Source organism: Xiphophorus hellerii, chromosome 13 (genome assembly GCF_003331165.1).
Source record: "Xiphophorus hellerii strain 12219 chromosome 13, Xiphophorus_hellerii-4.1, whole genome shotgun sequence".
Classification (NCBI taxonomy): Eukaryota; Metazoa; Chordata; class Actinopteri; order Cyprinodontiformes; family Poeciliidae; genus Xiphophorus; species Xiphophorus hellerii.
This window is the reverse complement of record NC_045684.1, coordinates 7,836,032-7,946,247: the sequence shown is the minus strand read 5'-3', so window position 1 is coordinate 7,946,247 and position 110,216 is coordinate 7,836,032. Positions and strand designations below refer to the sequence as shown.

The following is a 110,216-nucleotide window of genomic DNA, read 5'->3' as shown; positions in this document are numbered from 1 at the left end:
CAGGACAAATCTAAAACAATCAGCAGGAAGTGGGCAAAATGACCCAACGAAAACACCCTCCCAAAACAAAATCGCTTGAAAAGACTAAAAATCAAGAGCAATGACAAACTATATTTTCATAAAAGTCTAAGTATTTTAGTATTTAGTGATCTGTGAGAGCTAATTGTCTCACAAAACAGCTACAGTTGAAGGGTTAGACATTAAAAGCACAACGTTTCGACAGGGTGACTGGTTTCAGCTTGACTCAGCACAGATAGCGGCCATACTGACAGATGGCAGACCTCTACTATGACTCTTGCCTAAAGCACTGTCCTTATTATTTGCAACAAAATCTTACAACAGATCATAGAAGTACCTGCCTCTCTTAAAACACACGATTTTTGGGAGGTAAACAAAATAATAAATGGTCATCTTGTGTAATTCATATATTAATTCAGCTGCTTTAACAAAAAATATATTCAGGTTTACATAACAGCAGTAGTGTCCAAATCCAGGGCTGATCTGTATCAAATGCATGGTTCAATACAAGGCCCGTGTAGAAACAACATGTAAGACATACAGAAACAAAAAGCCCCTGAGGGCTGAAGCGTTGAAGTGCTGGTTTGGATTTTGTGGAAGTGAAATTCTGTGAGGTCATCATTGGCAATGATGAACTTCCTTACAGTAAACGAACTGCACATTACTTAGTGATAGATGTTGAAGATGACAAAAAAATGCACACAATGGTGCTAGTAATTTAATTTAGTTGAGTTTAGCAAAAACCACATCCACATAGTAATGTCATCTGGTTTAAACAGTCTACATAAAAATCGAAAGCTTTTGCCGCAATTGCGGTGACATTACAAAAAGAAAAAGAAAAAAAGGGATGTTTCTCCAAAACTGGCAGGCTGGCAGAATGACCAAAAAAAAATCACTGAAGAATCTGCAGGAATTTCTAGCAAGTAGTCAAAGTGCTCTACAAACAAATGTATGCTCCTGTATTAAATGTGTGGAATAAGAAGTATGGTGGGAAGAGATCTGTCGCCTGCTCTTCTTCAACCAGCAGAGATCTGCCTAAAATCTCCCAAGACTGTGTGGGATAGTGTGTTATAGTATGAAGAAATCAAAGCTAAACCTTTGGGAAACTTCTACACAAGTAAATCTGGAATATGAACCACTTTGAGCATCAATAAGATACCAACATAAGCAAGCTAAGTAAAACATAGGGGTGTCAGCATCATGCTCTTACTTTAGACTCACCTGGGGATTTTGTTGAGATGATTGTAATAGAACGAAAAAAAAAGAAAACAGGTTTTTAGCTGAACAATGCAGTGAAGGAGAAATGTCCAGAGAATCTCATAGAGTTAGAGAATTTGGCAAGATGGTGTGGTGAAATATGATTAGGTCAAGGTGTGGTGTGCTGATAAACTGCTACCATAGAAGACAATTAAATCAATAAAAACCTGAGAAGTCCACATAGAGTCTGTCATATTTGATCATATTTCACAAAACATAAGTCTGGCATTTTAGCATGGGTGTACACTCTTGCAACATCAGCAATTACAACAGCAGGTGCTGGAGCACTTGCATGTAGGCCTGCCACAATGACAGATTGTGCTGGACAATAAATTGTCCCAGTTATTACTGTGAAACAATAATATTGAGACCATTTTCAAGTAATATATTGATAAAGGCATAGTAATGTCATTACTGTCATTGCTCTCTTATGACTAAACTTTAATTTTATGAAGAACACTTAACTCTGGAACTGGAAGACCCCACAAAAACTGCTAAACCTGGTGTTAGGCCCGCCGTGCATCCAGTAAACTATAAACCTAGCTAAATCCGTCTTTACCACCACTGTTACTGATTCTATAAAAAAAGTACATTTAAAATAAACGAACAACTGTAAGTCTGATAGGGGGGGGCAAGTAAAGACTGGTGGCCTGCCAGGCTTATGCTACACTGAGGGAAATATACAAAATAAAACACAAACAAAAATGATAAACAAAAAGAAAATAAAAACCAGAAAATCTGAATGGAAATCTTTGAGCTCATTTTAATTTATCATGCAATTAATCGCGACGGGGTTACTAGTGCATGAAGTAAGTGACCTAATTAAGTACAATCTTGTTTCTCTAATTCTTCCCTGATTAATATACAACATGAGCAGAGCACCAACACTCCAGAACTGTCTTGAACATAACAGGTTAAAGGGTTATGTGTCTGTCAAAATTACAAATACCTAAAGTTAATTGCCTCTAAATTAGCCTTGTGTGCCCTTACCTGACTACTTGCTTTCTGCTGGGAAGACGTTCCAGGGATATTGAGCGAGTGGCTCCTAGCAACGGGTGCCCCTGTTGAAGCTCTCCTGTGCTGTGCGCGGACCGACTGTGAAACTTTCCCCTCCAAACTGGGGCTGCCTCTGCCACCGGAATTGTTCCCTTCTGTTTCGAGCACGGCATCCCAAGGGTCCCCGGCGAAAACTCCCGGTACAACCTGAGCGTCGCTTTCCGACGCCACGGAAACTTGCTCGTTCTCAGCTTTACTTTTCGTGAGCGGGTCCAGATCCAGCCACTCAAAGGGGGCAACGTGAGAAGACTCTGTGACTGCTGCCTGTTGAGGCAGTGGGTTAGGTGTCAGGGAGGCCACGCCGACATGCGAACAGTCCACATCAATGCCGGTGGATCTGCCGTTCTTCAAGTATTCCGAGGTGCTTGCAATCTTGTCGAACAGTTTTGCCATTTCCGGGTCCACGGTTGGTTTTGGGAAGACCATGGCTGCAGGACCCTGGATGGGAGGCAACGCCATGAAGGATGGCTGCTGAGGCGGAACGGCCATGAAGGACGACATGGGTGGAGTGAAGCCATTTTGAAATGTGCCTGGTTTAGGAAAGGGAGCCGAGGGGAAGAGCGGACTGGGTTGATGGGTTGGAGTGCTCATACTAGAGTTAGACTGGCTGGGCAGAACTGATGTCCACTGACTGCTCTGGAAAGGAGAGGAGCTACAGGGATTCCCACCAGGGTAAGAGGCACTGAGGTTGAAGCCCAGCAGCGCAGAGGGGTGAGACGTTTTGCTGTTTACACCAAAGTTGTCATCCAGTAGGAGCTTTTCAAGTTCCGCGTTAGTCAGCTTGTCCACATCGATATCCCTGAACTTGTCCCCCTCTGCTTGCTTCTTGGTTTCTGGGAAGTCGATGAGGTCCTTGTCAGGTACATTCGCAGAAGAAAAAGGCTGAGGAGCAGCAGTAGTCGTGGAGAACTTTGAAGGTTTGGAGGAAGATGAAGGAGTTAAAACTGAAACCGTATGTCTCTTATCCCGTTTCAGTTTAGCCATTGCCTCTTCTTCCATGCGGAGGGCTTCCTCCTTACCCACAACCCCCTTTGGCTTGGGGACATCCATCTTGAACCCATTAGCATTATGTGTCTGGGCCATTCTGTCAAGTAGAGGGAGCCATGAGTATGACGGCTTTCAAGTCAGTGTGGCCCTAAGGGTTGCCGTGCGGAGATTTAAACACCTAAAAAAAAAAAAAAGAAGAAATAAATGACACTTTTAAAAAAATGGCAAAACTTATTCAAAACAAGATAAAGAAAATAGAAGATCTAATAACCAGCCACGCCAAACTCCTACCCAGATATGCAGCAGTCAGAATTTTGTAGTAGATAAGCAATCATTACCATTTGGAAAACTAATTTTACAGATCGGGATTTTACTCTGCAAATCATACAGTCCCTCCAGTTTTTGCAGAAACTTGCATAAAATCAACAAATCTTGCCCTATTTTCACACTAATGCTTCATTGTGAGTTTATTAAAAATGTTCCACAAAAATGGCCAAAAACATTGGATGGGCAAGTTCTCCCACCTACAGGTGTCAGTATTTCTTGCTCAAGCTTTGACCTGACAGAAGAGTCCTGAAAGAAAAAAACCCACTACATCTACAAGATCAAATAGTGCTGCCATGACAAAATTTAAAACTTGTGATTAATACCTTAATGTATTTAAAGCCACCTTCCATTTTTTTCAATAAATTTGACATTTTAAGGCCTTAGCTTTTAGATATATGAATTCAAGACTAATTAAGAATGTGTGAACACCCTGTATTAAACAGTTATTTAAACAGTGCATCGTTTTAGACATCACTGATTTAAAAAAATAAATAATTTTAAGTCTGCTTCCCTCAACAACAACATCAACACCAAAGAGTGTTGTTAGTACGACCTATGTTCTTACAGAATTTCTAATCGTCCAGGACTGGTCAATCAAGTCCTACATGCATCTCAAGGTTCTTTCATAAGATACTTTTGTTGCATAATCCACACTTATTCTTTGGCTCAACTTGAAAGTCCTGACATGAAATGGGGCCTTAAAGTCAAGACACCAAAGTCAGTATAAGTCAAGAAAAACAAACAAGTGTGGCTATCGATACGACTCAAAAAGGAAACCACATCAGTGCCAGAGCCACCAGATTATTCTCATGAGTTTGTCTGATCAGAGATAAACATTGTTCAGCAGAATCTGATATAATAATAATAATTTTTAAAAAAACATGTCGAGGATGGGCACAAAAAACACTACATGCATGTGAACAACCTTTGGGAGGATCGCAACACACAGATATCAAGGAAATCTAATACACAGATCTTTATTCATTCTGTTCCAAGTGAATTCTGTGGTGCAAGTCACACCCCTTTAATTCCACAATCCCAGCTGCATGCACTGAAAGCTCACATCCTGGCTGTTCAACTATTGTGCAAAGGCGCTAATTGACCTGTAATGAAAGAAGATGTTCTTGGTTGCATTTTTATTGCGGAACAATGACCTAAAATTAGCTTCTAAGCTATCATAAGCCTTTATAAATCATCAATGCTTTGTTGCTCCAAGCGCATTTTAATTGCATATTGACTGACTGCAAATTGCCACATATGCTGCTCTGCCAGCCTGCTTATAAAATCCAGGGCATCATGTGGGTCAGACCTCTCAAATCAGTATACCGTGTATTCATATAGGAAGGTACGTCAAGATAAACACTTCTTTTTTTGGGTTTACTGTTACACCACAAGGTGCATATTAAACCTGGGAGCACCTGTATACTATAAATGACTAAACAAAACAATAAGCCTGTTAATCAGGAACTCATTACAGTTAATTCAGAAATCTGCAAGTTTATTTTTATTACTACTAAACTGCTCATATTTTTGCCATTATTTAGCAAGGCCTTCTTTCGTAAATTGTAGGAAAGTGCTCTGTTTCGTGCTACAAAAGAAGGCTGACATATTTACAACCCTAGCAATAACAATCCAAACATAACTTTTTTCATATGGCATGGTGGTGCTGGATGACACAGCAGCGTCCTCAAAGCAACCATTCATCGAACGACTGCGGCGCAGGGGTTGAGCGAGTTCTTCCTCTCCCCAGGCATCGCGGGCCTCTCCAGAGCCTCCCCTCCCGTTGTGGTGGAGAAGGCCGACTGTGCCGGCCGGGACTCGGGGCTCGCCCAACGCTATTGTGCAGCTGAGGAATTTGGCATGTTGAAAAGCTCAACCTCCTCTCACTCTCCCTCCCTCAACCGTAGCCTTCTTTCTCCTTCTGTTAGCATTACGTTAAGAGTCACGGCCCAGGCTTGTCTTATCAGCTGTGTGAACCCCAGCGAGGTTGTGGCAATGTGGCTGCATCTATTAGGTCTGATCCAGAGTTTTACAGCAACACAACTCAGGAAAATCAATACAAATTGTCATTTTTGGACCATGTTCTCATTAATGGTTTAAATTTTCTGTGGATTCCTTGTATCCTGACATGTAATCCGTGTGCCACTATTTTTATACAATAAAAAAAGCATATTCTAGCAAAACAAAACAGATACCTTATGTAAAATGTAAACAACAAGTAAAATTTCGCCTGTGACTAAACTTCATAAACATTAGTTGACTGTGGTTAGTTCTGCATTGTAGGGTCACTGCACCACTTGTTATTATACCAGTTTTTACCATTTTTAGGACAGAAATTCAAATGTGCCGAAAACCCTCAAACCATGAAGCCCTCCAGCAAAACTTCCCGAATAAGACTTGAAGCTAATTCGTTACAAAATAAGAGAGACAGCATTACTTACAGAAAGTGTCAGTGGTATTTTTTTAATCTTATTTGGCCAAATTCTTTTGTTGCTATTTACAGAGTATGTTCTCTGTAAAAAGCGCAAAGACTAATACTAAAATCTCAAAGTAGGCATTTCTCAGAATACAACAATGACTTATTACGTCAGCAATATTCTTAAATGGCATACTTTTGCTATATTTTGTAAGTGAAGTGGAAGTGAGCTGAGCTGAGTTTCAGTGCAGTTGCCGGTGAACCGATAAATCGGATCTGATTTCCTTAGTATTGGGAGATAAACGTTCGCCCGATGCTTACATGTGAAACCGATCTTATCCACCAAGCTTATCTTGCCCCACAAAGCTCTGAAAGTCGACCAGTGTCCTCTTTTGTTCTGCCATGATAGAGGGCTGACTGACAGACCCGCCCCCCAGGTCACATCTGCACATGTGCGGTTTACAAAAATCCCCAAAATTGTTGCCACCTTCTCCAATTTGTTGCTATATTTACAAACTTAAAAAAAAAAAAGGAGGGGAAAAAAACAACAAAAAAACCCCCCTCAATTTTGGCAGGTCAGACTTTTTAAGAAATTGGTGATCAGCCAGAAAGCTGCAATCGGTGCACTCCTATTCTACAACAGGGCTACACAATATATTGCAAATATATCGTCATTGCAATATCACAATGTATAAGACCAATCAGACCCGTCAAAATAACAAATTTTGCTGGACGATAAATTGTCCCAGAAGTTATTGGGATAAAAAGATAATATTGTCCTTTTGAGATCATTTTCAAGTAATACAATAGCAAAGGCATAATAATGCGAGGACACTCTCTCAAAGATCAATAAACTTTCATTTCTGACAAACTTTTTAACATTGGAACTGGGAGATATTTTAGACATCCAAAAATATTTCAAACAAACACAACAAATAAAATCAATACTGAAGTCTCTGTAAAGAAAACTGCACTTAAAAAAAAAGATTAGTTGAGACCGAAGCACTAGACTGAAGACTTTTGTCAAAAGAAAGAGATCATAAATCATTAATTTAGATCATTAATTTAGTTTTATTGATTTATTGCTTACTGCAACAGGCTTACTACCAATATCGCAATGACTTTGCTGAATGCAGTTATTGTTGGCTAATATATTTCAAGTGTTAATAATAAGGTTGTTTTTTTTTAACATGCTACTGCTCACAGCAGACAGAAATGACATTGCCAAAAATGCAAAAAGGTCACAAAGTGACAGAAGCACATATCAGAACGAGATGAAAGAATAAAAATATTTTCGCCGCTATATTTACTAGTATTGTCGCTATTGCAAGGTTTACTAATTTTGTGCGGCCCTACTGAATACAATTTGAGCAAGCTCTTGACTTCGAGGCGCCTTTTTCAGGAGTCTTTCTGCAAGGACGGAAATCGTAACATTTTAACACCACAGCGCATCCTGATAACAGTTACCAGCACCGCCGGGACACTGTGTTAGTAAAATGTTTTCCTAGTATTTTAAAGCCATTCAAAAGCTCTGGGTAATCTTTTAAAAAGTCTTGCTTAATGAAACAATAAATGCAGTGTTTACTCTTGACAGAACATCCTCCCGGAAAGCTACAAAAGTTTGTTCAGTGTGTTATATTAATGCGTGGACATTAAGTCATGCGACACTGTTTTATTTTTAACAATTGTTAAAAACAATTGTTAAAAATAAAACAGAAAGTACATTTAAAACCACAAATCTGCTGTTGTTTTTACAGTTATGAGTCAACAGGGTTTAAATGGAGCATAGTGATGTATACATTTGTACTCTCACCTTAAAGTTAGACCTAAATGTGACTGTAATATTTTGTTTCCTGAGGCTGTGAGGGGAAAAAATTGCACAGGTTAGCACTATACGGTGCAGCTGATCAAAGTACAGCCTCTTTAAGATTTTTAAAGAAGAAAATATGTAACCAAGTCATGCGACATTTAATGACACAGTTTGAGACCGTAAACGGTAGCAAAATATTACAAACTCTATTCTAGCCACATTTTCTTTTCATAATAAGTACATAAATAAATAAAAATGTTCCTTGTGCCAACCACCTTACTTAAGTTTGTATTACAGCTGCGTTTAAAGGGAACGCGTGATGTATTATCGAGAAAAATAATAGATACAATCAGTTTAAGATACGTTTATCATCAAATATAGTTGCAGAATACAAACTCAAAGCACACTCTTAGGTCAGTCGCTTCGCTACTCTGTCACTTAACACAAATTATGGTTTTATATTGGCATTATGTCACCTTTGTTTGGTGTTTCTGCCCGGCTGACTTCTTTCAAATCAGAGCTAGGTCGCTGTTAGCATGACGCAACTTCAACAATTGCCAAAAGCCGAACTTAGTAACCTAGCTCAGATAGCCACTTTTCGCTACTTTTGGTAGCCGCTTTAGTGAAACTCCCAACTTTAGATCTTGTGAGGCTAACTTAGCTGCTAAACCAGCTGGAGCAGTAGCACCGAACCCCATGTTTACACAAACCCCACTGACTTCACCCAAACAAACGCTACTCTAGCCACTCTTCCCAGCTCTAAGTGACAACGGTTTAATAATTTAAAAGTACTCAAGACAACTGCCAGCTTGTTCTCGCCAACTAACCACAACAGGGAACAAATGCAGGCTGTCCTCAAACGGGAAGCGAGCACATACGACGACGGTACGACCGCTAACATAACGCATCTACAAAGTTGAACTTTTCGTAAAAGACGTGCTGTGTGAAAAGGTTTGTTTCTCACCTTTCAGTGGTCCGGTGTTTGGAGCCATTTTTCCTGCAGCCTGCATTTTTCCATCCACTTGCACAAAGGAGACGTCAGTTCCTGTTGAGTTGGTCGGCGGAGTCGACCGACTTTTGGATGGAAGTGTGGAAAGCGGCGTCTCTGCTCTATCAAATTACACGGAGAAACAGCGCCACCCCATGGACAAAGGTAGGCAGTGCATCGGTTGGCAATAGCTGTTGAAGAAAACAGTCTTCATTAAATGAATAGTAAGTTACTTTGCTTTTAATAACTTAGAAAAAGATACGTCTGCACTCTACTGCACCGTACTTCTTACTTTTACTGTTGAAGAATGTTACTCTAATTTGAATACAATTTTTGGCAACTCTACCCACCTCTAGCTCCTTCGCTGAATGAAGAATAAGCATGTTTTAACCAAACATACACCAGACAGACACTCACCTTCAGTTGGTGTTACAGTGAGACTTCTTATTTGAACACAAGCTCAAGTTGTGATGGAAAGCCTGATTGCTTCCTCTTGACAGTACTTCATAGATTCTCTATGGAGTTTAGGCCAGGCCCGTTTGCTGGTTGATAAACCACCATAACACTGTGGTAACTGAAGCAGTTTTTTAACCTCTAGCAGTTAGTACAGGTGGCAAGTCCTGCTAGAAAAGTAAATCAGCATCTCTATGAAGTTTGTCAGCAGAAGGAAACAAGAAGTGCTCAAGAATTTGCTGGTGGACGTCTACGTTGACTGGGACCTTCAGTAAACCTAGCGGACCAAAACCAGCAGGTGGACTGGAACCTCAGGTCATCACTGACTAAGCTTCATACTGGATGCCCCCCCTGCCCGTCTTGTTACTACTTGTGGGTTCTAGAGCATTCAGCCGCTCTAGAACCCACTCCCACCTGGATCTCCGTAACAGACTCACTGCCACATTTCAAATCCAAACTCAAAACTTGTTTAAGCTAGCTTGCACCTTCTGACCACAACTGCAATTGCCTTATTTATATTCTGTGTTTGTATTTATGTTTAGAGTCTTGTCATGTTGCATCTGTTTTTATGTTTGATGACGCAAGGTGGACCTGAGTGCCAAGAAATGTGCCTATAAATATCACGTATTGTTACTATTATTATTTCAGTTGACTTCTTGTGAAGCTTGACAATTCTCTCCAGTCTGCGGTAATCTTTGTTGCTGATACACCTCTTCTTACCTCATGTTTTCCTTCCACTCAACTTTCAATAAGCATACTTAGATACAGCACTCTGTTAACAACCAGCTTCTTTTGCTATTTCTTTTTGTGGTTTAACCATAAAGAGTGTCAGTGACTGCTTTCTGAACATTTGTACAGTTAGTTCTCATGATTGAACACCCTTCTCACCCAGATTGAGAGACCATTTAGAGGTGAAACAGTTAATTGGGTGTGACACCAGGAATTTTCAATATTTAACGTTTTCTCATTATTATTATTTTTTTTGAGACGCTGAGTTTTTAATTTTTATTACCTGTAAACCATAATGATAATTTTAAAAAAAGCCTTGACATATTCCAGCCTTTGTGTTATGAATTTATCCGAGTTTCACTTTCTGAAATGACTGGCAAAAAAATATTGAACGGTTTCTAATTTTTCGAGATGTGTGTATTTGGAATTAAAGGAGGTAGAAACTAAAGTGTAAAATATGACATTCATTTGATAACATTTACCTGTGTAGCTAATGTGTTGTGTAGTGCACAAATTTGGAATTTGGGAAGAAAAAACATAAAAAATGTTGGTCTGACAAACTGGCAGAAAAAGTATATGCAGAAAAGACATTGCACTGTAAAGTTTGTTGACGTTAAGCTTGCAGTGGATCAGCGGGGATCGCTTCCAAGAGACGGTAAAACCGCGCCACCGCGTGGACAGAAGTGGATAGTGTCAAGCTCCCCTAAAATGAAGATTCTATGTGCTTACAAGTCATTTAGATGTATCACATTAAAACTGATCAAAATTTAAATCAACAAAAGGAGAAATCTAACTTATTTAAATATATGTGTAGTTAGTGTATAGTTGATTATGGAGCAGTGTATTTACAAATCTGCCTAAGAAGTTAATGAGCATCTGCAGCAAACTAGGAAGATAGAGCACATCACCCCAGTTCTGCAGCCCTTACCTGGCTTCCTGTAGCTCAGACTGTAGACTGTCCTGTAGACTTTAAAACACTTTTGCTGGTTTATAAAAATCCCTCAACGAATCCCTGTAACGATCTGCTGTAACATTAATTTCATTCCTGATCAGTCCTGTTTTCTGGTTCTGGTCGGCTCTGCATCCCCACTTACAACCAAACATAGAGAAGTCGGATTCAGTTTTTATGCTCCTCTAATCTGGGACGAACTTACAGAAAACTGCAAAAATGCTGAAACACCGAGTTCTTTTTAAATCAAGGCACAAACAACAATTTGCTTACAGTTCCCTTCAATTAATATTTACTGGAACTTTGTCAGTTTTAGTCTGTATTCCATCTTTTCATTACTTTCCTTTATTATGCCACTGCAATGTAGTGTTTTTAGTTTGATTTATGTTTTCACGTATATTAAAGTACTTGCTGAAACGTGCAATACAAATAAACTTAGCGATATTTATTTTCATAGACCTATGCCTCCCAATGGGATGCCGCCCTGGGTGGCGAGCCGCATTTTCGACATTAAAAACTTCACAGAGTGGTTAAATTATAAATAACATATTTCCAATGTCATTAATTTTTAAAAACTTATAAGTAAAACCATAAAACCATTGTGATTCTTTATATATTTTTCCATTTGGCTATTGTATACTCTTTTTACAGTCATTTTTAACAAATAAAATATCGGTGGTATATATTGATGTGTAGCCCAATAATTCCTTCACCTACGCACTTTTTTTTTTTTTAGGGGGGCTTAGTTTAAAAATACTCCTGCCATACAGGTAGAGGAGCTGTAGCAGGTGCCTGAATTTTTCACAACACAAATCGTTCGTACTAAAATACACAATCTTTTTTTGTTGTTTTTTTTACTCAGCCACTCGGGCATTGCATCAAATGAAAACACACCAATGATAAATAAAACCGTATCATGACAATGTAACTTCTGAATGAAGAGCTTTCTCGCAGAGGCCGCCCCGTCTCGGGTTGTCTGCAATGCCACGTACAGTTTGTCTCAACTCACCGTTAAGAGTTCGAGACCCTTTGAGTGGCAGGGGGCGGCATCCAATCAGCTTCCAACGCGACAGTTTTCCAAAGAAAGTTGACTTTTCTCCGTCCAATGGGAGCGCGCCGGGGGCGGGGCGTTGCCATGGTAAACGGCTACCTCTTTTGTTTAGGTTGTGGCTACCTGAGGCTTGTATTGGTGGTAGATAGATGACGGCTGTCACAAGCTCCGATGAATCTCAGGCTGTGCGGAGAGCACTCAACGGTGGAAGCTCGGTGAGGAATAAGAAGAGGAATTACAAGTAACGAGTGTTTGACAAGTAAGTCCGACTTGACACAAAGGCAATTTATCAGTTAACAATTTCGGCTGGTTTGGTAGCTTTACATTTTGGGTGATATGAATTAGCATTCACCATCGCTCCATGATTCCAATAAATAACCTGCTAATTTAACACAGTGTTTAGTCACACATCTACTGCCCTTAATGTTAGTAAAATGTTTCGACCGTTTCAAAAATAAGCTTGTTGTCTTTGTCCAGCGGTCACGTGTGTCGCTTGCTGCCTTTCTCTTGGCAGAGTTTGTTTTAAGATTAACGCCAACTTGCATAACGTGGTCCCACATTTCATCTCTAAGTGAATTAGCCTTTTCCTAATTAGCAATGACTAGGTGTCGCAAAAATAATTCATATTTTATGAACATTTTCTTGCGTTTCAGCCACAAACCTCAATAGGTTTTATGTGATCAACCAACAAAAAGTAGCATACTATTGTGAAAATTGTTTTTTTTGTTTGTTTGGGGGGGGGGGGGGTTATTGGTCGTTTTACAAATAAAAATGTTTAAAATGCAGGCTGCATTTCTGTCGATTAGCCTTGAGCCAAAAATTTTGTAGTATTGAGAATTTTGGGGTACGTGTGTGAGTGCATTGCACAGCTGGAGACTGAAATTTCTTCCTTTGTGAATTGTCAAGTCTTGTCACAGATTGAGTAGATTTTTTTTGTTCTGGGGCTTTGACTGGGCCATTCTGACACAAGATTTTTGCTTTCATCGAAATGCTTTCAGTGCGTCTCTGGCTGAGTTGCTGTCAGTGGCAAAACTTAAATGGTATGCTCTCTCATTCAGCAGAAGTTATCTTTTCTTCTCGTGGTTTCGAGAACCTAATCCTTCTTCAGATTTCTCTGAAACGTTCTCTCTGACCTGTTTGCCGTGTTCTTTGGGTTTCACGGTGCTGGTTTGTCGTATAATGTTCTCTAAAAACCTCTGAGGAACTTTCACCTAGCAGCTGTCTTTATACTGAGATAAAATTACACACAGCTGGACTCCCATTTACTAATCGCGTGATGTGTGAAAGCCTTTACTTACAGTATGTTTTATCTAGGACTGTGGGAGGGATGGATAGAAAGATATACGACACTTAAAACATTTTGAAAACTGCATATACTTTGTGTTGGTCTATAGCATAAAATCCCAATAAATCGAATGGCATTTTGTTAAGGAGTATATGGTTGTGTATTTATTTATTTCTGCGTAAAAGACTAGCATAAGAACTGCCACTACTCTCATTTCCTTCTGCTTTTTTTTTCTTTTCAACTAGATGGTGAGGAGCAGAGCCCTGGCCCACTGCGGGCTGGTGATGCTCAGTTTGTGGTTGTGCATCCACTCAGTGCCTATCAGTGTGGAGAAGGCCAAAGACAAGCCAGAGGTGGAGCAGCTGGAGCCACCGCAGAGCGCCGTGAGTCAACAGCATTTTGACAAATTCAGGGATATGCTGTTTGATAAGAGGTTTTTACAGCAAATTTCTCCTCTCACACAGAAACTATCTTGGGTTGACTGTAGGAAGGGCAATTGCCCAGGGCAACCTTTTTTTTGGGGGGGGGAGGAGGCTTCAAAATTGTATTTTATTTTTAATGAATGCAAACATTGCACCTTAAATAAAACTCATAGACCCAAATCATGTGAGTTGTGCGCTATTTTAGGATTTTTATGAATTAAAAAAATATTCAAGCATTTAAAAAATTATGAAGTCGTGGTCGATTTCTTTCTAAACAACAAGGTGTCATTGGCTAGAGGACGTGTTAAACCTGCCTAGGCCTGTCACAATGACAAAAGTTTCTGGGCGATAAAAAGTCTTAGTACACTTAAAATAAGACAAAACTAACTTGCAAGAAATAGGAGCTTGTTTCACTAGCAGATTATTTTGCTTGTAACATGGGAAAATGTTTTGTTACAAGTGAAACAACTTGTAACTTTTTACGATTAAACAATAATATTGTCGTTTTTGAGACGGTTTTCAAGTAGCGTGATGGTAATGGCATAGTAACGCAAGCACACGCTCTCAACGATCAACAAACTTTCATTTCCGACGAATGTTTAGCACTGGAACTGGGAGACATTTTAGATATCCAAAATAAAGAAACAAAAATAAATGAAATGAATTATAAAGTCTCTATAAACGAGATCGTCTTTCAAAAAAAGACTAGTCAAGACCAACGCACTGAAGCCGAAAGTCTTCAGTCTGGTGAAGACTATTACTATTTAGCAATCAGTTTTTGGTAGCAAGACAGGGAGAAAAGAGAAAAACAATAAATGGTGCAGATGGAATTTATTGAGTTTACTTTCATATATCATATGATTAATTAATTTATTTCAACAGGCCTAAACCTACCATGCATCAGTTCATACCTGCTGATGTATAGGACTATGTACTGTCATTTTCTATTTCAATTCACTAATTAGTGCACCAATTGTACTGTAATTTGCATTGGTGAATACATTTTTCCTTAGTGGATAGGGCACCAAAACTGGCACCAGCCCCGGGGCCCACATCCTTGTAGATCCGGACCTGATTTAAAGGGTCAGAGAGATATAAATTACACTTAACTGTGAGGAAAAAGGCTGATGGAAAAACAAATAACAACAACCAAAAAGCTTTTAGTAGTCATTAGTGGGTGGTAAATGACCAAGAAAATATTTTTATAATGGCCCTAATTAACGTCGGGTTTCCAAATAAACGTGAGTCATCTACTGTTTGTCAGGACACCGGTCTGCACTACGACCGCTACCTCAGGGAAGTCATCGAGTACCTGGAGAAAGACCCCCACTTCAGAGAAAAGCTGAAAAACGCCAATATGGATGACATCAAGGTACATGCTCCCTTACAAAATCCCCCCTTAACTATTTAACAATCAGTTTATTTGCACTGCGCTCTCAATTTTAAACTTTGCCGCGTGGACTCTTTGCTCGCAGCAAGGCAAACTGTCCAAAGAGCTGGACTTTGTTCAACACAATTTCCGAAGCAAGCTGGACGAGCTGAAGAGGGAGGAGATGAATCGGCTGCGGTTGCTAATCAAAGCCAAACACGACCTCCGGGAGGGGAACGGTGAGTGAAGGCACAGCGTGGCGGTTAGTGCTGCGTCACTGGCAGGTCTGGGCTTCTTGAAATTGCACGTGTTCCGCAATCCGCGTCTGAGGTTTGTTCATCATCAAATGCAGGCTGTGACTCAAGAGATTTTAGCTCTTGAGTGCCTTGCAAAAGTTTTAGCCCCACGTATACTTTTATTTTTTGGTGTGTTCTAAAGTTTTTTTTTATGTGTTTAAACAAACACAAAAAGACAGCTGGACACTTTTGCAGGGCTCAGAAAGAAAATCCCGGCTTAAAGCTGCAGCATGTGACTTTTCTACATATATAAAAAATGTTGTACATATTTGTTGAAACTGTCACTATGTCATGACAGTTTTGTATAAGACAGGTAATTTGTGAATAAAAGAATTGAGCTCCTCTGCCTTCTCCCAGTGCTCCCAGTTCTACCTAGGAACAACCAATCAGAGCCAGGAGGCGGGTCTTAGGTGCTACCGCTCCAGCAGAGAGCAAGCTGCAGCTAGCAAAGGTTGTTGTGAATGCTGAGGCTAGTTAGCATGGCCACCGATGACGGCGGATAAATGGATTTCCTGTAATGATAAGTTGGTTCTCCGCCAGTAGCATGTTTAGCATCAAGTACATGGGGTTGATTGACACCACCCTGGCTCTGATTGGTTGTTTTTGGTCGGCATTTCCTCAGATGGCAGTAGTAGCTCAGGGAGGAGGTGGAGGAGATCCATATTTTCATAGAATAGCTGTCTGATAGTGTAAAAAACATTTTTTTTAAAAGTTACATAAAGTAGCTTTAATTGTTTTAGCATTATTCATTATTCCTTTACTGAATTATGTGTAAAGATCAGAAATAGTGGGTTGAAGTCGAAGCTTACAACTTAAAACACACGGTAATTGTTGTTTGTTCTGTTTATTTTACTTTTCTTTTGAATTTTCTCTGTCCAGGGAACACACTGGACCACCAGGCCCTGCTGAAGCAGTTTGAGCACCTCAACCACATGAACCCACACACTTTCGAGGTGGAGGACCTGGATCGCCTTATCCAATCGGTACACACACACAAGTTTACATTGCTACCCACATTAGGACTTTGAATTGACTTCCATTCATTTGAGTAACTCTGTAAACCAGTGTATTCCTAACCCTAACCATCACCAGTTCTCAGAAGGTTAGTGAATATACAAAAAAAGTAGGTAACAATAATTAGTAAACACACACAATACAGTCCAGTACTGTCACTAGACTAACTTGTAGAGCTACTTGTATAGACTGTCACCACGTCTGCACTGCAAAAACACAAAATCACAAAGTATTTTTGGTTCAGTATTCTTGGGCAAATATTTTATTACACTTGACGTAAGATAAAATTAACTTAAAAGTAACTTTTGTGGAAGAAATAGGAGCTTGTTTTAAGTCAAAAATTCATTTACATTGATGAAAAGGTATTGGTTCCCTTGGCAGATTGTTTCACTTGTAGCAAGACGTTTTCCCATGTTATAAGCAAAATAATCTGCTAGTGAAACTGGTAATTTTTAAAACAATCAATGTCAGGGGATTATTGACTCCTGTTTCTTGCTGTAATGATACTTGTAAGTTAGTTTTGTCTTATTTTAGGTGTACTAAGATATTTGCACAAAAAACTAGACAAAAAAACTTAGGATTTAATTGGTATTGTTAACTGTAAGTGGTATTGTTGGCCCAGCGGAGAGCTGCCTGTGTCACAAAACAAGAATGAGTCCTGTGTTGGCACTGTCGCCTGCTTTATCTTTCGCTGATCTTAAATGTTGCAACTTGACACTATATTTGGAGAGGAAGGGCTTCCGAAAAGTAAAATAATTTGTTTTGTTTTTTAAGAGGGCAATTGGTTTTCTGTATGTTAAGAATGATGAGGAAGTTGCCTCACAGTTGACAGTTGAGGTCTGAACAGTTTCAGCAACTCGCACTGTTCGCGCTGAACACAGTGGAGTTGTGACATACAGACCGAAATATATACTGGCCTTCAGAAATTTTATTCAAAAATAATTTCATTTATTACAAATACAAATTAAATGTTGTAACTCATATCATCCAAGTTTTACTTTCAAGCAAAAATGTCCAACATCACTGTTTACTAAATAGAAATAGGCTTCCTACTCTGCCTTACAAAATCTAACAGCCCGATTTACATGCCATGATGATGCACCGATCCGATATCAATATTAGCATCGGTCCCGATACTGAAAAAAAATCTGGATCAGGTATTGGTGACAATTTGCTTGATTCATGAGGATAGATCTATTCAGTCTATTTCTATGCTTTGTGTTCTAAGCGACATCATGCTTTTTACATTTATTTCACATTATTTTTTAGAATTTCTAATTGCACTTTCTGAACCATTTGAAAGAAGATTTGCTGCAGTTTAATTTCAACATGTTTTGCCGAGGTAGTCAACCTTTTGTTTTTGTCAGTTTCTTCATTATTTATTTTACCCTGGCTGAACAAATTAAAGTTGCTTTTATATGCTTGACCAAACTTGTGAAGGTATTGGTGTATTTCAATGCGCTGTACTGGTGCAGAGTTAAATATGTTATTAAGTACATTTATGTCTGTATTTTAAAAAAAGAAACATTTTAAAGTCAGTTCAGTACTATTTTTCAGTATCGGATCTGTGTTGGGCTATACCAAACATATCGGTATCGGACGTGAAAAAAGTGTATCGGTGCATTCGTGTTATATGCTCTGTTTGTGTAAGACTAGTCAGTACCTGGAAAGCCCCACTTTGACTTCTTGACTGCCCAACAGTTTGAGCAATGTGCAGTCTTTGAGGCGATCACAAGAACAATCCAGTAAAAACAGTATTCAGTACAGATTACCAGCTCAAGTAATGCAAAACTTACTTTTTCTCCTTAATATTTAAGGCAACAAAAGATCTGGAAAACTATGACAAGGAACGCCACGATGAGTTCAAGCAGTATGAGATGACGAAGGAGCACGAGAGGAGGGAGCGCTTGAAAACGATGAACGAGGAGGACCGGAAGAAAGAGGAGCAGCACTATGAAGAGATGAAGAAGAAGCACGCCAACCATCCCAAAGTTAACCACCCTGTAAGTCACCCACTTTGAACGTGGATATTTAACAGTACTTGCAACATGAAGTACGAAGAATCAATCTGCTGTCAATGAACCATTTCTGCTGTGAAGGTAAACTTGTTGTGCAACATGTTTGATTCAGCCAAACGCTGCTTCTATCATGAGCAAACACAAAGAACCAAAGTTCAGATACAGTTTCTCTCATCTGAAGGTGACAATTCAAGCCAGATGGTTGAACTTTTTGCAGTTCCAACAGGATACTGCACATCAAAATACCTTAGGCATAGTCCACACAAAGCTGGACATTTGGGGGAACAAATACATTTTTATGCATTTTAGCCTCTCAATCACACGAAAACTCAGTTTGGAAACACTAAAAAGAATTATTTTTTAAAACAATTCCGACTGTTTGGGCCACTGGTGTAGGGGATCAGGAGGTGGCAACATAAACGGGCTCCAAAAACAAGACAGAGTACACTTTAACCCTCCTGTGGTCTGACAGCATGATCAGACAGCGGGTTAAGCAGGTTGGGGGCGGGGTGTCCCGTCAGTTCCCAAAATCACATGCAAAAGAAAAAACTTGTAAAAGCGCACACGGGGTCAGTGCGACCCGACCAGAGCTCGCAGTTGGTATAATAATCTGTTTAACTGTATTCCAAGTCTGAGCTTTCTGCACCCGATAAAGACCATTGGCACATTGAGACACCTTGTTCCACAATGTAAGCTTGTTTCTCTTTGTTGGCTGATTCAGCACTTGCCACGTTCTCAAAACAGTTTTGCAACGTTTCATCAACTTGTTGTGCAGACGATAAATGTTGCCTTGTCAGAGGGAGGGACATTCTCTCCCGGAGCGGACCAGGTTCCTTCAGCTCCACCAGATCAGGAAGTAACGAAACACTGTTATTTTTGCTTTGTATCCTTTCATCCTTCCCAGCTAATGTAGACATTAACATCAGGGTCTTTACGTGCCACTGCTGGAAGAAAAATCAGAAATTTTCTGATTTAAGGGATTGATAGAAACCTCCAGCAATGTCACTCCCCTTTAACATAGCCATGACGTCTGTGGGCGAAGTTTTCTAAATAGCAAACCCAAAAGTTTTCAGCTGGTGCTCTGTGTGTGTGTGTGTATGCGTGTGTGTGTGTTCAGGGCAGTGAAGACCAGCTGAAAGAGGTGTGGCAGGAGTCAGACGGTTTGGACCCGGAGGACTTTGATCCCAAAACCTTCTTCAAAATGCACGGTAACCATAGTGTCCAAATGTATTTTAGCACACAACAATAGCAGAACTATTCTGCTGTAGTTCTCTTGAATCTGCAACCATCTATGAATCTAAAAAAATAGCAACTTTACAAGTATCTTACTTATCAAAACTGTATCTTTATAATCTGTGATTATTCATGTGGAGGAGAGTTACTTCTAATTCTTGACTTCTGTGTTGCAGACAGCAATGGAGACGGCTTCTTTGATGAAAGCGAGCTGGAAGCTCTCTTTACAAAAGAGGTACTTTAGTGAATGTTAGGGATGCAACGATTGCAGTTTTCTGGCCGATGACCGATTCCAATTTTGGCCGATACCAATTTTTTCAACTTACTTATGTCTTTTGTCTGAAAAGTTGCTAAATATTTTCATTTTTAAAACGCTAGTTAAAGTTTTGGCGTAACATCTTAATGTTTCATTTAAGCTGGAGAAGGTGTACAACCCTGAGAACGAGGAGGACGACATGGTTGAGATGGAGGAAGAGAGGCTGAGGATGAGGGAGCATGTCATGAATGAGGTCAGCTGAACACATGTAGCATGGAGTCCTGTTTGTCACTGATGCATCACTGATTGGCTGTGATTAGGCCCGCTAAGTAATGAGGTCATTGCTGCATCTCAGCAGAGTGTGTCAGTCTGAAATCGGCTGTTTCAGTGTTCAAGATTTTTAAGGGGCAGTATTATGTACGTTTTTTTTTTGTTTTTTTTTAGCTTTACATCATGTTATAATGCTATTCTCTCATCAAAAACATACCTGGAGTGTTACCTTGATTCTTCCATGCACGTCTCAGAAATCCTTTAGCCTCCACCTGGATGAACCTAGCCCCGCCTTGGAGACGCAGCTTTTAAGGTTTTTAAAGAGACAGACGCCCAATTTCAAGCTGTTAAATTCCAACGTCAAATTTCTAAGTCATATTTCATATGTACATTTTTTATAACAACTGAGATTAACATAGTTACATAGTTAGTTTTTCTTTCTTAGTATAAAAATAACTATTTGATCTTAACACAGTGATTAAAGCTGCTTTCTGCTCTGATTTGTCAGGTGGACACAAACAAAGACAGGCTGGTGTCAATGAGTGAGTTCATAGCAGCAACCAAGAAGGCAGAATTCCATGAGAAAGATGAGTGGGGGGTAAGATTTAAAAAAAAAAAGGTCACTTCAGAATCACAATGGTGTTGCATGGTGATATAAAATAGAATTTGTGACAAACTTATGTTTGTCTTTTTATTGATCTTTTTTTTTTTTACTTTCTCTGCCCACCCCTCACAGACTTTAGATCAAAACCCTGCTTACACCGAGGAGGAGCTGAGAGAGTACGAGCGGCAAATCGCCAACGAGGAGGACAACATCAACACCAAGACGGCCGAGTTGCAGAAACAGAGAGAGGAGCTAGAAAGAAAACAGGAAGAACTAAATGCTCAGAAGTCAGGGCTAAAACAGGTGAGTTATTGTTGTGAGTCTGCAAAAAAAAAAGAAAAAAAAAAGGAAAACGGGAAAGAAGTTGTATTTTTATTTTTTTTTGTGAAGTAGCACCGAATTATCAGCATATTTTAGGATTTTCACATCTTACCTGAGATGGGCAGGTTAAACAACAACCGTGGGCCATTAAATTAAATTAATCTGAATTTAATTCAAGTTGTCCATCAATGTTTTTCTAATGAGATCTCTTCTTTCTATGCTGATTGTTTCCTTCGTTCTTCTGCTCAGGCAATGGAAGAAATGGAAAAGATCAAAGCGCAGAGTTTAAAAGCTGAAGCAAAACGTAAGTATGAGATAGTTTTAACTGCTGTCAGTTCATCCCAAATAGTTTAACATTTACTCTTAAAGCTACTGACGCAGTTAAAGCAGGTGTAAGGTTTCTCGTTGTGTTTGTCTGTGTTTTGTATGAGTCAGAAATTTAGAAACATTTAACAAGAAACAGTCATGATTAGTTTTTTGCCACGAGTTTCCAAATCTACAGGAAAAGCCTGTAGATTTGGAAGCTACTCTTTACACAGCAGCTCAAATTCGACAAAGAGCAGTTTTCAGTTGTCAAATTTTCCATCGGACTTTGACTGGTCCATTCTAAGACGCTACCGTTGAACTAGCTCTGTATCTTTGATGTTCTTGCTCTGCTAGAACAAAAACTATTCGTTGTGGCTCTGAGCAAATCAAGAAGGGGGTGCAGTGATTGTAGTTTTGTGGCTGATCACCAATCTTTAAAAAGCTTGAGGTACCTTTTTTTTTTTTCCCAGAACTGTATCAGTCAGAGGTCACTTTTTTGAGAATAAGTCCCCAACTGTAGAGAGGAAGTCAATAATTGGCACAGTGGGGTGACTGTTGTTAGCTGTGAACGTGCAGATGTCACCCGGTGGGATGGTCTGTCAGTCAGCCCTCTCTCACAGCAGAGCAAAAGGAGACGGTGGCTGATTATCAGAACTTTGCGGAGGTAGATAAGATCGGTTTCACAGATTAAGTATCGGCCGATCATTCAAAATTAAGGAAATAGGGAGCGATCGGCTGGCCGATCAATCGGTGCACCTCTAAAAACAAGAATAAAGTGCTTGATTACATGTTTGCTCCTTTATGTCAAACAAACCACTTCCCAGAAGCCATAAAGTCCATGTTTCCAAGAATTTAAGCTAAATTCTATGATCGAACAAATGTCACTTCCTGTTATAGAGCCCGGAGGCGCGATGGCCGAGGGGGATCCGACACCAGTCGTACCAGGAAACGCCCAGCCTCTGCCTCCTGGTCACCAACAGCAGGATGTGCCAGTGCCAGGACACTCCTAGGCCTCCCCGTCACCCTGTCTGTTATGAGTGAGCGTCTTTGTGCGTTTTCTTTTCGTGAACCAATTTTTCTGTTTAGAAAACTAACATCCTGATTAACTAAAGGCAAAAACAGCCCAAAAGCATTACGCGCCCCCTGAAGGAAACCAATGCAGGGATCAGGTTTAGCGCCAGTGCCAACCGTCCCTTTGCTAGCCAAATCAGCTGAACGAGTCAGAGTTTTCCTTACGGACAATTGCTTCTTTTGTTTCGGGTATTTCAAACTTCCATAGCAACTAGGACTCCTCTGTGGGAAAATTCTCTGTAAATGAAGAGTTTTGTTTCAGGCACTGTGATTTGCTGTGGGTGATATTATCTACAGCAAACATTATAAACATGTGTTTTTGTTGTTAAGAGATAATCTTGAAGAAAAAAAAAAAAGAATGTCATTAAAGAATCATTTTGGTTGAAGTTCACTTACGCACTTCCTGTTTTACACGTAGCATTTTTGTTTCGTAGCCGCTGCGTCCTCTGGACTGGACAGTCGAAGAAAAGCTCATCTCTACACTGTACATTGAATTTGAACTTTTCACAACTGTGACATTCCAGCGACAAATCTGTGATGCCTGATGTGGTTCTTTGTGTTTAGTATGTCCGCCACTGCTCCATAAAGTTTGTGTTGTGCTCATGATAATTTATTTATTCTTTAAATCCACTGGAAATGTCCTCCCGTCAAGAAGATTGATAACATAAATGAAGAGACTATGAGTTATTCCTCAGGGGACTTTAGATTGTTTTATTTAATCATGATTTTATGTTACTTAAACATTGCAGTAAAACAGAAAACTGGTAAAAACTCTTTTTTTGTCTTCATTGATAAGTATCCTGTGGAATGATGTCATGGTGTACATGGTTTGACTGTTACTAATTAAATGAATGGCCTTGCAAGTGTAATGCTTGTGTCTTTGCATCATTTGCCTACGTGTTTCTTTAAAATGCATTCTTTATTTTCCTGGCCAACAACAGAGAAGGAGCTATTTACATCAAATTCAATCCAAATCAGCTGTGAAGCCATTGTGGAATCTAAAGGGTCACGTGATTTTTATCATAGATCTCAAATTTTGTCTTGGCAGGACTATTTAATCTCTATCTCATATATTAAGTATATTTTATTCCATGTTTTTTTTTTTTTTTTTTGTCATTGGGGGACTTTTCTGTCAGGCAAAAGTTTGAGTCGCACTCGGACATCTTCATTGCGTTCTGTGACTCAGACTGTTGAGGCTACCGCTAACTAGCTGCTGAGGTGCCCTTGCTAGCTGGCTAGCTTTTTAGCGTCTCTCATCATATCATGGCATGGGTAAGTAGTATTTATTTAGTGCCAGTTGGCTGGACGACATTTGTACATGTCTGTAAATATATATATATATATATATATCTTAAATTCCATTCATAATTATTTTAAAACGTCTGTGGTGAAACCTGTAGAAACCATCTCTGTGTATGACGTAATGGAGAGGTTTGCCATTTGTGCAATGAGTGACAAGCGTCTTTTCTTCAGTTCTTTCCGTATGACTCGCTGAAGCGCTGTAAAAGGTAGTCGCCTCCGGTGACGGGAGGATATTTGTTTGAGCCGTCGCAGCAGGTGATTAGGGCCTCGTTGTCCGGCTGGACGAAGTAAGCCAAAGACTGGCGAGTGCTGGAGTCTCCAACAGGGGGCAGCAAAACCCGGTGACGCTGAAAAGGCAGAAAGCGATATTGCAAACTACTTTGACTCAAACTTCAAGCGTTGCATATTTTCCCGCAGCTCCGTTGCTCCAGTAAAATTACAAATACAACAATGAACATTGTACCCCACAGTACAAAGTACAGCTGAATGAAACAAGAGCTCTGAAAAGCCTTAGATTTGATCACGTTTTTCAGTTTGAGTTTCTGCCACAGCAATAAAAAGTCTTCCTTAAAGGTTTCTTGGGTATATTTGCTAGCATTAAAGCTAAATCTAATAATGATAAAGACTTTATTTCAGAAATGTACCAGTTTTTTTTGCCAAATGGTTCAGAATTGTCAAGTTAAAAGTAGTCATGGGCCTCAAAATGTACTTTTCATTTTCACTTAATGCAAAATTCTTAAAAAAGAAAAACGAAAATGATGTGCAGTAGCAATCATTACAGATTTGAAAAAATGCTCTTGCATTTATGTATATTCTCAGTTACTAAAACAGGAAGTGGGTCTGTTTAGAAAATATTCCTATATTTTGAAAAAATGACTGGATATTTGTGGTCTTATTTACTGCAAGATTTAATTCAAAGCAAGACAGATCATTAATGGATTTTTTTTTCTTGTTTTTGATTATAATCTGTCAGCAAGTTTTTTTTTTAAAAGGCCTAACTTAAGAGAAAATTTTACGCCAATGTTATTTTTTAAGCAGTGTCCTTGCTGCATTAACTGCCTAGACTGGTGAACAAAATATGTGGCATTTTCAAATTTTGACCCAGGAGCATCATCGAAGTCATTTCAAAGTCCGCAAATGGAACCCCGAGCCTCTCTTTAGACACCCTTGCTTTGATTTATTTTTATTTTTTTTACATTTATTTTACCCTCTGAAGAAGAAGAAAAGCTGTAAAATCGTTTTAATTTACCACAGAGAGCAGCTGATCACTCGTCCAGCGCTGCATCAGGTCAGCGACGTTGACCAGGACGGTTCCAGGGATACTAGGAGTCGAGATGAATTCACCTGCGCGCGTGCAAACCTGGAATAAGATGCATGACATGACTAAAAACAAATGAAGTGGTTCAGTAAAATAAAAAATAAATGATCTAAATCCGCTTCCATAAGTCAAAGGGAGATGTCAAGAAAAGAGCTACAACTTCTTTGGGGTAAAAATAGATACATTTCAGTATTAATCCCTGGAATTACCTGCAGACCCTCAGAGCCCTGGAAAAGCAGAGTGATGCTTCCGTAGTCGGAATGTTCCCCACATCGCAGCTGACCTTCCTTCACCGTCTCACTCTTCAGTGGAGGGTAGTAGAGAGAACGCAGCGTTGTGCCGTTCTCATCGGCTACAGGAGACAGAGCAGCTCTCTGAATGCACGTCAGCTCAGACGATACATACAAATCGCAGCGTATCAGGGCAGAAAAAAAGCAGGAGTAAATTTTTGTCAAAAAGAGAAAAACTATTCCGAGAAATCTTTGAGAAATTTCTGAGTTTGAAAAGTTGGAAGGTTTGCTAGAAAAAACTCAGAAAGTTTTAGCTTGATTGCAGAAATTTTCTAGACAGATTTTTTGGAAATTTCTGAGTTTCAAAAGTGGAAAATCTTTGAGTTTTGAAACTTAGAAAATTTCCAAATGTCAAAAATGGTTGTTTTTTTCCCCTCAAAAACTTTTGAGATTAATCTCAAAATTTTTTGTATAAAATTTTTTGACTTTTCAAACTCACATATTTCTGAGTTTTTTCTTGAAAGTTTCTGACTTTTCTAGCAAATTTTCAGCTTTTCAATCTCAGAAAATTTCTAGAAAAACTTGGACATTTCTTAGTTTGAGGTAAAAAATGTTCCAACTTTTCAAACTGTCAAATATTTGAGATTTTTTTCCCTCAAAATAGAGATTAATCTCCACATTTTTGAGCTTTTTCTGGCAAAATTTTCAGCTTTTTAATCTCAGAAATGTCCAAGTTTTTCTAGAAAATGTCTGAGCTCAATTGCAAATCTTGAATTTTTGGTGGAAATTTAATCCTCTTTTTTTTCCCTACCTATAATGACCCTAATACGGCGTCGTACGTACATCCGAGCCGAGCGAGTTTCACGATTTTTTATGAAGTGTACCATTACCACCGACTACATTGTCCACCAAAGCACTGAGAGACTGTAGAACCTACTTCCTATGAATTGATGCGCATTTAGGAATACGGCCGGGTCCAGACTCAGGCTCTGGGCCATCACCCTCAGCACCCGCAGACTCAGCTCTTGGCAGCGCTGGAAGAACGCTGTGTGGATCTCTCGGAAATCCCTCACGGCGTCTGATGACGGCCATTTCTGCAGAACAGACAACAACTGACTAGCCTGACCAGAAGATTTTTGCAATGACCCAACATGTTGCGTTTTCCAAAGTTTGCACCTGCAATTTTACAGAGAAGCATGCTGAATAAAATATTAAGTGAGTCATTACTATGTCGGGGTGAAATGATGCCACGTTAAATGCCTCCTTTAGGTCTCCAGGCTGGCTGGGATTCAACCTGAAAATGAATTAATCTGGATTAAAAAACAGTCTTGAACTTGTCCTCGTTGCCAACGCAAATGTCTACGTATGTTGTTTTTTTTAAATGATTTTATGTGATAGCCTTACACAATTAAAAATGTAAAAACTGTAGCATGCACACTGTCTTGACCAATGGCGTGCCTCAGAGCTCAGAGCCTTGGTCCTTTATTTTTAATTACATTTTTTTTCCACACAAGTGTTGTCAAACGAAGCCGGATTTAAACAAAGATTCATGGATTTTATGTGGCACTGTAGAGGTGGGATACAAAAGCAAGCCACACTTTTCAGATTTTTTTAAACATTTTTTATTTATTTATTTTTTTAAATGTGAAAACAGTGTATTTCCCTCCCCTCTTCCTCTATTCTACAGTTGCGCACTGCACAGTGTTGGTCTGTCACATCAAATCACGAAAACGTGCGCACGAAGTTTGGGATTCCGACAAAAGTTTTTTTTTTTGTTTTTTTTAAATTCATACAAGTGTCTTTATTTTGTCGTGTCTTCCTTATCTTGTATCTGGATGGCCTACCTCTCGGTTTCCATGGACACCCAGCCGTGGTTGGGGTTGTTTGGGAAGCTCTTCCTGCTGAATCGCTTCTTCAGCTCTTCCGGCTGCAGGAAAAACCTCTTCGATGACTCCATGGCACGCTCCACCTGTTAAAGGCACGCCACATGTGAAATGCATGTTTCACGCTAGAGGATGCGGTCAGAGCCGTGCGAGCCGGTGTTCTCAGCTGGATTCACCTCCTCTTGCGAAATCCCAGAGTTTTTAAGAAAGACGAACCCAACTTGAGAAAATGCGGCTTTCAGCTCCTCGCTCAGACTCTGCAGCTCCTCGCCGTCGGCATCTTTCTTGCTCAGGTTGTAGGCGCTAAAATCCACCACAGGAACGATCATGTTGGGGGTGGGAAACTAAATAAAAACTCTTGAGAAGTCGGGAGGTAAAACGCGCAGAGTCGCAGCTCCTGCGCTTGAGTAAATAAGAACCACGTGACGTCACTCAGCCAATAGGAACAGGTCACACGACGTGCCCAAAGCTGGACTTGCTCCTTCAACCTTTGGATGCTGATTACAGGTGAAATCCAAAGGTTGACACCTGGTTGAACATTTCACTAAGTTGGGTTTTAACACTCCCGGTTGTAACCTGGAGTTTATGTCGGAGGGTAGCGTTGTTTTAGAAAATGTTTGACCCGAATAAAGAGTGGAGCATCTCCTTTGCAGGATGCGGGTTTATGGGAATTTATTACGTCGGGGTCATCAGCTGTATCCTCGAGCGGTTTCCTCGCTTTATTCGAGATGCCTCGAAAATCTACGGAGCCTCTGCAGGGGCCCTGATGGCCGCCGTTATCACTCTGGGAATCCCCCTGGGTGAGTGGGGATTCTCTCCTGTTTATTTATTGATCAAGTAAATAAAATAAAAAATACAATCTCTTAATTAATTAGATAGTTCTGCGCGGATTTTATTCACCAAGATGAACTACTGAGATGAATCTCCTAATGGTGACAAAAATATTTTTCAACTCAATTCATTTTCCAAACTATTACAAACCGTTTATACCTACTTCATGACATCTACCACATTCACTGTAAATGTTTAGAATGCATTTAGAAATCATTACCTGGTTGGAAAGCCAAATGGAGGAATATTTTTGGATTTTAAACTCCTTTTTGCCATATTTATTGTGTTTTGCAGAAGATATTTTAGACTCAAAGGCTTCCTAACTAGCCTAAAGTTCAGTTCATCTCTGTTTAGTTACATTTACTTATGAGGAGCCAATTGACAACATCTTGCAGCTTTTTTTGTAATATAAACAGATCCACAGTCTCCGGTTTTACAAATAAAGCTGTGAAATGTGCAGAAGCTCCTTTTGCAATAATAAGAGCTACAAGTCATTTTGGGGGGAATCTGTCTCTACTATCTCTAATAGTTCATTCAGTGAAGTGTTAGGTTTTTTTGTTTGTTTGTTTTTTTGCCACAGATAGCAGTTTGTATTTATCTTGTAAAGGGTATTTTTTTGCCATGTCTGACCAGCTTTATGAAGTGTAACATACTTAGGATTATTAGATTGAAAGAAGCTAAATATAAAAGCATCCTAAACTTTTCGGATGAAATAATATATCCATCGTCCTTCCACTTTGTGCAACTTAGCTTTCAAATATCACATAAAATATACTAAAATACGCTCCTTCCGCGACAGGCTGCTAGATCCTAAGTGCTGTTGTGAAAAAAATGAAATAAATTCCGAGCACTGTTAGATGAAATCACTCAGTCAGGTTTATTTGTATATTGTGCACAATACAGGGAGCTTATACGACAATCAATAATAAAGAAGCTCCAAATGAAAAGCTTCCCAAGGCAGAGTCAACACATAAGTTTTATACCAGGGATAAGGAATCCAAAACATGGGAGAGACAGTCTGGTTCTGATGCAGCTGCAGGAAAACAATTTCCAACCTTGTGTGTGTGTGTGTGTGTGTGTGTGTGTGTAGCCCAAATAGAATATACAAGAATTTAGGATAAACTTATATATAACTATCAGATATTACCTTATAACACAAAGGAGCTTTATGACAGATAACGTGATAAAGCTCTTTTTCTGTGATGATTATAGTCTGCTCACTTCCCAACAAACTCAATAGATGTTTACATCTCTGTTAGCATTTGCTCAATCTTTCTCAGTTTAAATAGAATTTCTGCTGTTATTTGCAGATCTTAAATTTTGTACCATTTTTAAAATGATCTGTTGTACGTTATTTTTGATAACTTAACAGTATTTTACATTGTGACTTTGTCTTTAATGTACAGTGTGTTACTCATAGTTTTGTTTTTCATATTTATTCTTTTTTTTTTTACTTTTGTGTCATCCTACATGCCTTTGACTCCCTGCCACTTTACAGCTGTTACACCCGAATTTCCCAACCCTGCGATATTTCTCCTGTATTCTAAAGTTTGTGGCTGCTGCGTGACAAATTGCGCAGTGTCTGATTGCTGTACTTTGATGTGTGTGCAGATAAATGCTGCACCGATTTGATGCACATGGCCAAAGAGGCCAGGAAGCACAAACTGGGGCCCCTGCACCCGGCTTACAACCTACTGCAGCTGGTGCAGGAGTCGCTGCTGGAGAAGCTCCCAGAGGACGCTCATCTCCGAGTGTCCGGGAAGCTCAGCTTGTCCCTGACCAGAGTCTCTGACGGGAGGAACCTACTGGTGTCCCAGTTCGACAGCAGAGAGGAACTCATTCAGGTAAACATATGGATGACGCTGGTAGTGTAGGAATAGTTGGTTTTCATGAGTCAGAATTACATTAAAAACGTACCTTAGGCATTTTGACTTGTGATGTAAAGTTTAGGTTAAAAAGTGGGAGACAAAACCACGACTCTTTTTGGGTTAAATTGTGTTTAAGCGACTGAAATCTTGTTTTTTCCAGGCCCTCATATGCAGCTGCTTTGTGCCGCTCTACTGTGGTGTTGTTCCGCCCACTTACCGCGGAGTTGTGAGTGAACTAGCAAACCTCCACCTGCAACACTTGACAAGTCACACTCCTTAAACATAAAGCTACCGCTACATCTTATTAGATTTGATTCATATTACATTATGAATGAATCCTGGAAGCTGGGATCAAATTCGGCCCAAGGCATATGGGAGTTAAGCAGCTGCCTAGGTCCTCCGCACCACCAGGGGGTCCACCAAGAGCAACAAGCTTGCATGATTTTGTATGTCTGTGTATTTAAAATAACATTGGATAGTACACGCTAAACGCTATCACACATGAAAAAACAAATTTTCTATTGTTTTTATAGTTGGTGCACAAATAATTAATCTCTTCCTGCTGTTTTGGCTGCCACTTTGGGGAATATAAGACATCAAACTTGTGAATTTGTTTACTATAAATTTTGTGTTTATCAGCTGATGTTATTTTGCAAATAACTAAAATACAATTTCACACTTAAATACTACAATGCAACTCAAAATCCAAAATGATTTTTTTGCTTACTGCTTATGAACAATAAAAATCAGTAGCTATAATAACACTGGTGTGATGTAAGCTAATTACAAATGATGCTAATGATAGTAGGTATGCTACACACATAGAGTAGCTTAGTATTTTCAGGTATGAGGGGGCCCAAAAAATGAAAAGCTGCCCGGGGCCCCAAAAATTCCTGGGCCGCCCCCGTCTCGGATAGATGATTCAACTTGTGCATCTAATTCTAACTTTAAAAGATCAATAACATTTTTTGCCGTATAAACATTCCACCCTGAAAAACACCAAGTGCAGAAATGTTGTCAAATGAACCAAATTGATTCTATTAATGTCAGTGATGCAGACTTTTATTGCAACAGATACAGCAGCCGCATTAAGTTCACTTACTGGGTGAGTTTTCATTCCTCTCAGTATTATGTGGATGGTGCCGTCAGTGAGAACCTGCCCCGCTGTCAGCTGGGAAGGACAATCACAATCTCTCCGTATGCTGGCGAGAGTGACCTCTGCCCCCGAGCGAGCACGCTCACCTTCCACGAGGTGCGCTTCAACAACGTCAGCATCCAGGTCAACTCGGAGAACCTGTACAGGGTCACCAGCACTTTCTTCCCCCCAGAGGCTGAGGTGACATACAGCTGCTCCTTTCCCAGTAGACTGTACTTTGACTGACATTTAAACAGAACAGAATACACCGTGTTCCAAATTATTATGCAAATTGGATTTAAGTGTCATAAAAATAAATTTTTTTGTTGTGCTATTAAATTTATAGATGATATTGTGTGTCAGGGCTCTTTGAATCACTATAATTAATTTCAGAGAGCTGGTTGATTAGTTTGTCTGGTGAGCTCAATGAAAGGAAATCTACTTAAGAAGGATGTTCCACATTATTAAGCAGGCCACAGGTTTCAAGTAATATGGGAAAGAGAAAGGATCTCTGCTGACGAAAATCATCAGATAGTTTAGTGCCATATGACAAGGTATGAAAACATTAGATATTTAACAAAAACTGAAGCGTTATCGTACTGTGAAGAGATTTGTGGCTGATTCAGAACAAAGATGGGTTTGTACAGAAAAAGGCAGAATGAGGAAGGTTTCTGTTAGACAAATTCATCAGATTAAGAGAGCAGCTGTTAAAATGCCCTAACAAAGCAGCAAACGGTTATTTGAAGTTGCTGGAGCCTCTGGAACCTCAAAGTGGAGGATCCTCCAGAGGCTTTCGGTGCATGAACCTACTATTCAGCCACCGCTAACCAGAGCTCACAAGCAGAAACGGTGGCAGTGGGTCCAGCCGTACATGAAGATTAATTTTCAAAGAGACTTGTTCACTGATGACTGCTGTGCAACCCTGGATGGTCCAGATGGACGCAGTAGTGGGTTGGTGGTGGATGGCCACCATGTCCCAACACGGCTGTGACGTCAGCAAGGAGGTGGTGGAGTCATGCTTTGGGCTGAAATCATGGGGAGAGAATCATTGGTTGACTCCTTCAGAGTCCCTGAAGGTGTGAAAATGACCTCAGCATCATTATGTTATCGTTATGTTACTCCTGCAGAGTAACATAATTAAATAGCATTTAAGCTAACATTAGTTTCCTCACTAATTTTGACTCAAAACCTAAAGTTGACTTATTGAATGGAAGCCAGCCAATATAATGATGACATTTAAGGTAGCATTAGCTTTTTAGCTAATTTTCACTTTAGAGTTAATTTACTAAATTGATTGATTTACTGTTAGCTATAATGCTAATATAAGCTAACATAATGATAGCATATACACTAACATTAGCTGTTTAGCTAATTTTCACTTACTAAAATTGATTTGCTGAATGGATTGATTTATTGTTAGCCATAATGCTAATGTAAGCTAACATAATAATGATAGCATATATGCTAATATGAGCTGTTTAGCTAATTTTCACTTACTAAAATTGATTTGCTGAATGGATTGATTTATTGTTAGGCATAATGCTAATATAAGCTAACATAATAATGATGGTATTTTGCTAACATTAGCTAAGGACTGTCAAGTCTGTGGATGCTTTTGTGTATCTATTAAACTTAAAGGTTTTTTAGTAATTTTTTTTAGCAAATATTATAAATTTGTATGTCTAATGTAGTCACTTTTTTGTAATATCACATAAAAAAGAGGTGCTGATGCTTTCTGGACTCACTGTATAAAGAACGTGTAACATCCTGTATTTCATAGAATAGAAGTGATCCAATCCAAATCTGTTCCAATTGCTCTTCCAACTTGCAGGCAATGGCTGAAATCTGCCAGAACGGCTACATGGACGCACTTCGCTTCCTGCAAGAAAACAGTGAGTACCTGTTTCTCGTTTTCTTGCAAAAATAATCATCTGCACAGAAGAGGAATGTTTAACTCCTCATTTGGTAGAGCGTAAACTGGAGTTCAGTTTGTGAACATTTCGTTTTCTCAGACCTGATCAGCAGCGAGTCTCCCCTGAGGAGTTTGCAGGCCATTGCAACAGAGCGTGTCTGCTGCGACCAGGTGAAGGACTCACCCGGAGGTGAAAAGTCAGTTGAGAGAGATCACCTGTGGCTCGATCCGAAACTCATACAGAACCTGCCAGCTGAACTTCAGAGCGGTAAAGGCTGCTGGAACCTTCACTTCTTTACACCGTGTTCCAAATTATTATGCAAATTGGATTAAAGTCTCATAAAGATTACATTTTTTGTTGTGCTATTAAATTTATAGATGGTATTGTGTGCCAGGGCTCATTGAATCACTATAATTAATTTCAGAGAGCTGGTTGATTAGTTTGTCTGGTGAGCTCAATTAAAGGAAATCTACTTAAGAAGGATGTTCCACTTTATTAAGCAGGCCACAGGTTTCAAGCAATATGGGAAAGAGAAAGGATCATCTTCATGCATGACAATGCACCATCTCATGCTGCAAGGAATTACCACTGTGTCATTGGCTGCTATGGGCATAAAAGGGGAGAAACTCATGGTGTGGTCACCATCCTCCTCTGACCTCTGACCTCAACCCTATTGAGAACCTTTGGAGTTTCCTCAAGCAGAAGATCTGAGGGTTTAATGCAGTTCATATCAAACCAGCAGCTCTGGGAAGATTTTCTGACAACCTGCAAAGAAATTCAAGCAGAAACTTTCCACAAACTCACAAGTTCAATGGATGCAAGAATTGTGCTGTGATATCAAAGAAGGGATTTATGTTAACATGGAACTCTGTCTGTTAACATGTTTTTGATTGAAATAACTTTGATTTTAGTACATGTGACCACTTAATGCTGCACATTCAAAGAATGACCATTTGCAGTTCTTTATAATCCATAAAATGTTTAGAAAATCTGCTGTGCATAATAATTTTGTGCATTTTGAGTTTTTTTATTTTTGAAAAAAAATACTGTCCTCATGGGGAGCTTTGTTCAGTAAAATCTGATTTATACTGTAATAGTTCATGACTTGAAAATTATACGGACCATCATTTGCATTGACCATTTAAGAAAATCTGAGAAAATATCACTTGCATAATAATTTGGAACACGGCGTAATACATATGAAATCTATTTGATTTGAAAGGGCAAAAGAAATCAAACATTTAAATCTGACCCAGTCATCTGTGTTTCTTTGCATTTGTGTCAGTTTTATGTAAAGCCTGCAGGGAGACGCACACTGCTGGGGGCTTGTTGACTCACATGACTGAGTACCTGCCCAAGAAGGTGACATCTTATCTGCCCTTTGACTCCGCCCGCTCTGTGGCTCAGAGGTACTACCCTACAGTCAATCCGTCACCCTGCAACTTTCAACTCAACTACTATATATATACTGTATATATATTCCTTTATTTAATCAGGTAAACCCCATTGAGATCTAGATCTCATTTTCAAGAGGGACCTGAGCAAAAAATTTGCAATACATAACAACCTGGTTACAAGATAAAAACATATGTACAGTATATATACAGTACAGACCAAAAGTTTGGACACAACTGTGTGTCCAAACTTTTGGTCTGTACTCTATATTGTCTTTGTGCCATAGGAATATAGAGTATGCTTACATATATGTTTTGCAGGATGTCTTCCTCCTTTCTCTCTGCATCCATTTCTTGCCCGGTAAATAATGTCAAGAGTCTCGAACTGGAAAAAAAAGCTTTTAAAAAATTTAAAAAACAATGTCAAGAAAACTTAAAGAAAGTGAATCTTTTTGCATTTTCTTACCCAATAGATGTTCATTTCAGGTAATATGAAGGTGGTTGCATGCTTTGTTTTCTTGAATGTTTTAAAGTAGCATTCTGTGAAGAATGATCTCTCTACCCAACAAACTGGGTCACGATCTTGACATTTTTTAAATGAATTAATTTATATTCATACATTTTCGAATGTATGAATATAAATTTATGATCTGTGTTTGACGTTAATGCTACGATTGAAGACGATGACTCTGTATGCCTTTTTATAACCTAAACATGATTCTCTGTAGGAGCCAGAGGCGTGGTGTACATTTCTCAGGAGGGGGCCACGGCCCCTCACAGCCCCTGCTTGGGGTTATTCTGGGGTTGATCCAATTGCTTAAACTCAACAGCCTTTTGTCCCTACAAAATACACCCACCTCTGAGGATAACAAAAAATAGCCCAGCAGTTTGTTGGTTCCATAGATTTCCGTAGATTTAAACAAATATTGACTTTTATTCTAGCAGAAGATTAGAGACTCTGCCTTTCATCTATATATCTGAATAACTCCCTGACATGTTGGCTGCTTCTTCCAGAGTGAGGGGCTGGATTCCCGATGTCCCGAGGGACATGGGGTGGCTCTTCGGCATGGATGCGAGCAAACAAACTTTGAAGGAAAAGTTGGAATATAAAACCAGGTAGGCAGAGCAATGAATGAAGTCACTTCCACCTTCAGTTGTTCATAAGTAGTCAGGCTCTTAACTGTGTTTCAAAGAACAGATAAGATATATTACTCCCATGAATAAAACCTTGACCTTCTCGTGGCGCTGTCTGATATTTCATAAATGAAACATTTTTGCACTGGAAAGTTACATCTAAATGACCTCACGTTACCTTTGTAAAGCCAAACTATAGCTAGGTAAATCATTAAGAGTTTCTGGATGTGCTTTTTTTCCCCTCTTTTCGCCTCAGGCCACCACGACTGCGCAGGTCCTCAAGCCTTCCGTCCGACCTGCACTTGTGGGACAAAGAAGAAGTGAATCTTTTCCCAGAGGGTCCAGGAGGCGTGGACGGCGTAAAATCCCCTCCAGCTGAGGGGAGAGGCTGGGGCTTAGGCAGAGCGCTGCGCCTGCTCCGAAATTTGGGATCGGAGCAAACGTCAGACCCCAAATAACCTGAAGATGCAGAGTTTTGTCTCTGCAGCGTACTTACTGTCTTTTTTTAAATTATTTTGCACTAAGTGGTAACCCTGACTTTATGATTTATGATGATTCTGTCAAAAAAAAAAAGAAACTTAAGGTTTTCTTTATATAACTTTTATAAAAATATGTTTTGTTGAAACTATGTTGTGACAACTCGGTATGAGACAGTTTGAAAAAAAAATCTAACTCCTCGCTCTATCTAGACACAACCAATCAGAGCCTGGAGGCGGGTCTTAGTGCTGTCAATCACCCCCAGAGTGAATAACATTATAAGACTAGAAAATTTCTGAAGAAATTTAGCTGGGGCCTGCCAAGGCGTGCCCGTCGGTTTGGGCCCGGCGTTGTCACGCTACAAATTAGCATCGATGCTAAAGAATGCTGCAATGTAATCAATAGCATGTGGAGAATCACAAGAACGTTAAGTAAGGTGGACGTGCACCATTCAGTATGATTTAAAATTTTGTCAAGGCTTTTATTTTGGAAGTTTTGTTAAACTTCATTTCAAAGGGCCAAACTAATCCCATGTGTAATAGTCGTTGGGTTAAAATAGTTATATAATGCTCAAAACACAAGTAGTTGATGTAAAAATATTAAAGGCTTTTATTTTGAAATGTTTGTTAAGCTTCATTTCAAAGCGCCAAACTAATCCCATGTTTATCAGTGCTTTGGATAAAAAAATCACATAATGCCCAAAAGAGCAAATACCTGATGTAAAATTGTCAAGGCTTTTAATTTGAAATTTTCAGTATGCTTCATTTCAAAGGGCCAAACTAATACCATGTGTAACAGTGCTTTGGATGAAAAAGTCAAATAAAGCCAAAAAGAGCAATTACATGATGTAAAAATATTCAAGGCTTTTATTTTGGAATTTTTGTTAAACTTCATTTCAAAGGGCCAACCTAATCCCATGAATAACAGTCATTGGATAAAATCAGTTATGTAATGCTCAAAACACAAGTAGTTGATGTAAAAATATTAAAGGCTTTTATTTTGGAATTGTTGTTAAACTTCATTTCAAAGGGCCAAACTAATCCCATGTGTAATAGTCATTGGGTTAAATCAGTTATATAATGCTGAAAACGCAAGTAGTTGATGTAAAAATATTAAAGGCTTTTATTTTGGAATTGTTGTTAAGCTTCATTTCAAAGGTCCAAACTAATCCCATGTATAACAGTCATTGGGTTAAATCAGTTATATAATGCTCAACAGAGCAATTACCTGATGTAAAAATATTCAAGGCTTTTATTTTGAAATTATTATTATGCTCCATTTTAAAGTTCCGAACTAATCCCATGTGTAACAGTGCTTTGGATGAAAAAGTCAAATAAAGCCAAAAAGAGCAATTACATGATGTAAAAATATTCAAGGCTTTTATTTTGAAATTTTCAGTATGCTTCATTTCAAAGGGCCAAACTAATACCATGTGTAAAAGTGCTTTGGATGAAAAAGTCATATAAAGCCAAAAAGAGCAATTACATCATGTAAAAATATTCAAGGCTTTTATTTTGAAATTTTCATTATGCTTAATTTTAAAGTTCCAAACTAATTCCATGTGTAACAGTTACTGAGTTAAATCAGTTATATACAGCCCATAGCAGCAAGTAGTTCTAAAGGCCAGTTCAGTCCTGCTCTGTTTCAACTGAGGGTTCCACTATAGATAGAACTACAGTGATGCGTATTTGTAGTCCTAATCAGCAGCCAATAGCCTCTTGAGTTCCGTTGCTATGGTAAATAATTTTCTCACCAAAGTGTGAACTGTTAGTGACAGAGGCTGGGGCAGAGAATACTCTATTTGAGCCAGCCAGTTTTACTGAAAAAAAGCATTGGGAACAAATCCTTTCCGTTAAGGAACCGTAATACATATTCAAAAAGCGTTTGAAGCGTATGAGAGGGCTATGTGTCTTCTGCGATAGTCCCGAGATTCATATCTGTACCTCCCTCACAGCAATAACAGTGATGAGAGAAAGAAATGTTGTGCACAGATCTGAAATTCTAGTCAAATACATGGGAGACAGCCTGAGATAGCCTGAGAAAATCCTGTCGCATGACTTTGCTCTGAAGCACCGTGACAGAAAACCGTACGGTCTAGATAAATTTCGAAAACATTTTACCGGAGCAGACATGCGTATCAATGTCAGGACCGATTTTGATACCAATCGTGCGATATTTGTGGGCGTGATGGCGATTTCAAAATTATTTTGGGGTGAAAAATTGTCTTCATTTCTCACTCTAGCAGAGGGGCACTCAGGAAGATTCACACTCTAATTTTAGGAAAAATGAGAAACTTTGGGTCGCTTAGAGACAAATTGTGGACAAACCGTAACTGGTATCGACGAGCCGTCTTCACTTTCGAAGAGATCACAGACGTATCTACAAAATGAAATTTGAATGGCATTTCTACGTGAATTCGTGACGACACAGAGAATCCTCAAAAATAGGGTATTTGTAGGATTTTTCCCATTGACTTATAATGGGGTTTTTTTCGTAGTTTTTTGCGAATTATGTCGCCACGTTAACCCCGAATCCCACCAAAAGTAACAGCTCCAATGGCGTGAATTTTCTGCACGTTTTGATACCTCATTTGTAGGTGTGCACCCAGCGGTATGAGCCGCATTAACGGTTACGGAAGAAAAATAAATAATACCTAGAAAATTCCTGAAGAAATTTAACCGGGGCCTGCCAAAGTGTGCCTGTCGGTTTGGACCCAGTGTTCGGATGCTAAAAATTAGCATCAATGCTAAGATTAGCTACTGCGCAAGACAGTGACCTGACCTGAGAGAAAAAGATAATGCAAGGTAATATTATTGCATCACCTATGGCGGTGCACTAGTGGAGGGCAGTGAAGTGCTAATGTTTGTGCTAATGTTAATGTACTGCCTTGCTATGAAAGGCAGCGCACTAACCTAAGAGAGAAAGATAATACAGGCTAAAATTATTGCACCGCCTACGGCCGTGCACTAACCAGAGGGGAGTATTAAGGCTTTTATTTTGAAATTTTAAGTATACTTCATTTTAAATGTCCAAACTAATCCCATGAGTAACAGTGATTGGGTTAAATCGTTTCTATAATGCCCAAAAGAGCAATTACCTGATGTAAAAATTGTCAATGCTTTTATTTTGAAATGTTTAATAAGCTTCATTTTAAATGGCCACACTAATCCCATGTGTAACAATGGTTGGGTAAAATCAATTATAAAATGCCCAAAACACAAGTAGTTCTAAAGGCCAGCTCAGTCCTCCTCTGTAGTAACTGACAGTTCCGCCATGTTGTAGTCCTAACCTTGAGTCATTGTAGTTCTAAAGAGCAGCTCAGCTGTCGCGTGATGAAGCAGACAGGAAGAGACAGAATTCCAGTAGTTTGAAGTAGTTTGTTTTTCTGAAAGATCTGAGAGGAATATTCAGGCTTTTATTTTGAAATGTTCAGTAAGCTTCATTTTAAATGTCCAAACTAATCCCATGAGTAACAGCGATTGGGTGAAATCAGTTATATAATGCCCGAAAGAGCAATTACCTGATGTAAAAACTGTCAAGGCTTTTATTTTGACATTTTTATTAAGATTAATTTAAAATGGCCACACTAATCCCATGTGTAACAATGGTTGGGTAAAATCAGCTATAAAATGCCCAAAACACAAGTAGTTCTAAAGGCAGACTCAGTCCTCCTCTGTAGTAACTGACAGTTCTGCCATGTCGTAGTTCTAACCTGCATGTTCTGCCATAGTTAGAACTACAGTGATGCGTTTTTGTAGTCCTAATCAGCTGCTCTGCCCTGTCCTGTTCTTTGTTCTGTTGCTATGGTAATGAAGCTTGTCTGTCAGACACTCAGGGCTGACAGAATTCTATTTCTTTGAGTCAGCCAGTTTGACAGAAAAAAGCAGTCCTAACAACTCCTTCCCGTTCGGGAACCGTGATACGTACTTGAAAACCGTTTGAAGCATCTGAGAGGGCTATTTGTCGTCTCCAATAGTACCACGATTCATATTCTCTACCTCACTCACAGTAATAACAGCGATGAGAGAAAGATGGTGTGTGCTGAGCTCAGAAATTTTTCAGAAATGCATTGAAGTCAATCTGTGACTATCCTCAGAGGGATATTGAGGCTTTTATCTTGAAATTTTCAGTAAGCTTCATATAGAATTGTTGTTTAGGTTAAATGAGTTATTTACTGGCAAAACAGCCAGTAGTTCTAAATGGCAGCTCAGTCCTCTGTTTTAATTCAGTGTTAGTTAGAACTACAGATATGGCGTATTTGTAGTCCTATCTATTAGCATTAGGTTAAAGGCTAAAGCTAATAGATAGGCACTATCTGCGCAAGCCAGTGCCTTAACCTGAAATAACAAGATAATGCAGGCTAATATTAGGCCCCAATAAAGAGACGTTTTATTAGGTGTGGAACAATAGGTGCCTGCCATGCAAGACATTCTTGTTTTAACCTTCTTGTTTTCAAGAAGGTTAGGGATACAAATTTTCTAACCTTGAAAAGTTGAAGATTTTAGAAATTTGGAATGAAGATGATGTCATGGAAAAGAGAACTTCCAACTACAAACACTTGTTTGGATTCTTGTTGGAAAGAAAGAAAATGGTTAAAATACTAGTGGAAACCTTTTTTTTTTTTTAAAATAGTACTTAACAGTTGATTTCTTTTTACATAAAATCATGGTAAGTCTGGCTATTTTTAGACCAGGGGTCACCAACCTTTTTGAGACTGGGAGCTACTTCACAGGTTCAGAGTAACACGAAGGGCTACTTGTTTGATACAGACATAAATTTTCTTTACAACAAAAATTCATTTAAGTAAATATGATTACATGCTGCCTGATCATATTAATGTTAGGGACTATGCACAATAGTTATCAGTAAGGACAGCTATGGTTAATTGCTATATTGTGGTCAGACGTTCTTAGTTCAGAGTTTTAAGTTGGTGAGGTGGGGAACGCCGAAGCCTAAATCTTATAGGTCAGTTTTCTTTTTCTGTGAGTTAAAAATGATGACTGGAGTTTGAACCACTCATCATTTGAACCTCAGGTTCTGCCTGAGCTTTTTACAGTGCGCGGTTCTGGCGGGTTGTCGGTTTATTAGCTTTTTTGTGATTTTGTGAACTGAACAGCTGACGGGTCACCTGCGGGCTGACACAAGCAGATGTCGAAAAAAAATGTCTGACAGATTGGAAGGTACAAAACTATCACTGCACCCGACCTGCAGGAGCACAACCACCTCTCCAATGCGCAAACATCGGCACAAAACTAAACCACTAAAGCAGCGCACCCTTTTATTTCTTTTTTCTGTTTTTTTACACAAACGATGCTAAATAATAAAGACATTGAAGCGAAGCAGTGAGATCCACGGAAAGAGGAGGATTGGCGAAATCTTATAACTACGGGAGGTTCAAACTCCACTCATCATTTTTAGCTCACAGAAAAAGCAAACTGACCAATAAGATTTAGGCTTTGGGTGCCCTTTGACCCCCACAGACTCACACTGATGCGCGCTACATACAAGATGTTTTGGCACAAAAGAACTTTTTCTTCTCCATAATTTTGTTATTAGTAAACAGGGTTGGATAATAGAAATACAATAACTTTTCTTTTTTTAATTTAAAGGAAAATCTCTCAGTGCGTCCAGCTGTACAGCTGCTGCTGCAACAATCCAAACTCTCAGTCACTTGTGGGCAATTTAGAATCACACAGAAAAGCTCCAAAAGGGAATCAAACTCAAAACTCTGAACTAAGAACTTCTGATCATATAATAGCAATTAACCATAGCTACCATGGTAAATTATTACTGATAACTACTGTCAGTAGTCCCTAACATTAACATGATCAGGCAGCATGTAATCATATATATATATATATATATATATATATATATATATATATATATATATATATATAGCCAAGACAATTTATGTCTGTATCAGACAAGTAGCCCTTCGTGTTACTCTGGACCCGTGAAGTAGCTCCCAGTCTCTAAAAGGTTGGTGACCCCTGATCTAAGGAATCTGGGTGAATGAGAAAGACAACGGTATACTTTAAACTTCTACTTTAATAATTCTGTCTTTTCCACTTTTCCTTCTCTAATGTCTCCTCCCACTTAGTTAATTAAGAAAACAGAGAAATAAATATATGGTAAACTGCTCTAATATTCCCTAAGTAAACATGCTCTGATCTGCATCCAGAAGAGCTTAGAAAGTTCTCAATTAACTATTGTTCTATTGTCTTTTCTGCAAAGAAAATATCATAAAGCATAACTTATTTTAAATACTTCATGTTAATAGCTGCACATTTAATATGCACGTCTTAAAAGTCTTAACTGTGACATTTGTAAAGCATTTCTTGAGGAAACAATGATAGTTCCCCTCTCTGCTGTCGCTATCCCCAAACATCCTGGTACCAGCAACCCCCCAAGCTCCCCTCTCTGCTGTCGCTATCCCCAAACATCCTGGTACCAGCAACCCCCCAAGCTCCCCTCTCTGCTGTCGCTATCCCCAAACATCCTGGTACCAGCAACCCCCCAAGCTCCCCTCTCTGCTGTCGCTATCCCCAAACATCCTGGTACCAGCAACCCCCCAAGCTCCCCTCTCTGCTGTCGCTATCCCCAAACATCCTGGTACCAGCAACCCCCCAAGCTCCCCTCTCTGCTGTCGCTATCCCCAAACATCCTGGTACCAGCAACCCCCCAAGCTCCCCTCTCTGCTGTCGCTATCCCCAAACATCCTGGTACCAGCAACCCCCCAAGCTCCCCTCTCTGCTGGCGCTATCCCCAAACATCCTGGTACCAGCAACCCCCCAAGCTCCCCTCTCTGCTGGCGCTATCCTCAAACATCCTGGTACCAGCTACCCCCCAAGTTCTCCTCTCTGCTGTCGCTAACCCCACAGCGTTATGGTACCAGCTGTCGTTACGCAATAGTCAGCCCCGCCCTCAACCTCACAACATCCAAGGAGTGACTACTGACCAGCTCTCCGTCCAACGGGTCCAAAAAATCTCTAAGCCTTCGAGTATTACCCTGAAGCAAGTCTAGTAGAGATGATCTATCTAAGCTGGTGTCGAAGGAGACTCAACTAGCCTTTAACTACCTACAGTCCAAGAGTTATGGCCTTTTCCAGTTAAGAAGCAATCAGCTGAGTAGCCCTCACACCTGCACAACCTCAATAACCACTCCTATTAACGGTAGCGCCCCCTCTAAGTACAACGTGCGCTTGTTACAGACTAGTCAAAATCCTCTTTGAAATAGAAGCAAAGCAGACCTGGCTGTTGTCCTTCGAACACTTCAGATCTTCATCACTCAGTCACCTTTGTCTTTTCTCCAAGTCTGTTGCTGCAACTTTGAGATCCTAGGGTTGAGGCAGAGTAAGGCAGCCAAATCAGGAACCAGTGCTGAGGGTCAAGGGGTCTTGTCCCTTCTGGCGGTGCGAAGTCTCAACTTCCCCATGGCTCCAGGGTGCCAGACCTCTCTTCTTGGTCCCCTTGGCCTTATATACCCTTTCAACCCATGCCTCTATAAGGCGTACGTGACCTCTCGAGCATGCAACTACCTTATCGGAAAGTCCCAGCCATTCCCACATATACCCTGCTTCCCTCCCTTACTTTCCTCGTGACCATCTTAGTTTCAGATCCTTAATTGGGACACAGCTCTGGGGCAAGTCCAGACATGTTCGGACTTGCCTTTTTCCCTTGCCTCTGTATCTAACACATTGTTTGATTATTACTTCAATTACAGTTTTATATATGGTGTATGATCATCATAAGTAAATTCAAAATATCTTGTCCCATAATCATCAAAAAATCAAAATGCAAGATTCACTTGCTCAGGCCTTCATGATCTGTTGTCTGCATTAGTCTGGAATGATCCCACCTCCTCATACCAGTTTTCACAACACAGTGACCCCCCAATACTTACGTCCAGTTACCTGAAATTTTTTTCAGTTATTAAAAAATCCAGGGTGGCACCCAGTACCTCAGCGTTCCCGAATTATACATGTCAACAAAAACACGCCCAACTCTCCGGAATATATTCGGTTTTGGTGTTTCTTCCTCCTGTGTTTGATCAATTTGTGGCTCAATCTTGGTTTTTTCCACCCTGGATTCCATTCTGTCTATCTTGATTTTTAAAGCCACGATCTCCTTATTTAATTCCTCGTTCTCCCTAGTAAGGCACAGCAGTTTTTCTGACTTTTCTTTTAAAGATTTTTCCGCGTCATTTTTTGCCATGGCCCGCTTCCGTTCTAGTTTAATTGTTAATTGTTGCATGTTGCAATAATCATTTTGCATTCTTTCAATTGTTGTTCTCGCTTCCTCCAATTCCAAATTAACTTTAATCATTTGTTTTTTATAATACCCATTCGAACTTATGAGTTTGCTATTCTCTACATGCCAATTTGTTGAGTCATCGGTCCTGTTCAGTCTCTCTAGTTTCCTCTTCAGACTCTCCACTGTTTTCTGAAGCTGCTCATTTTCACTGTTCAGCGTCATCTGGTTCTTCTGGAGAATCTCTAACTTTTGTAACGTGAAATCTTTCTCCGCCATTGTTTCTTTCTCGTTCGAACCTTAAACTGCAAATGAATTTCTCTGTGGAATCTGGGAATACAAAGACAGTCACCAGTGATGTCACAAACAGGATGTGTGACATCACAGTTCAACATCATAGCCACAAGAAGTCTGTTGGGTGTGGGGGGGAAGGGGGGATGTTTTTAAAAAAAAAACTTTATTAACACTGTATAACGACAGAGAGAAACATTTGTTCTGCCTCAAGAAAAAACAAATACAGACTAGAAAATTTCTGAAGAAATTTAACCGGGGCCTGCCAAAGCGTGCCCGTCGGTTTGGGCCCGGCGTTGTCATGCTAGAAATTAGCATCAATGCTAAAGAACGCTGCAATGTAATCAGTAGCATGTGGAGAATCACAAGAACGTTAAGTAAGGTGGCCGTGCACCATTCAGTATGATTTAAAATTTTTGTCAAGGCTTTTATTTTGAAATTTTTGTAAAACTTCATTTCAAAGGGCCAAACTAAATCCATGTATAACAGTCATTGGATAAAATCAGTTATATAATGCTGAAAAGAGCAATAATCTCATGTAAAAATTGTCAAGGCTTTTATTTTGAAATTATTATTATGCTTCATTTCAAAGGTCCAAACTAATCCCATGTATAACAGTCATTGTGTTAAATCAATTATAATGCTCAACAGAGCAATTACCTGATTTAAAAATATTCAAGGCTTTTATTTTGAAATTATTATTATGCTTCATTTCAAAGGTCCAAACTAATGCCATGTATAACAGTCATTGTGTTAAATCAATTATAATGCTCAACAGAGCAATTACCTGATTTAAAAATATTCAAGGCTTTTATTTTGAAATTTTCAGTATGCTTAATTTTAAAGTTCCAAACTAATCCCATGTGTAACAGTTACTGAGTTAAATCAGTTATATACAGCCCATAGCAGCAAGTAGTTCTAAAGGCCAGTTCAGTCCTGATCTGTTTCAACTGAGTATTCCACTATAGATAGAACTACAGTGATGCGTATTTGTAGTCCTAATCAGCAGCCAATAGCCTCTTGAGTTCCGTTGCTATGGTAAATAAGTTTCTCACCAAGGTGTGAACTGTTAGTGACAGAGCCTCAGACAGCCTAGAAAATCCTGTCGCATGACTTTGCTCTGAAGCACCGTGACAGAAAACCGTACGGTCTAGATAAATTTCGAAAACATTTTACCGGAGCAGACAGGCATATCAATGTCAGGACCGATTTTGATACCAATCGTGCGATATTTGTGGGCGTGATGGCGATTTCAAAATTATTTTGGGGTGAAAAATTGTCTTCATTTCTCACTCTAGCAGAGGGGCACTCAGGAAGATTCACACTCTAATTTTAGGAAAAATGAGAAACTTTGGGTTGCTTAGAGACAAATTGTGGACAAACCGTAACTGGTATCGACGAGCCGTCTTCACTTTCGAAGAGATCACAGACGTATCTACAAAATGAAATTTGAATGGCATTTCTACGTGAATTCGTGACGACACAGAGAATCCTCAAAAATAGAGTATTTCTAGGATTTTTCCCATTGACTTATAATGGGGTTTTTTTCATAGTTTTTTGAGAATTATGTCGCCATGTTAACCCCGAATCCCACCAAAAGTAACAGCTCCAATGGCGTGAATTTTCTGCATGTTTTGATACCTCATTTGTAGGTGTGCACCCAGCGGTATGAGCCGCATTAACGGTTACGGATGAAAAATAAAGAATTGGGAGAATAGCAATAGGTTCCTGCCATTGCTTTGCATGGCAGGCCCCAATGATGTAAATCTCAAGTAAAATTTTTTTACACAATATTACCAATTGTTGAAATGATTAAAATAGTATTTATTATTAGAAATATCTCAATAATGATAACAGTCTGAGTCATTTAGGAAAAGGTAGCCACCAATAAGTCTTTACTCTTATTCTTCATTAAATTCAATGCCACCTTGTACAGTGCTGCTCCTTTTATTGCATATTAAAGGAATTTATAGAAAAAAATATTTCGGTTTCCATCGTACCATTTCTATTTTTAATTAATATTTTAATAAACGTTCAAATATATTAGAAAAACACCAAGGCTTTCACAGGATATTCTTATTTAATAAGCCAGGTCTTCTTATGCGACACAGCTGGGGCTCAAACAGGGCTAAGTAGTGCAGGGTCACATACCATTCAGCTGTTTTGATCACTAGTAATGTGTGTGTGTGTGTGTGGGGGGGGGGAGGTGAGCGAGTGGGTTGTACTTTTTTCCTGTTTTGTAACGTTTGATCCTGCTAAGCCCCGCCCCCTGAAGATAACGCATGTTTCTTCAGCCCAGCGGGGAACCCAGACGCAATCAGCTGCGGCGTGGGGATCCCCGCAAAGGATCGGGAGATAAGAATGGTTTGAGTTCTGCTGAATGGGAGACGGAGGGAGAATGGTGGACCTGTCCTCGGAGTGGAACATCTCTTTCGCAGGCTGTGGATTTAGGAGCATCTACTACGTCGGAGCTTTGAGCTGCATCCTGGAGTGGGTCCCTCAGCTGCTGCACGGAGCCTCTAAGTTCGGGGGGGCCTCCTCCGGTTGTCTGGTGGCAGCAGCCCTGGCTGTGGGGATTCCCATTGGTGAGTCCTCCATAGAGCCACGCTGCTCAATATCTCTCAAACACATAGAAGTATGAATAGGATCATCATATATTCATTAGAAATTGACTTTTTTTTTTTTTTTTCAAATAATCCAACTATGGTGTATCAGAAAGTTTCACATGATGCCATCATTCAGATCTAAAGTAAAGACTTTCTGATATTTTTCCAGTTCTGCATTATCTTAAATCAAGTGTTCTTCATGCTGTATGCGGCTCTGAGCCCACGGGGAAATGTGAGGGCAAATTCCATAGTTCACATCATATTCAGAGATAACGGAAGTGAATCAAAGCAAAACACAGCATTCACAACAGTAGGTCAAGTGAACCCAACAGTAGGTCAGAGGGTTGGTTAAAGATTCATCATGTCACAAAAAGATTTTGAAAACAAGACTGTAAAAAAGTCAGGGGGGTTTTGTGTTATTTTTTTACATATTTGTTAAAACTGTCACCATGTCATTACTGCATAATATCAGACAGATAATCTGTGAAAATGTCCAGCTCCTACAGCTTCTCCCTACTAATGCACCTCTCCGGTCAGAAACAACCAATTAGAGCCAGGAGGAGGGTCTTGTCGCTGTCAATCAACCTCTTCTTGGCGCTGCTAAATGCCCTAATGGCAGAGAATCAACTTGTCATTACAGGAAAACCGTTTATCCATATATCATTGGTGGACATGCTGACTAACATTAGCATTTATGACGGGCTATGTTGTGGTGAACCAGCTGCAGTGTGGTAGAGAAAGAGTGATTGACAGCGCTAAGACCCTCCCCTGGCTCTCATTGGTTGTTTCTGATTAGATCTGGGAGGAGGCAGAGTAAGGTGATTTTTTTTTTTGTTCCCCCCACACATCATCTGTCTCATGTTATCCCAGTTTTAAAAAATATATATTTTTAAAAACAATCTATTACAGTTACAGTACAGACCAAAAGTTTGGACACAACTGTGTGTCCAAACTTTTGGTCTGTACTGTACATGCCTCATTTTTACTGTAATTTATGAAGTCTCAACCTCTCTCCCTCCTCAGAACAGCTGTGTTTCAGCATTTTAAACCTGGCAAAGGAGGCCAGAAAACACACTCTGGGAGTTTTCCACCCGACCTTCAGGATGCTGCAGACGGTGCGGCACTCTTTGCTGGAGAAGCTCCCGCAGGATGCCCACCTGCGGGCATCAGGGAGGCTCTGCGTGTCCCTCACCAGACTGGCGGACGGACAAAATGTGCTGGTGTCGAAGTTTGACACTAGAGAGGAGCTCATTCAGGTTAGAACTGAGGATCACGTCGTTGTATGAGGGGCGGCAAAACAAGAGTAGATTACTCACGAAGTAGTGCAAAAATAGAAATGTAGTTTTAGGCAGCTGCAGTGATTGTGCTTCTCCACACAGGTACTCATGTGCAGCTGCTTTTTCCCCGTCTACTGTGGCTTTAAACCACCGTCATACCACGGAGTGGTGAGTTTGTTCCCTCTGGATGGTTTTCACATGTGGGATAAACTCAAGTTAGCTTAACTCAGCAGCCACAGTGTTTCAAGTCAAAAAACATTTCATAAACAAATCGGCAACAAAGATGAGAAATTCAACTTGGAAAATTAATTTGGAAACAAACAAAAAGAAAAACAGTTTAAGCACGAGCATTTACAGAATTTTAAAGTTAGGATACAAAAACAGGGATATATTGATGAAAATTGACTTGTAAATTAGTTTTGTCTTATCCAGAGTGTATCAAGATACTTCCACTAGCAACTAGACAAAAAAAAACAACTTAAGATTTTGTATTTATGCAGTGTGTGGTTATTACCATCTAGCAATAACAATATTAACTTTATACACTAACATTAACACAACTATTCATCCCTCCAAATCCATGAATTCAGGGATTTTCTAATCAACAACAGATGTGGCAACAGATGTGTAAAATCAAGCACTTAGGCACCGGACTTCAACAAAACCTGGAAGGGCTTTTTGCACCTGGTCGTCTAGATTCACAGTTACCTCTGCTTCCTCAGTACTATATGGATGGAGCTCTGAGCAACAACATGCCCCTGTTTGAGCACAGAAACACCATCACCATGGCCCCCTTCTCGGGCGAGAACGACATCTGCCCCAGGGAGGGGACCTTCAACTTTTTCGAGGTCCACTACGGCAACGTGAGCATTCAAGTTAACACCGGCAACGTCTACCGTGTGTGTACCTCGTTCCTCCCTCCAACTCTGGAGGTGAGTGGAAATGGAGAAATGTGATTTTTAGGTCCGGTCCAGACGTAGGCGGACATCTGGGAAAAGCGAATACTTTTTTATGCGCTTTGGTCTTTCGTCCACATGAAAACTCAGCTTGACGTCACTAAAAACGATTATTTATAAAAAACTGAAACAATTGTTGAGAAAATTCCATGGGGAAACGGAGATTTACATTCCCATGCATTGCAGATTGCAACAAATAATTTTCCCACGTATTTCCTTTGACATGATTCCCAATCAACATCATCTTGTATTTTATTAACTTTATATTCTAATATGCAATTTTTGTAAAGCGGTTCAACCTTTACATCAGTTCCATGCAAATAAACCTCCTAGCGTCATGTTCTATTCCCAACAGGATTCTGATTGGCCGACATACTGTAGGTTTTAGCTCTGCGCTACGCTGCCCCCTGTGGGTTTGGCATGTTTAAAACAACACTCAGGGTTAATATGTTTGCATTCATCATGTGGATAAAAAACCTTTCTGAAACCGATTCAGTGTTGTACGATATTGTTTTTGTAAACAATGTGGTGGGAATATTTGTTTTTATAGAGACCCGGCTACATGTGCAAATCTGAGTATTCTGTTTCTTAATCCTGATTTTATTCTTGATGTTTAACAATGAACAGACCAGGTGGAACAGAGAAAACCTCCAGTTCTTCTTTGTGTTTTTGTGCCAATCAGAAGTTAGGTGAGATCTGCCACAATGGCTACATGGACGCTCTTCGTTTCTTGAAAGAAAGGGGTGAGCATTCCCACTTCCATCCTCACTCACAGCAGGTCTTTAAAACTTTTATTTTATTGCCGTCTGCAAAGTTAGGCCTAAGTACATTGCCAGTCAAGAATGTATGACTTCAGATCTGCTCGGTGCGAAGCACATCCCTCGGAGTTTATTGCTGGGGAAAGGCTGGACCACACCTGCTTGTCGTGAGCGTGGAAAAGAGCGGGCTAATGCAGAAGAGGCCAGGCTGAGCAAGATGAGGCTGCGCAAAGGAGGAAACCGTCAGCAGGAGGAGCAGACACAGCTTAGCCACAAAGTCACCCACAGCCTCCCCGCCAGCATCCAGGAAGGTCAGAGTGGAAACAAACACTATAGGTCCTGACAGCAGTAGGGATGCAAGTTATCGATTAATCGGTTTGTCTAAAGTTTATTGCTCCTATCGATCGACTAACAATTAATTGATAAGTGGCCACAAAAACTCCAGTTTTTTCTTGCATCAATAAGGCCGGCCGTCTTTCCATAACATGAAGGGCAACATTTTTCATTTGCCTCATTTAAAAAAGAAGCACATCATTCCATCTATTAAAATTTGTTTGTGTGTGTGTCAGCTGTGTTAAGTACTGACTGAGTAAAAGAAAAATTGTGGTTTCCTCACATTATTAAACTTACACAGTCCTCAAACTCAACCGTGCTTATTGCCATCATGTCTTTTTATATCATGGGACATTTTTTCTGTGTTCGGCCCGCCGGTTTCATAGCAAATCAGTAGTTTTTGGTTGAGAAGTCGACACTACTCCATCGTGTAGCTCGGCTGAAGGAGCGCTATTAAGTTAAGGACCTCGTCAATTTCATTTACTTCAAAACCGAACCGCGTAAAGTGGATCTTGTAGTATCGCCGCTATAACTGGCTCCGCTTGAGGACGATCAGCAGCGCCCTCTGCTGGATGGCGGCCAAACCACAACACTAAAAGACGGTCTAACCCGACGTTATTAGTTAATCATTGGCGCTAATTTTAATCTAATAAACCGCTAATCAACATTTAATCATAAATCGATTAATTGTTTGTATCCGTAGCTTGCAAGGCTAAAATAGAGTTAGATTTAGTATCTTTTTAAATACAAACTACTACTCTGAGCAGCATGAGGTCACAGACTGAAACAAAATGAAGATAATATATTTCAAATGTCTTCTGACGCAGACCATAAAGTTTGTGTTTTGATTGTGTTTCCACATGTTAGTGCTGCGTGAGGCGTGCCAGCATAATCGCGACCCAAGCAGCTGGTGGTCTCGGTTTACTGACTTCCTCCCAATAAAACTCATCATTTACATGCTGACTCTGCCCCTCCGGCCTATCCAGCTCGGCCTCTCGCTTGCCAAAGGTAAAGTAGATTTGAGTTTGTTTGTTTTTTTTTTTAAAAAAAGGAATGGAAAAGAGTAAAGTAAAACCGGGACGCCTATTATGTTTCATATGTGGCATAATGTACATGGAGAATCTGGAGCGATAACCCCAAAAAGATTTGTCTCAAAGATTTAAGGTATTTCAAAGCATGAACTTGGCAGATTGCTCATCTCTCTTTTTCTTTTAACTCATTATTAGAACAGGTCCTTTGGCTCGGACCGCGCCGACCGCACAGAGGGAGACACAAAGTCTGAACCCAGACTACTTTTAGTCCAGTTGTTCATTTGGTCCTTTGTTGGTTTTTGTACCAGGACAGGATTCTCTAGAAAATGTCCAAGATGATGTTGGACACAGAAAGCATGTAAAAAATGGGAACGTGTCCATTTACAGAAGTATGTGTAAACTATTTTATTTAACTTCATAATTTCTAATGCTCTTATCAAATAAAGGTCATATTTTCTTGAACCCCCGTTTTTACTTGAATTTATCTATAAAATTCACATAAAGAGAAAGCTGTAAAACACTAGACTTGATTCGTTATTGAAAATAGCAAATGTGTTTTTGTTTTTTTTAATACGTGATAGTTCTCTTTTTGACAGTGCAGAGAACCCTGGTGCCTGTTGTGGATTATCTCTAAAACATAACACCAATTTATGGGAGGGCTTGCTTTTTTAAATTAACTTGGGCATTGGTTGACATTTACAGTAAATTCCCAAACTCATACAAACAGAGAGAGTTGCGTAAAAAGTAGAAATATGGCATTTAAGCAAATGCTGTTAGGTTAAATCAATCACATAGGATTGATTTTAATCCCATGTGATTGACCTTATGGGATTGTGCAGAAATCCCATAACGTGAGTGATGACTCAGTAGAATAGCATTTTAATCAAGAAATGTTTCATTAAAATCCAATTACAGTTAATAAACATTTAATAAACATACCATAATCCAAAGCATCTAAAGTAAAAACAAACAAAAAAGAAAAGATTAATGAAAACCATTATAGGTTGTGTAACTTTGAAAGGCTAGTCAGCCATCCAGCTGTAGGACCGATGACATTAATATGTGGTTTCAACGAGTCGTTACTGTGCATCGTATCAGTTCATAGCACCTTGAGTGTAGCAGTAATCCTGGTTCGATCCTTCCCTCCAGAGAAGTCGAGCTTAAAGATAACCTGGAAACAGTAGATTATAATGTTGACTCCAACTGCAGCACAGTGCAGTCCTCAACAACACAGCGATTAAAAACAAAGGCTTAAATACACAAATGTCTACAAGTTATGCCAGTTATGTCCCTGATTTACACATGTAAAATGGCTCATGAATATAAAAAAAACACAACAAAAATAAAATGTGCAGAAAAAACAACATTCTGCAGTTTCAGTTAAATCCTAAAAGTGTTTATACTCCACTTTGCTAAAAAAAGAAAAGAAAAAAGGGAATATCTAAAACCTAACCGACTGCGGTTTGGAGACCGAGTTAGCTAATGTCTCTGACGAAGACTTTTCTCGTCTTCCTCACACGCTGCCGGCGTTTGGTCCGCTGCCGATGTTGGGAATCTCATCGGCAAACGACTGGGTCATCCACTGTCCGTCTGGGAGCTGACCCTCTGATTGGGATGTGGTCGCCTCCTGTGCTCCTTCTGAGGACGGGCCACAAACGGACAGATGTAGACGGAGGATTATTGAATGCATTACGCCAGCGGCGTCAAAAGCATGGCCCTTGAAATGATTTTCAACTTACTTTCAATTTAAGACATTTTAAGGCCTATTAAAGACATTATGAATGGAATTTAAGACCTATATCTCCACAGAAATGTATAAAATTTGTCGAGATGCAATAAATTTGCATCTATGACTCAAAAAAGCTAGCGAGCTAGATAGTTAGTGTATTTTATCAGCTAGTTAGCAGTAGCCTCAATCGTTTTGAGTCACAGAACACAATGAAAATGCCTGAGTGCAACTCAAACTTTTACCTGACAGAAAAGTCCCAGAAAACATAGAATTAGATTAGATAGTTCTGTCACGGCAAAATTTAAGATCTGTGATTAACTTATTTAAGGCCAACTTACTTTTTAAAAAATGAACACAAGACATTTTAAGGCCTTAATTTTAGGAGTTTGACTTTGAGACGTTTTAAGGAGTCTTAAATTCCTTAATTTAACCTTGTTCTCAAGCTGTTTTTTCATGGCTTGAGAAAACAGCCTGAGTGGGAGCCCCAAATTAAGTATAGATAAATGATTTAAGATGTCACCTTAGTGGCTCATGTTTCAAATAAATCCCATTATTATATCCTGTTAGGATTCGTTTCAGGTTTAGCCATCTGCTGGTAGTTACCTGAGTTCGCGGTAGACGAGAGCGTACAGTGACCGTTGGTCTGGCTATTGGCCTGGCCTTCTTCAGCTCCTCTCTCCACATACACGCCGCCGTAGGCGTCCTCATACCCCGGGTCATACTGCTCCTCCTTTATTGCTAACCTCTTCGCATCCTCTGTTGGCGTTCGGGGGGGGGAAATCAACAAGACGCTGAATGAAACTCAAATCAAACCGACTATCTTGCTGTAATATTAATGTGTAAAAGGGTTTAAATCATTTACTCTAGCGTATCTAGCTGACATATGCATATTGATAGCGAAGCCTACCCTTAGCTAACTGAAGATTGAATGTGTAGTTGACTTCCTCGATCTCGGCAGCTTTCCGGATGCCCTTCAGCTGATCCCGGAGCTCCCGCAGTTTGATGTAGAAGTGAACCTTGTCCTGAGCACGAGGAAACTGGGCACAGCGGGCGCTGGAGGAAGGCATCAGGTACAAGGCCTGGAGGGGCAACCAATCAATGGAGAAGAATCTCTGTAGTTTATAAATGCTAAGCTGCCTATAGAAGTGTTTCAATTGGCAACAGGTGATCTTTGTTTACTACTGAGACGGATCTGATGATGAGGCGTCATTTACCTTTTCAGCACATTATTAGCAGTTTGAAATAATAGCTTTTGTCTGGGAAGTACGTGAGAACAAAACCGTATTAGACAGTTTAGGTTGGGATATTAAAAAAATATTCATGTTGCAAAAAAAAATATAGCTTTTAAAAGTCTGACAAATGTTACCAACTGGCTGTGGTGATTGTTTTAATCGCTGAACATTTTTATAACACTGGTGTGATTCATTTTAGATTTTTTTTCTTCTGACCAAAAAGTAAACAAAGGTCCTCTATGTTAAGTTTGGAGTTGCCTATTAAATTTTTTTTTTCAAACCAGCTGATAGCACTGTAAGCCACACTACACACTGCCATGCAACGTTTTTTTCTTTTTTTTACTTTTCCACATTTTATAATGTTACCAAGATGGCGTCTTGTTGCATCTTGGTAACATGTGTTGCACACAAAACATTCCCGCCAAAACAACTCAAGACATTTCTTGAGTTTCAAAAAGTTGAAAATGTTTTGTGGTTTTTGTCCTCCAAAATTTCTGAGATTAATCTAAAAATTTCATAGTGTTTTTTTTTTTGTTTGTTTGTTTTTTACAGCAAATTTTCAACTCTTCAAGCTCAAAAAATATCCTGGCATTTTTTCTGGAAAATTTCTGAAATTAATCAAAAAAAATTTTGGCAGATATTTACTCCTGCCGTTGAATGTTACAAACGCAATCCTGAGCGAATTTTCTTTGTATTTCATGTGATCTCCAACACAAAGCCGTGTACGACTGTGGAATAAAAGGAAAATGAAATATTTTGTTTTGCCAACAAAAATCCGTGGCGTGCATTGTGTTCAGCCTCCTTGCTTCTGATACGCGAAAACTGCAACGTGCGACAAACCCCCTCGTCCCCCCCGACACCACTCAACAAATGTACAGAAATAGTCTATTGAAGTTTGTGAATACCACTGCTGAATGCTCAGGTGTTGTTGTTCCTCTGGAGCTTCAGCGCGTTTGTCATTTTTTTTAAATTTGATGTATTACAGTGACGTAAATGTAAAGGCAGATTTCTGCTCTCACCACGTCACATTCTGGGATCTTGTGCGGCTGCAAACCAAATTCCAGCTTTTGCGGTTTCTTGCCAAACAATTCCCTGCAGAACATTTCATAGATACCTGGGAAGAAAAAAAATGCGATGTTACTTTGTATCAAATCAGTGTTACTCTGAACATCACTGAATAGATGGTGGTGGTGGTCGGGGGGGGGGGGAGCGTACATTTTCCATTGAACACAGCAATGAGCGGTTTGTACTTCTTCAACTTCTCCACGAGAATTTTCCCTCCTTCTCGCAATTCTTTACTGATGGGGGAGAAAAATAACATAGAATGCAGCATTTTACCAAAATCTGAAGTGGAGATCTTAAGATTTTTCTTTCTTGTTTTATTATTCACCAGTTCACATGGCTACCTGGAGAGGTCTTTGCTCCCCGGTGTTGCCCTGGATACCATATTGGTGAAGCCCATTTTGTATTTGACCGGCAGCGTTGTGTCGTGCATGTGGTTGAGTTGCTCCTCGGTAAATCCAGACAGAAACAGGCATTTCCCTGGGAAAAGCCAATCCGTGTTTAGAACATAAACAAATGTTAGTGGCTCCCTAAAAACAACCAAAGGTGGGAGTAGATTTCATCCAGTCCCAAACAGAACCCATTTCCAAATTCATATATTTCACTAATCTTCAGAAATTCCTATAAAAAAAAAATAAACATAAAATTCCTATAAGAATTAAGATCATGAATGCAACACTTGATGATGTAGTAAACCCACCAACGCAAACAACTGTGTTGTTTCTCAAGTAGTGATCGTAGCAGGCTTGGATTAACGCTGAATTGACACAAAAAACAAACAAACTTAGAATCAACCTCGCTTACGCCGACAGATACTTACAACATCAAAACCATCATGTCTGAAATGTGCAGCTTACGACTAATTTGGCCTCATTTCCGAAACTTTTCAATGCAAAACCTCATACTGCAGCTGTTTCTAAGCAATAACCGAGGCTGATAACCGTTTGGCTGTTATTTCCTGGCGCCCTGACTCTTAAATTTTGATCTAAATTACAAATTTTGTTAATAGTTCAACTAAAACGGCCACTGTTTTCCCTAGCCTTACAAACGGAAGCCCACGAAGAACTAGAAAGTATGGGAAATGCCTAAAAAGATCAATGTGAAAATGTCTTTAACCCTTCTCAGCCAAACGATCCTGCCAAATTTGCAGTACCATAATTTCGCAACATTTGCGCTATGAAAAATTTCAACCAATATTTCAGCCAAATATTGGGTGAAATTTCCAGCCAATATAAGGTTATTACAGTAATTCCATCCCCGCCGTAGCAGAGCTGTAGCGTAGGGAGTGAAATTAATCTGAGGGGCGCTCTTTTAATAGACGGCAAATTGCAAAAATAACTCGCTACATATTGAAAGTTCCAGTTCTTATGGATAAATGGGCAAATACATTTACTCAGAGGACATCTAAAGAACTTTGTACAATTAAGTACAATTAAAGTAAGCAAATATATCCAGGCGGAGATTCAAAACTTAAGATTTAAAGGGTTAAACTGCACAACATCATGTGTATTCAATCTATGGTGGCACTACAGGCACATTGTTACTACTTTGACACAAATGAAAAATAACCGTCGCATCAGAACTCACAAAAATGATTTCCAGGTCCTGGAAACCACCGGCCAATAAAAGCTGCCATCAGTCCTGGGTTTATACCAATCTGCAAATAAAACAAGATGCCACTACGGTTACCAAAACCCTGAAGTCCCTCCAAACACAGCCTCTCCAACATGGAGAATCAGGTAAAAACTGGACCTTACAATGACATAGTCCAGGTTGTAATCCAGCAGGTCGGGCAATGTCTTCTTCATGACTTCCTCCTCCGTCATCCCTTTGAAGCGGTCCACTTTCCTCTTCACCTTCTTGAAGCTCTCATCGATCTTCTCCTGCTTGCCCTCACCCTGAGCCTCAGCGGCCTTCTTGGGTTTTGGACCTGGTTTAGCTTTTGGTGCATTTGGGTCTTTCGGTGGTTTTGGTGCTTTCGGGACCTTTGGGGCTTTTGGTGCTTTGGGGATTTTGGGGGGCTTTGGCGCGCCTGGTTCCTTGGGTTGAGCTGGTCTACCTCTTTTTTTAGTTGGAGCTAGAAGAAAAAAGGTTGTACAACAAAAATTATCTTTTAGAACTTTATGATTGATGGTTGTTGTTGCCTCAGACTGTGATAACGCACTGGTGTTACAACATCTCCAGATAGACTTAATTCCTTTAATATTAGATTCCTATGTTTCATTTTAAAGGTGCAGTATTATATAAAATCAACTTTTTTGAGCTTCCCATCATGTTATAATGTTACTCCCTCATCAAAAGCAAACCTGGAGTGTTGCTTTGACTCTTTTATGCATGTCTGAGAAATCTCTTAATCTCCATGGGAACAACATAGCTGTACAAAACACCTGGGTGGACCTAGCTCCGCCTTCGAGGACAAAGCTCCTCCTCTGAGCTGTAGTTTCCAAGCTTCTGCCTCACAGAGCAGCTCTCCCCCACTCAGCTCCTTCAGACTAGCCAGCAGCAATTAGCAAACATTAGCACCTGCTGAGCTTATTATAGGAGCTACTGCTCAGTAAAAACGTGAAAGGGTTAATAGCGGAGCCATGTTGTGGTGACTTCTTGAAGGCGGAGTTTCAGAAAGAGCAGGAGTTTTTAAAGAGATAGAGGCCCAATTTCCAGGCGATAAATTACAATGTCAAAGTTCTTTCAAGTCGTGTTCGATAACAACTGAAGTTAACACTATGTGCCCGGAAAATACAAAATACTGCCCCTTTAAACAACAATGCATTTTCACACAGATTCAAAGAGCAGGAATTGGCATGAATGTGAACATTCAGAACAAGACTCTCTAAACCGCGCATGTTTTGTTATTATTTAAAAATCTTCCCAGTACGTTTAGTCAGGTCAGCAGGTTCCGTCTGCTCCATGGTGGGCTCTGGGTTGGCCATGTGGGCCCTGGCCGCCTCCGCAGTCGGGTTCTCGGGGTAGTGGAACTGATGTTGAGGGTTGAAGTTGGCGTACTGAGCCTGGAGAGCTTGAAACTGCTGGGCGGACCGAACCCTGTGGTAGAACAATATCAATGAAACATGAAATTATAAGATTGTAAGGATAAGGCCCCCGGGGTGTTCTGTGGAATAAAAGAGACCTTAATATTGTTAATCCAATCACTGCCTTTTTAAAAAAAAAATGTTATTAAAAATTTATTTAAAATAAAAAATCTGATCATAAGATAATGCGCTTAAATACCAAATGCAGTTATTACTGTCAATATCAAGCATTTTAATATAATAATCAGCATAAACTAATATTATGAAGGCAATAAGTCTTGTAGGAATACATTCAAAATTCTGCAGTCCTCTAAGATTTATTATTCATAAGCACAAAGTCAGGTACCACCTTTCTGAAACAATTTTTAATAAAAACATAGCATTTAATTATTTTTGCAAATATAACTCACAGTACAGTGAATGGAGCTATTTAAAAGAAATTGCCAAGTGAATAAAACGGGCAAATTTTCGGCTTTATCAGCCATGACCAATAAGTGCAGCCGATTTTTAGTTCAGTGAACGGACCATACTGCCAGCAACGCCCTTTGGTGTGAACGTTTTAACTGAGGAAAGAAGACTTTTGACAATCTGTTGGGCCTCCAGTCATGAAGGACTGAACTACACGTAACAAAAAACTATAAATCCCAGAATGCACTGCATTAGCCCACTTTCATTTCCAGATGGACGAGGAGGTTCTAGACTTTTGTAGTTGTCCGTCATTTTGACTGAAGGGGTCGAAAAAGTCCCGTCATAATCTATTTCTTGTGGTCAGTTTTTAAAATGATGACACTCAATTGTATGTAAATTTCATTCGGTTTAATTATGCGGAGGCAGAAACATAGTAACATGTCAGTGTTTATAGCTAAAGCAGCGGCTGACATATTTCCTAACTAAAGTATTTGCTAGTGCGTTGGTTGGCTCAGCTGGTGGAGATTGTGCACCAATCGCAGAGATAGTCCTGAGTCCGATTCTCGGTCCCGGCAACTTCCTGTACGTCTTCCTCTTCTTTTTCTCTTCTCTCTCGTCATTTCTGTCTACTTACTGTTCAATAAATGCCACTAATGCCGTAAAATGTCGTAGAGAAATAAAACCAAAACACATTTTCTAGCAGTCAAGAAATTGTTTGTACACGTTTGTCTTAAGAAAAAAAAAATAAAAAATTCCAGGTTCTTTATTTTCCTGGTATTGATCGACATTATATTACAACTCATATTACTATTAATCATCATTCATGGTCAGCGTCCTATGGAATGATGATGACAGTGGTAAGACAAAGGCAAAAGGGTGAATAAGTGCACATGTAAGCATGTCACAATAACAAATACGATCAATTGTCCCAGAAGTTATTGCGATAAACGATAACATCGTTGTTTCGATACGATTTTCATATGCTTTACCGATAATGGCTTAATAATGCAAGAACACTTTCTCAAAGATCAATAGACTTTCAATTCTAATGAACATTTAAACACTGGAACTGGAAGACATTTTAAATATCCAAAGTAAATAAACAAAACAACAAATAAAACGAACTATGAAGTCTCTGTAAACAAAATGATCTTTCAAACCGAGATAGTTGAGACCAGAAAGCATCAGATTGAAGACTTTTGTCATTCAGAATTTGATTAAAAAGAGAGAGAAAAGAGAAAAACGATAAATCAAGCAAATTAAAATGATGGAGTCTCTTTAAATTTATCATGCGATTCATTTTTTTTTAAGTGACAGGCCTATGCACATGCTTTCATTTCCATTGAGAGGCTTTGTACACACACACACACACACACACACACACACACACGGATTACTTCCTGGCTACACTGGTGAGGAGGAAGACTCACCACTGATGAAGATACTCCGGGGAGACAACAGGCAGTGATCCATTCAGCTTTTCCTCCATCTTTAGGCTCTTTTTCACTTTATCAAATAAATCAACATGCATATTGAGGAAACATAGCCGCTGGCTGAACAGGTTGCTTAGCACACAAATGTAGGACAGGGTATGAAAGTGAATGCATGTGCTAGCTTTACATCATCCAACAAGGAAAATTAAAGACAAACATTAACATCAAGCAAACTATGGCGATGGACCATTACAGTACAGTCAACCAGGAGTAGTTTCCTTGACAACAAAGGGATGCAGCTGTTTTCCCCTCCAAAGACACAGCCAACACAATAACTAATGAAATGGAAGACGGTTCCAGCTTAGCTTTTATTACGTAGGTTTGGAGCATATTATTAGCAATTAATTAAATAAGCTTCATATTAGTCCATGTTTCATATTCAGTGTAATGGCATGTACCCCAACTGTTTATTAATGTTTACCAACAGTGCCACAAACACAGCTAATGCTAGCCGATAGCTAGCTGGTCCATTAACCTAGCCGCCGCGCTCCACTGAGAGAAACCCGAAAGAAACTCTAAACATTCAGTTTCTTGTTGCTGTTTAAGGAAGTCAACATACCTTGTGAGAATCAGGTTAAAACTTTTGCTCTCTCTTATGACAATATCAGCTTATAACCCATCAGAGCCACACTTCAATGCACAGTTTCTGGCGGCGCTACAGAAGCAACAAAGACATGACAAGCCAACCGGCCAACTTTGACACGGGAACAGCTCATGTTACACACGGAGGGGTGGATTGGAGACAAAAATGATAAGGACGTTATAATTTTGCGAAGGAAAGTCTTTTGTTTAAATTTTAATTGATTCCGTTTACAAATGTTACGTTTTTTTAATTTCAATAGCACCATATATCTCAAAGAATATATCCACACTACACCTATTGTAGAGTTGGTATGAGCCGCTCGACTTTCAAACACCGCGAGATTGTCTGCGATTGGCCGATAGTAGTATTTAAAGGGCCATGCTTAGTGCGGCGATAGTAAAACGTTCATTTGCTTAAAAGGCAAGACAATTGAAAACCGACTACGGAGTTTCCTTGACTTTATTTTTTAAACAATTCTGATTTGGAGTTTCAATTTCAGTCTTTTATTGTTGTAAGTCTGCCAATAAATTCTAATTTGACACCACATTTGTCGAACTCAAAAACAGTTAAAAGTTTCATTTTCATGTTGGCTTGTATCTGTAGCATTGTCAAATATTTTCTATTTAAATTTAGTGAATTTAGTATTTAGCGAATTTTTAAAGTTTTTTCCGCTACGGGGGAAAAAAAAAAACCCCTTCAACATCACCAACTGTGCAAAATCATTAAATTTGTTGTAGTACAGATCTCTGCTGACCTCACCTGGCCAAAACACGACCTTGGTATCTTGAAATTATCTCAGAAAGAGGACTGCAAGGTCTTCGAATTCACCCCTCTTAAAGCAGCCAAGTTTAAATTACATCAAATGAGGTACCATCCTTCAGTTTTTAAACACATTATCCAATCAATTTCCCCCTTTGAAATCCAATGTATTTTCAGTGTCCCTTTGAATTTCTTTAAACACCGTAAGTGAATCTTCTTAAACATAGGTCAGAAGCTATTTTTAAAAAAAAACGCACACCGAGCCGGTCACCTTTAGACGAGATTTAATAAAGCCGTGCTTACAAATCAAAGACATAATTCAATAATCCATGTATACAGCAAATAAATCATAAGATACAACTGTATCAAAATAGAAAAGAATTCACTTGAAACAAATTTACACGATGCAATAAATAGTGATAAAAAATACCATAAAAACAGATACCAGACTGTTAGAAAAATAGCTGAGGTCTCTTCATGGCAGTTCCGCAGGTGCAGCACAGTCTTCTTTCGTTTCCAGGCTGATTTACCTTGCGACTCGTTCAGGTAAGAAATATTTCTGAGCTTACAACCCTGACGGTGCCATTTGTGTATAGACTACTTCTGTAAAAGAAAGAAAAAAAAATTACACAATGCACATATAAATCTGCAATGTTTTTTGTTTTCTTATAAGCCGATCAGAAGTCGTCGATTATAACTCCATTAGAGTACAAACCAAATCCAATCAAATTTTATTTGTACAGCACATTTCAGCAGCAAGGCATTTCAAAGTGCTTTCCATCATATCAAACACAGAAACACAATGCAACACAGAATCAACAATCAAAACACGACATTAAGTCAGGTTCCATCAATAAATTTGTAATTGATTACGTTTCAAATACAATCCTAAACAGGTGGGTTTTTAGTTGAGTTTGCATCCATAGAAGGTTTACCTGTTACACTCCTACTGTGTTATATGGAACAAATACCTGTTGCTATTTTTGTTCCCACTCACGCTCACAATCACAAAGTTTAAAACGATGTAGACAGCATTTTAATTTAAGACAGCAAGTAATTTAATGAGATAATGTGCGGTTTCTTCCTAGAGGCATGGACTCTGTTGAAGTCTTAAATTCTACCCAGTCGGTAACGCTCGCTTCCTCCTCTGCCATTGCTAAAACTACAGGCAGACAACAGACAACGTCATCGTTCACAACTTCTTCTGTTCGCTGATTGGCCCTATTGAAATTCCACAGAAGAAATCCAGGTCAATGGGAGAAATCTCAAACAGTGCAGTGAAGGGAGATGAGAATTGTGAAGGAAGGCAGTGACCAGGCTAGGTTAGCATAGCGATATGTGTGCTAAACACAACTTTTTGGTGACATTTTGCTAAATTTAAGATGGTTACAGTGATCGACGCGATTTAAAGTCTGTACTGCACACCAGCTCAAAATACCAGTCTTTTCCTACAGCTACACAATACCTGAGTGCTACAGTAGTTGGCCTGTGGTCCTCCTCTCCTCTGTCTCAGCTGCTCTGCCTCACCCCATCATGAAGCCCACTACAGCTTTCATATTCTGGATCCACTTGCTCTTCTTTGATTGCCATCCTTTTAGCGTCCTCTGCAGCACAAACACGTCAGCCGTGGGTTAAGAGTTTCTCAGAAAGAAATAATGATGACTGCAAAACGCTACAGTTCTTTCGGTGCCCAAAGACGTGGTGCAACGTACCTTTAGCCAGCTGCAGGTCAAAAGAGTACTGCGTCTCCAGCACCTCCCCGTTGGGTGTCAGGCCTTTCATCTGGTCACGCAGTTCCTTCAGCTTTATGTAGAAATGCACCTTGTCTTGAGCGCGGGGGAACTGGGCACAGCGGGGGCTCGACGACGGCATCAGGAAGCACACCTGAGGGTGCGGGGGATAAATGCCGTGAAGAGGCGGCAGGGTACCGGCGGTACGGTTCAATATTAAAATGCGTTCTGCTCGACACGTACCGTTTCAGTGTCTGGGATTTTGTAAGGCTGCAGGCCAAACTCGAGATTCTTGGACTTTACACCAAAGATTTCTTTGCAAAATATTTCATAAATTCCTGAAAAAAAAGAGTAGAAGAGAATTGTTGCTGATTTGTCAATTAACTGTCAAGTAACTGCGTATCCATTGACCATATAATTGGGCAATTTCTAAATTAATTTAGCTTAATGGAAACATGGCAATCCCGACCCCACTAGGTAAAAGGGTGTTAGAAAATGGGTGGATGGAAACATGGCAATTTTGAAAAATCTCTTGTTTTTTGCTAAAACGTTTCGGTGCTAGGATGAGGTGATTTTTCTTTTTTGGCTGCATCAAAATGTGATTATTTAACAAAACTGCAACGGAAACAATTTTTTTTGCATCACACAAGTCACAACCGAATGCTGACACGGGCGCGCAAACCATGAAGAAGAAATCGACAGGAAGTCAGGTGAAGGATGATGGGTTTTTTTAATGACCTATCACATGAACAAATTTATTCACGTGAGATTTTAATTGTGTTTCTTATTTAACAGAAACACTTGCAATTGCGGAGTATTTTTCGACATTGGCTGAACACTGACAAAGTTTTGCTAAAGTTTGTAACGGAGACGCAGCGACAGTCTGTGTCTGCGTTCGTAGGACATCTTATGGCTTCAACAGGTTCGCTTCTTTTTACCTTTGCCATTAAAAGCGGCGATGAGCGGCTTGTACTTCTGCAGCTTTTCGAGCAGTTGTCGACCTCCCTCTCGGATTTCCTTACTGGCAAACAGAAAACAATGTCAGAAAAAAACAAAAATGTTATTTTTTAAACTAGGACCCATCAGCACTGGCGTCCCCCATGGGTGCGTTCTCGCCCCACTCCTTTTCTCTCTCTAAAGTAAGCATCTTATGTTGATATTTTGATCGAAGTGAACAATCTAAGAGTTTCCCCTCGGAGTTAAAATGACATCACATGGTCAGGTGGTTTATACCTGGACAGGTCCTTGCTGCCCGGTGTGGTCCTCTCCACCATGTTGGTGAAGCCGATGCTGTATTTCTCAGGCAGGCTCTGGTCGTGCATGTAGTTGAGCTGCTGTTCAGTCAGACCAGACAGAAACAGACATTTCCCTGCAGAAAAACAAAACTAATTTCTTGTTCGCTAGATCTGCAAACAAGCTGAAAAAAAACATTTTTTACTAGAGCAACTAAAACAGATTTAACAGTGCTACAGGATATATCGCGTGGAAATATTCATGCCCAGAAAAACCTTTTTTTCTCCCCTATTTTGTCAAGTTACAAACACAAATTTTAATGTATTTAAGGATTTTTTTTTTTATAATAAACCAACAGAGCTGCGTGTAGATGTGAAGTGGAGGGACGTTCATACAATTCTAGAATGTTTCGTGCATTATTATTGAATCCCCGTTACTCGGATACCTTGAAGAAAACAACAACAGTGCAACAGTTGCACAGAAAGTGGGTGTGCATTATATGCGACGCATAGGGGCGCCGCTCTAGATGGGGCGCCAGAACAACAGGAAAAATTTACTTCTAGTCGGCATTTTCTGTATTTAACAGCTACTTGTGGATGTTTAAATGGCATGATCAGTGTATTGTAGTATATATAGTATTGTAAGATTTTTTTTGTACTATTTCTGCCTTGTTTTATTTAAGGTTGTTGATGGCTGGATGCACATGGCATCACTTTCAGAAATGCCTTGGCAGTAAAGTAAGCATTTCAAGTAACAGCCCCACACTTGGGTTCGGCTTGTAGGCAGTACTCAGACAGAACGTCAACATACAGAAATGATTCCCCGGGTTTGGGTAATGGCGTCCTTTGTAGGCTGATATTAGTCCTGGGTTGATTCCAATCTGAGAAGAAACATAAAAGGGGTTACCGTGGCAGCAAAATAGCATTTTTTATTTTTATGGTACTGCTAATCAACTGTTGCAGAATCCCAAGAAAAAAAAGACAACTCACTATTAAAATGTCGAGATTGTAGGCTAGGACGTCAGGGAGCGTCTTCGCCATAACTTCAGCCACGCTCATGCCGTTGAAGCGGTTCAGAACCCGCTTGGCCTTTTTGGCAGCTTCGGCTTCATCCATTTCCTCCTTCACCTCCTTATCCGCCACCTGCTGCTTAGCCGGTCGGCCTCTTTTCTTCTTTACCGGCGTCACAGCTGGAACGGAGAAAAGAAACTGAGCAAAAGAAAACACACACACCACACAACGTCTCATTTCTTTTTTTCTTTTTTTTTCCTTTTTTTTTTCTCCGAAGAGTTTTTGCGGCGCTAGTGGCTCATATTTTTTCTACAGTAGGCAGACAGGAAGGAGGGTGAGGAGAGGGGGGAAGACATGCGGCAAAGGTCGTCGGGACCGGGAGTCGAACCCGCGACGTCCGCGTCGAGGACTAAGGCCTCCAAACGTGGGGCGTGCTGACCCCCTGCGCCACCACAGCACGCCCCACAACGTCTCATTTCTGCTTCGTTTGTGGTTCGTCAGTCTACCTAGAGGAGGAGCGTGAGGTTGAAGGTCAGGTTCCCGCTGCTGGATCATGTGCTGATGCTCAGTCTGCTGGGGGTGCTGCGAGTGCTGCGGGTGCTGCAGATGCTCGCTGAAGCTCGGCTGGCCGATCTGCTCCTGGTAATGACCGGAGGCCGGAGGGTAGCTGTGGTAAAAGGGCTCCTGGTTTTCCGATGGTTCCCTGTGGACAGACAGCTCCGCCATGACGGGCTCCTCCATGTAGCCGTCGGCGTAATGGCCCAGGCCGTGATACGGCAGCATGTGTTGAGCCTCGGGGTGCTGCTGATTGGCCTGGTACCTAGAGAGAAGATAGATAATAATAATAATAATAAAAATAGTAATAATAAATGAGGAGAGCAAACACACACACAGAATAGAACGTATGGCAAGGAAAACTGTCATGTCTAATGGTAAACAGTGTGAGTGAGAGAGAAAAAATGCACACAATACTTACAAACAACCATGCACTGACGTACATCACTTTGTGGATTATATTTGCCACTGTGTGCAGCTCATTTAAGGAAGAATGCAATATGCAGTGCCTTACAAAAATATTCAATACTTTTTCTTTTTTTATCATTTATTTTACAAATTAAAAAAAATTGTAGTGTAGTGAGCATTTTGTCCCATTTATGCTGCCCAAATAAAACATTGTGCCGACCAATTACTTTATGAAGTCAATCAGTAAATGGAGTCCAGGTGTGCCGTGTAATCCCTGTGTAAATACAACCTTTCTGCGACTCTAGCTACATGGAAAATGCCATGTGTAGAGGGAAACTACTGCTTAACACAGTCAACAGACCATCTCCACGGTAACACTTCTTCACTTCTTTACCGGCGTTACAGCTGGAACAGAGAAAAGAAACTGACGAGCAGGGGAGGCTGGTAAGAGTTGGGGTCTGAATATAAATACACACCGCACTTTTCAGATCTTTACTTTTTTGTTGTTGTTGTTGTTGTAAGGCACTGCATCTCTTCTTTCTTGTTATGAGCATACATATGTGTTTATATTCCCATCTACGTATCGGATGAGAAGTCAATTCCTCTCAAGTGTGTTGCTTTACATGCGATAGTTTTAACAGCTTTAACCACTCGCCCATCAATACGAAACCAACTTTTCAAAGCACGTTTATGAGTTTAGCATTTTTGACAAGTTAATGTAATTGCCAGCTATGTTGCGACCAGTCAAAAAGAAGCCTGAATGTACAGTCTGATCACCTGTCTTGTCATTTTCTCCATCATGCATGAAAATGAGTGTGTGAGGGGAGATAAGATGAGAAGTTCCCCCAGTCAGTCGGTCAGCTCCAAATATCAACTCACCACTGCTGAAAATAATCCGTGGGAACCGTCAATGCTGTAAACTGCTTTTCCTCCATATTAACTGTTGACTTATTTCAGTACCTTTAATGTAATATTGTACTACTGCTAAAACTCGCCGACACGCTTTAGGTTACAAAATAATGCCTCCGATTAACACACAAAGAAGAATCATCGTTACTAAAGGGAGGAAAGAGCTAATGTTGCTAACAGCTATAAGGAATTCTATACAGGTGTATTGAAACTGTGGGCCGAGCTGCACATTAACGAACCAAATACGTACTGGAGTGTAGGAACATACCTGTCGTACATTTTCTGATTAAGGTTAACATACGGAAACGAAGCAGCCGCAAAACAAAGACCATTTAAATGCTCAACATTTTCTTCTCTATCTGGTTTAATTGACGTTCTTCCGCCACCTAGTGCTCATAGTGTATACCTCAAGAGTAAAATTCTGTGTCTGTCGATGTGCTTTATATTCTGAATAATTGTGAAATTACTTTTATGTACAATACGTTCCATTAAAATGGTATATAATATTTAGTAATTAAAATATGGAAAAACGCGCAACCGACTGTAAAGCCAGGAACGTGGAATGTCGCTAGGCGGCGATAAACGTTGCTTTCGATGCGCACAACAACGCAAATCAATAGCATAGAAGAAAGTTGAAAGAAAAGATTGTATATTTTTCACGATCATCACTTCGTTTTTAGGCCAGTAACCCAATCTCAATCGGTGCATTTGGTGAACAATTCATCTCTGTCCTCTTGCTTCGAGACAGCATTACGTGAAATATGTTTTAATTTATGGATTTCACGTCGGTGTGGTAAATGTCCTGTTATTTTCAACCTGGAAACTTCAGGGGCAACTTGACTAAGTGCTCTGGGAGACCGCGTCATTCGTAAATATATGCAGAGTGAGAAGTCACCGCTCATAGATCGTTTAATTGTTAGCTAAACACGACCTGCGTGCTGCTTGTGTCTCAATGACAGATACTGTGGTTTAAGATGGTTAGAATATACTCTACATAGCACCTATTGTTTGATGTAATAGACAAGGTAAGGCTGTAAAAACACCGCTTCCGGTTCCGCTAAGTATGTCTTAGCTTAGCATGCTGCTGTTTTGTCAGGGCTAATTTAAATTAGTTTACTCGGACTTCGTAACCTCTCTTCCTTCACCACATGTATGTAACCAACATTTAGATACAGATACAAAAAACAACAACTGTTAAGCTGGAATACTGATAAACTTTTAGAACATGGCGTTTTCAGGTAATGTTCATACTGCGGTTTAAAAACCCAAGTATAGAGGACTACAAAAACGACAAAACAAAAATAAAATTAGTTTGTCAAAAACGTTTACTGATAAATTGAAATGTTTTATGTGGTGGAAGAGCTGAGCTCACCATCCCCACACTGATGGTGGGATCATCAAGGTGTGGGGATACATTTTTCTGCATTCAGACAAATGTACTAAAAAGTGTTTTCTGTAAGAGCAATCATAAGAAAATGACATGACATTGCGCTCATTTTTTTTTTTTTTGTATGCTGGGTACTAAAACAAAACCCTTCTCTGGAACTTTTGGAGGATTTCAAGGGGTAAGGAGAGAACAGATAAATGTGCCGAACTAAGCCAGTAACAAACAGTAGAAAGCGTTTTTATGTTGTTTTTTTCCCCACTATTAATTTGAGCAATCATATCTCCTACAGGCTGTAACTCTGTAAGAGATGCCAGCTGGTGTGTCGTGGCCGCGGTACATCCGGATGTTGGGAGCCAGTGTTCTGGCCATGTTTGCAGGAGCACAGGTCGTCCATCAGTACTACCTTCCTGATCTGGTAAGAGGCAGCTTGAATCCACTGTCACTGTTTAATAAGCTCTGTTGGTTTTTTTTCTTTTCTTTCATTTGAAACTTTCTGATAAGAAGTTTAGAAACAGTCCTCATCAATATTTAAGAAAAATAATTCTTAAATAATATTTATTTGACTTATTCCAGCTGTCTTTTTTTCAGTGTGGATTGATTGTACAACATACAATCAAAAGAAACTGTGCAAAAAAAAATGTGCTGTGCATTTTTTTTCTCATCACCACACACACACACACGCTAATGTCTGAAGACACAATTTTAGCAATCAGCTAACAATTTTGTGAAATGTATTGACGTTGTAAAACAAAAGAAGTTCCCAGAATATGTCTGAAAACGTTTTCATCGTTTAATACCAACACTTGTTTTGACTATGACTGCAAGTGTGGCGCTCAGACCAAGATTGCTTGGTTCTTGTTTTGTATTTCAGAGTATACCAGAAATCCCACCAAAACCCGGAGAGCTTCAGACAGAACTACACGGTTACAAAGCTAGAGAAGAAGCTGCTGCTGCCTTTCAGAAGCTTAAAGAAGGAAAAAATGTGGACTGACGGGGAAATATGTTTCTTTTAGAAGAAATACTACTATGTACCTTGGGACAGAGTCTCTTATGAAACAACTGCAATGGATATGTTGCTCTTTTGCCTTATGTTGTACACAGACAATAAATCTTCGTGTCTGAATGAAACTGAGCCAAAGAGACCTGGAGAACAGAACCATCACATCGCGGCTGCTCACCTGCATCATTATTACCTCCAGCCTTCTTTCATTTGACTGCGGTTTAATCCATTCATAATAATCAGTTGCAATCACACTTGGCTGTCTCTGAATTATTGTCATGAGCACAATTATTTTGATGACCGTTTGTCCATTTTAAATGTTGCTTATTTTAGAGAAGTGATTAAAAGAGTTAAACAATATTAGAATGTTTTATTTACACATGTAATACCCATTACCGCCATGGTTTCCGGCCAGACAGTGAAATGTATAAATAATAAAAGTGTCAAACTGGAATGCTAGCAGTATCTTGTTATCAAACTCACAAATTATATATATGTATATATAAGATCTATATATGCGCTACAGTGAAACTGTAAAGCGAGGTATACATTATTTGTGCATTTTTAACTTTTTTGTGAAAGACGAACGTCGTCTTTTTAAGCCTCTAAGACATAAATTCGAAGTATGGCGTCATTGTAAATAAAATGTATATTTTTAGTGGAGAAAAGAAGCAGATAAACATATTGATACCTATTTACAGACCTGCCTCCTTTCTTCCTTGTTGACGGAGTCGGGCTTGACGCGCAGTGGGTTTTACCAGTGCCGTGCTCGCGCGCCTGGCCTGTGGTATCGTAGCAACCCGGTTCAACAGAAAAGAGGGAACAATGGCGACCCAGAGAGAGAAAGACGCGACAGAATATCTCAAGAAACACAAGATTGTTGAGCTCATGGACAACATGACCAGCATGCTCCTGTTTTACAGACCCGGTTAGAGTTTATTTCTTCCTCAATCATGGAATATCCGTCTCTCGTGAGCTTCATTAGCACCATTTCTTTTCCACAGCTGCTGATTCACGGTTTGTTTAACGTCGCCGTCACTGAATTCTGACACCAATCAAGAGTTTTAATGTTAATCAACTATTCACTTTTTAAAAATGTACTTTGTAGAGATGCTCCTTGAGCTTATCTGCCTTATTAAACTCGCACTGAATTAAGTTCAAAAGCTAACTCTTTAAACTCTGAAAGAAAAGTTTCAGTCAGTTATCTTTGCCTTTTTAGTCATAAGGGCTAAATGAGTATTTACACAACTAAGCACGTTTATAAAGCAGAATTCAATTTTGCTTTGAGGTCCAATTTTGTCTAATTCAGATTTTCTTAAAAGTTATGACGAGCTTTGTTTTGATGTAGGATCCAACAACCAGTAAAAAGATTTTTTCTTCAAGTTTGAAATTCCAAATAACACAAAGGAACAAAATGGATCCTATTTTTACACCAAGCCATCTGAGCCTATCAAACATCCAGCATTATTCCAGATGTTTGTTGATGGATACAAAAAGTGTAAGGTCAAGGTGGATCTGCTGAAAATATGTACCCCGAAAATAAATGGCATGCGTGTAAGAAAAAATATTACTGTTGGCCCATCTTTTCACCCTGTGAAAACAACAGTTCCTACAAATAATTTAAAGCCAAAAATTATTTAATGTTAATGCCCATTGCAGGGTATGTCAACAACCAATCACAACTAGATATCTAGAACAATCTTTTGATGCTTTGTTGTCACAGTAGTTAAAATATTTAGTCGGAATATCTTGATAGTGTTGATCCTGTGGCAATAATGACTCATTTTCATTATTTATTTATTTTTGTGTGTGTGTGTGTGTGTAAATTTTGCCTTCGTCGTTAACGTGTTCGATGATTGTGTCATTCAGAGAATCCCAAGGAGTTTCTCATTGAGCAGCTGGATCTGCTGAAGATTTCCCGGGAAAGTGGGATGAGAGGGCCAAATCTGTTTGACAACTCCAACCTGACTGCCGTCTGCGGCATAATGGATCCCGCTAACCAGAAGTATATCAGTTTTGCACAGTACAAGCAGGGTGAGTGGTGCTGCTGGTCGCTTTCAGGAAGTCTTAAAACTGTGGCTTAACTATTTTCCGTGAACAAACTTTTTTTTTTAAGGTTCTTAAAACCACAAACAAGCTTGAAGCTGTGAAAGAATAAGCTTAGTTTTAAAATTATAATAAGATCTAAACACCCCTATAACTCCAGTGTTACAGGGGCGGCCACCAGGGAGCAACAGGGGGGCCTCAAAATGTTGGAGAGAAATAGAAAAAAAAAAATTGCCCAATCATTTTTTTTAAATCATAAACTCTATAATCATTATTATAAGTTATAAGTTAAAATAATTTAACTTGACTGGCAGCCAACTTTCTGACAGTCAAATTTATCAAGCTGCTTTGCTCCTCAAGCTAGCATAGCTGTGCTAGCAAGCGCAAAACGGACAAGTTTCTGACAAGAAAAAGACAGAAGGAGCCGACCAGGAGCCCAGCTAAGTACTCATGGAAAACTAAAATCGGAAAGTGTAAGGCAGCCTCTGTTCTAAAAGAATGTAGTAATTATTAATCAGTGAATAAAAGTTAGTTAAAAAAAATAGTAATCCTAAAAGCTGATGTTTCTGTACACATTTTGTAGCATTGCCTGTGGGGTTTAGTGAAGGGGGTCCCTCGGCTGAAGCGACTGCTGTTTGCGGGGCCACGGCACGGAGAAGTTTGGGAACCCCTGAAAATATACCACAATTTATCTGTATAGGTCATATTGTTGATGATCTCAACAAGGCCACTTTTGATGTATTAATCAAATGTTTTCAAAGGCAATGTTATTCCAGTCAATGCTGTAATTTACAGTGTTTCAGTGTGAATATTATCCAAAACCCAGCCTGCTATTTACAAAACTGTTTCTCCCCCTCAGCTCTGACCATGCTTGGCATAAAAGACATCAACATAAACCCTGAGGGCAGAGCGAAAGACAAAATATCCCACGAAACATTTAAAACCGAAGCGTAAGTGCAGCTTGCTGAGTCGGCTATGCATGTGATAGTATGTTTTGTTATGAATCGTTCAGCGAGTTCTTTTTTTTTTATTTTTTATTTTTTAGGATGGAAGTTCTGAAGAGAGACTCGGCAACATATGCAAAGCACTGAAAGCCTTTTTTTCTCCTTCCTCTGCAGCGGCTGTTATTTTATTTCATGTTATTTATGGTTATAGAGATATTATTTGTTTGCTTCAGGTAGAAAACATATGAAGTTGCTAAGCCTGTGGAAGATGCAGAAGTTGCCTGATGAATTGTGCTCATTCTGATTCAATTTTTATGTTCTTTCGTATTGTACATTTTAATAAATACACTAGTATCCACTCTTGTCGAATAGTCTTTCCGCTAAGCCTGAACTTTTACTTAATTTAACGTATTTTTCCACACACCAACCATATTTTTATTTAACATTAGCCATATTTAATTTTATGGCTGCTAATTTTTTTTTTTACAGAAACTCATACACAGCACACAAAGAACAGGGACCTGATTAATATGAGACAATATTTAAGAATTTATGACTTTGCTTTCTCAGTATTACCTATCTTGTAATTATATTATGGGGATGCAGTGTCATAATTATATTATAATTACGAGGTGTGTATGAGTATACAAAAATTTTTCTGATGTTAAGAGTAGAGCATTACTTCCAACATATTTCTACTCAAGCAAAAGTCAAAAGAAGTCGTCCAAGAAATGACTCAAGTGAGTAAAAAAGTATTTGGTAAAAATGGGATGTAAGTATTGAGTAACTGATCATATCAGCTTACTAAATAAAAAATAAATAAATAAATAAAATAAACTACTTTCAATGACTGTATATTGTGTTCACTCCCTCTTCTTGATCTCCAAATGGCTTAGTCGATAGAAAATAGCATTAAAACAACAAGGTTTGTGGACCAACAAAATGCCTCATTTTAACATCAACTATGTGTGTCTCATACATTTTTGGCTAAAAATAATCTTCATTCAGTAAAGTCACTCACGGTGGGAAGAGTCTCCTGAAATTCTACTCCAGTAAGAAAAGTGATACCTCACATTAATATTGCTAAAATAAAAGTTAAAATAATGCTTTTATTAAAACAAAATTCTAAAAAAAAAAAAAAGTTTTCAGTCAAGTAACTCTAACTGAGTAAATGTTCCCACACCTCTAATCAGGCGAAAATAGGCCTCCATGTCTTTGGGTTTGAATTATTGTTCAAATGTTGCATAATTTTAAAATGTCAAATATAAGGCACTCTTGCGTAGATATTGCTCAAAACTAGCAGGCCCTGTTAAAAAAAAAACAGTAAAATATATATTTTCCCGGTGTTACACTTTACAATGTATTTGTTTGAATGAAGCAATGCACAGTCTGCGTCCAAAGATTTACAGCGAAAGGAAAACCTTTTCAGCGTTGCGCTACTGAACGCTCCCCGGGAAGGGGCGTGTCCAGGAAGTGACATGGCCGCCTCCTTATACGGAGGCTCCTCGCTTCTTCTCGGTTACTTGTAGGTTAAAGTAGTTTTTGTCGTTTTCCACTCAGAGTTTCTCCGGCAGTTTTCGGGACAGCGCCCAGCGGAGCTCAGCATGGGCACCGTCCATGCCAGGGTAAGGAAGGAGTCCGCGGGGATTGTATTAGCCAGGACTTTGACCTCTCTGAGCATTTAGTGGGAGTTATCTGTCAGAGCGGCTGCTGGACTGGAAGCAAAGGCCCGACACAGTTCACCCAGCAAGGCTCTAACTGGGCTCAGCATGCCGCTCGTTTGTAGCGTGGTGCTATTGATTCACTGTAGGAACTGTTTAATGTCAACGAAATCGTGTTGAACGCCAGGATAAGGAACCGTTCATGGTTTGACTCCAATCTGTAATGATGCTGGTGTGTCTGTGGTGTTGCTGAAGCCATAAAAGCAGATTATACTCATACCTACAACACTGTATGAACGTTTTTGACCAGAAAATCTGGGAAATATTTCACTAAAAAGATGCATTTGTCATTGACATGTAAAAAGTGATTTCCTGACTCATTGTTTTTGTTGCCCTATGCCCTTTAATCATATTCTCCATTACTCCCCACTGCGTTATTAAGCTTGTATAACCATGTATAATGCTTTTATTGGAAACAGAACAGCGAGCTATTCCTACTGCAGCCAACATATTGTAGCATATTGGTTATTACACTTGAAATAATATTGTTTACATTGTATTTATTACTATGACACATGGATATGTTAAGAAAAAAAACACACTTGTGGAAGATTTCTATTCTGTGCTGTGAAGATTATAAGTTTTAGCCATTATTTCCAGCTATTATTCTCCACACAGCTTTTCTCTGACATGTAGAAAAATGTATGTTCACGACAGGTGTCATGTCAGTCTTATGCACACCCCGTCAAATAAAGTGTTGCCCTAAAAACATTAATATGAGGGCTCTTATGTGTGTTGCTTATGTTGCCATGTGATGTTTGTTTTTGTTTCTGTTGTTACTCCTCCCTCAAAGCGACATGTTCTGGGGTTTTTTTAATATGTACTAAGAACCAACATCAGATGAAATTAAATCTGTTTGTTTTTTGATATTTAGCACATGAGTTTGGTAAAACACTATGTGTGCTTTGAGTGATTTTAATTGTTTTCCACATATTTTGTTTCCTTAGAGCCTCGACCCTCTGCCCATGCAGGGGCCAGAGTTAGGCGTCCAAGCGGACGACGTCGAAGCTCCGGAGATTGAACAGGAGCCAAAGCAAGAAGTTCTTGAAAACAAAAATGTGAGAATGTCACTATTTTTAATTTTAGGCAGGAATGTCTCAAGATATGGTAGCACTCTCTCATTGTTGCTCTGTTTGCTATTTTAAAAGGACGGATTTATTGCTTTATGACCATGTAGTACTCTGTATTAATGACCTCCATTGATCTTTTGTTTCGTCATTTGCTCTGTTGAATTTTGTTTTGGACGTTCATGAGGTTTCAGACTGTGTTTCTCCTGTTTTTTTGTTTTGTTTTGTTATTTCAGGTTGTTGTCCAGCGAGTCCACATTGATGGACTTGGAAGAACAAAGGATGACTTTTTGAGTTATGAAATCGCCGAAGTGTTCAGGGCAAAAAACCTGATTGACGTACGTCCGCCTCATCCCACCGCACTATTTATTGCTTGTTCAGTGCCTATGTGTTCGGAGCAGTCGCTGGCATCGACGCGCTTGAATTTGTGACGCAGGTGATGCGGAGGTCTCACGACGCGCGACAGAAGCTGCTGCGTCTCGGTATCTTCAGGAAGGTGGAGGTTGTCATCGACACTTCGCGAGGTATCGTCTGTCGCCTCGTTTTTATTTGGAAGAGTAACGTTTTCCAGTACAGGAGCAGAGTTCATATGTTCTTAGCTTGTTTTGTCGGGATGCGTGATACATCGGCACCAGTAGCGGTATCGATCATTTTACATATCGATATCGATCCAATGAATAAAACTGGGTCGATGTCAACAACCAATGTTTACTTCCATCATGTTTCCATTTGTTTCTGAAGGGCGAGGAAAGTGATGGTGGACATTTATCCTATTATTTACTATTTATTCTGATAAATTTCTTATCGCAGTAAGATTTAAATTCATCGCTGTCATAATAAATTCCAATTCATGATGTTTAAAACCCTCCAAAATCTCAATAGTATTGTTATTTTTACCCACTGTTTCTTCTGCAAAGGTGAATCAATAAATGTCAGTAATTTTTAATATGATTAAACGCAGTTACTGTTTAACTGAAGCAGAGAAACTGTGATGAAGTCCGTGGTGTGGTTGTTTCCTTCAAGATTTCGATAGCGCAGTGAGATATACATATATTTATAATTTGTGTACAATATCGTTATTGGCTGTGACAGCAACATTAATATCGGATATTGTTATTGGCCCAACTTTTCATATCGGTGCATCCCTCTTGTTTTGTTTTGCCTCCAGGTGAAGGCGCCCTTCCTAATGGTCTTGACGTGACCTTTGAGGTCACTGAGCTCAGGCGTTTGACAGGCAGCTATAACACTATGGTCGGAAACAATGAAGGGAGCATGGTTAGTGTTTTGAGCCAAGTTAAAATTGATTATTATTATTATTATTATTATCTTATTAGATGTTGTCTTAGTTATATGTTGTTACATATAATTTATAACATCAGGTTTTATTAAAATAAGTCGTTTCCTGGTTTTACTTTCCGTCGTTTCAGGTACTCGGAGTAAAATTACCAAATGTGTTAGGTAGGGCAGAAAAGCTGACATTCCAGTTCTCCTACGGCACCAAAGAGACATCGTACGGACTCTCCTTCTTCAAACCCCAACCAGGACAGTTTGAGCGCAAGTAAGACATGGGATCGGCTTTTAGAAAACAAAAATGGTTTTGAGGTCACTCTAATTATATAAGTACATACGAAAACTTAAATAGTATCATGCGAATTTGACTCTTTTGAGATTAACATCCTGTTCTAATGTTATTCCCTCAACAAAATGAATGTTGGAGTGTTGCTTTGATTATTTTCATGCATGGTTTTTCTGGATGGTTTTGGAACCATTCAGCTGTGCAAAATCCCAGGGTGGATCTAGCCCCGCCTCCTTGGAGCTGCAGTTTGCAAGCTTTCACCTCACAGAGCAGCCCTGCTCCGCGATCTGATTAGAAGGTCGTTAAACGGCAGATGCGTATTAAAAGTTGCACCAAATTTTAAAAAACGTAACATCTCCGCTTTTCTTTTCGCTTTCAGCATCTCGGTCAACGCGTACAAAGTTACAGGTCAGTTTCCGTGGAGCTCACTAAGAGAGACGGATCGAGGCATCTCCACAGAAGTTAGCGTAAGCGCTTCTCTTAAGTGTCGTTTTGTCACATTTTGCACCATTAGTTTGTTTTTGGGTTGTTTTTTTTTTTGTTTGTTTGCTTGTTTGGATCTGGTTGAGCTCAAGTTCTGAGAAACAACCAGCTTCTTCAGTACCGTCTGGTGCCAGTTTTTACTAGTCTGACATAAGCCTTTCATTCAGAACTTACTGTGGTGTAATGAAATAAAAATAAACAAACACCGCCTCACGGGGTAATGCTGTACGATCATTTATTATTGCAGATCTCTACTAACTCAAAAGTTGTTTCACACCTACCACATGCAGTTTCCTTTGTGGAAGACCAGCCAAACCCTAAAGTGGGAAGCGGTGTGGAGAGAGCTGGGCTCTCTGGGTCAGACGGCCTCTTTCGCCATCCGAGAGGAGAGTGGCCATTCGCTCAAGTCTTCCCTTTCGGTATTTGTCTTCTTTTTGTTACACCAAAAAGTTATGGTATGTGGTCAAAAATTGCTGTTTGGTTCCCCCCCAAAAAAAGAAAAAGAATTGGTTGGAAGATGGTTAGTAAAGGTTTTAAACCAGCTTCATTAATATCTTCTAATGAAGAGATTTTCACTGGCTTACTTAGATGTTGTTGTCCAGTGGGAGACAATGACATTTCTGAGAAGAAGAAGCAAACTGAATATTGTTAGCGCCTGTCGTCTTATTTTCCAGCACGCTATGGCCATCGACACCAGGAACTCCTCCATCCTTCCGAGGAAAGGCGGATTACTGAAGATTCATCAGGTTCGGTCTTCACTGGAACGTTTTCGTTTGGCTGTTTATTGCCGCGGGACGACAATGTGACGGATCTTGTTTGTGACGCCGACGTTTCGTGTCTGTGCAGGAGCTGGCTGGTTACACCGGAGGCGACGCCAGGTTCCTGAAGGAGGACTTTGAGATTCAACTCAACAGAGCTCTCGTTTTGGATTCGGTGAGATTTATCGTTGAGCTCCACTAATCAAAGATCATCGTCCAAAATACAGTTTGAGGCGGGGGGTGAAAAATGGGTAACACTATATTTGACGGGTTGTGAATAAGACTGTCATGACGCCGTCATAAACATGAGTAAGTCTTCATGAATATGTATGACTGTTGTCATAAAGTGTCATTCGGTAAATCATGACACTTTCAATACAAAGTTGACATTATTCAAAATGTCTTTGTTATGACAACTTGACATTAACCAAGAAATCATGATCTGGCATAAATTTCTTATAAAAGTATTACTGATTAAACTTTAAAAATTATGTAGCTTTATGTTATTATAGCTAAAGTTTAATCAGTAATACTTTTATCACAAATTTATGTCAGATCATGATTTCTTGGTTAATGACAGTGTCATGACAGTCTTATTCACAACCCGTCAAATAAAGTGTTACTGAAAAATGTTATGCTCCACTGACAGATTTTGTCTGTTTTATCTTTGCTGTTACACTCAACTGTTTCACATCGTCATAAAAATGTACACTCAAAGATAAGCCCAAATTAATAGCAAGAAACACCGACAACCTTTATTCAATTAAATCAATAAAAATTGAAAGCTTATTGAATCTCATTAAAAGTAGCCGCTTGCAAGTTATCAACATCACATTGTGCTGTCCAATTTTAAACCGTTAAGTTTAAAAAATTTTAAAAATTTCAAAAACTTCCAAGTTAATAAGCTTTTGAAATTTTCTAAACTTAACTTGATTTACAAAATGTGACACAATTTAGCTCCAACAGTGAGTTGGTTGTGTTTTCACATGGAAACCTCGTCAAATCATCAATTGATAGCAGCTGTTAGTATTTAATTAAAATCTTTTTTTTTTCTTTTTTTGCTGTTTGATTTCCTGGAACTTTTATGTGTGTTTCTTGTGTCGTGCCTCAGGGCTCAGTTCTGGGTCTTCTTCTGTTTTCTTTACATTTGCTCCCGTTGGGGGTCCACGCTCCGAAAACATGGCCTTCTGTTCCATTGTTATTCAGACGACTGTCAGATCTACAGATAGAAAATGTTAATCCGATCAATTAGAATAATCAATAGTTGCAGCCCTACAATGAACTTTTATCATGTCGTTTCAATGCACAAGCCAAGTTTGTTTTTAACAGTTTTTTTTTTCCATTCAGGTTATTTCTGCCTCATTGTGGGGAGGCCTTCTTCTACCCATTGGTGATAAGTCAACATGCATTGCAGACAGGTGCATAAAAGAGCAATATTTAGAGAAATGACTACGTGGAGGGAGTACTTCAAATTTCCCTCAGGATATTTTGTAAAAAAAAATGCACCTCACCGTATCTTTGCTAACTTGTAGGTTCTACCTCGGTGGCCCGACCAGCATCAGGGGATTTAGTATGTACAGCATGGGCCCACAAAGTGACGGTAAGACAAAGACGTTTATCAGCAAAGTTGAAATGTGGTGTTCTGCTCTAAAGCCGTTGTTACTGACTTCACTGGCATCAGGTGATTTCCTGGGAGGTGAAGCCTACTGGGCGGGAGGCCTCCACCTCTACACGCCTCTGCCCTTCAGACCGGGCCGAGGCGGTTTCGGCGATCTCTTCAGAACCCATTTCTTCCTTAACGCCGGAAACCTTTGTAACCTCAACTACGGTGAGGCGAAAAAAGCCGGAGCTCTCGCAGACGTCTGTTCTTTTTTGTTTTTTTTCCCACCCCGTTCGACTGAGATCCCGTGTTTTGTTTCCGTCAAGGCGAGGGGCCTCAGGCACATTTGAAGAAACTGGCAGAATGCATCCGCTGGTCCTATGGGCTGGGCATCGTGCTGCGTTTGGGGAACATTGCCAGGGTGGAACTGAATTACTGCATTCCCATGGGAGTCCAAAGTGGAGACAGGTAGCCACTTTAGACCTTTGTGTTGTTTTATGGTTATGAGAAAAAAAGCCTCACTAAAATGAATCCGATTATTAGTTCCTTGGATAATGTGTTGTTCAGATCGGCTACCGTGCAGATTTAAAGGGCTTCCAAATGTCAGATATGATAATAGGAAAAAATAATAAAATGATAATACAGAATAATAAATGGTAATTTTGAAAACTTTATCTTTGTTACATACTATATATAGTACGTAAAACATTTGAGAGGTTTTTTTTTTATTTTTTTGGCTTGCTTTGATTTAGGTCTCAGAAGTTTTCTCTGTTTTCCTTGCAGGATATGCGACGGGTTCCAGTTCGGAGCAGGAATTAGGTTCTTGTGAAGATACTAAACTTTTGTCGGTTGCGTTGAAAGTTTGTTTGTACAGTATTGTTGGAAAAACGTAGTTCAATAAAATTGTCTCATCTGACTTCAGTTTGTGTTGCTTTATTTTTTAAAACCATTTTGCCATGGAATGAGAAGAAATTAGTCCAGATCAGTGTGTAAAGCTGCTTTACCTCTGTTAGATTTATCGTAAACTTCAGAGTCAATTTCTGACTTATTAATTGTCCCTTATAAATAAGACTTTGACAACAAAGGTTTCTGTTGTTATGATTATTATTATTCCAATGAGCAGCAGTTTTATCTTTAATAATGTCTGTTTTTCTGACTCCATGCAGTTTTTTTCTCTGTGCTCTAGCTCTTTATAAGTTGCTTATTAGAATGATCAAATATGCTATAAAAGTGCCTATAAAAGTATAAACAACACAGTCAGGTTAGAAAGATGTCAGCATGACAATAATACACCTTTGTACGACTCAAGTCTCTGTGAGGGAGCTCTAGTAACATCCATCCATATTCTGAGCTGTTTAAAATTAGCCCAAGTTTTAGTTTAGCAAATGTCATTTTGCGTATTACGCATTTTTGACATTTTTTAAATTGAATTTCCAACTGCCTGATTTTTCTATCAATCTATTCAGAGCAGGAATTAAAAAAAAACATCTATTAAGTAAACAGTGGATATTACAGAATAGATTCATGTCTAGTTCATACCCTAACATTGCTGCCTCATTGTGAGAGGCAATTTTATTTTAGCCATTCAGCGACTGACTTAGTGCTGACTGGTTTGGATTTTTGTCCTGCTGCGTTACACGCGTGTGCCTAAGTTTATGGCTATGAACCGATGGCGTAGCATTTTCCTCCAGGAGTTTTTGGTCGGGAACAGAATGAATGATTTCAGAACATCTCACAACCATTACCATGTTTTGACTCTCACTGTGATGTAAAATCTGCTCCATTTATTTCTTGAATTTCTTCAGCTTGAGGAATGATAATAGTTTTGATTTTTGGGATCCCCTGTTCTGTGTTTCATGCCGTTAGACAGGTTCTACTTAACTGATTTCTTAATTGAACAGGTCTAGCAGGAGTCAGACCTGGGTGTGGATTTTGAAATGAGACTTGTCTTTTTAAAATTGTGGAAAAATCACACGTTATTTAGAATTAAACAAGGGGACAAGAGTACTTTTTCACATAATTTGGTGTGGAGGGTGTTACTTCTCTAGTCAATAAAACCATTTGACAATTTATTTTTGATTTTTGATTCTACTCATGTCCTCTTTCACAGTCACACCAATCTTTTGGAACAAAACCAGCTAATTGTATTTTATTACTTAAACAAAATAAAATATATACATTCTGCGTTGTGGTTGTGCTTTTGGTTGTATTTTCCAAATTATCCGAGTTTAAAATTGACCTATGATAGCGTACCAGGCGAATTTGCCACTCATAAAATGGCGGACGCGACGACATATAGTTTCCGTTCCTGTGTATCACGTGCTCTCAACCCGTCTGTTCGCGCAAGTGTGGCGCGTGCGCACCGCCTCCTCTTCCGTAGCATCGTAGCAGCCATTAAGCCCGAGAGAACATTGCGGGAAAACGGACGTTCGGAAGGGGGGAGTTCATTCACGGTTTTCTCGAAATTTCACCCTCGCGCTTCAGTTGCTTCCACGATAGTATCCGACATTGCGGCGTTCGTGGTTGCGTAGGTCCTCCGAAACTGAGCTACAGCCACCCCGCGAGGTATTATCGTTTCTTTTTCTCTCCCGTGGTTTCATCAGCGGTCTTCTCTGAGAACGCTAGGGTCTGGGACGCACGCTGATGGCGGTCACAATCGAGGAGCTTTATCGGAACTACGGGATCCTTGCTGATGCTAAAGAAAACCTCAGCCAGGTGAGGAAGAGACGGCCCGCTCAGTTTTGAACACGGCGGTGTTTTGAGTTTCATTTCATTGTCCACAGCGCGGGCGCTTTGCCTGGATTTAGTTGATTTATTGACACGGTGTGTGCACTCTGTTAGCTGCAGCTAGCTATTATAGTGACCAGGCTAGTGTGAATGACCCCAGCCGTAAACTGGGCTAAGAACTCGCGAAATCCATCACCATAAATAGTTCCAAAGCGTTTCACCACCTTATTTTCATTCAGAGCTAAATTTCTTGAATTTGCGAGACTTAATTTCAACAAATGGTTTCAACGGAGTCACGTTTGATTCACTTGTATCGGAGATGCGAACTTTTGTCCTGTCAGTTTGTGGAGCCTAATGGAAATATTCCTATCTCGTTTGTGTTGGTGGGGGGGAGGAAAAATAAATTTTCCCTGAAAGAGCATTGAAATAATTCCTAAATAAGATGGTGTAATTGAGTCCTCCTCTATATATTCAAACCTGCTAGAAGTTTTGAGCCAAAATCCTTACGTTGGTTGAATGTTTTTGTGTTGTCGTAGTGGTTAGAATAGTACTTAATTTGCCAATAAAAGTAAATTTATTGAGAGAAAAAAGAAAGCCACGTCAAATTTCTCAAAAAAATTAATGTTGCCATTTAAATACAGCAACAAAGATTACTCCACAGCATAACAATTAGAAGTTCCGGTTGCATTATTTCTTTAACCCCCCCCAAACCCCCCAAAAGAATTACAGCTAAATCCTTAAATTAAACTAAGAATTATTTCTCCCCCTTTTTTTTTATTCCATATGTTCAATGCGCTCATTTATTAGTTTATCAGTAAAATTCTGCATTGTCAACCGGAATAGAAAATAAATATTTTGAATATATATTTTTAAATTTTTTGGGGGTATGTATCTATCGTGTTATCCATTAAGAATAATCAAAACTGCAACATGTGCAATAGGTTATTGAAAAGCTTTTTTTGAGGGCACAACCACAAACTGCAGCCGTCTTATGTCATGTATATTGTCGTTTTTTTTTTTTTGTTGTTGTTGTTGTTGCTGCCAGTCTCATTAACTCGTGTGTTTTATTCTGCAGCACAAAGATGCATACCAAGCAATCCTGGATGGCGTGAGGGGAGGTCCCAAAGAGAAGCGACTGGCAGCTCAGTTTATCCCCAAGTTCTTCAGCAGCTTTCCAGAGTTGGCTGATGCGGCCATCAATGCTCAGCTCGATCTCTGCGAGGATGAAGATGTGTCCGTGAGTACAACCCCCACCCCCCCCAATAAAAAACAAAACAATACAAGCATTCCTACATCTGGGTTGTTTTCTTTTCCTTCAAAAGGTGCTTTTAATCTGTCAAACAAGCCTTTATTAAATATGACCTTGTAGTAATGTTATCTGTAAAATGTATTTAGGTGTTTAGATGTGATTCTCATTAAAAGAACGATGAAATATCAGTACTCTAAAATGCTTTCAAACCTTTGTGCAGCCGATTCATTGTTAGGCCCTAGTGTCAGCTGTTACCGCTGCACTTTGTCTAATTGAATGAGCTATTTTGACAGAAAGTCCTGAGCTGTTTTTCAGGCGTGATGCCGTGACTTGAAAATAAGCTCCACCCATCTCTGTCCAGATTCGACGACAAGCCATTAAGGAGTTGCCCCGGTTCGCGACTGGCGAAAACATTTTCAGAGTCGCTGACATTCTGACCCAGCTCCTTCAGACAGGTAATGAGTTATGTGGTTCAGGTTTATTATTATTTTTATTAGGGCTAATAAGTAGTCCTAATAATCGTATCTGCTATCACTGTAGATGATACTGCAGAGTTCAACCAAGTGAACGTGGCACTGATTTCAATCTTCAAAATGGATGCTAAAGGTAAGGGTTTGTTCGTATGTTTGCTTGTTGCGGATCATAAAACCAAGGCGTTGGTTTTGTTTATAAGAATCTCTTAAAGAAAAAATTTTTTTATATTTTTTTTTTCCCCTGTGGTCCAGGGACACTCGGAGGTCTGTTTTCGCAGATCCTGCAGGGCGAGGACATCGTGCGAGAAAGGGCCATCAAGTTCCTGGCCACCAAGCTGAAGACCTTACCCGAGGACGTCATGGCGAAGGAGGTGGAGGAGTACATCTTCTCTGAGACCAAGAAGGTTTGTGTTCAGAGGGAAACCGGTTCGCTTCGATCGTTCTTTTTATTTTTGGGTAATGCTAATGGAGAAAACTCAACATATAACACAATAGACTAGCAATACTTGAACATGCGTTTACTCTAGTAAAAGTAAAAAGAAGCCGCACAAGAACATCGGTCATTTTAATATTTACTAATTACATCAACAGGCAGGCTAAAGTAACGAGTTATGTGGAAATGATGGCGTTTTAAAGGTCAAAATGAAAATGGTTAATATAAATAATTAGGGCTGTTGTAAACGAATATTTAGTAATCGAGTAATCTATCGATTAGTCTTACGATTAATCGAGTAATCGGATAAAAAAATTGATAAAATAAAATATTGGTAAATCTAATATAATAGCAGTGTTACTATCGGTTACCAACATCAGTCCAATTTTTCATATTTGAGCATCCCTAACGGTTAGTTTTTTGTAGTTTAGAAAATTAACCTGCAGTTCTCCTAATAATTCTGAAAGTAATTTTTTTTCCCTGATGCTTTGCATCATGTTATATTATTCCCTCATCAAAAACATACCTGGAGTGTTGCTTTGATTCCTTCATGCATGTTTGAGAAATCCTTTAATCTCCATGGCAACCATTCAGCCTTAAAAAAAACCCTGCCTGAATGGACCTAGCCCCGCCTTCCAGACGAAGGTGCTCCTCGGAGCTGCAGTTTCTGAACGTCCTCCTCACAGAGCAGCTCTCTCCGACGACTCCTTCAGACTAGCCAGCAGCAATTAGCAAACACCTGGCAAATGCTGAGCTTTTTATATGAGCTACATGTCAGTGAAACTCTGGTAAAAACATTAAAAGGTTAAAAGAGGAGCCATGTTGTGATGACTTCCTTAAGGCGGAGCTTCAGAAAGAGCAGAAGTTGTTAAGAGACAGAAGCCCAATTTCAAGGCGGTAAATTAATTAACCCAATCTCTTTTTAAGTCATTGCATTTTTATAACAACTGATGTTAACATGGTTACTTGATTGTGCTCTAAAACGGCACATCGTGCCTGGAAAAACACATAATACTGCCCCCTTAAGTTTGTTTTATTTAGAATAAGTGCTTGACTCGACGCCACTATCTGATGAGGAAGAGCTCACCTCCCCGCTGTCTCCTCAGGTGTTGGAGGACGTCACAGGGGAGGAGTTTGTGCTCCTGATGCGTGTGGTGTCCGCTCTGCGCGTGCTGCAGTCGGTAAATGGGCGGCAGCAGCTGGTGGAGCTGGTGGTGGAGCAGGCCGACCTGGAGCAGGCCCTCAATCCAGCAGACCCCGACGCCGTGGACCGGCTGCTGCAGTGCACCCGCCAGGCTCTCCCCTTATTCTCTGTGAGTAGCGGCTTCTAATGTCTGAACGTGTAGCTGACACTTTGTTATGTTACAGTTACATGATGAAGTTTTAAGTTTGGAAACCTTGTATGTGTGTGTGGGCGTGGGTGTGTGTGTGTGTGTTTTTAAGCTTCTTAGCCGTGTTTATCTGTAATAGTGAAACACATTCTAAGTTACAGGGTGCCTACAGCTGCTTAACAGACTCTTTATAATGACTGAATTTCATTTAGGTGTTTTCAAGGTTTGGAAAGTGCTTGATTTCTGTGTAAAGTAACTGAAAGTGCTCGATATTGTAACTGCACAATTTGATAATGAAGTTCAATCGAACATTTGACTATAAGCCTAAATTTAGAAAACATTACTTACAGTTGAAACCAGATATTTTTATTAACCTAATAAAAAGACAACCCCCCCCCTCAGTTTGAAGTTAAATCGGACTAAACTTTTCTTGTTTTATGTCAGTTATAATTACTAAAATAATTTCTATTTGCTAAATGCCAGAAAACTTGGCAATAACTATTTTTTTTTAAGTTTTATTTATAACTTTTTTTGTATATTATATTTAAGATTTTAATTTAAGCAGGAAGGTCACTTACCTCAACACAGATTATTTGGATTATTATAATAAATTAAATGCTACTCTTCATAATGGCTCAATCACTTGTTAATTTATGTAACTGGTTTATATATTATTTGTTAAACAATGTTATTAAAATTGGGGATTTTCTATTAGTATTATTAAAGTAGTGTTTTGTTCTCTAACCAGTTAGGTGTGTAGTCTGTGTGATACTTTTGAAAACATTAAAGTTAGTTATATTTTAGTTTTCCTTGAATACTATTACAAGACTATTAATATAATGTAATAGTGAATTGAAACTGTCTTTTTTTTTTTTTTTTTTAGTATTGTTTTAATCTCCAAGGTGTGGTGCTGGAAAAGTTTGGAAACTTACCTTGAAAATGCTTGAAGAGTGCTTGAATTTTACTGTGGGGAAAAATGTACAAACCCTGAAGTTGGTCATTTTAAATGTAAGTGTAAGTATATCACGGTCATCTTTATTTTTCAGAAAAATGTCCATTCCACCCGATTTGTGACTTATTTCTGCGAACATGTGCTGCCTAACCTCAGCACCCTGACGAGTCCCGTAGCAGAGCTGGACATCCAGCTGGAGGTGGGTTCGTCTTCTTTGTTTAACCGCTGATCACTTATTTCTGGGCCTGGGTATGACATCCTCATGTCATGGCAACCTTTACTAAAGTACTACAAAATACAACTCGCAGGATGAATAATCATCTCTAGCTTCTATTATAAGAACCTTAAGCGTAGGAGAGATATAAAATAAAAACAGAAAATTGAAAAGGTAAGTTTCAAGGCAAAGACCTTTGTGACCTTGAAAATGGACGAGTGCTTCGTTGTGTAAATCCTTCCTAAACTCCAGTAGGAAACACAGAGTCTCAGATGAATGTAGCTGCTGTTGCTAAAGGAGGCGAATGTTTTTCTTCAAGTTTTGCAAGCTATTGAAATAAGTTGATGTCTGAACTTCCACTAACAGTTAGCCAGTGACGCGCCCGTTAAATTGTTGTTAAAGGGTTAATAGAGGAGTCATGTTGAGATGACTTTCTGAAGGCGTAGTTTCAGAAAGAGCAGGAGCTTCTTAAAGAGACGGAGTCCCAATTTCAGGTTGTTAAATTAATCAAATTTTTTTTAAGTCATACTTCATATATAGCATTATATAGTTGTTATATAGCATTTTTGTAACAACTGTAGTTAAACTTCCACTAACAGAGTTACTGGATTGTGCTATAAAATGGCACTATGTGGTAAAAAAATACACAATACTGCATCTTTTAGTGATTAATAATTATATAGCAAAAGGCGGTAAATAGATTTAGTTTTTAGCTGAATTTGAATCAGATGACGCCAAAACGGCTGTTTGAGAAATTCTGGGTTGAACACATTTACAGACAAAGATGTTTTTTTTTATCTTAGTTGCTAAATTCATATATTTCTCATACAGTTTTGGCTTAATTACGGCTCTGCAGATGGTGTTCTTTTATCAAATAGTTTTCTTTTTTGAGTCTGCATTCTCCAGTTAACCATTAATCAGTTGCGAAATTAGTTGACGATTATTTCAGTAATCAGTTCATCCGATTGATCGTTTCAGTCCTACATGTATCATGTGAAACTAAATGGTCCAAACGTTGAGACACGGTAGCATGTTTGTTGCAGGAACATGACCTGAAATCATCCAGTAACTAGGGGTGGAAATTAGCACCAGCCACTGGCCAAATGCGGGTAAAAGTATGAAGTGGAGTGGGAATTGGAGCAACGCACCGCCACTGCGGCGGGTTGACAATTTGAACAGGAAAAAAAAATCTGCATTCAGTTTGAACTTCTGTCCAGGGGAGGACTGACCGTCTGGAGTCCAGACTGATGTACATAATGTCCATATCTGGCAGCCCTACGCTGTCATAATTTAACAAAACAATATTATTAAATCAAGTTTTTATCAACCGCGACAGCCCATTGGTTGATTTTATTGACGGACATTGGGCTTATCCAATGAAATCCCTCAGTCCTCCTTGGCCCGCCCCTCCCCTCTGAGGTTAAAAATAACGCCATTTCAGCTAACGGTTGCTGCTAACCGGAGTCCGAGAAAATGAGCGGATACGAGACGGGGCGGGTCAGAAAAACTGTGACAAAAACGCATAAGCCCATTCAGAAAAATGTGTCAAACTAACCGATATGTTAATTACCACACTAACTTTGACCGTTGGAGGGGATTCAGTAGCAGACAAGGAGAGGGAATTAGCGATTCAGGGGCTTTTATTATCGTTGAAGGAGGATGATGAGAGAGACATGACCAGGGACAGATTGAGGAAGAGTTCAGGTTAGCTGCTGCTGCCTGGGAAGGAGTGAAAAAGAAAAAAATTATGCAGGCAGGAAGGCAGGTGTGTGTGAGGGGGAAGCTAACACCAAACTCCAGGTAGTCAGAAAAACTCTGGAGTTACACAAGAATGATGATGATGATGATGATGATGATGATGATGGCCCGGGGAATTAATAATGAACACGTTCTGAGATATTTTAGTAATAATTGTTAATTTCAATAGAAAACATAATAAGTAAGGGAAAACAAATAAAACAGCTAGAAAACAGTTATTGATACAATTTAAAAATATTTTAGAAATGACCCATCTTTAATAAATACTATCAGGGAGAGTTGTTGCCAAAATTTGGAAATGTTGAACATATGATTTCAAGAATGTTATTATTGTGTAGTTAAAGTTTGCCGTTAGTAATTACTTCAAAATAACTTATTGCACTACAGCCCTGTTAAGGTGTCCATGCTTTATGTTAAATTATTCTGTATATGTACATCTGTATGGTAAACTTATTGTCAGAAAATTGGTTTTCATAGTTAAGAATAAATCATACATTTTCTATAATTTGCTTGTACTTGTGGAGTTTGTAATCGAAAGAAGAAGAAGAAAAAAAACCAGTGGCTGGTAAAATATTCTTCAGCCTCTGTGGCTGGTGGAGAAAATTTTTAATTTCCACCCCTGCCAGTAACTGAAAGCCAACAGCTGCAGTCTGTAATATCCTGCAGAGTGTCGGCTTTAGGAGCTGAAATACAACAAACGGAGGCGCATATTCAAGCACAACGAGCAAAAAAACGTGAAAGTCCATCAGCTAAAGCTAATCTTTAGCGGTCGGCTCTGCTCAGAATAACCTGTAGTGTGTGTTTCCACAACCTCCCCCGATCCCTAAAAAAAAAAAAAGAGAGAGAGAAAAAAACTCAGCTTCCTGACCCGGGCGGCTCCAGGCTGACTCAGCGTTTCAGCGCTCTCTGGATGTGAACTCTGCTGCGAGGACGTTGACATTTGCTGAGTGTTTGTTTGTGGCGGTAAACAAAGTCAGCGTGGCGGCCACCTGTCGGAGGCGGCGGCCAACTGCTTGGTGTGAACGGGTCGTTAAGCCTGCGCCGCGCGGCGCCCGTTCTCATTAACGATGAATATTTTAGCGAGGGTAAAGACGCGTGTGTGTGTGTGTGTGTGTGCGCGCGTGTCTCGGCAGGTGCTGAAGCTGCTGGCTGAGATGAGTCCGTTCTGCGGAGACATGGAGAAGCTGGAGGCCAACCTCAACACGTTGTTTACCAAGCTGGTGGTGAGAGTTATGATACTGGTGTTTATATTGTGAGAAGTTAGAAACGTATGTGACACTCGGATTATTATTTTCTCCGACAGGAAAAAAAAAAAAAAACAACTCACCTAATTAGCAAGACCATTATAGTTGACTAAAACTAACGAAGTAAAAAGAGAAATTGAGAACATTAACAGAAATAAATAAAAACGTAATTAATGGGGAAAATCTATAGCTAACGGGAAATATGTTGTGTGTTTATAAAACTAAAACGTACAGAAATTGTCGACATAATGTTCTTCGTGTTCATGTTTGTTTATTAGCCTTTCAAACTGATGTGATGTTGATCGCTTTGGGGTTTTTTTTACGCCAGCTTGCCTGGTGACCCTCACACTAGTTCGCAAAATGGCGACAGCAAAAGTTGAGGAGAAAACTCCAGAGTCAGTTGGTTGTTCAACAATAACTTAAAAAATGTTTTGAAAATGCCATCGTTTTTTGAGTATTCATTGTTCAATCAGTGTATACATAACAACACGATACTTCGACCTTTTTGAATTCTGCACCTAAAAAGTAACCAAAAGATGGAAAAAACTAGAACCAGTCCTATAACTAATGAAAACTAAGCAATATTTAACTAATAATAACTAATTAAATCTAACAAACACACTGTAAAAACTAACTGAGTTAGACAAACTAAAAGTCACAACAAAATGAAATCAAACTTTAACGAAAAACCCAAAACTAATATAACCCATCATCAAAGTTCACTAAATAAATGTGGACTTCCAGCCTGTGGACCTGCTCTCAAAATTCTTACAACTGCATATTGTAATAGTTCAAACACCTAATATAGCATATTATTACGCATCAATACCCACAGTGTTAACAGTGTAAGCATTACAGCAGAAGCTGACATCTGCAGCAGCCGTTACCGTTTTTGCCCTCGGTCCAGTTAAATAAAACTATTTTTACAGCTGAAAATGTTACGTGACCTTCTTAAAAAAAATAGATGATTTATATTCTATATTACTATAGAAAATTTGCAGCCATTTTTAAAGAATCGCTATTTTATTTTATTTATTTATATTTTGGCTAAAGAAAAATCCAAGAACTTTAAAGTTTAGTAAAAAGAGAGTGGATGCATTTTTTTTTCTTTGGCATTTTGATATTTGTGTGAATTAAAGTAAAAAAAAACCCAAAAAAACTAGAAAAATTGTTGCGAATTCAATTTTAATGCATTTGTTTCGTAAAAAAACCCCCAGCAAAAACCTGTTAAATCCGTTTTTAAAAACATTAGTTGGTTCCACAGTTTGTAGGAGCTGCCGTTTGATCGTTATTTCCGCTCTTTGGGCGCCACTTTTTTTTTTCATTGGCCAATCAGCGCAAAGAAAAAATAAATCAATATAAAACTTCAGTAATGAGATTTACTTAAAAAAATTTTTTTTTAAAAGTTATATAAACCATTCAAACACAATTCCCCCGAAGCATTGCGGGCCACTTTTTCGCTGACTGCTTGTCGTGGTTTGTCAGGAGTTCATGCCTCTGCCGCCTGACGAGGTTGAGAACGGCGAAAACTCTGCCAGCGAGGAGCCCAAGCTGCAGTTCAGCTACGTGGAGTGTCTCCTCTTCAGTTTCCACCAGCTGGGCAAGAAGCTGCCAGACTTTCTAGTGGACAAAGTCGATGCCGAGCGCCTCAAAGACTTCAAGATCAGGTGAGGTTGTGACACTAGAAAAACTCCTGCAGATGTCCGTCGTGCACAGAAGGTTAGGTTAGTTATTCAGCCTAAACAGTGTTTTCATTTTTTTTGTTTGTTTGTTTGTTTGCAACAGGCTACAGTATTTTGCCAGAGGTCTGCAGGTTTACATCAGACAGTTGCGGATGGCACTGCAGGGGAAGACGGGAGACGCTCTGAAAACAGAAGAGGTTACTGTCTCGCTTTTCAAATCTACATTTAGAAAACGGCAGGAGCGAGTCTGCTGTAAAATCTCCTCGTGACTAAAATGTTATTTTTAATTCCGCCAGAACAAAATCAAAGTGGTGGCCCTCAAGATCACAAACAACATCAATGTCCTCATCAAGGTAATGGCTTGAGAAACTTTTTTTTTTTTTCCCCTCCAACATTTTTCTAATGTTTGTAGTAACTGGTCAAACATGATACTCGTTTTCATGTAAAGATGCTTCTACAATTGCAGCTAAAATCGTTAATATTATCAAGGATGCAAATTAAAATACAGTCATGTTCATTTGAGCCAAGGTGACATCTTTTTTTTTTTTATTATTTGTTTCTTTACATGTTTCATTTTTGGGAAGAAACTTCCTAGGCCAAATTTAGGAACAGCAGGTGTTTGACATCAGGGATATCAAAAAAAAAAAAGGAAAGAAATGAAATGGTGCAAAGCGTACAAAAACACGGACAAAGGATAAATAATGGCATGCTGTTCTGGATCATAGCTACAGGGATAACTGGGTCATCAAAGCCAGACTCTATGATGAGTTTTAATATCAGGGTGTCTGCATCCTTAAAAATTTTTTAATTTATGTATCTAAAATTAAGGACTTCAAATGTCTGAAGTACTTTACAAAAGAGAAAGTTGGCCTTAGTTACTTTGTTACAGGTCTTTTTGTCCTACTATTTAATCTCCTATATATACATTTTTTTTTCTCTCATGGGTTTTTCTGTCGGGCAACCGTTTGAGTTGCACTCAGACACCTTCAATGCATTCTGTGGCTCAAGGCAGGTGGGGCTACCGCTACCTAGCTGCTAGCATACCCTTCCTAGCTAGCTGTTTTGCATTTATCTTGAGAAAGTTCCAATTTTTGGCCAGATGGCTGGATGAATTTTGTACTTTTATGTGAAAATATAGGTCTTAAATTCCATTAATAATTATTTTTTAAAAGCTCTTAAAAAGTCTTAAATTTGAGTTGGAGAAGCCCACAGTAACCCTGAAAAAAAAAAGAAAAGTTGTGGTTCTACTGTTAAAGAAAGAAACTTGTACTCATACAAACTGGGAATTTGTTCCTTCAGACTCTACTTCTTTCCAAACTTTAAAAACAACGAGTGACCCAGCAGTCTGAAAGTAAACTACCTTCATTTCCTCCACTGAGTTGAAGGAAAGTCTTTGTTTTCCTTTCAGGATCTTTTCCACAACCCTCCGTCATACAAGAGCACAGTGACCTTATCCTGGAAACCTGTCCAGAAGCCGGAGGCAGCAGCGTGAGCGAACCGTTTCAAAGCCAGCAGACATTGGCGTAACGTTTGAGCGTTGTCCTTTGCTGCTTAGTTTGTATCGAGTCATTTCTTTGTGTTCGCAGGCCTAAACGTCCGTCGGGTGAGGAAATGGGATCTGGCGCTAGCACAAAAAAACAGATCACGCCTCTGCCACGGCGGGACGCCAGGCAGATTTACAACCCGCCCAGCGGCAAGTACAGCGCCTCTATTGGCAACTTCACCTACGGTGAGGAGCGTCTGGTGGCACACGTTTCTGTTCACGGTTGTTCCACAACCATTCATGATTTCACTTTATTTGTTCACTCTTTGAAGAGCACTTTGAGAAACTCGGGTCACCTCCAATCTGGCTCAAAATATCACCAATTCCAAACGTTTTGCACACATTTGTAATGTAAACGCAGCCGCCACCGTTAGTCGGAAAATGCCTTAAAAAGTCAGTTCAGTTTGTCTCACCAAAACTGGCCCTTGGCAAAGACGACAACCGTAAGACGTTTCTCTTGGAGTTCACCACAATCGACCACAACGTTCCAGTCCACAGTTGTTCACTCGGTGTTTATTTCAGGCATTTTCTAAGGACTAACGTTACAATCAGTCCTGATTTAAAGTTTTGCTCCCTGGAGAACACGTTCGCACACTCTGCAGACTAATGTTCACCCTCCTTTGTGAGTCTGCTGTGTTCTTACTGAGCTCTTTTTGGCGCCGTGTCGATGCAGAACAGCGCGGCGGCTACAGAGGCGGACGAGGACGAGGCTTCTGGGCGAGAGGCAGCAGGAGCCGAGGCCGGATCTACTGAGACGCACAACACTTTGCTCCCGGAACTGCATCACATCAGGATCTCACCCTCACCAAAATGGACAATTTGTCACCTTTTTTTTTTTTTCATTTTATTTTCCCTTTGAGTTTTTTTTTTTTAACACTATAGTTTCCTTTTTATTTTACTCTTATTTCTGCCTGAGGTCCTGTCTTGAGTTTCTGGCTCCACCTTTTCTACTTGCCATGACAACGTGTAGTAGCTGTATTTCTCTTGGCCAAGGTAATAGTAAATCTAGATGTGTGTGTGGATTTTTTCTTTTCTCTCCCTCCCGCCCACCGAAATTTTAAAACATTTTGTGCATTTCTGTCGAACAAAAGACTGTCAAGTTGTAACTAAATATTTTTGTCACATACTGGTGGGAAGAGATGATCTTGTTTAGCAGCATGTCAGTGAATTTATCCATTTCTAACTTTTTATTTAACCATGTTTTTGTTTTGTTGTTGTCTTTAAGAGCTTAATTACAATTGGCTGACTGCTTCTTTGTATAAATCAATGATGCCGTTTCATTGGATTTTTATCATAAACTTAAATGGAATTACAATAATTTGTCCATTTGATTGTGAAAGAAGCCTGCACGTCACAAAGAGTTTTAAAAAAATCTCTTCGTTTTAGTCTTAATACAGAATAAGAAAGTATCTGTTAGAAGTGATAAAAGCTGAAATCTAAGCTATAACTTGGTCCCGCTATTTATATCCTGGTTGTGGCGCCACCTGCTGTCTAAAACAATAAACACAGATTTTTGTTACACTTGGATAAAAAAAAGGTGGTTATGAGCTTGCCCTTACTTTTTAAGTTAAAAATCAAATGAACTGCCTTTTTTAAGTAAACCAGCCAACAGGCTGTACCTATGCAAATTATGCTCCAAATTTATCACTATTTTTTCTTTGGTTTTTAAAGTAAAATGAATGAGCGAGCCTTATTTAGTTTCTTCCTGTGGAGAATTGATCCGTTCTCCGTGGCAAGTTCTTGATGTACGAGGTTGAAGAAGAGTCAGTGAGTTGAATTCCACGTAATAATACCAAAATTCAGCTGGTCCATTCAGACATGCTACCTTTAGGCGCTAGCAGAGCAAAATGGCATTAAACAGAAGTTTTCCATTCTCTCTGTTAGCCTCTACGCTAAGCTACGCCCTAAGGAGGGCGTTCCCTAGTGTGTCGTATCCCTTAACCTTAGCTTTGAGGACGTTTCCTCACATGTCATTTCCTTTAGCTTTAGCTTTGCAACTAGCTAAAAGAGACAGAAGGAAAAGCACAGAATTATTTAATCTCAACAATCCATTGTTAAAGCTATTAGCCAGCTACATTTTTGTAAACCCTCAACCTCACCCTTCCATATTTAGGAAGGTGTCATCTTTAAAAAGTCTTAAGTATTAAATTCACGTGTAAGGCCTTAAAATGTAATTAAAAACCTTAGTCGCAGGTTTTAATTTTAAGTACTTTAAGCTTGTATATATATATAATTTTTTTTTTCTATCCGGCAAAAGTCACGTGCAGACATCAGTTCTGGTCGAGGCTACCGCTAACTAGCTGCTCATATATAGCCTCGCTAGCTAGCTTTTCTGCATCTATCATGGATAAGTATAAGTTTTCCGCCAGTTGGCTGAACAATGTTTATTTTCACAGCAGGCTAACTTCTGCTGTCGTCCCTCAGGCTGGACGTGTTATGCACAAAGATTTTAAGCTTGGCACTTTTAAGCTTTCTGCGACGCTTGATCGTAATGCAACAGGATTTCCCAACCGTCTCCTATAATTTCATTCAAGGTGGCATTAAAATGTCTTAAAATTGATTTCCTGAAATATATGCAGACACCATGGCTTAAACTTAGTACCTGTACAGCATGACGTCACTTTTCTATTTGTTCTACAGCTTTGCTGTGATTTAATTGACATATCTTCCTTACCAAGACATTTTCAGGCGCACCTTTCTAGTGACCTCACTGAAGGTAACTGATTTTGTTTTGTGAGTTAATGTTTGTTTTGATTTTCTATCGTGTTTTTAATCAAATTCTTCCATCAACTGTTTACTTGTACAAAGGACCAGGGCAAAGATCAGCAGCAACCATTTCACACCAAGTGTTTTAAAGGCCTGGTCTGGTCAGGTAGTTAGCTGTACTTGCTAATCATGACATTATGGCAATTCAGTTTGGATGTGGTGAAAATGCATGGAAACCATCTAAATTTCTGAAAACAATCGGTGTCAGATTTCGCTTCAGGCTCTTGAAATAATCAATCATCCATAATGTCCTGGAGCTGATCAATTTTCAGTTTTGGCTCTAAAATGTGCAACCGATCTGTCCAGTCTCTTGATTTGTCATGTTTGCTAATGAACACGACTCTTGCCCTCTTGTGATGTCATCAACTCAAAGCAGGTTTAGCTGATTTCTCGTTTCATGTCATTCCTCCCAACTCGATTTTCCATAGCTTCATATTTTTCCCACAACCCTGTGGTGGAAATCTATACATAGATGAACTTTTTTATTTTTAGTGAACATTTATTAGCGAAAAAATAATAATAAAAAATACATGGATTGATGGTGTCCTTTAATATGCAATGGCAGGAATGGAGGAAGAAAGAAGCTGGGGTTTCAAAAGGTGGATCCGAAATGGAAAGCTCTGTGGGCGCAACAGGTCTTCATGCACGGACACGTGTGTTGGGTTGTGTGGGCGGATGCTTCGGGGAGGAGGGGAGCGCCAAGTCATTCTCTGAGTCGACTGAGGCAGCCTTGAAACCGAGAGGCAACTCTGAATGGGCTTTATTCTAGAAAGATTAGGAGTTTCATATGGGGAAAGTTAGTTTGTTGCTGTTATTGATTTTATGTAGTTAATAGTCTTTTTCATGAATGACAGAGCCTCACATTTGTTGTTGTTGTTGTTGTAGGTAATAACTTGATAGAATATATCCCGATCTGGCCCACATGATGGTTAAGAAAATAAGTAATTACTCGAATGTCTTTCGGGCCTCTCTCGGTGTTTCGTGCATTGGCAGAGTGTCCCCTCCAGAGGGCGCTCCGGACTAGGGCTTTCCTCTCAAAGCGTCGGGATCTATTTTTAAACCTACTGAACTAGTCATTTAAAGCGACCGTGATGTTTTTTCGTGTCGCTCTATTACCGGGGTGGGCAGAGGTATCTGGTATTTAACATTCACAATGCCGAAGACAGTCAGTCTAGAATTTCTTATTGAATATTAAGAAATCAGCAACCCAGGACTTTGTTTGCTGCAAAGCAGCATAAATTAACTAGATAAATGCATTAATCTGTTTTCCAGATCCTTTTTTAAATATAGTGATAATTTGTGTTTTTCTGATCATATTCAAATGCGCCTTTTTTTTTTTTTTTGGTAATAGTTACTAAAGTGGTACAGCTATTCAGTTAAATTAATACATCACATATTTCTCTTTCTTTCTCTGATGCTGCACCTCTGTTGGCAGAGCCAGGGGCTTCACGACGCCTCTAAGCTGAAGTGTTCATTTCTGAACGGCAGGGGGAGCCACGACACTGCAACAAAACCCCCTCGCTGGTGGATCGTGACCAGGTATTTCCCAAACCAGCCAGCCAAGGCACCAAACTGCCTAGCACGTGCGTTTGTATGAGCACGCGCGTACGCACCAGAGCCGGGCTGAAAATAATCAAGTGGTGGAAGAGGAGTGGGCGGCAGCTGCGAGAGCAGCAGAGACGACGACCCTCAGAGAGAGGGAGAGGGAGAGGGAAGGAGCGACTGTACCAGCCCGTGTGAGAGTGGAAAGTGAAGGTAAATCAATAGTCCTGAAGCACTTGGTGGAACTCGATGGGTTTCCTCTCTGTATCAGCGACCTTTGGGAGGGTGTTGCTGTTTAAGGTGGTAAAACCACGACTTACTGTTGTACCCACACACTCCTGGCCTCAGAAGCCGCTGCGGAATAACGGGGTTGCTTTTGCGCGTCTGTTTTAGTGACTGCGTGAGATGACGTCCACTTGTTGCCTCCAGTGACGCAGGGCTCGGTTTTACAATAACAGGGGCCTAGCCAGCAGTCTTCGAATAGCAAACAAGGAGTGTTGACTTTGGGATGTACGAAAAGAAGCACGCCCGCACATAATGAACCAGCTTGTCTGATGTTTCCAACTGGATTCTGCAGATGATAAGAGAACAGGGGTGCTTCCTCAAGGTGTTCAAAGGGTGGAACCAGATGGGGATCTTAGCAACTCGGGGTGGTGTGGGAATAATGCTTTTATGACTACAACTGACATGCCAGGAAGGACAAAATGAAGACTTGCAGTGATTATATACAATTATATATAGTTCACGTAAGATTGTCTCTGGTAAAATTGCATCCTGGTCATCCATGGCGGTCGCCACCCCTTTGGTCACACCAATACATATACATGAAAGGCAGTTCAAGACCTTAGTTTGGTGCATTTCTTTTTCTCTTATCAACCAATTCCAGTACATTGGACTTACTAAAGACTCCTAGACAAAATGTTTATCGTAACGCAACCTTACTTTCCTTCCCAAACCATCAGAGTTTTTGAGAACTCCGCTGTAACACCTTGACATAAGTCTTATACCTACACAGATAGCAATAAATTAGTACTACTGGTAATAGTAAATCAAAATGTGTTGCTGCCATTGATGGTTTAAGTAATACTGGTCCACTTTTTTATTCAGAATGGCAGACAGGAGCAATTACAGAAAGTTTCAATTGGCCAGATAAGGGTCACTAATAATGTTGAGGTAGTGCACCAAAACCAGAAGCCATAAAGACATTTCAGGATCTCAGTTGGGGTCTAGATGCTTAAACACTTTGGGGATGAAGGCGATACGTAAAAATCTTTTCCATTCTCTAGCAGAACAACGGAAGAACCAAAGTCCATTGATCTATTCTGTCTTGACAGTGCGATCCAGTGTGAGTTGCTGACATGTCACAGCAATCTGCTGTGGTCGTGGTACGCGTTTTGCTAGGTACCTGGTCACCCATACACCAGGAAGTTGAAGCGGGGCCGTTGCTGCCTTTCCTGGCATTGTCGAGGCAAAACGGCGAACACGCTGTCACTAGCCTCTTTCAAGCACATTTCCGTCATAAATCTCCAAAGATGATCCTTTTCTTAGCTGCCTCTGGCTGTTCATGAATCACAAGTAGACACTTCCAATATCCTGCAAAGCTCGTGAGCTTTCAGAAACGCAGCCAACGGTGCAAAAGGACAAGTGGTGTAGTGCGGCATTGACATCGGATCTATGCGTTCCGATGGTGCTGCGTCGAGAGTTCCCTCATACCGTTCTTTATGGACACACTCAGTGTAGCAATCCTGTTGTTGGTCGCTCACATACCTTCACATTTTAGCTACTTTTCTTACCTTTTTACTCTTCTTGGAATGCATTTCTGAGTATTGTTTGTACTTTTAGATCTAGGGAATGCCAAAATTCCCAATAATGTTGGCATGTAGAATAGTGTAGTATGGTGTAACACACGTGTAATACGCCCACTATTGGTATGGTGTAGTACATCATTTCTACACCATACATCGGAAATGGCATCGGAAGTGTTTGGCAAACACAGAAATGGTAAAAATGTCTAAATCCTGGCTATAATCACTTTGTAATGGAGACTAGTAACCGACAATCAAAAAAAAAAGATGTTTTGAAAGATGATCAAATAAAGCAACCTATAGCGCTTGTCCTTCACATAAATTTATGCTTCAAAATCTCCATGTAAAATTAGATTAAGTCGGTTGGGGGGGCTGACAGGTTTTTTTTATTTGTTTTTAGGTGTGGCTATTGGCCCCCAGACTCCCGCACTAGGGTCGCCTCTGGTCCCTATCCGGACTGGAACTGTCCTCGGTGCTGAACCCCTGTCTTCTCTGTCCTGTACCGTCTCTGGTTGTGATTCAGTAATGTTTTTCTCTTCTTTTTTTTTTTTAAAAAAAAGGTTTTTTATGTAAAAAGAAAAAGAAACGGATGTCGTCACAAAACTTACACGTTCTATTCAAAGAACTTCAAGTCAGCACACGCACGACTCCATCAGACAACAAAACGCCTTTTTATAAATATATATATATATATATATATATATATATATATATATATATATATATATATATATATATATATATATATATATATATTATTATTATTATTATTATTTTACTTTTATGAAGGACACCTTAGCGTTGCGGATAATCTTCTGCTCGTCTGTTCCTCCATTCACAGCTCGCCTCAGCCTCTTTCTACTTTTCCTCTTCACGGAATCGTGACGGCTCTCTAGCTGCAGCGTCCCTGAACTAACTCGGTGCCAGTGGCGGATAACAGGTCGGCATGTACGCGCAAAAAATAAAATCAGTTGTGGGGGGAAAGGTAACTTTTTCTTCCCTTTTTAGAAAGAAGAAGAAGAAGGAAAACAGCGCCTACCGTCCGCCCCCTCATGTACAATGCTGGGAATAGTAACAGGACTGTGAGGTTGGGCTAAATATAGCAGCCAGTGAGTGTTAACATGTCAACTTCAGCAGGAGAGCGGGGAAGCGGCTGCTGCACGTGTGACCGCCGTGGATGTACAGAGTTTGGCTATAAATACCAATCTTCCGTGAACCCAATGCACTCCGAACCGATTTGTTCAATAATAAAACGCGAGATGTTGCACAAAAGGACCGGGGGTGGTTGTAGGGGGGCTAAAATAAATACCGGTGAAGCCAAAACAGAAACCAGAGACATACATATTTAAGGATCAAGTGTAAATTTCTGGTGGGCCGAGTTCATCTGAACAGACTCCGTAGAGATGACTGACACGAAACCCGTATCGCTTTGCCGTTTTGGTTCTCAGAGATATTTTCACACGACTGTGTTGCTGAAGGGCGGGTTGGAGTCTAACCAGCAGCGGTTTGGGAGGGGCGCTACGGGTTTCAGGGGTGGGAGGGGTGGGGAGGGGGGGGGGGGTGAGGAGGCGAACTGCTTTATTTTTATCACGGCCGCCTTTCGAAAATAGAAGGTAGTCTAAAAAAAAAAAAAAAAAAATTGTCACTCACGAGTCCTTTTCAAGCCAAACACGCTTGTGCAGCAAAACCGCGCGTGCGCGCTTCATTTGCAAAATGGGGGGAGACTTTAAAACCAATCTGGAAATGAAGGCGCGTGTCAACAGAACGACTCTCGGAAAGAGTCCAGATCCAGACGAACCCCCCCCCCCGCCCCCCCATAGCCAAGGAACACCGTGCACCGTGTTGTCGCGCGAGATTTGCCAGGTTAAACAATATTTACCCTCCACCCCCCCGCAACACTTTCCCATCTCTCGCGCGCACTACCATGCGCGTTCACGTGCAGCCTAAATCGCTGATTCGCAAATGCGGACTATTGAACACAAACGAGCTGACCGACGGTGAACCGGCGGCCATTGCGGCTGAACTGGTGGCTTCTTTTCTTTTTAAGCCCCCCTCCCCCTTTTCCTTCCTCCATTCACAGGTTCTGCTGCAGAAACTGTGTGAATGAGTGAGTCGGGGGGAAGGATGAATGAATGACTGCTGGAGGTGAGTGAATGAAAAGCTGCGGCTGCAGGACGAGAAGCAAAACGCAGGGGGCGCATGTCCCTCCTGTCCCTCTCAATGGCTTCTCCTCCCCGCCCCCACCTCTCCCATCACTCCCCCACCCCCTTCCTCCTTGTCAGGGAAGTATGGCTGCACGAGCAATAAGCAGAACAAACACACGCCGGGCCACGCACGTTTGCGTGTGCATGTGTGTGTGCGTGTGTGTGTGTGAATTGAAGGTCTATAAATAGCACTATAGCACTGTTTCCATTGACATCATTTAGGCAGGAGAGATGGAAAAATAAATAGGTGGAGGGGAGGGAGGACGCGGCGCAGGGTTTCTTAATCTGGGTTTGAAATTCAAACAAAACCTGGCCAGCCGTCCACCTCACACACATCGCACACCCAAAACAGAATTGATCATGGTTGATCCAATTTTTTCCTCTCTCTCTCTCTCTCTCTCTCTCTCTCTCTCTCTTTGCCTAAATAATTATGACCTACAGTAAATGCACCTTAAAGCTGCAGAATGTAACGTTTATAGAAAAATATTCTTTCGCTGTCGCCATGTGTGACAGAGCGGTACGTGGGGAGACATCGAGCTCCTCCCCCTTCTCCCAGCGCTAACTAGAAACAACCAATCAGAGCCAGGAGGCGGGTCTTAGCGCTGTCAGTCATCCACTTGTGTGGCGCTGCTCATCCCCCTTCCCACTACTACTTTGTGCTGATCTCATCACTAGGGTGACAGCTAGTGATTATTTTAGTTATCGGTTAACACATCGATTGTTCTAACGATTAATTGGATATCATGTCAGCACATTCTGCTAATTTTTCATTTTACACCTTTTTATACATGGTTAGAAATACATTAAAAATGCACACACACACAAAACGTTCAATTCATTTTTTATTTTTACATAAGATGATAAACTTTTTATTGAATAAAATCGAACAACACAGTATTCCTTTAGTGAATGCTTAATCATTTGTAGCCAAGGATGCTAAAGAAGGAAGCTAACTGATACTGCTAACATCAACATATGAAAAGTTCAACCCTTCCACAGTTCACTTAACATCTATTCACTGTAGGGCTGATCTGTTGATTGTCTTCTGTATTATCAATAACTGGATGGCAAAAGGTGCTTAATAGGTTATTTATTTACTTAGCAAATTTAGAACCAGCATGAATCTAAAACTGTCACTTTAGGAGTTTCAGATAATACATGTTTACCGTATTTTTCAGACTTTAAGTCGCTACTTTTTTCCCACGCTTTGAACCATGCGGCTTATAGCCCGGTGCGGCCTGTACATGTACGTTTCTGTCATGAAATGCGGTGATGAGTGGGTGAGGCAGTCGCTTGGAGACCCAGGTAAAGATGAATGATGGTTTTAATGACTAAATGAAACCAAAAACACAATCCAGAACCAGGCAGCACAGCAGAACGGAAACTAAGGTTCAACGCTGGTATAGCGACAGGTTATACGACTGGAAGTAAAAAAAAAAAAGCAGAACGGACAGACTGGGATCACATTGGACAAGGACCCGACAAAGACACAGAGACACAGGTGACATTAAATACACAGGAGGTAATCGGGGAACGAGACACACCTGGGAATAATCGAGGGGAAGACAGGACAACATGGAGACACAGACACACAGAAAACTCTAAATAAATACACAGGAAACTCAAATCCTGACAGTTTCCAGTTTAAGAAAAAAAAATCTTAGTAGGTGCGGCGTAGCGTATAGTGAGGTGGGCTCTATAGTCCAGAATATAGTCCGGTACATATTATTTAAAAATCTTAAAAACAAAATGTACGTGTCTTTTGTGCAGTTTTGGCTCAGAGTGTGTTGCTCTGTCAGCAAATAGCTTTTTTTGTGTGTGTGCATCTGTATACTCCGATTAACGATTAATCGGCCACTGAAGTAGTTGACGATTATTTGAACAGTCGATTAATCGTTCCGGCCCTGTCACATAAATAGACGGGGCTTAACCCGATTCCTGTTTATTTAGTTTGTTGTTGGAATTTCATATTCACAAATTAACCTGGCTGAAATGTATCCAAACTAGGAGCGACGTCACTGTGCGCGCCGACACTCGAGGATCCCCTCCCTCAGCATGTGGACCGATAGTAAACATCAGGGCAGAACGCCGACTGTTTTCAAGAAGGGTGAAGCCTGCGAGTCGGAACGGAAAGCCACGAGGCAAATGCAGGGAGACGTCAAACAAATTAGGACCATTATGTCTACAACAGCCAACCACTCATACACACACACACACCCACACACACACACACGCAAAGCTACGGGGATCACAGTGGAGAAAGGTAGAGGCAACACACACACCTGAGGTAAAATGTTTCACCAGACGGTATTGTTGTGTTTGCATGCTTTAAACGAGGAAAGCTTAGGGATTAATAAATCATGTCTCAAGCAGACAGTCTTGTGTGTTGTGCGGTTATGAATTGTTTTTTTTTTTCCCGTTGTTGACCTGTCTTAGTCACAGCCAGGATCTCTATCTGAATCTCTAAGTGTGTCGTCAGCCTTGGCACTGACCTCTGAAGTGCTGCGTGACTTCCACCGGTGCTGATGACGTCTCCCATGATACATTTCTTCCCCATGTTTTTTCCAGCATGTCCTGTGATCGCACATTTCAGAGTTCCACTCCCCCCCCCCACCACTCCACACACACACACACACACACCCCCACACACGCACCCCACACACACACACACACACACACCCACACACACACACTACTCTACCTTCAGATGCCTTCGTTTGCCTCTTACTGTTTCGCTAAATCGATGTAATCTTGTTAAACAACAGCACAACAATCAGGAAGAAGGTCTTTATGGTCCTTGAACGGGGCGGGCTGTGTTTTTTTCCGGGGGGGATGCACTGATGAATCGGCCCCGATTTTCTTCATTTTGGGGGATCGGTGACTTGCCGGTACTCAAACGTGAAGCTGATCTTTTTTACCTCGGCAAAGGTCTAAAGCTCAGCTGTGAGAGAGGTGGGACTCTTAGCCCCGCCCACCAGGTTAACAACAGTCACCCCACTGCTGCTAACTCAGCAACTTTCTTGCTATATTTAGCGACGCTTCAGACAAAAATAAAAAAATTTGTATCGATCAACATCAGAATCAGCAAGACAGTTTTTTGTGTTTTTTTTAAAGATTGGTAGTCGGCGATTGGCCAGAAAGCTGCGATCGGTGCACCACAAATTTTTTACATCTGTGGACCTTTCAGCTCTTTCTTTTCCCACACTTTAACTTCTTCTTTTTTTTCATACATTGTCAACAAAAGCACACCTACACTGTAGACGTAGAAAGAGGTAACCTCACCTGTGTGAATGTGTTTCAGACTAAAATGTTGTGTCTTTATTAAAAATACATGTGACTACGTCACGCATTGTTGCTTCCTACGTTTATCCTTAATGAAATAGCAGCTATGGATTAAGTTTATGTGAAATGGATCCAAAGATTATTATACAATATTATTTTTTTCTCTTCCCTTTGTGACGTTTCAGTTGTAAAACCTCGATGATCATTCAGGTTCCTATTTAATTGTACTTTTAATTGTAATTCATCTGTAGGTACTTTATTAATATATAGTTGTTTGATTTTATTTTTAGATATTTTATATTCATTTCGAAGATACTTGTTACTGTGCTGCTGTAACAAGTGAATTTCCCCACTGTGGGATTAATAGAGAACTGTTCTATTCTATTCTATTCTATTCTATTCTATTCTATTCTATTCTATTCTATTCTATTCTATTCTATTCTATTCTGTTCTATTCTATTCTATGCACTTTTCTGCGATTTATATGACAGACTACAGCAAAACTGCGCTTTTATCTGAACGGAAAAGGAAAATAATTCTTGGTTTTTAACATTTTTACAATTATATCTCAACTCTAAAAATCTGTGACATTTACTAATATCCGCCACACTTGAGCAAATAACTAGTAAAAAGCACATGTTGCTGCACAGTTGCAAGAGGGTCTCTCTCTATCTGGCTTTTCACATCTAGTGACTGAGATTTATTTCCACTTTTCTTCGCTAATCAAATTCGGATGATTTATTTGCAAGTTTCCACATATTCTCAGTTGGAATGAGTTCTGGACTTTTTTGTTTGACCGGTTTTTTTTTTTTTGACCGAGTTTCTTTCTTTCTCGCTGCTTTTCTGATGGATTCTCTCCTTTCTAGCCGCGTCTTGGCGGGTTTGTGGTTTAGCCGCGCTCTGTCCATTTTCACACGGCAGACCGACCAGTGCTCCCTAAACGTTCTACAGTTTCACAATCTAATCCTTGATGAGATTAAGGGGAGGTTGCTTTTGGCATTCCGGTTGCTGAAGAGTGCCATTTGAGCCGAACTCAGCTTAAAGAGGCAGCATTTTTGCAAAATCCACATTTTTGAGCGTTACATCATATTATAACGTTATCCTCGCCTCCAAAACACACCTGGAGTGTCGCCTTGATTCTTTCATGCGTGTTTGAGAAATGCGCCTAATCTCCGTGGCGACCATTCAGCCAGGCAAAACTTCTGGGTGGACCTAGCTCCGCCTCCGAGGACAAATCTTCTCCTGCATTAGTTACTAAAGTGGTACAACTTTCGCTCCGGTTTCCTTCAGACTAGCCAGCAGCAATTAGCAAACACCTGGTGGGACTGAACATCAGCTGGGCTCATTAGATGAGCTACTTCTCAGTGAAACGCTGGTAAAAACGTTGTTAAAGTCTTAATAGAGGAGCCATGCTGTGATGACTGTCTGTAAGTGGAGTTTCAGAAACAGGGGGAGTTTTTAAAGAGACAAATTTCAAGGAGTTAAAACACAAAGTCAAATTTATTTTAAGTCTTACCGCTTTAGCATTTATGTCCCTTCCCTTCAATTCTCCCAACATTTATCATTTAGATCAATGTTTTGTCCAAACTATCAAATATGAGTCAGATGGTTATGTTCTAATGCAGAATCCGTCCATCAGTCCGTCCCATCCTGAGAACACGAACCTGTTCTGACCGCTTCGAGCCACTTACTGAAAGCGTCTCCTCTTACTGTCTGTTGTCATTTTAACTGATGAGGCTCACGTTCCGTCTACATTAATAGCAACTTTAATATCAACGTGTAAAATCACAGAATATGTATATTTCCTTCAACACTGAGCCGTGCAGATAAACACATGTGTGTTTCCGATCCGGTCAGTTTGGAAATGGTGTGGAAGGACCGGGGGTAAAAAAAAAAAAAGATAAATAAATAAATATTCCACACCCACCCACAAAACCACAGTCGCCCCCAGCCCCCACTTCTTCTTGCCAGCTGAATTAATTTGATACTATTTTTGAAAGTCAGTGTTTCTAAGGGATACCTAATAACGCAATGACGTCAAGGCGGGTCAATAGCACGCTGCTGGAAAAGAGGGACAGGGAACGGGAGAGAAAACACACACACACACCCACACATATATATATATGGCGAGAGTAGAATGGAGGGAAGCTGGTTAAAGATCTAAATTCCTTCCCTGTTTGATCTCCAAAAATATTTCTGGCGAAACTTTTTTTGTTTTTAGTTGATTTTTTTTCTTTTGTTACTTCTTTATACATACATACATATATATATATACTGCTCAAAAAAATAAAGGGAACACTTTAACTGTTAAACACCTGTTTAAGTGTTCCCTTTATTTTTTTGAGCAGTGTATATATATATATATATATATATATATATATATATATATATGAATGACAGCAGTAGTTGTTGCGTCGCGCTGCTCCTCCCTCTTCATTGATGCTTTCCGTCCCTGTCTGGAAGACACGTACACACACACACACACACACACAATATACACAAAGAAAGAGAGAGAGGGAGAAAAAAGAACGGCGAGTCTAAGACCGAGCTTCTACATTGCGAGATGAATCGTGTGCGTCTCTCCGCATGCGTGAAGCCCCCCCTGCCCCCCTCCACCCCCGATTTGGCGGGACCTCGCCATCCGCTGGGCTCCCTTTGTGTTTCCCTACTTTCTCCGTTTCTCCGATCACCAACCACCGCCACCTTTCAACTCCGAGACCCCGTAGCCTCTCCTCCCAAGCAAAAACAAAACAACAACAACAAAAAAAAAACCCACCCCTGATTCGAGCAGGCTCCTGAATCATAAATGGCAACCACAAATATATGTCAGTTTACCAAAGAACAGGGAGACGACGCACATCCTGACGCAGGGGGGGAGAGAGAGAAAGGGAGAGAGAGAGAGAGACTGTGAGGCGATCCCGCTCTGCCTTGCTTCTGTCGGTGTCAGCCTGCAAACATAATTTTATTTATAGAAATAAAACAAAACAAAAATAATCTAAATCTGAAAGGTAAGTGCCTTCGTTTATGGTGCCAGTAGGTGGGAAATTTGCAGTCAGAGTCGATATTTTTCGCACTTTTTTTCTTTTTTTGTGTGTGTGTGTGTGGATGATCTGAAGATTAATGTGGCAGCACTCTGGTGATCTGGAAGGAGAGTAGCGGGGAATTCCACCCTAACTACAGATCAGCTCGTCGTTTCCAACGAGGTTTTTGGTGCAGTTTTTTTTTTTTTTTTTTTGTAAAGGGGGAAATGATGTGAGTGACGTTAAAGCATGAACCAGTTGAAACATTTTCTGGGTTTCATGTGCATTTGTTTGGAGTTTGTCTTCGGGATGATTACGGTAGACCGGGCGGGGGTGGGGGGGGGGGGGGGGGGGGGGGGGGGTGGCACGTAGATGTTCTAACTTCGGCTTCGGACCCGATTGTGATGTAAACACTTCACCGAGATCGGGTTCTGTTGGGACTTTTTTCTTTGTAGATGCTAAAAAAATATATATATATATGTAGACGAGATATATATATATATATATAGTAATCCGTAATATCCGTGTGTTGGCTTTCCTCTGCTTTCTACTGCACTACTCTGTGGTGGAGCCTCTAGTGAATGAATTCATATCGGCTGAGGGGGGAAAACCTCATCCAAGATCCATCTGTCATGACTTTGTTTCTTCAGTTTCATGTCGTTCCAATGTTCTTATTTCTCCATTGTAGCTCGGAACGGATTACATTTAGGCACGTTGATTGGTTCATATTGAAACTCGTTTGCCTTATGGAGATGTTGGCTGAAAAGAAACCACACACACACACACACACACACACACACACACACACACACACACACACACGCACGCACACGCGCGCACGCACGCACACACACACACACACACACAATGAATGGTCCTTGAACAAGCTGTTCGGCACCAAGGACAGCTCCCACCACGTACCCTCCGGCTCTTCTTGGGGAACCTCGGGGTTTTTTTTTTCTCTTTTCTGCTTTAATGTCTCGATGATCGATGTTTGCAAACGGTTTCAACAGCTGGGTGATTTTTTTCATTTTTATCGGTTTTCATCACCGGGTGCTCTACCTCAGATCATCCCCCAATGGTAGGTTCGATTCCCCCTTCAACAGGTGTTAAACTATCCTCGGTCCAGACGCCGAACAACTCCAAAGCTACCAATGTGTGTGTGTGTGTGTGTGTGTGTGTGTTTAAATGACTGTTAAAAGAAAAATGCTGCTTATCTATTGTAATTACTACTTCATATGTTTTAACGTGGTAAAGAGTGTGTGGAGCATCTATTGTTTTTTTTTTTTTCCTCTAGTGACGTTAACTTTAAAAATAATCATAATACATGCAGCACTTTGACGTTACCACCATTTGTTTTGAAAAAAACCCCCAACAAAGTTAGGAGTTTGAAGTTAATTGTTCATTGGCTCTGCGCAGCTCGAACAAAATGTGAAAGCCCAACTCTGACTTGGTGTTGTCTGCTTGGACCTGCGGGAACGTCACGATCTGTTTCAGACGCTGGGAAGCTGCTGCGAGATCTTCAACAAGTACTTAAGCGATCGCAGCTTATTTTGCATCATGGTTGCGTTCCCAACTCATTAATTATCCTGAGAAATGATCAGAAAACCGTCAAGTTGAGCGTATTCTTTACTTTGATTGTGTCAGTTTCTGAGAGCCGCTTTCATGACACCGTGCTTGCTCGTTTAGTTTTTGATTCGGACTTGTTTTTTTCTTTTTGTGGGCCGGTAAGTTCTTCTGAAACATGACGGACTCCAAAATAGCTCCGTACCG

The 110,216-nt window shown here is 39.9% G+C and overlaps 11 protein-coding genes and 1 long non-coding RNA gene across 20 annotated transcripts; 7 read left to right on the top strand and 5 right to left on the bottom strand.

The window, feature by feature from the left end:
• Window positions 1-2,214: 2,214 nt before the first annotated feature.
• LOC116731621 (phosphatidylinositol 4-phosphate 3-kinase C2 domain-containing subunit alpha-like) lies at window positions 2,215-8,965 on the bottom strand. Its single transcript, XM_032581434.1, has 2 exons — window positions 8,836-8,965; window positions 2,215-3,496 (listed from the first exon to the last, which is right to left on the bottom strand). Exon 2 carries the CDS (start codon window positions 3,412-3,414, stop codon window positions 2,215-2,217), a length of 1,200 nt encoding a protein of 399 aa, XP_032437325.1. The 5' UTR covers window positions 3,415-3,496; window positions 8,836-8,965.
• Window positions 8,966-12,156: 3,191 nt separating this feature from the next.
• On the top strand, window positions 12,157-23,375 carry LOC116730904 (nucleobindin-2-like). Its single transcript, XM_032580466.1, has 13 exons — window positions 12,157-12,300; window positions 13,572-13,709; window positions 15,013-15,120; window positions 15,224-15,356; window positions 16,293-16,396; window positions 18,245-18,430; window positions 19,563-19,653; window positions 19,855-19,913; window positions 20,095-20,187; window positions 20,713-20,802; window positions 20,941-21,111; window positions 21,379-21,433; window positions 22,333-23,375. Exons 2-13 carry the CDS (start codon window positions 13,572-13,574, stop codon window positions 22,443-22,445), a joined length of 1,341 nt encoding a protein of 446 aa, XP_032436357.1. The 5' UTR covers window positions 12,157-12,300; the 3' UTR covers window positions 22,446-23,375.
• LOC116730935 (2-oxoglutarate-dependent dioxygenase htyE) lies at window positions 23,203-27,599 on the bottom strand. The gene is made up of 7 exons (XM_032580507.1): window positions 27,416-27,599; window positions 27,201-27,325; window positions 26,584-26,650; window positions 26,294-26,450; window positions 25,336-25,478; window positions 25,058-25,168; window positions 23,203-24,155 (listed from the first exon to the last, which is right to left on the bottom strand). Exons 1-7 carry the CDS (start codon window positions 27,566-27,568, stop codon window positions 23,976-23,978), a joined length of 936 nt encoding a protein of 311 aa, XP_032436398.1. The 5' UTR covers window positions 27,569-27,599; the 3' UTR covers window positions 23,203-23,975.
• A 171-nt stretch (window positions 27,600-27,770) lies between these two features.
• Window positions 27,771-36,248, top strand: LOC116730988 (patatin-like phospholipase domain-containing protein 2). Its single transcript, XM_032580565.1, has 9 exons — window positions 27,771-28,039; window positions 29,682-29,914; window positions 30,099-30,164; window positions 31,065-31,274; window positions 32,905-32,965; window positions 33,086-33,253; window positions 34,272-34,395; window positions 35,395-35,496; window positions 35,771-36,248. Exons 1-9 carry the CDS (start codon window positions 27,853-27,855, stop codon window positions 35,970-35,972), a joined length of 1,353 nt encoding a protein of 450 aa, XP_032436456.1. The 5' UTR covers window positions 27,771-27,852; the 3' UTR covers window positions 35,973-36,248.
• LOC116731071 (uncharacterized) lies at window positions 34,036-43,846 on the bottom strand. Its single transcript, XR_004341530.1, has 3 exons — window positions 43,245-43,846; window positions 41,212-41,216; window positions 34,036-34,048 (listed from the first exon to the last, which is right to left on the bottom strand). It is a non-coding gene; the product is annotated as an uncharacterized LOC116731071 (long non-coding RNA).
• A 2,451-nt stretch (window positions 43,847-46,297) lies between these two features.
• Window positions 46,298-51,958, top strand: LOC116730918 (patatin-like phospholipase domain-containing protein 2). 3 transcript variants are annotated; one of them, XM_032580493.1, is made up of 8 exons: window positions 46,298-47,120; window positions 48,165-48,397; window positions 48,521-48,586; window positions 49,141-49,293; window positions 50,057-50,117; window positions 50,231-50,443; window positions 51,333-51,473; window positions 51,697-51,958. In XM_032580493.1, the coding sequence occupies exons 1-8, from the start codon at window positions 46,916-46,918 to the stop codon at window positions 51,762-51,764; spliced, it is 1,140 nt and encodes a 379-aa protein (XP_032436384.1). In that variant the 5' UTR covers window positions 46,298-46,915; the 3' UTR covers window positions 51,765-51,958. The 3 variants fall into 3 exon arrangements, with proteins under 3 accessions (XP_032436384.1, XP_032436382.1, XP_032436383.1); XM_032580491.1 differs by having other exon boundaries at window positions 49,141-49,350; XM_032580492.1 differs by having other exon boundaries at window positions 49,141-49,350; window positions 51,692-51,958.
• Window positions 51,959-52,352: 394 nt separating this feature from the next.
• tdg.1 (thymine DNA glycosylase, tandem duplicate 1) lies at window positions 52,353-61,162 on the bottom strand. Of its 3 annotated transcripts, XM_032580454.1 has the most exons (12): window positions 61,009-61,162; window positions 60,387-60,462; window positions 58,395-58,561; window positions 57,277-57,596; window positions 57,107-57,176; window positions 55,864-55,999; window positions 55,673-55,755; window positions 55,477-55,571; window positions 54,133-54,304; window positions 53,829-53,981; window positions 53,014-53,134; window positions 52,353-52,667 (listed from the first exon to the last, which is right to left on the bottom strand). In XM_032580454.1, the coding sequence occupies exons 2-12, from the start codon at window positions 60,443-60,445 to the stop codon at window positions 52,565-52,567; spliced, it is 1,479 nt and encodes a 492-aa protein (XP_032436345.1). In that variant the 5' UTR covers window positions 60,446-60,462; window positions 61,009-61,162; the 3' UTR covers window positions 52,353-52,564. The 3 variants fall into 3 exon arrangements, with proteins under 3 accessions (XP_032436345.1, XP_032436346.1, XP_032436347.1); XM_032580455.1 differs by having other exon boundaries at window positions 52,353-53,134; XM_032580456.1 differs by lacking the exon at window positions 60,387-60,462.
• An 896-nt stretch (window positions 61,163-62,058) lies between these two features.
• Window positions 62,059-68,040, bottom strand: tdg.2 (thymine DNA glycosylase, tandem duplicate 2). 4 transcript variants are annotated; one of them, XM_032580486.1, is made up of 10 exons: window positions 67,607-68,040; window positions 66,271-66,584; window positions 65,744-65,943; window positions 65,565-65,634; window positions 64,755-64,890; window positions 64,460-64,542; window positions 63,765-63,859; window positions 63,504-63,675; window positions 63,257-63,395; window positions 62,059-62,391 (listed from the first exon to the last, which is right to left on the bottom strand). In XM_032580486.1, exons 1-9 carry the CDS (start codon window positions 67,660-67,662, stop codon window positions 63,301-63,303), a joined length of 1,221 nt encoding a protein of 406 aa, XP_032436377.1. In that variant the 5' UTR covers window positions 67,663-68,040; the 3' UTR covers window positions 62,059-62,391; window positions 63,257-63,300. The 4 variants fall into 4 exon arrangements, with proteins under 4 accessions (XP_032436377.1, XP_032436376.1, XP_032436378.1 ...); XM_032580485.1 differs by having other exon boundaries at window positions 62,059-62,394; window positions 67,607-68,039; XM_032580487.1 differs by having other exon boundaries at window positions 62,059-62,394; window positions 67,905-68,038.
• A 515-nt stretch (window positions 68,041-68,555) lies between these two features.
• Window positions 68,556-70,383, top strand: uqcc6 (ubiquinol-cytochrome c reductase complex assembly factor 6). 2 transcript variants are annotated; one of them, XM_032580548.1, is made up of 4 exons: window positions 68,569-68,661; window positions 69,191-69,201; window positions 69,313-69,438; window positions 69,895-70,383. In XM_032580548.1, the coding sequence occupies exons 3-4, from the start codon at window positions 69,331-69,333 to the stop codon at window positions 70,012-70,014; spliced, it is 228 nt and encodes a 75-aa protein (XP_032436439.1). In that variant the 5' UTR covers window positions 68,569-68,661; window positions 69,191-69,201; window positions 69,313-69,330; the 3' UTR covers window positions 70,015-70,383. The 2 variants fall into 2 exon arrangements, with proteins under 2 accessions (XP_032436440.1, XP_032436439.1); XM_032580549.1 differs by lacking the exon at window positions 69,191-69,201 and having other exon boundaries at window positions 68,556-68,661.
• Window positions 70,384-70,807: 424 nt separating this feature from the next.
• efcab10 (EF-hand calcium binding domain 10) lies at window positions 70,808-73,372 on the top strand. Its single transcript, XM_032580539.1, has 4 exons — window positions 70,808-70,951; window positions 71,893-72,057; window positions 72,929-73,019; window positions 73,115-73,372. The coding sequence occupies exons 1-4, from the start codon at window positions 70,849-70,851 to the stop codon at window positions 73,158-73,160; spliced, it is 405 nt and encodes a 134-aa protein (XP_032436430.1). The 5' UTR covers window positions 70,808-70,848; the 3' UTR covers window positions 73,161-73,372.
• Window positions 73,373-74,483: 1,111 nt separating this feature from the next.
• samm50 (SAMM50 sorting and assembly machinery component) lies at window positions 74,484-81,139 on the top strand. The gene is made up of 15 exons (XM_032580461.1): window positions 74,484-74,638; window positions 75,682-75,792; window positions 76,038-76,139; window positions 76,238-76,325; window positions 76,970-77,076; window positions 77,229-77,359; window positions 77,757-77,844; window positions 78,151-78,279; window positions 78,535-78,606; window positions 78,707-78,793; window positions 79,966-80,036; window positions 80,151-80,218; window positions 80,300-80,446; window positions 80,545-80,686; window positions 81,002-81,139. The coding sequence occupies exons 1-15, from the start codon at window positions 74,618-74,620 to the stop codon at window positions 81,045-81,047; spliced, it is 1,410 nt and encodes a 469-aa protein (XP_032436352.1). The 5' UTR covers window positions 74,484-74,617; the 3' UTR covers window positions 81,048-81,139.
• A 1,449-nt stretch (window positions 81,140-82,588) lies between these two features.
• On the top strand, window positions 82,589-95,259 carry api5 (apoptosis inhibitor 5). Its single transcript, XM_032580452.1, has 14 exons — window positions 82,589-82,933; window positions 84,021-84,182; window positions 84,556-84,649; window positions 84,735-84,800; window positions 84,920-85,071; window positions 86,207-86,413; window positions 87,478-87,582; window positions 90,489-90,578; window positions 92,085-92,266; window positions 92,385-92,478; window positions 92,578-92,634; window positions 93,690-93,769; window positions 93,868-94,010; window positions 94,498-95,259. Exons 1-14 carry the CDS (start codon window positions 82,862-82,864, stop codon window positions 94,575-94,577), a joined length of 1,584 nt encoding a protein of 527 aa, XP_032436343.1. The 5' UTR covers window positions 82,589-82,861; the 3' UTR covers window positions 94,578-95,259.
• The last annotated feature ends 14,957 nt before the right edge of the window (window positions 95,260-110,216 follow it).

Excerpts from the sequence above, each read along its gene's own strand:
- LOC116731621 (XM_032581434.1), bottom strand. The coding sequence starts at position 3,414 with ATGGCCCAGACACATAATGCTAATGGGTTCAAGATGGATGTCCCCAAG.
- LOC116730904 (XM_032580466.1), top strand. The coding sequence starts at position 13,572 with ATGGTGAGGAGCAGAGCCCTGGCCCACTGCGGGCTGGTGATGCTCAGT. Across the intron at positions 15,357-16,292 it reads CGACCTCCGGGAGGGGAACG|GGAACACACTGGACCACCAG; the intron begins GTGAGTGAAGGC and ends TTCTCTGTCCAG. Across the intron at positions 18,431-19,562 it reads ATCCCAAAGTTAACCACCCT|GGCAGTGAAGACCAGCTGAA; the intron begins GTAAGTCACCCA and ends GTGTGTGTTCAG.
- LOC116730935 (XM_032580507.1), bottom strand. The coding sequence starts at position 27,568 with ATGATCGTTCCTGTGGTGGATTTTAGCGCCTACAACCTGAGCAAGAAA. Across the intron at positions 27,326-27,415 it reads CTGGGATTTCGCAAGAGGAG|GTGGAGCGTGCCATGGAGTC; the intron begins GTGAATCCAGCT and ends TGCCTTTAACAG. Across the intron at positions 26,651-27,200 it reads GTGTCCATGGAAACCGAGAG|GTTGAATCCCAGCCAGCCTG; the intron begins GTAGGCCATCCA and ends ATTCATTTTCAG.
- LOC116730988 (XM_032580565.1), top strand. The coding sequence starts at position 27,853 with ATGTTTGACCCGAATAAAGAGTGGAGCATCTCCTTTGCAGGATGCGGG. Across the intron at positions 30,165-31,064 it reads CGCCCACTTACCGCGGAGTT|TATTATGTGGATGGTGCCGT; the intron begins GTGAGTGAACTA and ends CATTCCTCTCAG. Across the intron at positions 33,254-34,271 it reads GCCAGCTGAACTTCAGAGCG|TTTTATGTAAAGCCTGCAGG; the intron begins GTAAAGGCTGCT and ends CATTTGTGTCAG.
- LOC116730918 (XM_032580491.1), top strand. The coding sequence starts at position 46,916 with ATGGGAGACGGAGGGAGAATGGTGGACCTGTCCTCGGAGTGGAACATC. Across the intron at positions 47,121-48,164 it reads GGCTGTGGGGATTCCCATTG|AACAGCTGTGTTTCAGCATT; the intron begins GTGAGTCCTCCA and ends CTCCCTCCTCAG. Across the intron at positions 48,587-49,140 it reads CACCGTCATACCACGGAGTG|TACTATATGGATGGAGCTCT; the intron begins GTGAGTTTGTTC and ends CTGCTTCCTCAG.
- tdg.1 (XM_032580454.1), bottom strand. The coding sequence starts at position 60,445 with ATGGAGGAAAAGCTGAATGGATCACTGCCTGTTGTCTCCCCGGAGTAT. Across the intron at positions 57,177-57,276 it reads ACAACCTGGACTATGTCATT|ATTGGTATAAACCCAGGACT; the intron begins GTAAGGTCCAGT and ends TTTTATTTGCAG. Across the intron at positions 53,135-53,828 it reads CTCGTCTACCGCGAACTCAG|AAGGAGCACAGGAGGCGACC; the intron begins GTAACTACCAGC and ends GCCCGTCCTCAG.
- tdg.2 (XM_032580486.1), bottom strand. The coding sequence starts at position 67,662 with ATGGAGGAAAAGCAGTTTACAGCATTGACGGTTCCCACGGATTATTTT. Across the intron at positions 65,944-66,270 it reads ACCTCACGCTCCTCCTCTAG|CTGTGACGCCGGTAAAGAAG; the intron begins GTAGACTGACGA and ends TCTCCGTTCCAG. Across the intron at positions 63,676-63,764 it reads AAATCCCAGACACTGAAACG|GTGTGCTTCCTGATGCCGTC; the intron begins GTACGTGTCGAG and ends CCGCACCCTCAG.
- uqcc6 (XM_032580549.1), top strand. The coding sequence starts at position 69,331 with ATGCCAGCTGGTGTGTCGTGGCCGCGGTACATCCGGATGTTGGGAGCC. Across the intron at positions 69,439-69,894 it reads AGTACTACCTTCCTGATCTG|AGTATACCAGAAATCCCACC; the intron begins GTAAGAGGCAGC and ends TTTGTATTTCAG.
- efcab10 (XM_032580539.1), top strand. The coding sequence starts at position 70,849 with ATGGCGACCCAGAGAGAGAAAGACGCGACAGAATATCTCAAGAAACAC. Across the intron at positions 70,952-71,892 it reads GCTCCTGTTTTACAGACCCG|AGAATCCCAAGGAGTTTCTC; the intron begins GTTAGAGTTTAT and ends TGTGTCATTCAG. Across the intron at positions 73,020-73,114 it reads GAAACATTTAAAACCGAAGC|GATGGAAGTTCTGAAGAGAG; the intron begins GTAAGTGCAGCT and ends TTTATTTTTTAG.
- samm50 (XM_032580461.1), top strand. The coding sequence starts at position 74,618 with ATGGGCACCGTCCATGCCAGG. Across the intron at positions 74,639-75,681 it reads TGGGCACCGTCCATGCCAGG|AGCCTCGACCCTCTGCCCAT; the intron begins GTAAGGAAGGAG and ends TTGTTTCCTTAG. Across the intron at positions 77,077-77,228 it reads GAAACAATGAAGGGAGCATG|GTACTCGGAGTAAAATTACC; the intron begins GTTAGTGTTTTG and ends CCGTCGTTTCAG.
- api5 (XM_032580452.1), top strand. The coding sequence starts at position 82,862 with ATGGCGGTCACAATCGAGGAGCTTTATCGGAACTACGGGATCCTTGCT. Across the intron at positions 84,801-84,919 it reads CTTCAAAATGGATGCTAAAG|GGACACTCGGAGGTCTGTTT; the intron begins GTAAGGGTTTGT and ends CCTGTGGTCCAG. Across the intron at positions 86,414-87,477 it reads AGGCTCTCCCCTTATTCTCT|AAAAATGTCCATTCCACCCG; the intron begins GTGAGTAGCGGC and ends TTTATTTTTCAG.